This window comes from Trichomycterus rosablanca, chromosome 15 (assembly GCF_030014385.1).
Source record: "Trichomycterus rosablanca isolate fTriRos1 chromosome 15, fTriRos1.hap1, whole genome shotgun sequence".
NCBI lineage: Eukaryota > Metazoa > Chordata > Actinopteri > Siluriformes > Trichomycteridae > Trichomycterus > Trichomycterus rosablanca.
The window spans coordinates 5,923,299-6,044,757 of NC_086002.1; the positions used below are offsets into that span (position 1 = coordinate 5,923,299).

General features: G+C 39.8%; 2 protein-coding genes across 2 annotated transcripts; both read right to left on the bottom strand.

Moving 5' to 3' along the window:
* Nucleotides 1-20,926: 20,926 nt before the first annotated feature.
* On the bottom strand, nt 20,927-86,301 carry nalf1a (NALCN channel auxiliary factor 1a). The gene is made up of 3 exons (XM_063010415.1): nt 85,533-86,301; nt 26,348-26,519; nt 20,927-21,216 (listed from the first exon to the last, which is right to left on the bottom strand). The coding sequence occupies exons 1-3, from the start codon at nt 86,139-86,141 to the stop codon at nt 20,927-20,929; spliced, it is 1,071 nt and encodes a 356-aa protein (XP_062866485.1). The 5' UTR covers nt 86,142-86,301.
* Nucleotides 86,302-96,681: 10,380 nt separating this feature from the next.
* On the bottom strand, nt 96,682-101,791 carry lig4 (ligase IV, DNA, ATP-dependent). The gene is made up of 2 exons (XM_063009849.1): nt 101,726-101,791; nt 96,682-99,701 (listed from the first exon to the last, which is right to left on the bottom strand). Exon 2 carries the CDS (start codon nt 99,687-99,689, stop codon nt 96,933-96,935), a length of 2,757 nt encoding a protein of 918 aa, XP_062865919.1. The 5' UTR covers nt 99,690-99,701; nt 101,726-101,791; the 3' UTR covers nt 96,682-96,932.
* Nucleotides 101,792-121,459: the final 19,668 nt, after the last annotated feature.

Below are 121,459 nucleotides of genomic sequence, written 5' to 3' on the forward strand. Positions count from 1 at the left end.
ATGTGTGGCGGCGCCCTGGTGAGAAGTACCAAGACAACTGTATCTTGCCTACAGTCAAGCATGGTGGTGGTAGCATCATGGTCTTGGGCTGCATGAGTGTTGCTGGCACTGGGGAGCTGCAGTTCATTGAGGGAAACATGAATTCCAACATGTACTGTGACATTCTGAAACAGAGCATGATCCCCTCCCTTCGAAAACTGGGCCTCATGGCAGTTTTCCAATAGGATAACGACCCCAAACACAACCTCCAAGATGACAACTGCCTTGCTGAGGAAGCTGAAGGTAAAGGTGATGGACTAAACCCAATTGAGCACCTGTGGCGCATCCTCAAGTGGAAGGTGGAGGAGTTCAAGGTATCTAACATCCACCAGCTCCGTGATGTCATCATGGAGGAGTGGAAGAGGATTCCAGTAGCAACCTGTGCAGCTCTGGTGAATTCCATGCCCAGGAGGGTTAAGGCAGTGCTGGATAATAATGGTGGTCACACAAAATATTGACACTTTGGGCACAATTTGGACATGTTCACTGTGGGGTGTACTCACTTATGTTGCCAGCTATTTAGACATTAATGGCTGTGTGTTGAGTTATTTTCAGAAGACAGTAAATCTACACTGCTATACAAGTTGTACACTGACTACTCTAAGTTATATCCAAGTTTTATTTCTATAGTGTTGTCCCATGAAAAGATATAATAAAATATTTGCAGAAATGTGAGGGGTGTACTCACTTTTGTGATACACTGTATATATATATATATATATATATATAGGGGCTACGGCTGGTTGTGGGCCCCCACGTATGTATGTACAGTATATACAGTGTATCACAAAAGTGAGTACACCCCTCACATTTCTGCAGATATTTAAGTATATCTTTTCATGGGACAACACTGACAAAATGACACTTTGACACAATGAAAAGTAGTCTGTGTGCAGCTTATATAACAGTGTAAATTTATTCTTCCCTCAAAATAACTCAATATACAGCCATTAATGTCTAAACCACCGGCAACAAAAGTGAGTACACCCCTAAGAGACTACACCCCTAAATGTCCAAATTGAGCACTGCTTGTCATTTTCCCTCCAAAATGTCATGTGACTCGTTAGTGTTACTAGGTCTCAGGTGTGCATAGGGAGCAGGTGTGTTCAATTTAGTAGTACAGCTCTCACACTCTCTCATACTGGTCACTGAAAGTTCCAACATGGCACCTCATGGCAAAGAACTCTCTGAGGATCTTTAAAGACGAATTGTTGCGCTACATGAAGATGGCCAAGGCTACAAGAAGATTGCCAACACCCTGAAACTGAGCTGCAGCACAGTGGCCAAGATCATCCAGCGTTTTAAAAGAGCAGGGTCCACTCAGAACAGACCTCGCGTTGGTCGTCCAAAGAAGCTGAGTGCACGTGCTCAGCGTCACATCCAACTGCTGTCTTTGAAAGATAGGCGCAGGAGTGCTGTCAGCATTGCTGCAGAGATTGAAAAGGTGGGGGGTCAGCCTGTCAGTGCTCAGACCATACGCCGCACACTACATCAAATTGGTCTGCATGGCTGTCACCCCAGAAGGAAGCCTCTTCTGAAGTCTCTACACAAGAAAGCCCGCAAACAGTTTGCTGAAGACATGTCAACAAAGGACATGGATTACTGGAACCATGTCCTATGGTCTGATAAGACCAAGATTAATTTGTTTGGTTCAGATGGTCTCAAGCATGTGTGGCGGCAATCAGGTGAGGAGTACAAAGATAAGTGTGTCATGCCTACAGTCAAGCATGGTGGTGGGAATGCCATGGTCTGGGGCTGCATGAGTGCAGCAGGTGTTGGGGAGTTACATTTCATTGAGGGACACATGAACTGCAATATGTACTGTGAAATACTGAAGCAGAGCATGATCCCCTCCCTCCGGAAACTGGGTCGCAGGGCAGTGTTCCAGCATGATAATGACCCCAAACACACCTCTAAGACGACCACTGCTTTATTGAAGAGGCTGAGGGTAAAGGTGATGGACTGGCCAAGCATGTCTCCAGACCTAAACCCAATAGAACATCTTTGGGGCATCCTCAAGCGGAAGGTGGAGGAGCGCAAAGTCTCGAATATCCGCCAGCTCCGTGATGTCGTCATGGAGGAGTGGAAAAGCATTCCAGTGGCAACCTGTGAAGCTCTGGTAAACTCCATGCCCAGGAGAGTTAAGGCAGTTCTGGGAAATAATGGTGGCCACACAAAATATTGACGCTTCAGGAACTTTCACTAAGGGGTGTACTCACTTTTGTTGCCGGTGGTTTAGACATTAATGGCTGTATATTGAGTTATTTTGAGGGAAGAATAAATTTACACTGTTATATAAGCTGCACACAGACTACTTTTCATTGTGTCAAAGTGTCATTCTGTCAGTGTTGTCCCATGAAAAGATAAACTTAAATATCTGCAGAAATGTGAGGGGTGTACTCACTTTTGTGATACACTGTATATATATATATATATATATATATATATATATATATATATATATATATACGTATGTATGTACAGTATGTATGTACAGTGTATATATATATATATATATATATATATATATATATATATATATATATATACACTGTACATACATACGTGGGGGCCCACAACCAGCCGTAGCCCCTGGGCCCACAGGCAGGTTAAATCGCCTCTGATCATGCAGTGCAGTATTGTCGAAATACAGATTTGGAGGGTGTACAAACAAAAAGTCCAACACAAAAGGTGGTGGAACAGAATTGGGCTTTGTTTAACCTCTGGCAGTTTGACACTTATTTGTTTGTACATTTTCAGAATATTCACAACATTTTAAGTACTTAAATATCATAAAATACTTAGTTGTGTTTTAAAGCTTCTGACTAGGTAAACTATCATTAATAGGCTGGACGTCTACACAGACATGACTGCAGTGGTGTGTCGGGCCCCCTCAACAAATGTAATATAAATATATATTGGTCTAGTAACGTTAAGCAGGTTGCACAGATTCCCAAAATCCATTGCTGTGCACTCACTGTACATTTTGATTACATGTATTCTGATATTTCATTGTCGTTTAGTTATTTTAATATTTTACTTAACGAAAATATTGTCTTGTTTTTATTCTTTATTGCCGCACTTTACCGCCAGCATTAGCCACTTGCTACTCTAGAGGGTCGGCTCACCTAGCCGCTGCGGGTACTGCTTGTCCGACGGGGATGCTGCGGGTCTTTTGCAGCTTGCGGTGGTGGAGGTGTTGGGTATAAAGGTACACGACAAGGTAGAGTTCACTTTAACTGTTTAGTCAGGACTTCAATGAGCGTTACAACACTTTAGACTGCCTAGCTCCAGCACCCAAACTACCTATTGGGTTCAATACTGGGCCATACGGCGAGTCTCATAAAAATACATGACTAACTGCAGATCGTCCGAACGCACGTGTATAAACCGGGTGCTGCATTCTGATTGGCTGAGCTGCTACAATATTTTAATACAGTATAATAATAACGACCTGGCGAGTGCAGCCAATGGGGGGCAGTGCGGAGCGGGGTTGAGGTCAAGTCTTGGAGGACCCACCCCGCCATGGGCCCCAGTGCAACTGCACCCCCCGGTAGTTACGCCACTGCATGACTGGCTATGTCTTGGGGATGGCTGAAGCTCTATGATGGTTTGGCACCAAGGTGGAACTGACCCTACTGCAAACCTGCCCAGGATAAAACAGTTGAAATTATTATTAATGCTAGTGATTTATCACTATTTCCTGTTTCATTGTGATCATTCATTTGTGCACAAACTGCGATTCAGAACATTTCCAACAAAGCAACTGATTATGCGAGACCTTGACTGGTCTGCACAGAGATCTGACCTCAATTTATTAAAATTGCATTGGTTAAATATAAGTTATGTTTTAAAAGAGGACTGATTTTAACACTGTGTGTGATTCTAAAACACGAGGCAGTTTAAAAACAAGTATAAAAGCGCAGAGCGCCACCCAGTGCTGAGTGGTGGAATCATGCAACACAGTCTTGTAATTGCCACCATTAATTGATTCATTCATCAACATGGTGATCTACAATTATCACTTATAATGCAAATTTAATATCATTAGGACCTATAGGTACCATGTTTAATGTTATCGTGTGTTGTACGGTGGCTTTTCTTTTCTCAGACCCCCGCACTTTTACATTCATTCATTTAGCCACAGTCGTCTCACAGCAAGAAGGTCCTGGGTTCAATCCCCAGGCGGGGCAGTCCAGGTCCTTTCTGTGTGGAGTTTGCATGTTCTCCCCGTGTCTGTGTGGGTTTACTCCGGGTGCTCCGGTTTCCTCCCACAGTCCAAAGACATGCAAGTGAGGTGAATTGGAGATACAAAATTGTCCAGGACTGTGTTTGATATAAACTTGTGAACTGATGAATCTTGTGTAATGAGTAACTACCGTTCCTGTCATGAATGTAACCAAAGTGTAAAACATGACGTTAAAATCCTAATAAACAAACAATAAACAAACTATTAATTTAGCAGATGCTTATATCCAAAGCAACACACTTAAACTATTCTGTTAATCTTTAATTTACATTTACATTTTCGACATTTAGCGACATAAAGCGACTTACAGTATTGTGACAGTATACAGTCTGAGCAATTGAGGGTTAAGGGCCTTGCTCAAGGGCCCAACAGCAGCAACCTGGTAGTGGTGGCGCTTGAACCGGTGACCTTCTGATTACTAGTCCAATACCTTAACCGCTAGGCTACAATTGCCCTATAATTGCCCATTAACTGCTTTTTTCACTTAAACTGCTAAAAGAAACAGTATAACAGCATCGCTCTCAATGCCAATTTTGTATAGTAAAAAGTATGTGGACCCCTGATCATAAGCTTTTTTAAACATGCTTGTTTCATAACCATGAGCATTACTGTGGAGCCTCACTCTTTTAAAATGTTTCCCACATGATCCAAATTCTGATGGATGATTTGTAACCATTCAGTAAAAAAATACATTTCTACAATTGAGATGCAAATTGGAATCATGCTATGCAGTTTATCAGACTGGCTACATTCATGGAATTTAGCAGATGCTCTTATCCAGAGCGACTTGAAGTGCTTCCTCAGTATATATTTCCTTACTCTAGTACAAATAGACAACACTCTAAAAAGACAAATCTGCTGAAACCAGGTAAAAGCAATACATGTTAAAGAAAGGTCAAGTCAAAAGTCAAATTTATTTGTATAGCACTTTTTACAATGGATATTGTCTCAAAGCAACTTTACAGAATCCAGGATCAACAGACCAAAAAACCCTGTTGAGCAAGCAGAGGACGACAGTGGCAAGGAAAAACTCCCTTAAAATTACAGGAACAAACCTTAAGAGGAGCCAGACTCAGCAGGGACCCATCCTCCTTGGGTGGACTGGAGGATAATTTGAATAAATAGGATTTACACAAATCATACAAACACAAAATTAAATGAAACTAAAGGTTATCACTGGCAAAAATAAGTCTGTAGTGAGTTCTTGACATTTTTGGTGCAAACAAGCCAGGTTTCCATCACATCTAGCAGGAGCAGCATTGTTGGCACAGCAGTCTCGACTTGCAAGCTTCAACCTCGTGTGTGTTTGTATCCATTCAAGCATTTAGTACGCTTCTAAACTAAAAGATGTAACTTTTCGAATAGATGTAGGGTGTTTATTTGACCACCTGGGTGCTAGTACAGAGAAGTGTTGATGCCTGTCTTCCTTTAGTCAAGATGAACCAGAGTTGTGTCTCAAAGGGTATGAGCTAGGAGCTAGTCCATTTTTAGCTTTGTTGGCACTTATCAGTATTTCAAATTGAATGTAAGCAGCTCTAGCTGAGAGCACAGCAGCGGTATATTGTGATGGCACTTATGTAGATTAAAAACCAGGCATGCAGCTGCATTTTGAATTAACAGCAGTGGTCTTATGTTGGACATAGAAAGACGTGCCAGGAGAAAATTGCAGTAGTCCAGCCTTTACATGACAAGAGGGTGGAAAAGAATCAAAGAGTGGCTTTCATATAACGTAATGAATAAATCCTCTTGATGTTGTAGAGAAAGAACATGGGTTATGTTAACAACATGAGGTGAGAAGAATAGCAGGCTATCCAAATCAACATAAATGTTATTTTTGTATTGATTGCAATGACAAGAGCTTGGTGTGGAGGTATTTCTCACAAATATACATCAGCAGTCACTCACAATGTTACTGGATAAGCTAAAATCAGCAGTAACGAAAGTGCACAACAGTGTGCAATAAGCAATAAAAGCATTTACTAGCAAAGTGCTAATAAACCATGTGAGCTTTTATTTGAAGATGTAAGGTGACAGACATTGGAGTTTTTATGTACACAATAAGATTTATGCTATTTCACAGACTCGGGTATCTGAATTTAACATACTATATTGCATTATACTGATACCAAAGTATTTGTGACACTGACACACTATGTAGTACAGAGTATATATTGTTAGTCATTTGTTCTACAGTCTGTAGCTAACTAATGCCTAGTTCACACTACACGATTTTACTGGTCGGTGCTAGATTTGCCGGCTCGGGAGCAACCCTGTGTTTGCATCGAAACTCGGTTCTCAATCGCTATGTGTGAACTACCCAACAACTCGATCCGAGCGGCTCGACCAAAGACAGATATCTAGCATGTCAAATATCTGGATCTGAGTCGCCCAACTGGCAATGAGTGCTATGTTGAACAGCCAGTGAGAACGCAAGATACGGTGTAAGGGGAAATGCAGGGGAGGAGTTGTAAAAAGGTGGGGCAGGGGCATAACATAGTTTATATCAGAATACATCGGCACACACACAAGTTTGATACAGTATTTCTGACCTTATTGTTCTCTACAAAACATTACGGCAATGTTGCGTTGTAAAAATTTTTTATTAACCTCCAACTCACTATAGAACAATCCATGCTGTTCCTATTTTTCCTTTGATCGCTCGCTACTTGTTGACGTGCATTTTTGGACGTGATATCATTAAACCTTTCGTCACTTCTCGTGTTTGTTTTCGTGACAAAACGTAGTTTGGGAGACCAGAGAAGCTCGCCTGCGATTGCAGTTGGTGATAGATGGTGTAGTGTGAAACCCCCTATCGCCAATCAGTCGTGTAGTGTGAAAGCCACACCGACTTGAAAGACTCCCGATTACAAGAGATCCAGATGTGTAGTGTAAACTGTACAGCAACCTGATGACTTGGAATGTTGTGTAGTGTGAACTTGGCATAAAAGTGTCTCATTAGATCTGAAAATACTGCATTTCTTTCTATGATTAAACTCTTGAATTTGACCGGCTCCTAACAGCTGCTATCAAACAGCCGGGCACCCACACAGACATGACTGGCTAAGTCTGAGTCAGAGATGGTTAAACAGGTTCCTCTTTGTTGCTAGTCAAGGCACCTGGACAAGAGCTGGATATGTAAAAAAAAAAAAAACAAAAAAAAAAAACATAAGATTGCCAAATTTCTGACACTGCTGCATGACGACCCTTGAGTCTTTTTAAAAAAGGTTAAGACACTTGCTACATTTTCTTTGTGTATCCATGTCAACTTATTTGAAAAAATATTCATATACAAGCTAGTACTGATGATTTTTTTTCTGGCTAGCAGTTGTTTCCATACACTTTCAGCACTCAGGCACTTTACTGGATTTATGAGGACACTTAGCTAGAGCACCTGTCAGCTTTAAGGAGATTTACAGACCTGTAGAAGTTTGGATGGCATCGGTGTCGCCTGTCATGAATTGACTCTCAATATCCCAACACGGAAGATTAAAACCTAAAGGAAGGGACAAGGTCAGATGTGAATCTGGGACGAGGGAGTAGATTGACAGTATGCTCAGTGACTTCAGGGGCTGATGAGTACAGAGTGTATACAGACTATCAGTACAGGGTAGGACTAGATGCAGTTGTATAGAATACGTAGAAAACAATATTAGAATTTTCCAGAAATATGGGCAATAATGTTTTGGTTTATTATCAATGTACATTGTATAACTAAATTGCTAATAATACAGCCCACATTATCATTCACTAGATTGTGGAACATAACTACAAGGATTTGAAGCTAATTAGCCCCAAAATCATTTATGTTATGTCCTGATGCTGATTTGCTCATGATTGGTGTTTTTTAATTCATCCTGTCTTAAGATCTTCCACATCAAATTCAGAAAAGTATTTCTTTATAGAACTGTGCATGCCTGTACAGGAATGGGTATTCCCTAAACTGCTGTCAAAAGTAAGTGTTAATAATTCTATTTACTGAACTCCAGTGCAATTTTCCATCATCCACCAAACCTTACAGTTCCTGCTACACATACGAGCAGGTAGGTCCAGATTCATCTGTCAGACGAATAGTAAAACAGATTTATCTTTCCAGAAACCGACTTTTCACTGCTCTAATTTCCATAAGCGACGTGCTTTGCATCACTTCAGTTGACATTTTCCAACAAGTATGGAGATCTTAAGACTATGAAACAGTTCTTATGCTAACTTTGCTTTTAGAGGCAGCTTGAAAGTGTGTGTTCGTAAAACCCATAAACTACGACGGCGTATTAGGGCCACTGTAAAAAAATATTTGTAAGTTTTGATTTTGAGAATAAAGTTGCATAAGTTTTGATTTCGAAATTAAAGTCAAAATATTATGCGAATAAAGTCGAAATTATTTCGAGATTAAATTTGAAATGATTGAGAATAAAGTGGAAATGTTATGACCTAAGAGTGTCCAGCCGTCGTAGGTTTGTCAGTTCAGAGAAGCACGGGTCTCAGTACCTGGATCGGCACGCAAGCGCCAAGGGACGCTTATAATGAGTGTTATTGTAGTTATCCAATAAAATTATTTTTGGGTGGCTGTTTCTATTGTACACTTTTATCCACATGACATGATGACTAAACATGTCAATGCAATCATTTATAGCGATGCCATACGGCTTTAGTTTATCGTACAAGTCCATAAGGCTCGGTTGAAGTACTGGCGACGACGCAGACGCCGAGCGCACCGGTGGTGCGCATTCTTCTAAATAAACCCAGTTTATTGCAAAGCCATTTCAGCGTCCTTATACTAATAACAAACTGGTGCTGATGTGCAGGAGATTAGGAATTTATTTATTTGTGAAACCGTTATTAAAGTATAACAAATCATGAACCTCCCTCATTTTAACACAAGGAGGATGCTCTGACAATATTTCGACTTTAATCTCGTAATTATTTTTGACTTTAATCTCGTAATTATTTCGACTTTAATCTCGTAATTATTTCGACTTTAATCTCGAAATCAAAATTTTAAAAAATGTTTTTCCTTACAGTGGCCCTAATACGCCGTTGTAATAAACTGATTTTTACATGTAAAACATTATATTTATGTAGGATTAAGAGGCCATTACTTCATTTTATGGGGGGTGTTAAATTGAGCAAATTGTGCAGAGGAAATGCATACATGTTCAATAGTCCAGTTTCATGTGGTTAGTGATTTAGGACATGACTTGAAGACCAATTATTGAATTCGACACTGCTTGCTGCAAGCTGATTTAAAATTTGTGCTAAATGGAAAGGAGAAGTGATGTTTGGATGAGCCAGCCTTTCTACAAAAATAGGTCTGCACTGCCATCTGGTGGATGAAAGGTTTATTGCTCAATTTTATAATAGTGAGTTTGTTTATTAGGATTTTAACGTCATGTTTTACACTCTTTGGTTACATTCATGATATAAACGGTAGTTACTCATTACACAAGATTCATCAGTTCACAAGGTTATATCAAACACAGTCATGGACAATTTAGTATCTCCGATTCACCTCACTTGCACGTCTTTGGACTGTGGGAGGAAACCGGAGCTCCCAGAGGAAACCCACACAGACACGGGAAGAACATGCAAACTCCACACAGAAAGGACCCGGACCGCCCCACCTGGGGATCGAACCCAGGACCTTCTTGCTGTGAGGCGAAAGTGCTACCCACTTAGAAACCCATGCCAAGTCACCGGGAACTAAGCTATCCAATTCCACTAACCTCTGTTATAAGGGTGGTGCGATGGCTAACCATACAAGGCAGTATCATTTTTTGTGGATGTTCGGTAAAATGTCAATGTCCATAAACTTTTGGTAACTTGTCCTTCTCCTCTGACCTCTGTGTTACAACAGAGGTGCTCATTTCAGTAAAAGTTAGCCACAGAATCTGTCTCTCCCTCTAAATGTTAAACAACCCCAATCTTTGGTCCTGGCAACTACAGTAGTGTTCAAAAAAATAGCAGTGATTTTAAAAAAGCGAATAAAGCACAAAATCATTATAAAACTTTTATTTCCATAAATGCAAATGCACTGAAAATACATTAACATTACAAAACATTAACAAAATTTAGTCAGTTTGTGTCAATCCTTTACAGAAAATTAAGAAAAATGAATATTAGGCTGTTCAAAATAATAGCAGTGCCAGCATTTTTCTTTAAAAACTCAAAAAATGTATCTATAAACTGAAAAAAATGTTTGAGGTTTCACTTTACTTTAAATTACTGAACTAATATTTAGTGGCAGAACAATTGTTTCCGAGATCTGTGTTGCATGGAATCAACCAACTTCTGGCACCTCTGAACAGGTATTCCAGTCCAGGATGATTAGACTACATTCCACAGTTCTTCTGCAATTTTGGGTTTTGCCTCAAAAAAACACGTTTCAGATGTCAAAACACAAGTTCTCTCTGGGATTGAAGTCAGGGGATTGTGCTGGCCACTCTATTACCTCAATCTTGTTTGTCTGTAACCAAGATGTTTTGGGTCATTGTCATGTTGAAACACCCATTTTAAGGACATTTCTTCTTTAACATAGGGTAACATGATCTGCTCAAGTATTCTGATATATTTAAACTGATCCATGATTCCTCGTATGTGATAACTAGGCGTAACACCATGGTATGATAAACATCCCCATATCATCATTTTGTACCACCGTGCTTTACTGTCTTCACAGTGAACTTTGGCTTGAATTCAGTGCTTGGGGGTCGTCTGACATACTGTCTACAGCCACTAGACCCAAATAGAACAATTTTGCTTTCACCAGTCCACAAAATGTTCAGCCATTTCTCTTTGGACCAGTCAATGTGTTCCTTGGCAAATGTTAACCCATTCAGGAAACGTCTTTTTCTTAACAACAGGACTTTGCAAGGAGTTCTTGCTGGTAAATTGGCTTCATTTAATCATCTTCTGTACTCACTGGTAAATTTAGATGTTCCTTGATCTTTCTGGAGGTGATCATTGACTGAGTATTTGCTATTTTGGCTAATCTTCGATCCAATTGAACAGTAGTTCCACGCTTCCTTCCGTATCTTTCAGGTTTTGGTTGTCACTTCAAGGCATTTGAGATCATTTTAGCTGAGCAGGCTATAATTTGCTGCACTTCTCTGTATGTTTTTTCTCTCTACAATCAACTTTTTAATCAAAGTACGCTGTTCATCAGAACAATGTCTGGAACAACCCATTTTCTCCAGTATTTCAGAAGGAAATGTGCTATGACCAACCTGTTCAACATTTGCCACCCTCCTAAATTAAATAAGGGCCAAAACTGACACCCGTTCTTCTGCAGAATGAATGACTTCACCAATTGAACTCCTCACTGCTATTATTTTGAACAACCCCCTTTCAATCAATGCTTCGATTACTCAGAATGAGTGGGATGCATGTCCTAATTGTTGGGTTTGTTTTGTTTTCATTACTCTACTACACTTTCAAGTAAATTTTTTGTTATGTAGAAATAGCATTTCTACTGAAAACAGTGATTTATCAGGTTAATGGAGTTGGACTGCTATTATTTTGAACACTACTGTAAGCTTGGACACAGATGAACTCGTCTCGTCTATATAAACTCCTTCTTCTCTGTAATAAACTGGACGCGTACTCTGATTTTCTGTGTGTGATGAGTTTCTTCCTGTGCACCCTCAGGTTTTGCAGGGCTCTTTCTCTCAAACTCATAGCAGCAAATGTCACTGGAGTAGAGGATCTGAACACCAAGGTTTCTTTAAGATCTCTTGCTGTTCTAACACTGGAACCTAAATAATTTGACCTGATGTTGTTTAAAGAGCACTACAAACCTCTCATCCTATTGCAGCTGTGTATACGATCTCAGGGACTGGTCCGGGCACCAGCGCATTAGTATGTGTGGGAACCCAACACCGGCAGGTGATAATAAGTGGCCACAGATTGGATTAGGAGTGAGAAATGACTAGATTGGAAAATCTAAAACCTCTTATTCACAAGAGTCTTCAGGCCCTTTATTTAATTCCTTGCAGTACTGCTTGCAATATCGTTTTTAGACCATAGAGGTCGCCAAATGCTCACAATCTGCGGCTTTAAACCGGCACTGAAACACTACACTGACCTTTGTTTACTGAATAGTGCAGTACTGCTCCAGTTGTGCTAAAAGCTTTTCATGCACATTAGATGTTCAGAATGGAATTATGTGCACACAGTTTATAGCTAAGGCTGCATTCACATGGACATTCTTGGCTTCATAAAAACACATATGTGCTAGTGGGGTGTGAACATTTAGAGCCTATAAAAGCGTAAATGTATACTAAAACGTTTAACCATCTAAGCTAAGTAGTTACCCTCAGGCTTGCGCAGACAGTGGCTCTGTGTGTCATCCTACAGCAGAAAGATCTTGGGTTTGATTCCCAGGTGGAGCCAGACTACTTAGCCATAAGCTTATAAACACCTAAACATTATATACATGTACTCAGACATTAACATTACATACGTATATAGGTATATGTACAATTTGCATTAATTTAGAGTTACCTGTCTGCTGCTCATAACTGCAGATATTTGCTACTATTCAGCCTTGGTATGGCTGATCATTGATGATGGGCCTGACTTATTAGGTCTTTAACCTTTGTTAAAACATAACTTCATGATGTGATATAACCAAATGCTTGGCTTTCTTGCTCTTCATTTGACCCCATAAGTTCTTAATGGGGTTTAGGTCAGATCTTCTTTGGTCATTGAGGTGCTGGTTATTCACCTTAAAAATTCAACCCAAAGAATATAACATGTCTGAAGAATTCAGTGGTACTTTTCCTTTGTCAGGGTGTAGTTGATTGTGTGCAGTTGCCCAAGTCCAACGTAGGCAAGACTATTAAAATTATTCCCACCACTGTGCTATACTGCTCTTCCTCGTGCATGAACCCTTCTGTTACTACTGTAAGCTCAGTCAAGCAAATCTGACTTTTTGTACAAATGGACTGACATGGTCAGTTTAACAATTGGGCATACTTCGTTTTTAGTGTGGCCAAATGCTTTTTGAATTTAGATTTATTAAATCATACATTCTTACTAAAAATAATACACACACACACACACACACACACACACACACACACACACACACACACACACACACACACACACACACACACACACACATACACATACACATACACATACACCCATTCAGTGTCTCCAATTAACCTAACTGCATGTTTTTGGACTGTGGGAGGAAACCGGAGCTCCCGTAGGAAACCCACGCCCCGCCTGGGGATCGAACCCAGGACCTTCTTGCTATGAGGCGACAGTGCTACCCACCGAGTCACCGTGCTGCCCAAAATAATAAGCTGGTTATATGATTTGTAATAAAAAACATTCTATACATTTGAGTGTAATGCCAAATAGAATCATTTCTGCTAATAGTCCCAGACCTCTGGCACCCATTATGTCCACTTTAACCCCTGGAGATAAATATTTCTTTTAAAAGTCAGAAAAATCAGACATCAGCGTCAAGATAGTTAACATATCTCTATTTATTTCTCCTTAGAACAGAATTTCATAAACATAGCTGTATTTTTCATCTTGCGTCCAAAAAAAGGTCATGACCTGTGAGACTGAATTATAAATATTTAATAAAGGTCTTTGTGTAAAAAAGAAAGCAAAACAGAAACATGAACTAAAGCATATGTATGACAATATGACACCGTAATAATAATTTAAATATCTATATATATCTGTCCATTTTCATGTCAGTTTTTTAAAATTCCACAGAACCACAATTTTGCTCGGCCAGAAGAGAAAAGCATTCGCTTAAGCAGCTCACACTTCTTTTGAGATGTGTTTAACAAACGCATCCAAAAAACATCGTACAAGTGATGAACAAAAAGGAAATGGAGCAACAAATTAAAGGTTAGTGAACAAGTGAACATCAAAATCTGAAAGAAAGACAGGCAACAGTGATACAAATCAGCACAAAGTTACATTAGCACAAATCTACAATAGAATGACTGAGGCACATCTGCATAGATCAACAGGATTTGAGACGAGTGGTTTAAACAGGATGAGCAGAATGAGTGTGTGTGTGTGTACCAGATCTCTGATGTGATGCACCATCACTGGTCTCCAATGTCTCTAAACCTTTTCAGTTTTGAATCCTGAATATCTAGTAGTACAGTTGGTTGGTTGTGTTATAAAGTGAGGGGAATCAAGTATTTAGCCGCCTTGGTTTTATTTTTAGTTAAAAAGCAATTTTTAAAACTCTAAGTGGCGAGTGTAAAAACATTCTTCGCTCCAAGTGTCCGGCTTCTTTTGTGACGTTCTAGATAAGTCACTTTTGTGCTCTTGGATGAATTCTGGTAGGCTAAACGTCTAAGAAACTGCAGAGCATGTTCACCTCAGATAAAGTCAGTGTTTGATTCCACAATTACCAAAAGGGAAATTACATCTGGCATTGAGCTAATGCAGAACGCCACATTGAGGGGGAAATACCAGTCAAACATAGTGGTGTCTGTGACTCTTTGAACCTGGACAACTAGCCTTTATTGACAGAACCATCAATTCTGCTCTCTACCAGAAAATCCTAAATAAGAATGTCTAGTTATCAGTCCCAAAGCTGATCTGGTTTGAAGCTTTACATTTTCATTTTATAGTCTAAGCAATTGAGGGTTACAGGCCTTGCTCAAAGGCCCAACAGTGGTAACCTGGCAATAGTGGGGCTTAAACCAGCGATCTTTCCGAATGCTAGTCCAGTACCTTAACCACTAGGCTACAACTGCCTTTGTGTTTGAAGCTGAAACACAATTAATTTTGTCGCAGAGATGGACTCTCTTTAGTATAACTTAAGATCCTTGATAGACTTAGTCCAAGTCATACTTTAAAAGGACTAAGTGAGCACATTCTGCAAAGAAGAGTGAGCAGAAACTCCACACTAATGTAAAAAAAAAATGATCTCCAGCAAATTAAAGCATTTGGTTGTGGTCAGTTTTGAGTCCAAGTAATAAGACATTGTATGTATTAAAGTGGAGATATTCTGGGGAAGTATGATAAATAACAAAACTAAAATTGGCTGAATGCTGGTTTCTCCTCACTGTAGTTTTAAGGACTTAAGAGAGAAAACATCAAGATTACAACACGAGTCGTTCATTTACTCCCAAACAACATTGTCTATGATACTTCTAAGTACTGTTCAGTTTATACAGGGCAAAGCGTACATTTTGTAACATAAATGATGTTTAACAATTTAATAAATTAACTGTCTTGTTAAAGGAAACATCAGTGATTTTAGAAACTTGCTGTTTTTGCCTGAAGCTAAGGGTTCTGAACAGTAAACAAATGTCGAAATATGCGAGTTACAGACTGTAGAAAGCATCCGTGTGCGAATCGGTTGAATATATTTTATTTGTACTCACCACATTTGTAACTCTACAAGCTGTTCCTTGTACTAAACATTTTTACCTTGTGGAATTTTTAACCTCAATGGGTTAATAAGCTCTGGTTTCTGGGTGTGGATGGGATTTCCTTGTCGAGTATTGCTCAGATTGACTCTAGCTAATCTTGGAATGTCACAATTGTTACACTATCACTTATTTTATAATGCATACTGCCAGGTTTGTTGTTTATTGGGATTTTAACGTCATGTTTTACACTTCGGTTTCATTCATGACAGGAACGGTAGTTACTCATTACACAAGATTCATTAGTTCACAAGGTTATATTGAACACAGTCATGGACAATTTACTATCTCCAATTCACCTCACTTGCATGTCTTTGGACTGTGTGGGGAAACCGGAGCATCCGGAGTAAACCCACGCAGACACGGGGAGAACATGCAAACTCCACACAGAAAGGACCCGGACCGCCCCACCTGGGGATCGAACCCAGGACCTTCTTGCTGTGAGGCGACAGTGCTACCCACTTAGCCACCGTGCCGCCCCGCATACTGCCAGGTTAAGAGTGAATAACATTACTTAGCACTATTAGCGATATTGGTATTTGGATCAAGGTAAAGTATAAAATATTTTTAACAACTGTTTTAAGAAATTAAACCCTTAACACAAGTCAGACTGTTCTTAGATATGCTTTAAGTGGTAGACTTAGCTGCTGCCTACATCAATGTGTAGGTTGGACAGCATCCTCTACCAAACATGATGCTCTGCCCAATTACTCTGTACAAGTTTAAAAAGAAATACAGCCTGATTTTATTGGTCATGCAAAACGCTCAGGCTTTCCTTGATGCTTAAAATTTGTTCATATATAAGTTCGTTTTATTTACAGCTGCAATCTGAAATATTTAACCTTTCCGAAGAGAACAAGTATTTATAATGCTAGATTTTGCATTTAATATATTTTACAGTAGCAGAGTATTTTGTTAATAGCCATGTCACGGCTGTTTACCCTCACATAATGTTGCTGATATTCAATTGGGTTACAACATGATTAAACTATTGGGTTTAATCCTGATTTGCTCAGCTGTGATGTTACATAAACACCACCTAGAGATTTATATTTATATAAATATTCTTTAATTCTACACACAACATACCTTTTAAGATGCTGTTTTTTGTTTGTTTATCTGGATTTTAACGTCATGTTTTTACACTTTGGTTACATTCATGACAGGAAACGGTAGTTACTCATTACACAAAACACAGTCATGCACAATCTAGTATCTCCAATTCACCTTATATGCATGTCTTTGGACTGTGGGAGGAAACCGGAGCACCCGGAGTAAACCCACGCACACACTGGGAGAACATGCAAACTCCACACAGAAAGGACCCGCCCCACCTGGGGATCAAACCCAGGACCTTCTTGCTGTGAGGCGACAGTGCTACCCACTTAGCCACCGTGCCGCCCCTTTAAGATGCTGTGGGTTGAATATTTCCGATTGCAACTGTATGCATCATTGATAAGTAAGGACCCTGGCCTTCAACTGATTGAAAATGCATTACAGGAGAAATGAAATAAACAATGATTGTCATCTCTGTACTGTAAGACCTTGTCCAGCTGCATTAAACAGCAAATTAAAACAGAAATCGCTGCAAGACTGCAGGGTAAAGTGTCCTGATAGAATGCAAAAGAAAAAAAAATAGAAATGTTTTAAACAGTTTTCAACTGAACACAGGTCAAAGAGAATGGTACAATATTCTAGTTGTGACAATGGCTAATTTGTAAAACAAGCTTTAAAAAAATTTTACAATCTGACTTATCACATCTGTAGTGCGATCAGATATGACTGCTGCCATTTCTTACATTATTTACTAAACAGTTATACTGGACAAATGGACAATGAATGACCTTAAGCATTTTAGATTGAGGGACATTGAAATATTAGTATAAGACAAGTGTTTCACACATGTGCCCAAATAGGAAAATGTACGACAAGTTTTAGATTTTAAATTAAGCTTATAAGCATAAACACCAGATAAAACGCTTACAGACGGTACATCAGCAGCTAGCGGCCCATACAGTCAGACACCAACCAGTCCTACACACAGAAGGAGGATTGTAGATTGAGCCCTTGAGAACTCCTTCTCTTGCAGGCTCTCCGCTAAGCCCTTAAAACAAAAATGTGGGACATTTCGAGGAGAAAACTATTATAAAATTACAGCGCAATTACAATTCTACTGTACAACTCTCATTGACTTTTTTAAGCTGCTGAAAAAGAAAGTGTGGTAGGTTTGGAGTGGAATCTGGAACCCTTGAGAATGGTGGCAAAATGTCATTTTAAATAGGTTTACCCAAAGTAACCTACTGTAGCTAGTATAATACGTATTTAATTTTTACATGTTTTGATAATACCAGGCACTCCAGTTAAATTATTGCAACCTGGTGGTTAATATTTCACTTTGCCAGCAAAACAGCTGTTTCCTAGGTCTTTCCTGACATGCAAAACTAAATTACCATTGAATACTGGTGTTCTTAAAGTTTTTGAGATTTATTCTGACAGGTTTTTACCAATCAGGTGTGCTGTTAAATGGAAAAGGGGGGGTTCCAAAAAGCCCTGAAAAACAAACAAAGACCACGTTGACCATAGAGAACAAAAATGTTGAGAACTTGATATCAAAGGTTCCTGACACTCCAAAATAGGCAATCTTAACTTACAGCATTAAATGAAAAATCATCGTGTGGCCTTATTTTAGTTTAGATTTGATAGAATTACTGAAGTGTGCAATTACACACATGGACAAAAGTATGTAGACACCAAAACACCAAATCCACATGCTTATTTCAAAACAATAGGCATTAATACTGAGATGATCCTGCTTTGCTTCTGGTACAGCTTCCACTCTTGTGTAAGGGCGTTCCACTAGGTTTTAGAACATGACTGGTGTTGCATGCTGATGTTTTGAAGTCAGTATTCTGTAAACTAGAACCGAATGCTATATAAAATTTAGATGCAGGACAGCCAGTGTTAGCTGGCTGGCTGGCTGACTTTTTTTTAGAAAATTAAAAAAATATTTTAACAATAATTTTATTACAATGTAACTATGAAGAATACTGTTTATTTTTATGCCACATTTTAACGCTCTACATTTTGGACTTGACTCGTGGAAATGACAAAGCTTGTTGAATAACTGGCCAACAGGCATTAAAGCAGGCTGCCATTAATGCCATTGTACGGTTGCTCCAGGGCCCAACAGTGGCTGCATGGCAGAGCTGAGATTCGAACTCTCAACCACTGGATTGAAAGCCCAAGACTCTACCCACTAGGCTACTACTGTCCCTGTAATCTTGCACAGGTGAACCTTTTCTGTCTTATCCACTTGTTTTGCTAACCACTTATTTAAAAAAAGACTTCCTAAAGGCAGCTCAGACGTTCAGAAATAGGAACTGGGTTTGTGCGGGACTCTGTGTGGAGAAGCAAAACAGGATCTTCTGGTTCTCAACTGGGATTCCTCCAGTGCATCTGTTCTGTTAATACACAATGTACACGTACCAGGCCATCCACATGATCATGGAGAAAACCGTATTCTGATATCTGACCATTCGACCTGTTCTGATGTCCAGTTTCAATGTCAGTGTGCTCATTGTAGGTGCCTTCAGTGGTTGACAGGATTCAGCATGGGCACTTGGACTAGCCTTCGACTATACTGTCATATAGACAGAAGGGTTTGATGCACTGGAGGTTTAACACACTCACCTCAGTCCCAGTATTAAAGTTATCTACAATTTGAGCAACAGTAGCTTTTCTGTTGGTCCGTACCAGTAGTTGTTGGTTATATTGTTGTTCATTGTTCTATATTTATCATGTGTATTATTTATTCAGTGAATGAAGACAGTATGTTGAAAGAGTGAACGACCATGGGTCAACGTGTATTGCCTGACTCTGTGGTCAAGCTGTTGTAAAGAGTTGGTCATGTGATTATTGCAAGTTGGCCATGCACAAATGCACAAAGTAGCTCCACTTTATTAGATGTTGATGTCTCCAATCCAACAATTGTACCTAGTGTTCAGTGCTTAACATATTTTTTCAGAACTACACTCAGTTACAGCAGTGCTGTGGAACATCCAGATAGAAGCAATTTGTTGCTGGGCGGTAATAATTTTTCTTGGGTAACCTGCCGTGACCACCTATTTTGTTTAAAATTGTATTACGGTGCACTTATAAACACATTTTCAAGTGCAAAAGTGCCTGCAGAAGATTACCTGTCACTGTAAGGTTCTTTAGGCCATTGCACTGATTTTGTATAGTGCCCTTTTTTTTGGCCCCTGGACTTTTCCTTTTTATAATAAAAGTAACTGCAACTGACAGGGGCAGCTCGGTCAGGGCAGAAATGTGACCGTCTGACTTGTTGGAAAAGAGGCAGTCAAAGTTGGAAGCTACTAGGTCAGTGTTCTGAAGATTGGTGTATGGGTTAGTTTATGCAGTGGTCGTTTCTGTACAATAATACTTTAAACCAGTGATTTGAATTGATGTCCACATACTTTTAGCCAGGTAGAGTTGCCAGCTGGTAGAGTTATAAAGGAAAAGGGGATTATAAATGTGTCAGCTAGTTAGCACAGCAGATCAGAGACCATTTAATTGGTATCATACTTTACTTTTGCAGTTCTCACGACAAGACCCTTTGTAAACCAACAGCAAGAACAAAGGGGGTCTTAATCGGAGAAAGTATGAATAGAGGCTACTAGCTAGCAGTCAGAATAATTGAATTTACAACCAGCCAACCTGATACTTTTCTAGCTACAGCGGCAGCGTGTAGACGTCTACTCATGCTAGCTGTCAAAATATAGAAAAAAATGAGCGCGTTTGACAGAGACATGGACGCATACGAGTCTGCTTTTTTTCTTCTTTCTATTCTGATCTGGCTTGACTGACATGCAGAGAAACCCTTCCTGAACAGCTGAACCTGGAAACAAAAACCTCTAACAGTCACCAGGTACGATAAAAAAAAAAAACCCAAAACGTACATGTATGGTTTAAAATGGTGTGAGAATCGACGTCTCTGTAGGAAACGCTTTGGTCTTCCTTTTCCTCCAACTCTTCTCGCCTGTCTCTCCAATGCTGTTCCTTTTACCTGGGGCCTAAAGAGCACTGAACATATAAAGCGCAGCTAGGGACCCGCCGTCGCTCCAGAACTGCATGGTTTAAGCTGGTTTAACCCAGTCTCTTGCTGACCTTGCCATCCTTCGCTTACTGGGAGCATGCTGATTGGATAGAGATCCATCACGTTCAGTCACTCCTCCCTGGGGGCGTTGTCCTCCAGCGTAAAGATGGCGGCCAGACAGGTGGAGTTTTGGACGGCCGTCATGGTTGCCATCGTTTGCAGGAGGACGAGGACCAGCAGGCAGAGCTTCAGTCTGCCCTGACTCAGCCTCGGTGCTCCCGAGGTGGTGGCAGACATGTGCTGGCAGGAGGGATGAGTCCTTTTGTAAGCGTCATGTGAACGTTCATTAAATTTCAGCTCCCACCGAACATCACAGCACTGTGGCTCCTGGTTGGTGTTCTGCATGCTTTCTGAAAGCCCTGATATTGAGAGAGACAAGAAACAAACAAGCATATTAATACATATATATGAATACCTTAGACAAAAACCTTAGTCTAAATAGGCACAAATTCACACACGTTTTGTAAGAAGCCTTTTCAGAAGAGTGGCTGTTATAGCTAAAATAATCAGAGGTCACTCCACTTTAATACCACTTGTTTTTTAAAGGGATGTTCAACAACCTCATGGTCATGTGTCCAACTACTTTTGGCTAAACAACAGATTTTTTTTTAGTCAGTCACAGAAAAAGAACAGGAATTATAACTACTGTACCATGCTGTTTAAAACTGTTGTGCTGGACACAGGCAATTTCTTATCACTTGTAGGGCTTTGGTGTCATGGTCATGGGTACTCATTTTGAAGTAAGTCCTTCCCCAAGTAATGGAGCAGTCTTTCTGAGAGAGTCCAGTACGTCTTTCACAATGGCAAAAAGTGAAAGCACATATACAGAGGGCATAAATAAATAACCAAAAAGTGTCCTGTTATAAGAAATGAAGTAACGAGATAGACTTTTTTTTTTTTTTTTTTTTTTTTTTTTTTTTTTTTTTTTTCCCCTCCTCCATGCTTTTCTTTGCCTCTATCATTTCCCTAAACACAGAAAATGTTATTGGTTATCTTAATGTCACCATGGCCACTTGTCAACAGATTATGTTCCATCAAGCATATTAATACAGAATTGTTATTTAACCAAATAATAAATCTGTCTTAGCACTGACTTGTTGCATTTAATTAATACACAGCTCTCAGGATGTTATACACACATGGATACCACAAGCAGATTTTAAAGCACTGTTTTCTATCCGAGCCAAAAAACATATTTAAACATAACTGAGATTTCTCATGCATATACATCAAACCATAAAATCCATTTTACACATTTTTCTTTCTACATAAAATGTAAAAAGGGTATTTATACTCAGAAATGTGCCATTATTTCCTGAAGTAGCTCTGTAGAACACACACACACACACACACACTTATGTAAATTTATGCTTGACAAGCTTTTACACACAAAATGCCCTAGGATGAACTGGCATAAATGATTCACTTGTAAGATTAGAAAAATCCACTAAATGGTCACCTAGTGATTAAAGTAATTGAAAATTTTTGACTTAATTTTGTAATTATTAGTCCATAGTGATTTCAATTGGTTTTTATATCTTTTTTTAAAGTCCTTTGTTTAAAAGAAATATATGAATGTGAATTGAATGTAATCACCTCTTTAAAGTGCAGGGTTTACTAGTGTCCAGATCTTTATCTGTTTGTGTATTATCCATGCTGGAAGGCTTAACTGTTTCTAATAAACTGATCTTCTCGTGGTCAAATGCCTAGAACATAAATAATAAACCCCTGCTGTCATAGATATCCGCTTACGTTTAATATTTTACTCTAGAGGCAGCGATCTAGTCATCAGTCAGTCTATTTTATCCTGACTATATCTTGTTTAACATGTTTCATCTCACCTTTATTGGGGGGAAAGGGGTCCAGAGCTTACGTATGTTGGTTTTAAGGCACTTAAAAGGCTGGTACCCATTTACACATCAAAGATAACTGTACAGGCGTATTAGAGATCAGAGATCTTTCCAAGCTACTTTTTTTAGAGCCCAAATCTAGTGAGAGGAGAGATGACGAGCATTTAGATATGTCATCTCTGCCTTTCTTTAAATCAAGACTCAATAAATTTTTTGTAGTCTTTAAAGAGGGCTGATGGTGTTTAGTTTCATTAGCTTTTTTTTGGCAATTTAAAAAATGACAGCAACAACAACGTTGTTGGCGTGTGACCGTCTTGCTCTCCTCAAATCGTGGTGGGGGTCAGCTTGAGGAAGCATAACGCAATTTTGGTAAAAATTGGACACATTAAATACAACTTTTTTTTTTTTTTTTTTTTTTTTTTTTGTCATTTAGAGGTTCGTCTTTCTCAGTCTGAGTTCTGCTCAAAATCAGTTAGTGCCTGGCAGAGCTTGTGACTGAAACTGACCAGGACAACAGACTTCCCTAAAAATAATCATTTTAATGTCGCACATCGACCCAAATGTTACTGTGAAAGAGATATGAAGCCTTGTCTTTTAGTAGTTGCTTTTCTATGTTAATATCTGCAGTACCCTGCTGAGTAAAAGCAGTTTCTTTTAGGTTTTTTAGAGCTTGAGCTTTGAGTTTCAGAATCACTATTTGCTGCCTATCAAGATTAGTTTCCTTTCTGCTGCAAGAGCCGATAAGAAACCACACCGGCAAATCACACCACAAAATAATCAATCCCAACTCATCTAGGTACTCCAACCTCTCCTCACAGCTAAGACTAAATCATGCCTCCGACTTTCCAAATACGTGACCGCTTCCTTACACTGCAACTTCAGATAATAATCTTCCTCACTGAGCAACCCAGAGTACTGTCAAATAGGCCACCACTTTAAGGGGTCATATTAGAGTCACCAGTTATTTACAAACCAAATTCAGATCAATAGTTTGACAAGAAATTTTTTTAATCTGTGCTCTAGTGCTGTGCGATATGACTAAAAAACGAATATCTCGATATGCTTTTGATAAAAGGTGAGATACGATACGATATAATGTAAACTTAAAGTACAATGGCAATCCGTTTTACTTCAAATAAATGAGCATAAAAAAAATCCCGAAAAAGTTCAGTACTTGATAGTGCTTTGCTATCATTGCAAAATGAAAGCACACGTTAAACAACAGCTCCGCGACCCGATCAACCACACAGCAACATAAAATCATAACCGCTGCTTACCTGAGCTTCTGTTCCTCAAATTGCCAATCAAATTTATTTCCATGTGTTGTTCCATTAGGGATTAAATCACCTTGTTTTTCTTCTTGAAGGCCATCTTCTATGTTTCCAGAATATTTCCAGAATATATTAATATATTTATATATATTTATATTTATATATATTTAACATATTTATAATATATATTATATATATTAATATATATTATATTATATTTATAATTAATATTTGTTTTCAACTGTGTGTTTATCCTCCTATAAGGTAAAAAGCTGAAACCAATCGAGAGAGAGTGAAATTCCACCCAAAATCTGAATTCGGAAGCTCTGATTGGTTTATACAGCTATTTTTCAAGACTTGAACCACGAATGAATATCTTTCACAAATGAACTGATTCATTTGTGTGAGCAAAACGAATGAATCTTTACCATAGATAAGAGCACAGTTCCCTGATTAGATTCCAATGAATAATTAGTTTGAAAAGAGTCGTTTGTGACTCTTTACTCAGTGATTCAGTTTGCATGTGTGTGTGCGTGCACGCGGCCACCCGCTCATGCGCTAGAGAAAGCGTTATGCGCAGCACTTGTGCTCTATTTTAAATGTTCTCAGATGGTAACCTGTGTGGCCATTTTTAACATCGTGTAAAAAGTAATATCGAATATATCGATATTCGCGATATACCGCCCAGCCCTACTGTGCTTCCTAAGCAGCTAAACAACTCAATCATTGTCTGTACAGGCTTAGTTCTGACAACTATGTGATTTCCTTCCTAACCTCCTATAAAAGCGATGGAACTCACCATTATTAATCAGTCATTTCTAACACGGCCTTTCTGAGGCCAGCAAAATCAGCTAGTGCTTGGTAGAGCCTGTGACTGATACAGACCAGGACAACAGACTTTTTTAAAATGTTTGTTTACCCTGGCCTATAGAATTCACTGCATTTTTAATGTCACAAATCAACACGTTACTGTAAAAGCTATATGGAGCTTTGTCTTTCTTAGAAAAGCAAACGGTTGCATCTACTCTCTTCAGATCTGCAATATCCTGTAGTGTAAAAGCACCTTGTTTTAGAAATCTGGGGCTTTTTATATTATTATTATTACCATCCCTATGAGAATTTGCAGTGTCGTCTGCCAGCACTGCCCGCCACTCTCTGGTGGTGCCAGCAATTTTATGAGCACTTTTCTAGCCAAGCAAGATAGTAACCACACTGAGTATGACTGCCTCGGACAGTGGGCACCTGGGGAAAAATAGCAGTGCTCGCTTCATCGGTGTCATCCTGTACCTCTGCATCAATTCCTGTCATAAAGAGAAACCAGCTAGTATGTTTCTTAGAGGGCAGCACAGTGGCACAGCTGGCAAAGTCACTGCCACACAGCTTCATGAGCCGTGAAGTCCCGAGTTTGATTCTGTCCCTTTATGTCTGTCTCTGAGAGGTTTTGCATGTTTTTCTCTGGGTGCTTTGCTCTTGGTTTCCTTGACCCTCTTAACGTGCAGTAGGTTATATATATATATCTCTACACAGTTGCCTTACTTTGCAATGCAATTTTCCCAGGGTCGTACAATGTTAATGCCATATGCAAAAAAATTTTTTGGTTGAGCGTGTAGCCACTGATGCACGGCTGCTTTCACATCATCATCACACGAAAATCTTCTTCCCCTTAAAGCTTCTTTGAGAATCCAAAAAGGTTAAAATCAGATGCCGCTAAATCCGGACTATAAGCTCTCAGTCTCTCAGACACGACCGATTACTACTACTCCCTCCCTCACCGTTTCCAACCAAAATATAAAAGTGCAGAAACTTTTTGTAGATCCCTTGTATATTGCTGTAAAGTGAGAGGTGCACACCCTGGACAGAGTGTATGTAACCCTGCAATGGATTTGCACCATGTGGACGCATTTGAGTTCATGTGTTTCACTCATTGCTAAAAGGTGTATAAAGTTAATTACATAAAATGAATTCCATAAATACCTCCGGTCCTTTCTGTGTGGAGTTTGCATGTTCTCCCCGTGTCCGTGTGGGTTTCCTCCGGGAGCTCCGGTTTCCTCCCACAGTCCAAGGACGTGCAAGTGAGGTGATTTGGAGACCAGTCCATGACTGTGTTCGATATAACCTTGTGAACTGATGAACCCTGTGTAAGAGTAACTAACGTTCCTGTCATGAATGTAATCAAAGTGTAAAACATGACGTTAAAATCTTAATAAACAAACAAACATTGCAGACATTTAAAGCAACTCACATTTGGGACATGACCATTCAAGCACCTCAGAGTTGATCACATTGCTCAAGGTTCCAACATTAGTTTGCAGTAGTGAGACTCAAACCCCTTAACAACTCTAAGTACATCCAGCAGAATGAGTACGTACCTGTACATATAAAACTTGGTGTGCCACCGTGTATAAGGTCGTCATTGTCAGGCAATATGAAGGGACACCTCTGCTGGACCTTGAGACAGTAATGCTCGCAAGGGATCTTGCGGCTGCAGCTGGATTGATTGCTCTGAAAGTACTGAGCACACAGCCAGGGCTTGTACACCATCTGCAAACAGACATAAACACCATTATAACAACTACACACTATTTGTCAGAGTTGTCTAGATCGCTGCCAAAACGGTTCACAAAAATGTTCTCTATAGTCCCCCCCCCTACCCGGTATGTATGTTTATTATTTTATAGGCTACACCTACTGTACCTTATAGATGAACTTTGTTTTTGCAGTTACTGACTGTAGCCCATATGTTGCTCTGTACACTTAATTACTCCCCTGTACCTTATTGATTAATCTACTAACATGGTAATAATGATAGTGTGTGTTGTTTTGGTGTGAATATATACCATGTGCAGCAGTGTTGTGGGGGTTATAAATGCTGTTCAAACTTCCAGGCCTCTTTATGAGGAACACATACCCTGTTAGCACTGATTGCAGTGTACAGCTAGATACTAGAGCTGCACAATGTTTTTTAATCTCCCTTTACTCATTTATCAGTGGGCACTTTTTAATAATATGAGACTGCTGACCTTATATTTTTTTGGTTGGAGCACTAATCTCCTCCCAGCATTGACCGTAAGGTCTTAACAAGTCCCAGCAACACTAGTGCTGTGAATGATCTACCACCCAAACCTATTCTGATCAGTGTGGGTCCTTTTGGGGTAAAGAGGGGTGACAGAGCAACTGATGGGCTTCAGTCAGTATGTGTATACCCACAAAGTTGATCTGTATAGTGAGTGTAGCTTATAAATAACCAATGAAAGTACGTCTCAGATAGGTGTTCCTAATAAAATGCTCGGTGAGTAAATTCATTGTCTTATCGTAATAGATTCACAATACAGCCTACATGCAACAGTCAAAATGAACAGAAGGTGGCGCACTTGTATGAATTATACTTTTGTACAGTTTTTTTTTTTCTTACAGTAGAACAGTAGATTTTAGCACAAGGCTATTAAGGTTTTTATGGCACTAAACATTGATAACCTATTGGTGCATTATTACAACATAAAATGTATTAAGAAGGCCCATTATACATTCACATGTTGCATTGGATTAGATTAGTACGCATAACCTCCACAGTCCATCTGTGCATCAGGTCTGCATGCAAAATGAAATCAGAGGGAATGAAAACCAAGTGGGCAGTGTTAGTGGGGGGCAGTACTGTAAGAATAGCTCCAGTTCATTTATTCTGCCCTACATAGAGCAGCCTGTGCAGGCCACTGCTGAGGAAAGTGAGGAAAGGTATCGCATGCACAAACTGAAGTGTGAGTAAGTGTGAGTGGAAAAACAGAACAGCAGACGCAGAAAAGCAGGTCGACGTTAGCGCTGTCTGGCTGTCTGAGAAATCTGAGATTCAGTCTGATTTTCAGGGCTTAGTTTCTCTTTCTTTCTATCTCTCACGTTTTCCTTTGAACATCACGGAAATCACGGTGGCACGTGCTTTAAATGAGGAATGACGCTCCAGAACCACCCTACAGATCACATCTCATTCATTATTTGATCTTAGTAGCTAACCGTTACTGTCTAATGAAATTATTAATTCTTCTATTGACTGTTTTACCTTTCCTTTATCTTGGACTGGTAATATTTCCTGCCTTTTACCCAATGAATCAGACCCACCACAACCCTGACCATCACAGGGCAGACGTGAACTCACACCTAGCAATTCTTAGAAGCTCTAAATGACCTGATTGCAGTGCCCCAAATGCAATTAATATATGCATATGTACCTTAATGGTCAGTATAGTATTTATCAGAACTGGGAGAATCCAGTCTTTTTTGATGGGATTAATTATTTTATTTTCTTAAAAAGGCTTGAAAGGTCGGCAAGATTTCTAAAATGTACACCATGCATTTGAAATTACAGCCCACTTAAATAACAAAATAAACATTTTAAACCCTCTTGCTGTGTAAATAGAAGTAACAATGATAGTAACTGAATCAGGTTGGAGAACAAAGTTAAATGCGTCAATGCTCAGAGGTACAGGACATGGTTATAAAAAAATATTAATAATAATATTTACAATCACTTAACCTGGTTACTGTAGACCGTGCATCAGTCATGTTCCTAAAATCTTCAGATACAGTTACAAAGCCGCTGACCAGCAGATCAGAATGAGAACAGATTGTGAAAAGAACTTAAGTTACCAGAACACAGTCATGGACAATTTAGCGTCTCGAATTCACCTCACTCGCATGTCTTTGGACTGTGGGAGGAAACCGGAGCACCGGGAGGAAACCCATGTGGACACGGGGAGAACATGCAAACTCAACACAGAAAGGACCTTTTTGCTGTGAGGCAACAATGCTACCCATTTAGCCACCGTGCCGCCCGATAGCGTTGTTATTAACTGCCAACATTTATATCATATCTTATTAGTTGAGGACATCTATAATTTGGGGTGGATGATGACGATGATGAAGTACTTGAATTGCTTCTATTAAGTGAAAAAGTAAAAATACTTGACTTGATACAGAAAGAAAAAAGCTGTATGCTCTAGTTGCTAAAATATTGTAACAAAAGAAGTATTATTGTTCTATTGTATTATTAGTTATTTATTCTGGCTAATGTATACATTTTGCTTCATCATGGATATGTATTTATGTATAAAAATTATATATATATATATATATATATATATATATATATATATATATATATATATACAGTGTATCACAAAAGTGAGTACACCCCTCACATTTCTGCAGATATTTAAGTATATCTTTTCATGGGACAACACTGACAAAATGACACTTTGACACAATGAAAAGTAGTCTGTGTGCAGCTTATATAAAAGTGTAAATTTACTCTTCCCTCAAAATAACTCAATATACAGCCATTAATGTCTAAACCACCGGCAACAAAAGTGAGTACACCCCTAAGAGACTACACCCCTAAATGTCCAAATTGAGCACTGCTTGTCATTTTCCCTCCAAAATGTCATGTGATTTGTTAGTGTTACTAGGTCTCAGGTGTGCATAGGGAGCAGGTGTGTTCAATTTAGTAGTACAGCTCTCACACTCTCTCATACTGGTCACTGAAAGTTCCAACATGGCACCTCATGGCAAAGAACTCTCTGAGGATCTTAAAAGACGAATTGTTGCGCTACATGAAGATGGCCAAGGCTACAAGAAGATTGCCAACACCCTGAAACTGAGCTGCAGCACAGTGGCCAAGATCATCCAGCGTTTTAAAAGAGCAGGGTCCACTCAGAACAGACCTCGCGTTGGTCGTCCAAAGAAGTTGAGTGCACGTGCTCAGCGTCACATCCAACTGCTGTCTTTGAAAGATAGGCGCAGGAGTGCTGTCAGCATTGCTGCAGAGATTGAAAAGGTGGGGGGTCAGCCTGTCAGTGCTCAGACCATACGCCGCACACTACATCAAATTGGTCTGCATGGCTGTCACCCCAGAAGGAAGCCTCTTCTGAAGTCTCTACACAAGAAAGCCTGCAAACAGTTTGCTGAAGACATGTCAACAAAGGACATGGATTACTGGAACCATGTCCTATGGTCTGATGAGACCAAGATTAATTTGTTTGGTTCAGATGGTCTCAAGCATGTGTGGCGGCAATCAGGTGAGGAGTACAAAGATAAGTGCGTCATGCCTACAGTCAAGCATGGTGGTGGGAATGCCATGGTCTGGGGCTGCATGAGTGCAGCAGGTGTTGGGGAGTTACATTTCATTGAGGGACACATGAACTCCAATATGTACTGTGAAATACTGAAGCAGAGCATGATCCCCTCCCTCCGGAAACTGGGTCGCAGGGCAGTGTTCCAGCATGATAATGACCCCAAACACACCTCTAAGACGACCACTGCTTTACTGAAGAGGCTGAGGGTAAAGGTGATGGACTGGCCAAGCATGTCTCCAGACCTAAACCCAATAGAACATCTTTGGGGCATCCTCAAGCGGAAGGTGGAGGAGCGCAAAGTCTCGAATATCCGCCAGCTCCGTGATGTCGTCATGGAGGAGTGGAAAAGCATTCCAGTGGCAACCTGTGAAGCTCTGGTAAACTCCATGCCCAGGAGAGTTAAGGCAGTTCTGGGAAATAATGGTGGCCACACAAAATATTGACACTTCAGGAACTTTCACTAAGGGGTGTACTCACTTTTGTTGCCGGTGGTTTAGACATTAATGGCTGTATATTGAGTTATTTTGAGGGAAGAATAAATTTACACTGTTATATAAGCTGCACACAGACTACTTTTCATTGTGTCAAAGTGTCATTTTGTCAGTGTTGTCCCATGAAAAGATATACTTAAATATCTGCAGAAATGTGAGGGGTGTACTCACTTTTGTGATACACTGTATATGGTTTGGTATAATCTGTGGTTTCAGGCATATCTGCATGAGGTCTTGAAATATATCCCATACTGATGAGGGTGACTGTATATCCAACATGTGACAATGCAAAAAGCAAAAAGCATAAATAAATAATAATGAAGGTTTAAAGGCGGTTTATCTTTTACGTGTTAAATGCATGTACTGTTTCCTAACAGAGTCCTATAAGATCTACATGTTCCAGAAGCTTTGAATAAATCAGATTCTTATACACAGGCTATACACAGGTCAGAAGGCTTTGGGGAATCTGAGTGTAAATGAGGTATCTAGATGCCACAGAGCTCTGTGTTTATTGACTGTCAGGATTGCTCATGATCGCACAGCCCCCCGGCCAGGGTCAGAAGTTACAGAGTTGTTTTTGACTCAGAGCATGGTCATGCATTATGTCCATGGCATTAATCAGATATGGATAAAGAGAGGGAAAAATACATCCCTACATGAGTTATTCATGAATACAGAGACATGCAGGGTTCAGCAAAGCTTAACAAGCATGGCTGCGGTGGACGCAGGATTTTGAACTTTGTGACAGATATAACCGGGATGGATCTTTTTCACTTTAGCTCAGAGAACATGACGTCCATTATTTCTAAACACAATTTCAAAGGTAGATTTGTCAGACCAGGGTGCACATTTCCATTTTAAGTCTATCTTGGATAAACTATCTGGTATTTGGACATCTGACCATGAGCTTGTTCGACATCCTATTTATTAAACATATGATATAACAATGAAAAGACTTTTATATGATTTTTCAGCTATTCTGAGTAGAATTCTCACAAGAATTTGGAGCATGTCTGTGAGAATTTGTGCCCATGCAGTCAAAAGAGAAAATGTGTATTCAGAAAAGCCTCAACTAATTTTCTTCATGTCTTTATAAACCTTGCTTTGTGCACAGTCATGCTGGAACATGAAACAGAATTCCTAAACTGTTTCTACAAAGTTGGAAGCATAGAATTTCATTTTTTTAAACCAGTTGGTGGCTGAAACACAAATTCAGTAAATAAGGGGTGCCACAATACTTTGGTCCACATATTGTAAAACCATAGTCCATAGGTGGCACTGTGGCTCAGTGGGTAGCACTGTTACCTCACAGCAAGAAGGTCCTGGGTTGCGATCCTCAGGTGGGGTGGTCCAGGTCCTTTCTGTGTGGAGTTTGCATGTTCTCCCCATGTCCGTGTGGGTTTCCTCCGGGAGCTCCGGTTTCCTCCCACAGTCCAAAGACATGCAAGTGGAGTGAATTGGAGATACAAAATTGTCCAGAACTGTGTTTGTGTTTGATATTAAACTTGAACTGATGAATCTTGTCTCAACAGTAACTACCGTTTCTGTTATGAATGTAACCAAAACATGTTAAAATCCTAATAAATACATAAATAACTAAATCTTTTGATAATATTATGAACTGTAGATGGTTAATTCCCTAAACAGCTGTTTCTTAAATACGTTTTGTAAATGTTATGTTCCAAGGAACTATTTTATGTGCGGTAATGCGGCACTGTTTTCCTTTTTGAGATCGTGGATTGTTACAGTTTTATGAAAATGCGTTGAGTGAGTCTGTTAACGGAAAATAATAAAAGAACGTATTCGCGAAGGTTCGTGAACTTACCGTCTGGCATAGTTGTTTATTTGTTTTGTGTTAAGTGTAGAAAACACAACAGTAAAGTAGTAAAGCTAGACTCATCCTCCCTCTTAAACATCTTTAATTAATTGTTTGTTTATTTATTAGGATTTTAATGTAATTTTTTTACACTTTGGTTACATTCATGACAGAAACGGTAGTTACTCATTACACAAGATTCATCAGTTCACCAGGTTATGTCGAACACAGTCTTGGACAATTTCGTATCTCCAATTGACCTCACTTGCACGTCTTTGGACTGTGGGAGGAAACCGGAGCACCCGGAGGAAACCCACACGGACACGGGGAGAACATGCAAACTCCACACAGAAAGGAACCCAGGACCTTCTTGCTGTGAGGCGACAGTGCTCCCACTTAGCCTCCGTGCCGCCCCTTTAATTAATTAAAGCCTTTCATTAATGCTTTATATCCAATCATGACACACATATAAATATATATAAACTGATATCTCTCATCTTCTTTGTCTAGTTTTTAACTAAATACCTCTAAAAGTTCAATCACTACTTTCTATTTTTATTTGCACTGGCCCTACTGTCCCAGGTTTTCTAGAAATATCTTGCATGTTGCAGAACTTTCCAGAGCTAGTACATGTAAAATCTGAACTTCAACCTTTTAAAAGCACTTAAGATTTGTGACCTCATGCACTTAATCCATCCTCTATTAATAAATAAATAATAAATAATGTGCTCATCTTAACGTCCAATAATTTTTGGAGGAGCGAGCTCGGTGGCTACAGTAGGAGCCAGACAGTGAGGCGGTGACAGACGGATGGATTGTAGGAGATTATGTGCAAAGGAAGACTTTCTGGATTTCCGCCAACACCGCTAATGTTCTTATCGCTCGTGAATTGCATGCAGGCTATCGCACGTATATGCAGCCAGATCGGGAATTACTGGGACATTCGACGATGGGGGGAAGAAGCCCATCGCATCTCATCAATAATGTTCCAAAAATAATGGGGGTTTTTTAGGTCATTGGACTTCGTTTGGTTTTCTTGGTCAAAAAAAAAAAAAAACAAGACAATGATAGCTTGTTACATTTTACAGTACAGCAGTAAACAATACAGCTCACCATGCACGTTGGGCTTAATGCACTTATCAGGGTTGTGTATACCTGCTGGTATTTGTACCAACTGAACACACAGCAAGAGCCTAATTGTTTTGTATACTGCTTTTTATAATAGACGTTGCTTAAGGCTACTTTACAGAATCCAGGACCGACAGACCAAATATCCCAATTGAGCAAGCCTAGGGTGACATTGGCACTGTTTTGGCTCCTTTATCCATTTTCTCTTAGATTCCTTGCCATTCATTTATCCAATGCATGTACCAAAGAATCCATTCTACTCTGTCGGTGGGTTTAGTGTCACATTTTGTGATGTCACAACCTGTGTTTGGATGCATTTGGTTCGTGTTGTGTTTATACCTGAAACGAATCGCACTAGAATTTGTTTAGAAATGAATCAAGACCGCTTGAGCAGGGTGGGTCTTGGTCCGTTTCTAAATGAATTCTAGTGCGATTCATTTCAGGTATAAACACAATAAAATGCCTCCTTTTACAGTCTTCACCTTTAATGCTTCACGATTAAACAATACACCTCACTATGCAGATTTATAGAGGTTCACATCAGGCTACTGGCGTGTCCGACTGCCACAGCCAAGCATTTTTGCACGGATTTAGCTTTGATTTTAGGATTATTGTGCTGTCCAATATCCAAATATCCAACTGTGACCCAGTTGGTCATTTTTTTTAGTTTAACCATCCAAGTTTTATCACCAAACTCTTATTGTGTTGCCACAAAGCTCTGCAAAGCTCAATGTTTGTCTTAATTGACCACAGAACCCAGTTCTTTTATGCTGTGGTGATTTTAAGCTTCCTAATCATTACTGGATGTGTTAATTTCCAGTCATGTTGCAGTTGTTTGATTGTAAAGGTCAGCCTACTAGTGCCTCACGTGTATATTTCTTGTTTTCTTGTTGTTATTTCCTATCCTGATGAAGAGCTAAAAGGATTAGGTATCAGCTAATATTTATCACCCTTGTATCAGCTAATATTTATACCCCAGTAAAGCAGCATCATCCATGACTGCGTAGGTTTTTTTATCTAAACACTCCTCCATAAGATTAGCCAAATTTGGTCATTTATTTTGAGTATCTGTGTGTGTACATGTGAACACATCTCACATGCGTAATGAAACTTCATTAGCCGCAGGTTTCTCATTAATGATTTAAATCTAATTAGACTGCTTCCGAGGATCATTACAATGCATCAATGAGAGGTAATTTCATGGAAAAAAAAAAGACTGGCCGTGTTATTATGAAGCAGGATTCGATTGAGAAACATGGAGTTTGTGTAACGCTGACTGTAATTGGGAGTGCATGTGCTGGGTACGAATGCTACGCTGGCATCAATTGGAATTAACACGACTATTAAATACATGATCCGTGAGTACATAATATAGTTTGTGCTAGTTTGAGTTATAGACAAAATATATACCGATCAGCCATAACATTAAAACCCCCTCCTTGTTTCTACACTCACTGTCCATTTTATCAGCTCCACTTACCATATAGAAGCACTTTGTAGTTCTACACTTACTGCTTTCACCCTGTTCCTTAATGGTCAGGACCACCACAGAGCAGGTATAATTTAGGTGGTGGATCATTCTCAGCACTGCAGTGACGATGACATGGTGGTGGTGTGTTAGTGTGTGTTGTGCTGGTATGAGTGGATCAGACACAGCAGCGCTGCTGGAGTTTTTTAATGCAATGTCCAGTCACTGTCCACTCTATTAGACACTCCTACCTAGTTGGTCCACCTTGCAGATGTAAAGTCAGAGATGATCGCTCATCTATTGCTGCGTCACAGGACGCTGCCCATGGGGCGCTGTTGTCTGGATGTTTTTGGTTGGTGGACTATTCTCAGTCCAACAGTGACAGTGAGGTGTTTAAAAACTTCATCAGCATTGCTGTGTCTTATCCACTCACACCAGCACAACACACACTAACACACCACCACCATGTCAGCGTCACTGCAGTGCTGAGAATGATCCACCACCCAAATAATACCTGCTCTGTGGGGGTGCTGTGGGGGTCCTGACCATTGAAGAACAGGGTGAATGCAGGCTAAAACAGTATGTAGAGAAACAGATGGACTACAGTCAGTAATTGTAGAACTACGAAGTGCTTCTATATGGTAAGTGGAGCTGATAATATAAAATATAAAGCCCCCCGGCCCCCGATCTTGCTTTAGCTTTCTACTAGATGTCACATAACTAATAGGCAGTCTTAGAATTCTACCACAAGAGCATCTGTCAGTTTGACCACTGATGCTTGATGAAAAGTCTGGGCTCGCAGTAGGTGTTTTATTTCATCACAGAGGTGTTAGATGGAGATAAAGTTACGGCTTTGTTAAAGCCAGTCAAGACCTTTCATACCAAACTCAGCAAATGCTTTCTGTATAAGCTTTGCTTTAAGGTCAGGGTCATGGCAGGTCTGCTCCCCTATACATAGACAATCTTGTTTGTGTAGATAGCTGGCGGCCAGCTGCATCACTGAGATTTGATGTACTGCCCGGATCTCGGTGGTGGTGGGCTAGCATAATAGATCACTGTGCCGTCCGAGTGCATACTAGGGACAGTGGGCTGTCCTAGAGCTTTGGGCTGTCAATCTGAAAATTGTTGGTTCAAATCCCAGCTTTGCTATGTAGCCACTGTTGGGCCCTTGAGCAAATGACAAATAAAGGCATTCTTCTTCTTCTCCAATAGGTAAAATATTTAAAAGAGTTTAAAAGGTGTTGAGTTTTAAGGTATTTTTTCCAATAAGGATGTATTAAAAACCTGTTAATGTGTTTCATGGTCTCGTGGAACTGCATATATTTTAATCTAATGTAAAATAATGGGGTTGTTTTTGACACTTAAACACTGAAAATAATACCAGTATAATATGAAAAACACTGAAATACAGTTGAAAAGCAGTTAAAAGTCAGTATAAAAATAAAATAAAACCTGCACTTTACCTTTACTTCTTTATATTACGCTTCTTAATTGGTGAAGAGAACTTATGAGCAGTAATAATTAAGAGAAGTTTAATGTTCATGTCGTTCTTGTAATACATGAAGTCACACTAAGCTTTTTTTTAACGATAAATGTTTTAGGCTCACGGAAAAGCTGATTCTCACAATTTCTCAGCACCTCGAGTTGTAAAACAAGTTTAAAAGTGAAACAGTGAGGAAAGTCCAGATAAACACAGATACATGTGGAGCTTTCGGAGTGGATTTGACGGTTATTCCACACAAATGCACGTCTCATATTCACACTGATGACGTTTTACCGCACCACTCAAGCCGAGTGCTGAATGAAGCAGCAGTCGCACACGTTGAGTTTAAGGGTACAAATTTCTTGCAGAAGGGTGTTGAGTTTCAAAGATTTGAGTTTATGGGAGGTTGAGTTACAAGGTACCACTGTACATAAAAATTCTAAGACTGCATGTCATAATGTCTCTTAGTGGTGTATGTAAACGTTTGATCCTTGCTGTATACATCACACATCTACAAATCTAAATGATTTTAATATCTGCTCCATGTTCAATAAACATCCTCGCTGTAAGACATTTTTTTTCCTCCTTCCTTTGCTTCCTCAGCCACATGTTGATCACACTTGCTCCGTGTCCTCGCCAGTCCAGATGGGAGCCGAGCGAGCAGCAGGCATCTGCACTGCAGACTCACTTGTCAGTTCTGGATGCGGCCCAGAATTGCCTGCTTAAATCAGTGTTGCTCTCTTTCTTTTGCCTATTCAGAGCCGTGAGCTTTTAATAAAAACTCCTTTTCGTGCAGGCATTTTTGCAATCTCTATATGAGCATCTACATGTCAGAGGATCACAGAGGTCTGCAAAATGTCACATCCAATATCTCTTTCTAAAAAGCCAAAGGTTTACAGGATAAAATATAGATAGAAATGATGTGGAAATCTTTGCTGATGCTCTCGGTGTATAGTGCTCCTGCAATTTTAGGGAGGCGAGAGAAAAGGCTGGCGGAAATTCAAAGAACCGAATGGCGGCTTCAAAGAGCTAGAAGTGTGCAAAAGAGAATTCCGTAAATTAGGGCATAATTAATACAGAAGATCAAAGCTCTTTTTCCTCCCTTGTTTTAACGATGTTGCGTAAATTAAGAAGGTCGTGATTCCCTCTCTGCAGACTATTCAAGTTTGAATAATTCTGTCTTCATTTTGATTCTGATTGCATTTCTGGACTCGCATAAGCCTGTCACATTTTGGTCAGTGGTAAAAGATCTGTGACAGGCACACCATCGGTGGTTCGGTTAAGCGGCTTGGTGATCAAACAAAACAACATGAAAAAGTGCAGCTTTCATGAGGGAACAACTGCTGCTCTGCGCTTTGATCATGAACTTTCATTGCCGCAGACCAGAGCGCGGGGGATCAACTGTCTGGTAACCGGACCTCAAAGACAAACAGCCAGGAGATATTCCAGTGATTTTGTATGTTATTACAGGCTGAGCTATTTCTCAGCTTTAGTATACAGGTTATGACTGGGTTGCCAAAACCCCTGCATGGATCTTTCAACAAAGATCTGTGGTTTTCCTCCTCTAGCAAGTCAAATAAAACATGAGGTGCTGTGCTAAGTACTAAACTCTGCAGTACTGTGAACCTCCAGGTGTGAAGTTTGATTCACCTGGGCTATGTTAGAACCACACAGGAGACTATGGGTCTGTCTGAAAACATTGAGCTGCCTACTGCCTACCTGGGCAGTTGCCTAAGTAGAAAGGATTCTAATAAGACGTCAAACTTACACCGATCAGGCATAACATTATGACCACATGCTGTTCTTCAATGGTCAGGACCCCCACAGGACCACTACAGAGTAGCTATTACTTGGGTGGTGGATCATTCTCAGCACTGCAGTGACACTGTCATGGTGGTGGTGTGTTAGTGTGTGTTGTGCTGGTATGAGTGGATAAGACACAGCAGCACAGATGGAGTTTTTAAACACCTCACTGTCGCTGCAAGACTGAGAATAGTCCACCAACCAAAAATATCCAGCCAACAGTGCCCCGTCGGCAGCTTCCTGTGACCACTGATGAAGGTCTAGAAGATGACCAACTCAAACAGCAGCAATAGATGAGCGATCGTCTCTGACTTTACGTCTACAAGGTGGAGCAACCAGGTAGGAGTGTCTAATAGAGTGGACAGTGAGTGGACAAGGTATTTAAAAACTCCAGCAGCGCTGCTGTGTCTGATCCACTCATACCAGCACAACACACACTAACACACCACCACCATGTCAGTGTCACTGCAGTGCTGAGAATGATCCACCACCTAAATAATACCTGCTCTGTGGTGGTCCTGTGGGGGTCCTGACCATTGAAGAACAGGGTGAAAGGGGGCTAACAAAGCATGCAGAGAAACAGATGGACTACAGTCCTGTAGAACTACAAAGTGCTTCTATATGGTAAGTGGAGCTGATAAAATGGACAGTAAGTGTAGAAACAAGGAGGTGGTTTAATGTTATGACTGATCGGTGTATAAGGCAGGTTATTCAGACACACACTACTTAGACAGCGATTACGTCACCTCAGTTTTTGCTTACTAAGCTAACACAGTTAGCCTCAGGCCATTCAAACCAAGCCAGCTAACATCTCCCTCCATGTACCGAAAATGGTTAAACTGTCCCTGACGAACTCGAATTTGCAAATAATTGACACTTTTGCACCTTTATACAAATTAAAAAATCATTGAGAACTTATTTACATTTGAAAAGACTCCGTTCGTTCGCTCTGCCATATTTAAAATCTTTGGTGATTAAAGTTGTGCTGAACTGAATGCTGGGATTGCCTTCACCGCTGAGAAAGCATCGGATGCTCCCTTGATATTCAATCAGTTTATCACTTTAAAATAAGGCACCTTAGTAGGCAGCATTTTAAGGCATCTAAGAATTGGGACAGCCTTCTTCTCAAGAGCGTAAGATGGTGTAAAATGCGTCTATGTAGAGAGATCACTAGGTTTTCGGACAGACCCTAAATCACAATTACAAACAGCTGCATCGGTCAGTTCTGTCTGGTGTATTTTAACAGTTAACAGCTGTGAAAGAGCTCTTAAAATTAGCATGATTGTAGCTGAATGATGGATGGCTTTCATGTTGCAACTGCTTTCTTTAAATTGGATTCTAAGAAAACCACTCCAGGATATTCCAGGACTGATTCCTGTACCAAGCTTGGGTTTACTTGGAAGTGTGCTTGGAATCACAGTCTTGCTGGAAAGTCCAATTATCACCAGTTTCACTTTTAGCACAGAAGGTAAAACAAACCTCCTTAAATCTTGGTAATTTGTAACTCTATAATGCCAGTTATACCGTCAAGATTGCCAGTTCCTCATTACTGACTTGAATCCTCCATGCTGGACCATGGGGATTGTAGTCTTCTAGTCATAAGCCTCCTCTTTTTAACAGCAAACCAACCACTGATCCAAAAAAACAAGTCCAGTTTTTATTTGTCACTTCATAAAAATGTGTCCCAGAACTCTGCAGGCTCAGCTGAAGTCCTTCTGGTGGGCGCATCCATTTTATCTCAAAATGCTAATGCAGCTAACCTTTTTACACATTAACATAAACCTCAGCTAAGAGTTTCCCAGGCCTTTATTCATTTTAGTAACATTAACATTTTATGGTAACATTATTACTTCGTCACTCAACCAGCTGCACTCATTAATTGGAATCAAGTGGATCCCGAGCACTTGTGGCTTCTTACATCCACTCTTTGACTTACAAAAGCACTCATGGGTGGCCTATTAGTACAGAAAAATAACACAGAAAGGCCACAGCTCAGTGCTGGCTGTTGCTTTTCAGAACCTGGGTCTGTGGGAAAAGATAATAAGTTAAAGATTTGATGCTCTTTTTTCTGGCTTTTTACACAATGGTCGATGTATACTCATAGCTAAAATAATTGATATTTGTAGTAATATTTGAGCTCTTGGGGATTCCTGTCGATACTCTATTGAGCAACAAAAAGGCTCAGTAAACCACAAATGCACTCAGGTGAGAGAGGTGTGTTCAAAATTAGCAACCATATTGATGTATCCATGAGAAAAGGTTTAGCATAAAGCATGTTGCATGTGAAGCACACTTTCCTAAAAAAGAAAAAATAATAATTGATTTGTTTGCTTGGAAAAATAGTCTATCAGGTCCAAAAATGTGACTAAGTTTTAAAAATCTATAATGCCAGATAACATTATTTCAACATGATCACATTTGGTAAACAGAGTACATGGGTAATAATGTTCTATCCAACTAGAGCTTCCATTAGTCAGATAAATTACATCCTTCCTAATGCTAATTGGCATCCGAAAACATGAAATCACAATGACCTAAATGGCTTTTCTCATCAGGGGATTTCCACTGCAGACTGAATGCATGCTGTAAGTCATGTAATAAAACAAATATTCAGGCACAAACATTAAAGCTCAGAGTAAAGCAACAATTTTATCAGCTTTTCTGTTTACTGCATTCTAAACAGCAATGAAGATTTCTCATTCTCAAAAATTCATTCTTACGAGACCTATAAAGCACAGCTCCACACTTATTTAGCTTTTTCCAAACTTGATACTAGGCAAAAAAAAAAAAAAAAAAGAGAGAAATGGAAACTATAGATTTCTTCTTACAGTCCAAAAACATGCAGTCAGGTTAATTGGAGACACTGAATTGTCGTGCGTGCGTGCGTGCGTGTGTGTGCGTGCCCTGCTATGGACTGGCGTCTTGTTCAGGGTGTTACTGTGTGCCTTGCACCCATTGAAAAGCTGTAATAGGCTCCAGCACCCGCCCAAAGGACCCTAATTGGATAAGTGGATAAGAGAATTAATGAATAATTTCTATACACAGAGCAACGTGTGGTGGCTCGGTGGGTACCACTGCCACCTTACAGAAAGAAGTTCCTGGGTTTGAGTCCTAGTTGCAGTGGTCTGGGCCCTTTCTGTGTGGAGTTTGCATGTTCTCCCCGTGTTCGCTTGGGTTTCCTCCAGGAGCTCTGACTTCCTCTTACAGTCAGGTTAAGTGTAGCGGCTTAAATTGTCCTGTGTGTGTGCCTTGTGCACTGTACCCACTGTAACCCTGAATAGGATAAAGAGGTGGTAAAACAGATATTGAATTAATAATTGTATACACTTTTTAGCAATGAGTGTGTGTAAAACACCTGATCTCAATAATGAGGGATGTCCACATACTTTTGGCCATATAGTGAACTTTGGGGTTATAATGTTTTTAGTAAGAGATTTAAAAGTGTATATTTTACCATCCTGATGATCATGGTTTAGGCAAATAATACACACAGATCAGCCCACACATCACACCAACAACTTCATTATCAACAACGTGGTCAAATTCTCTGAACATACACATGCCCGGCAGCGGAGCCTGACCATATATTGATGACAAATTCTGACCTCATGTTTAAATTATTTAAACAGACATAGCTTACTACAGGCTGTACAATCACACGCAAGCACTTGAACATACATGATACAAGTGTTCTCCAATCTCGCTCTTTGTTTCCCCTCCCTTTGTCTCGTCTTTTGTTCATGAGCTCCTGTTTGATGCATTTGCATTTAGATTAAAAAACAGAGCCATGCTTCCCTCCTCTTCCATGCATGTGTGTTTTTGTGTGTGTATGTGTGTTTTTTGTGGGTTTGTATGTGACTGTGTGTTGAAGTGAAAGCTTCAGTCCATCAACCCCGGGCACGCTCAGAGCTCCCCTTTCCCTTGAGAGCCTCTTCCAGGAATGAGCTCATGTGGGCATCACTAAACCTCCTCCCTCCTCACTTTCTCTGTAAAACTAGAGGAACCGGAACTGTGAATGCAACATGTCAAGAGGCGCTGAACAGCTGCCATTATTTATAAATAATAATAATCGAGGGCAGATGGAACATGTTTATTTGCTGTAAATACATCTACACATGTACAGGACAATGAAATGCTTTTCTGCACATCCTGGCTTCTTTGGAAGCTGGGGTCAGAGTGCAGGGGCAGCTATTATACGGCATCCCTGGAGTCAAGAAGGTTTTGCTCAAGAGCCCAAAAGTGGCTGCATGGCAAAGCCACAATTCAAACCCACAAACTTCCAGTTGGTAACCCACAGTTCCACCCACTGGCCTACCACTGTCCGAATATTGCTGGCATACAAGTAATGCTGGCATTATATTTTTTCAGAATCTGCTTTATCCTGTTCAGGGTCACAGTGGGTCCAAAGTCTAGTTACACCTCAGTAACACCAGGTTTTGGTATAAGAAATGCTTAATGCAAAATTCCATTCATTTCAATGGGATTCAAAGCAATGTTTCAACATTAGCTTTCAGTGGAAATACAGTTTGCCAGAAAAGTCGAACAAATGTTTGCCATAAAGGTCAAATTTGTCTCTCAAAGGGCAGTGCTTGATGCTGATCCAACATATCCAAATTGCTGTTAGTGCTTATTATTGTAGTATGCCGACTAAAACAACACAGTAGAGTATCACCCAACCAGACTACAAGCTATTTAATAAAAATGTGTTCACATGGTTTGAGTCAGGCAGCTAAATTTAAATTTACATTTAAAGCATCTAGTTTACAATTGTGATTGAAAACAACCTCAGCTTTCAGAGGCTTAACACTGGCAATTTGACAGGACTGGGGCTTGACCAAGCAAATGTTTACTAGTCCTCTACCTTAACTGGAAAGCTAACACTACCCACAGCTTAGCTAGCTAATAAGCATTCAGATTCCCAACAAACTCTTGCTGTATGAAGCTGTGTGCATGTAAAATCTGATTTTGTCCCTCAGGTTAATTTTGGGGTGTTAAATTGCAAATACTGAGCCTACAAAATCAAAATAAATGAAGTTGTGAGCGGTACGGTGGCTTGGTGGATAGCACTGTCTCACTTGCCTCACAGCAAGAAGAAGGTCCTGGTTTCGATTCCCAGGTGGGGCGGTCCGGGTCCTTTCTGTGTGGAGTTTGCATGTTCTCCCCGTGTCTGTGTGGGTTTCCTCAACTCAAGTGAGGTGAATTGGAGACACTAAATTGTCCATGACTGTGTACTAGCACTTAGTACCAGGTGGACCAACTAGGTAGGAGTGTCTAATAGAGTGGACAGTGAGTGGACACGGTATTTAAAAACTACTCTTACCATCACAACACACACTAACACAGCACCACCATGTCAGTGTCACTGCAGTGCTGAGAATGATCCACCACCTAAATAATACCTACTCTGTGGGGCTCCTGACCATTGAAGAACAGGGTGAAAGCAGACTAAAACGTATGTAGAGAAACTATGAACTACAGTCAGTAATTGTAGAACTTCAAAGTGCTCCTATATGGTAAGTGGAGCTGATAAAATGGACAGTGTGTGTAGAAACAAGGAAGTGGTTTTAATGTTCATAATTGTAGTCTTTCACCCTCTATCTTCTGGTTTTATTGTATAATTAAAATGGCATACTACTGGAAAGATCGTCATAATAACGTTTTTCTATAATGTTAAACCCTGTATCAGTGAGCGCTGCAGAATCGTCTGGATGTGATAACCAGCACTGTATTGACTCTATTAGATTTGACAGGGGATCTCCGGTCTCTTTTTACACCACACACACACATACACACACACAAACACCCTGACGCAAGCAAGCAACAGGCGTGTGGCCAGAGCTATCAAGCCCGTGTCGGATTACCATGGTTACCGAAAGCTCATTTAGATGCTTTCTGTTTTGGTGGGTTTAGCAGAACCACGCTTCAACACATATGACTGTGAAATGAAGAATATTAATTAAGGAAGTGTCAGTGTGTGTTACAGACAGAGGCAGATGACATGCTGGAGCTGGACTGAGTTCCAGCCCGTGGTGGCAGGAAGCTGGTCATGTTGGATTAGATCACTCTCCTTACCCACACTTAATATTCACATTAAACAGAACTGCAAACAGCATCCTACCACAACATGGCTTAAATAACATCAAGGTACAACCAAATTCAGGTTAATATAGTAACACAGAGTGGAAAAGCCACCGTTGATTTCTAGCATTTGCTGTTTGTCACAACTAAAAGAGGCTTTTGTGAGACTAGAAAGTTCTTTTAAGCAATAACAATCTCTTTATATATTTACATTTCTTTTATTTTGCATCTTGGTTCTTGTAGCGAGCGTTTGGGTTGTACATGCTAGTAGACTGAGTAGCTGGCAAGTTGGAGAGCTAGATGAGTAGCTTTGTTGGCAGCATTTTGGTTTTTAGCTGTTTTGCTGTGGTTAAGTCTCCAACGATTTAAGTCTCCAGCAATTGGGTTCATTCTCCAATATGGCAGATGCTGAGTTACACCTGGTGCCTTTGTCATGAAATGGTGAGCGCCTCGTGACAAAGTTAGATGAATGGAAGGGACAGTGGTAGCTTAGCTATTAGGGCATTAGACTAGTAATCATGAGGTTGCCGGTTTAAGCCCCATCACTGCCAAGTTGCCACCATTGAAATTGGATTCTGTCATAATTGCTTTGGATAACAGTGTCTGCTAAATGCACCAAATGTAAACTTCAACTCTGTGGCAGTTGTAGCGTAGTGGTTAAGGTGCTGGACTAGTTAGCAGAAGGTTGCTGGTTCAAACCCCACCACTGCCAGGTTGCCACTGTTGGGCGCTTGAGCAAAGCTCTCAACATTGAATTGCTTAGACTGCATAATGTAAGTCGCTTTGGACAAAAGCGTCTGTTAAATGCCAAAAATGTAAATGAAGTTTAGAATTTCTTAGTGTTTTGTATGTTCCCCCCTTTTGCTATAATAGCAGCATTTACCCGAGCTGGCATGGGCACCAGTTTGTGCCAAATCTGATAATCCAGGTTATCCCAGCATGATTACCCAATATGTCGATTGATTACTGAATGTTTGGCTTTCACTGCCATCAAGTGCACCAGAAATGTTTAATGGGATTTAGATAAGATGACAGTGGTGGAACATCCATTACAGGCAGCACAACTGGATCATCTTTGGTTATCAAGTTGTTATAAAGCTTTAAGGTTTGAGATTTGAAGAAGATGCAATACTTATTTTTCTACTGGTCTCAGACATTTGACTCCCATTATATATGATAAATTCTAAAACCTGTTATCATTCTCTAATAAAAAAAATGTGGTTGTGAAGGTTGAATGTCAAATGTTTACATATTTTCTCAAGAGATGTTGATTCAGTCCTCCAGCTAAGATGTGCTTTGACTGCAGCACCAAGCGAATAATTACAGGAAGCTAATTATTCACAAAGTAAACAAGGCTGATCTTGTCCAGACTCGACTATAAGGACTAATGTCCAGAAGCAGATGACACACACACATGATCAGCCACACAGTTTTGCAATCTGCAGGATATTGTATGTATTATTCAGGATATAGTCAGTGGTCATAATGTTATGCCTGGTCTGTGTATAAGTATTAACAAATACAGTGTGTTGTAAGCTTGGTTTTGTATCACTGGCCTGTGTGTGGACACTTGACTTTGTGTAGGGAGCATAAAACCAGGACCCACAAGCGATTGTAAAAATAATACGCTCTGTTGAGTCTACTTTCACCATCTACACATGCCTGAAACCATAAAAGAAATTCGTACACAAGAACAGTGTTAACCTTGCTCGCAGCCATATAAATAAAATATAAAATAAACTCGAAATATAAAGACAAGATAAAAATATTAAAAAAAATATAGAGAGTCAAACATAATACAGATCATGCCATATAATTACACAAATATGTGCTAAACATGGCATTAAGATCCAAACAAACAAAACAAACTTTCGGCATCTTTTCTTGGGGGAAGCTTTGTCATCCGGGGAAAAACATTAACATGCGGGTTTTCCTCTGGGAGCTCCGGTTTCTTCCCACAGTCCAAAGACATGCAAGTGCGGTGAACTGGAGTTACAAAATTGTCCATGACTGTTTGACATTAAACTTGTGAAGTACAGTGACAATTAGTCGCGTTTCCTACTCCTACTGTCTAGTTAAGGCACCAGAACATACACGAACGATTATTCTTGGATGATAAGGGCTTGGAATGATTATTCGATGGGGTTAAATATCATTGCAGAGATGTACAGGTTTGGATTGGATGGGTACACTTACATTCTGCCACTTCATTAGTGGAATCAGTGACTCAATTCACGGCTTCAGGGGGTGGAGAGTTCATTTAAGAATGCCTTGTTTTTTTCCATCCCTGTAATTAGTAATTTGTGTGTGTGTGTGTGTGTGTGTGTGTGTGTGTGCGCCAAGTCTGTGTTTTGTTTTTGTTTAAAAGTGCTGCTCACCAAAGGGCATAATTAAAGCTGACGTTAATGATTACTGGCTCAGAGAATGTAAGTAAGGTGTAAGTTGTATTTTAGGAAGCCCCTGGACCCTCTCTTTAATGATTGTTAACTTTGAAGGAAAGATGTGTTAGTTAAGAGAGGTTTTTAAAATTCTCTCTTATTAGTCATGGACTGTGCTATTTTTAGGGAGTCAGCCACCATGACGAATCATGATTGACAGTCTACATATGTACAGTACTGCACAAAAACAGTGGACAAAATAATGGAAACCAAAGAATTCATGTACATTTGTATTCAGAACAGTGTTAATTCTTCTAGAACTGTTATCACCACACCACAGAATGGTTTGAGGTGGGTTTTGCATTTGGTAAGAAAATAAAAGTACACATTTACGTACTTTGCCGTTTTTGCTTCGGAACTATCAATACAGGTTTCCTAATGTTTAAATGCAGGGCAGTTGTAGCTTAGTGGTTAGGGTACTGGACTAGTAATCAACAGATCGCTGGTTCAAGCCCCACCACTGCCAGGTTGCCACTGTTAGGCCCTTGAACAAGGTCCTTAACCCCCAATTCCTTAGAAAAAATGCTGTCACAGTACTGCAAGTCGCTTTGGATAAAAGCATCTGCTAAATGCCGCAAATGTAAATCTAGCAATTGAGAAAAGTCAAAGTGGATTTTAAAATCTCTGCTTTCCAATTTTATTTGCTTTTTTCACTGTCCCAGCTTTTTATTAAATTGATGTCTGAGGTCAAAAAACTTCTATAGGTCAATGATTTTCTCTCTCTCTCTCTCTCTCTCTCTCGCTAGACAGCTGTTTACTGTATCTGTAACATCCATTTTAAATGGGATGCTTACCTGTAGCTTTTTCTTTTTGTTTATCAAATGAGCCTCACCTGACCAAATATGTCCATGGATGTCAACTACTAGCCAGCTTGACCTGTTTTAAATCAGACCCTGACATGACAGTAAAAGTGTATGTAAACATTTGACTTTACCTGTAGGTGTAAATACAGTGAGGTGCATTCTGAATTACGGTATTCTGGAGCTTTACACACAATCAAATTTAGTGTAGAAGTGGCTGGACTGCTGTTTCCCCTGACAGTTTCTTTACCTTGGTAACGTCTATCACTCAAAGTGCTGTAATTAATAAGATAACCTTTCTACCAAATGTATGTTCTTTAAACGTAAGAGGGTCATAACGTATCTGTATAAATTATATAGATGCAATAGAGGACAAGCTGAAATTCTGATTTTGGACTTTTCCTGTACTTAAAAAGCTTAAAATGCATTAATTGCAACCTGTGCACATGAGAGTTAACTATTTATTCATTCTTAAACTGGACAAACATTACAGATATACTACACTTTTTGCAAACTAATTCTTGTTTATGTATGAAATTGGCTCTTCTGCATTATGGCACAGCTTATGCATTATGTTCTTGATCTAAAAATCGCATCTTACTTTTCCCACAATATCCTCGTGCAAAAAGTGGGACACTGGTGCCAACAGGTTAAAGATACTGGAGGTACAGCTCATAAAATATTCCATTCAATTTCAAGTTTGAAACTGGTACAGACCAGTCACAGCCTTGTGGCTGGGAACAGCTGCCAGCTTGGATTTGATAGGGTGATGTTTATATATGATTAATTCTACTATTTATTAAACACAATTATCATCTGTCTGTAGGTCTAGAACACATACAAGTCCTTGAATAAATAAAGTAAAATAGAATATTACCACAAAAAAAAATTTGGATACTGATAATTTGACACTGGCGTTTGAAGCATTTCAGGGAAAGTGTTGTTAGGTATCAGATATTGGTTTGCAATGTTTTTGTCAGCTGTGCTGGAAATAAGATGGTCATGTGCTGGACCATATTTGCCATCTATACTTGCATCCTATTCGTCATCCCTTCTTAGCCACTGTGCAAGCTGTGCATCAGATTATACATGCCTTTTTTAAAAATTTGTTTAGACACAGAATGCTGACAAGAAAGACCAGAGGCTAGCACACGCCCTCTTCGACAAAACCATTGGGAAACCAAGTGTTCCCTGAGTATTCCTTTGTGCATGTTCTGGTCCCTTAATCAGACAGTAGGAGTCACTGTTGCAGCTGTAATTACCAAACTGGCCTTTCCTCCATCGACAACAGCTAACTGTGTTCTTAGAAGCATTCAATCAGGCAGGTGGTGCAGATTTTTTGGCGGGCTAGCAAAATAGACTGGACCATATTCATGCTTATTTGTCATCCTTTCTCAGCCATTGTGCAAGTTGTGCATCAGATTATTTTTTTTCTTTTAGACACAGCACAGAAAAATGACATAACTAATCACACTACTGGCACTTAGTGAATCTATTTTGTTGACCCACTCTGCATTTTGCACCAGTAAGTAGAAACACCTTTCTATGTTTGGGATTGTTGTTTTTAAAAACACATAGAACATACCAAGCTCTTTAAAAAAAAAAAAAAAAAAAAAAAAAAAAAAAAAAAAAAATGGGAATACCCCATCAAGTCTGTAAGTAATCCACTGGGTCATTGCATTCGTCTTCATACAGTAGTGTGCACGGGTATTTTAGGTACAGATTTTTCTAGACACACACTGCAAAGCCTTTCTACAACATCCTCTAGACAGAATGAATATCTACAATTTAACAAACCTATCAAACCATGCCTGTTCGTCCCCTTCAAAAGCTTTTTTTTACATTCTCAACCTAGATCTAAACCTTTTATCCACTAAATAACTATAATGAACGCCCTGCTAATTATGAACATGCTGGTGAAATAAATTTTTATTTCTTTGTTATATTCTTGTCTTCTTCACCCATCACATGCCATGCAGAAATGTGCAGAGAGAAGCTAAAGTGACAGCAGTTGGTGCGAGGCGTAGGGTGATAAGACTTATTTCCCGCAAACTGGGCTCGAGTCAGAGCAATGCATAATATATTCTTAATCAAAGGAAATAAAGAATTGAACAGCATGTCTACATCCTGGTTCTTTCTTAAGCAAAGGGAGCGGGGTAATAAAAAAAAGTTAAATTATTTACTAGCTGGAATTTGCTTCATGACAAATGGCAGAGATTAATGCTTCCAGCAAACACCTTAAGTCTTTACTCTTAAAACGGGTTCAAAGAGTGCAATGATAACAAGAAGCTGTGCAAATATGTAGGGGAAAAAACAAACAAAAATTGTCTATTTTAGTGATATAATAATAGTGTTTCAGAACCACATCACTTTAATAGAGTGAGACTTTGTAGAAAGCACTTCTAATAAGTGGGGGAAAAATATTTGTATTTTCTATCTGGACCTTGACCTGCACATTTGAGGAAATTAAAAATTAAATGCAATGCAATGACAAAATAAATAAGCATGCATACACTATGTGACCAAAAGTATATGGACACCGCTTATAATAATTGAGTTCAGGTGGTTTAGCCACACCCAGTGCATATATAAAATATAAATGTCTATATTTGGCACATTATGACTGTGCTTCTGTGCACAAAGCGAGGTCCAGTAGTGGGCTGCACAGTGTGTGTTAGTGTGTGTTGTGCTGGTATGAGTGGATCAGACACAGCAGCACTGCTGGAGTAATTGTAGAACTACAAAGTGCTTCTATATGGTAAGTGGAGCTGATAAAATGGACAGTGAGTGTAGAAACAAGGAGGTGGTTTTAATGTTATGGCTGATCAGTGTATATAACCAATTAGTACAGGAAATTATCAACAGGCGGTATCAATCCTATACAATTAGGGAAGTGGAGGAAAGGAATAAAAGGATCATAGATCTGAGTGGCATTCACACTACTTACAACCTTAATGGATTAAATGTGATGTAAAAGTCAATTTTACCCATTCGTGATGGACTGGCATCATCATGGATGTGTTCCTGCCTTGTGCCCAGTGTTTCCAGGTGGTCAGAATTAGGGACAACTCTGACCAGGATAAAATGGTTAGTGAAAATGAAAAAGTACTACATTTAATGTTAATGAAAAGCACTCAGTCTTTCTAAAGAAACTAGATGAGTCAGTGTTACTAAATTAGGAAAGAAGCAGGACACACACTCACCTCTCAACCTGCTAGTTTAAGCAGTGTGAAAACACACTTACAAGCTTCTATTCTGGGACTCCATCACCTTTAAAGCATGTTATTTTATTTGTCTATGAATCATCTAAAATGCTCGGCACGCTCCTGAAGATACTTCAGAATGAAGCTGTCTGGGAAAAATTGAATCGTAATTTAAGTAAGATATACATATTACTGTGCTGCGTACTCAGACCATTCTATATTTTTAAAGAATTTGTGTCCCACAGAGGTAGAAAATAGCAGCCTGTTCAGATAGCATTGTTTCTATTGTAGTGCTTTTTCTAAAGTCATATCTGAGAGTGGCCAGAAAGACAATTTTCAGGGCTTTGCACTGTGCCGTTCCTTCTTATCACATTTACAAGGGTTCTGTAATGCACATGTCTTCGTGGTATCTCAGCTTAAGCCGAACATGTTCCTCTGGTTACTGTCTGTATAGTTGTTTTGTTTATCAGGATTTTAACAACATGTTTTACACTTTGGTTACATTCATGACAGGAACGGTAGTTACTCATTACACAAGATTCTTCAGTTCACAAGGTTATATCGAACACAGTCATGGACAATTTAGTGTCTCCAATTCACCTCACTTGCACGTCTTTGGACTGTGGGAGGAAACTGGAGCTCTCAGAGGAAACCCACGCAGACACGGAGAAAATGCAAACCCGGACCGCCCCACCTGGGGATTGAACCCTTCTTGCTGTGAGGCGACAGTGCTACCAACTGAGCCACCGTGCCGTCTGTATAGAGCTTGTCATGATCTTCAAACGTCCACATGTGTTCCTCATAGTACAGCATAACTAATCAAAGAGTTGGTTTTCATCATGAGGACAGGCCTTTAGGGGTGGCATGGTGGCACGGTGGGTAGCACTGTCACCTCAAAGCAAGAAGGCCCTGGGTTCGATCCCCAGGTGGAGCAGTCCAGGTCCTTTCTGTGTGGAGTTTGCATGTTCTCCCTGTGTCTGCTTGGGTCCCCCCCCCACACACACACACACAGTCCAAAAATGTGCAAGTAGGATGAAATGAAGATATTGCTTAGATTGTATTCTGTCACAACTGTAAGTCGATTTGAATAAAAACATCTGCTAAACGCCGAAAATGTAAATGTAAATGCTGTCACTATTACAGTAGCCCACCACTGCTCAGTTTTAAGGCTAAGCTTGTTCTGGCCCTCTTCTGATACAACTGGCCGCATCTAGAGAATTGACCAGGGTGAGCGACCTAATTGGTGTACTGTTTCTGGTGTACTGTTATTGACAGACATTTCTAAGTCTAACTGGTGGGTTGGATAGCAACCCATAAAAACTAATTACCAGTGTTAATTCAAAAACACAACAGAAACAATGCCATCATGTTAATTCTGACTCCTGGCAACCATATGAATGGTGTTTTTGACAGAACATCATGTCTTCTGTTCAGGTCTTTAGGCTGTTAATGGCTTGTTTATTGTTCCTCTAATTGTATCCATCCATCTTGTTGCTGGCCATCCTCTTTCTTTAACTCTTTCAACCAACATTGTCTTTCTCAGTGCATTGGTTCCACTCATAATGTGCCTAGTGATTCTAAGATGCTTTGAACTAGCTGGAAAAAAGTCAAACATAAATGAGAACTGAGTTTGTGTTGTTTCTAACTTGCCACTGATGTGTCCTACCAGTAAACATGGGATAAAGCGGGGCATTCGGGTGGCGCGACGGCTATTATGCTAGCCCATTACTGCTGATTTAAGATGTACAATCTGCCGACCAGGTGTCTACACATGCATGACTATCTGAACACTTGCGATGGATTGCCGCCCTGTCCAGGGTATTCCTGCCTTGTGTCCAATGGTACTGCTTGTGGTGTTCGTACCACAGCGTTTAATTGGCACAGGTTCAAGCCCAACCTCTGGTAACATTTGGCATGAAGTCTATCAGTTCTCCTCTCACAGTTACTTCTCACATCCCCAAAATGTCAGTATGTGTACCGGCTACTTTTAATTATTCAGCCAATAAACTGGTGCCCTGTCCAGGGTTTATTTCCCCTTTCGGAGGGTGGCACGGTGGCTCGATGGGTAGCACTGTTGCCTCACAGCAAGAAGGTCCTGGGTTCGATTCTCAGGTAGAGCAGTCTGGGTCCTTTCTGTGTGGAGTTTGCATGTTCTCCTCGTGTCTGCATGAGTTTCCTCCGGGAGCTCCGGTTTACTCTCACAGTACAAAGATGTGCAAATGAGGTGAAGTGGAGATACAAAATTGTCCATGACTGTGTTTGACTTAAACTGATGAATCTTGTGTAACCAGTAACTACCTGTCCTGTCATTAATGTAACCAAAGTGTGTAAAACATGACATTAAAATCATAATAAATAAATAAACAAATGTTGTGAATGTACAAACACTACAGGCTTAACACGTATAATAATGCTTCCCTATTATTAGCACACACTTTTACCTTTAAGGGCCACTGCTAGACACAAACAAAACTATGGCATTTGAAAAAGCTACTCGAACGATCATGCTCTGGGTGAGAGGACTAATGTCAGCTCTAAGTCAGCTGTTGACATTTAATATTTGTTATTAATACCAGCCAAGCATGGAGGTACAACAGTCTCTCCACCGGGCCTGGATCAACATACCTCTCTGCGCTACTCTGTAGAACTGTGTCAGTGATGACTGTTCTGATTGCAAACACTTTATGACTCAGATTTTCATAAACGGCCACAATAAAAAGTCAAAAGAGAGGTAGATTAATAGCTCAAACAGTGATAAACATACAGGTACTGGGGTCTGATGTACAAGCCCACCACTGAGAGCTTGAGCTCTCGTGTTTGGATCTCAGCTGTGCTATCAACCGTCCTGGTGCCCACACTGGCGTAACACTGGAAACATGATGTAACACAGTGGTAAACATGGCTCTGTGCTTGTGTGTGTGTGCATCACATGCCACATTTTTATATTTACATGATACAAGTTAAAAGAAGGTTTAAGACAATTACAAACCAGATTCTTGTTTTTATTGCATTTTACAAAATTTCCCATCTTTTCTAAAGGGTTTAGTACAAGAATCGCAAAGAAATGGATGATTTTCATGACCTATTAACCCATCTTTACCAAGACTAACAATAACTCTGCATTGTGCTCTATTTTCAAATACGTACTGTATGTGTTAAAATATGGTCCTAGCTTCATGTACATTCATTACAACCAATACCCCGGGTGGCACGGTGGCTATATGGGTAGCACTGTTGCCTCACAGCAAGAAGGTCCTGGGTTCGATCCCCAGGTGGGGAGGTCCCGGACCTTTCTGTGTGGAGTTTGCATGTTCTCCTTTTGTCCGCATGGGTTTCCTCCGGGTGCTCCAGTTTCCTCCCACAGTCCAAAGACTGCAGTGAGGTGAATTGGAGATACTAAATTGTCCAAGACTGTGTTCAGTATAACCTTGTGTAATGAGTAACCATCGTTCCTGTCATGAATGAAACCAAAGTGTAAAACATGACGTTAAAATCCTAATAAACAGACAACCAATACCCAGAATCCCTGATCCACATAATTCCTACCACACAGATGCTGCCACACATTTAATATGCGAAGGTCTCCTGCCAGGCATTTTATGTTTATGAAACCTTCATGTTTATGGAATCTGTGCAGTTCCCTTCACCCCTCGGTGTTTTACTTTGAAAATATCTTTCATTTATTCCTCCGGTTACTTGATTTAAATGAGATGCCTGATGATCCAGAGAGGCTTAGCGGATTGCTTGCTGTGCCTCTTTTCTTCTACTGTGACAAAAGATATCAGATGGAACATGGTGCCGAGGCACACTCGCTTTGCCCAGACGGCTTCGTTAAGATTTTGTACCCAGGAAATTAATAAAATGGAAAAAATGCAGGTGTGTGTGTATATGTGTATCTCTCTCTGTGTGTGTGTGTGTGTGTGTGTGTGTGTGTGTGTGTGTGTGTGTGTGTGTGTGTGTGTGTGTGTGTGTGTGTGTGTGTGTGTGTGTGTGTGTGTGTGTGTGTGTGTGTGTGTGTGTGTGTGTGCAGCATAAATGTGAAAAGCTAGATACTGTAAAATGATTTGTGTTTGAGGAAAGCAGACGACAAAGAAAAATATGATTGTAACATGGGGGGGGGGCGACTTAATAAATAAATAATTGTTTGGTTGATTTGATTGATTATTTGACACGTTTACAGTACCAGGCTCAAAGTCCAAGTACATAATTGTAATATTAAAACTGAAAGGCTGAGAGTTTGAATCCCAGCTCTGTCATGCATCCACTGTTGGGCTCTTGAGCAAGGCCCTTAACCCTGTCTGCTCCCTGCGCTCTGACCCCAGCTTTCAAACAAGCTGGGATACACGAAGAAAGAATTTTGTTGTACTGTACACCTGTATATGTATATATGACAAATAAAAGCATTCATTTATTTATTCATAAAACATGCTAGCACACCAAAGCTAACATCTCAAACTCACATTATGGAGATCAATAATGGAGACTGTGCATGATACAGATCTCCATATGAACCCGTCTATGTGTGGGTGAAAACAAGCAGTTGGCTGCTACACTTGTGTCAAAGAGGGCATGTGATTGTCAGGGCCCTCCTCTGTCTGTAGTGGAGGTCAGCAGCAGTAGAGGAGGTGAAATGCAGTTGGGTAATTGGATATGACTAGATTGGAAGGAAAAACTGGAGAAAAATGCATAAAAAACTGTATCTTTAGGTGTAACCATGTGTGATGAAACCAAAAAAGTTCTAACCTCATTATCTTGGTTATGGAATAATTAAGGTTAGAGGATTTTTTTTTTTCATTTTCATTAGCTTTATCGTGGTCAGGATCACGGAGGGTCCAGTGTCACCAGTAAACAATGCACGCAAGAAAGGAATACATTAAACAAGATGCCAATCTGTCATGAAGCTTTGGTTATCCAAAGACTGGCAATGATGTCTGTGTAGAGATTCAGACCTAGATCCCAATGGTGGTGGGCTAGTGTAATAGACAAATAGAAAATGAAAATATGCACTAAAAACATACTGGATACATGGATAATGAAAAATATCATGGATATTTTTTTTGTATTGAGGACACAGTGGCTCAGTGGGTAGCACTGTCGCCTCACAGCAAGAAGGTCCTGGGTTCGATTTTCAGGTTGGGCGGTCCGGGTCCTTTCTGTGTGGAGTTTGCATGTTCTCACCGTGTCTGCGTGGGTTTCCTCCGGGTGCTCCGGTTTCCTCCCACAGTCCAAAGACATGCAAGTGAGGTAAATTGGAGACGCTAAATTGTCCATGACTGTGTTTGATATAACCTCATGAACTGATGAATCTTGTGTAATGAGTAACTACCGTTCCTGTCATGAATGTAAACAAAGTGTGGCGCCCAGGTGGCGCAGTGGGATATTCCGCTTGCACACCAGTCAGCTGGGCGCCATCTAACGGGCATAATTGCCAGTGCCTGAAGAAGATACTAATTGGCCACCGTATCTGCAGGATGGGGGCCGGACTATGTGTGGGTGGGTGGGTCTTCATAAGCTGTGTAAGGACCCTGATTTGTGGGAGACGCGCCTGTGCAGAATGCAGGGGCGAGAAGAGGAGGGCTGTGCACGTGTCGAAAGAGGCGTGTACAGTGACGTGCTCTCCTCGGATGCAATCTGGCATCTATCAGCAGTGAAAGACAAAATTGAGTGCACTAAAATGGGGAGAAAATGCATAAAAAAATAAACTAAAAAATAAAGGTATAAAATCATAATAAAACAAACAACTTTGTATTGAGGTTTTGTATGGTGACTTACAGCAAAGCAAGACTGTAATCATACAAGCATTTTTCTTTACTGATTCAATAATACTGTTTTAATGTTTAACAAAAATTTATTACTGTGCCTTTAAACCGCATTTTAATTTTGGAGGCCAGCGTGGAAAATGTAATGCTTATACAAATCTTTAATCCGTATACTTTTTTTTTTTCGTTATACTGCATTACATTTCACTTTTAATTGGATTTCAGCGCCTTTGTTTTGCGTGGCACTTTTAACAACAGGCACTGTCAAAGCAGCTTTATAGAGTTAGATTTTACTCCAGGTCTAGACTTTTAATGAGCATGCCAATGCCGTTATAGGCACAAAAAATCTTTCAAACGTCAAGAGGAAGTCCTTTACATAACCGGGACTCTAAAGTAATTCCCCTTCTTTGAAATTTAGGGCTTGGTAGTGGAATCCACCACTTTGAAAATTCACCACTTTAATATAAATATCGCAGTTGAAAAAAAACATCAGGCAGTAGAAAATGTGGCACTTTATATGCTGAACCCTGTATTGTGGATTTGATCTGTGGTATTTTGTAAAGAAGTCGTGATTTTATTCCTACTAACCCTGGCTAACCCTCTTACTTCAAAATGTGTTACAGGCATCAAATTATGTATATACACACACTGATCAGCCATAACATTAAAATCACCACCTTGTTTCTACACTCACTGTCCATTTTATCAGCTCCCACTTAGACCATATAGAAGCACTTAGTAGTTCTACAATTACTGACTGTAGTCCATCTGTTTCTGTACATACCATTGTTGGCCCCCTTTCATGCTGTTCTTTAATGGTCAGGACCCCCACAGAGCAGGTGTTATTTAGGTGGTGGATCATTCTCACCACTGGTGGTGGTGTGTTAGTGTGTGTTGTGCTGGTATGAGTGGATAAGACACAGCAGTGCTGATGGAGTTTTTAAACACCTCACTGTTGCTGCTGGACTGAGAATAGTCCACCAACCAAAAATATCCAGCCAACAGCTCCCTGTGAGCAGCATCCTGTAACCACTGATGAAAGTCTAGAAGATGACTGACTTAAACAGCAGCAATAGATGGGAGAGCATCTCTGACTTTACATCTACAAGGTGGACCAACTAGGTAGGAGTGTCTAATAGAGTGGACAGTGAGTGGACACGGTATTAAAAAAAACCCTGATCCACTTATACCAGCACAACACACACTAACACACCACCACCATGTCAGTGTCACTGCAGTGCTGAGAATGATCCACCACCTAAATAATACCTGCTCTGTGGTGGTCTTGTGGGGGTCCTGACCATTGAAGAACAGGGTGAAAGCAAGTTTAAAAAGTATGTAGTGAAACAGATGGACTACAGTCAGTAATTGTAGAACTACAAAGTGCTTCTATATGGTAAGTGGAGCTGATAAAATGGACAGAGAGTGTAGAAACAAGGAGGTGGTCATAATGTTATGCCTCATCAGTGTATATTTAAAATGTAAAGATAATTTACAACTGCTGCTTATTTTAATATACTTTTAATCACTCTACTACTTGTGTCTGTGTTGACCTATAATGAACATGCTATTGACCCAGAATTAACCAAACCAAATTACACTTAAGTCAGAAAATCTATTAAAATCTTCTATAACCTCTATCTATACCCATCACTGCTGATCATGTTTTGAGGGGTTTTATGTCATTAATGTGATTTCCCATTTTTGCCAATTTTGGCAGTTATCAGATAAACATCAAACTCTGATTTAATACATTTGATTAACAAACCCTAGACAGACACATTTACATTTGTCCTGTAATTATATTCTTCAGCACATGTATATTCCTGATGTTCATTTGTATTTCTGTAATCTCTTGTTGTCACAGAGGTTTTGTGATTTGGCGAATCTGTGGTCGTTTAAATCAAATTTATTTTCAAGTACTACACGGGGTGGCTCGGTGGGTAGCGCTGTCGCCGCACAGCAAGAAGGTCCTGGGTTCGATTGCTAGATGGAGTGGTCTGAGTCCTTTCTGTGTTGTTTGCATGTTCCCCCAGTGTCTGTGTGGGTTTCCTCCAAGAGCTCCAGTTTCCTCCCATAGTCCAAAGATGTGCAAGTGAGGTAAATTGGAGATACTAAATTGTCCATGTTTGATATTAAAACTTGAACTGATGAATCTTGTGTAACGAGTAACTACCTGTCCTGTCATTAATGTAACCGAAGTCTGTAAAACATGACGTTAAAATTCTAATAAATAATATAAAATTTCAAGTACTCCAGATCATCTTAACACATGACCACATTTCTTGCAGTTTTATCCAAAATGAGTGCATTATATTTCTTATACTATTTATAATTATAGGTACTACTTGCACACATGGGAAGAAGAAGCTTATACAAAACACCTTCCATTGCTTCTTTTTTACTGGTGTTTAAATATAAGGTAACACAGAGGCCAACATTTCTTTAGCCGGTCAACAACATGAGGGAAAATTAATAAGAAAAACATAATTAAAATGACACACAGTATGATAACATTTAAAAATCAGGCAGTGGCTGTACAAAAAAAGCAACAACCCAAAAAACAACCAAATCCAATGTTAGTGTAACAACTACAGTAAAACAAATGGAGCTGTAATGAACTTCTCTGAAAATGAGTTTAATCATGCCAAAAAAAACCTTTTGTCATCTAAGCAGAAGTGTAAACACCTGGAATTTACTAGGTGCTAAGAGACTCTTGCAATGGTCAAAAGCTTTCAGGGAACAACACTAACAGTGCAAAGCCAAATTCACACTGAAATGGTTTGATGCTCTGAGAATTAATTTTTTGTCATCACTTCAGTGTCCCGACCCAAACCCTTTTGAAAAGCTGTGGAGTTAAATCTAAAGTTAAAGCTTCTTTAATTTCCCTCGGGATCAATAAAGTATCTATCTATCTATCTTATCTATCTATCTATCTATCTATCTATCTATCTATCTAATCTAAAGATGAGAGTCCACAATTAAATAATTTTTAAACAAATATATAATCAAGATAAATTTACGGGCCGCTCAGGTGGCACAGCGGTAAAAACGCACGCTAGCACACCAGAGCTGGGATCTCGAATACATCGTATCGAGTCTCAGCTCTGCCTGCTGTGCTGAGCAGCCACACGAACAACGATTGGCCTGTTGTTCATATAGGGGTTAGCTTCGTTCTCAAATCAGAGCGGGGGTTGGCATTGGCGGAGACGAAGCGTGACGCAACCGGGCAATTGGACGCGCTAAAAAGTCGGGATAAAAAGGGGAGACAATGCATAAAGAAAAAATACAACAAATATATGATAAATTAACCATGGTCGTATTTCTTTATTTCATTGACTAGGATAAAGCCAATAAAAATTAAATGAAAATGAATGTACTTCAGTTTAGAAGTTAGATTCTCATAAATGATGGTTTTAGATGTGACTTTTTTTAGTGTGAGATTCATTTTTCATGACTTTCTGGACAAATTTTTATCCGTTTATTTTTATCAATTGTCTTAGTTATTCTGGTGCTGGCTGTATTTGTACATTTGTTATTAAATGTAATTTTTAGTGTTGAAGCAATTTTTATCTTAAAGCAGTTGGAATAAAATTGAAGGTGCATGTTTAATTGTTGTCTAGACATTAGCCAGGTACTCAGGATTCATCAGCCATGCTTAAACAGGGTCCAAGATTTGTAGTGATTAAAAATAAATGTGAGTATTTTATACTATTTTAAATTTGTTGGGTTTAACGACCAGTTCATAATAACCAGTGCTTTTGCATCCTGTAGAGAAAATGCAGAATTTGGGCTTTCTCTATGCAGCAGGCAGCTTCCTGTTTTCTCTTGTGTACTGTGATTCCCATATAAATCCATCAATCAAGGTAAAACCCGGCTCTACTTCTCCACAACCAGAGCTTCCTGATTTAATTTCCCCAGCACTATAAACACTGGTTCCAGCCAATCTCGGTGCCCCTTCCCACTCCTCCCCTGCTGAGCAAAGCACCAGGAAATATCATGCCTGAAAGCTGATCTGAAACCAGCTTTCTGGTTCTTGCTCTGATGGTAAAAGTAAAACAGGGATAAACACATAAAAGAAAAGTGGTGATTTCTATACAAAAAGCGTAAAGAAAGAAAGTCCTTAAAAATCAACAATCTTTCTGGAGTGTATTTTGAAATCTACAAATCCAACTCTCAGAAAAAGTTGGAACAATCTTAGAAGCATCCTGGAACTCTTACACAAAGAGAAAGTCATATATCAGTTCTATGCAGAAGCACCACATGGTTCTCTGGGCCTGAGCTCATCTCAGATGGACCAATACACAGTGGAAATGTGTGCTGTGGTCAGATAAGTCCATGTTTCAGCTTTGGCATGGAGAACTAAGGCTCATTTTACCTTAAGTAAAGATGAAAAGGACCATCCAGCCTGTTATGGTATTTATTCTGAATTCTAAAAAAATAAGAAATGCAATGAATAGGAAAAGTGATGCAACACAGTGGTAAACATGCCTCTGTCCTAGTTCTTTGGGAGTGGGTTACAGGTATCAAATTCTTATTTATTATTATATCTTATTTGTTATTATAAATATAATTAAGTTTAAATTAAGAACTGTCAATAAAAACATTGGAAATCTTTTCTTCGTACTTTTTCCTATGTTTTGTTTTTTGGTCAAGTATCCTGCAGTTGGGTTCATCCAATTATCCTTTCAGCAGTGGGGTAGCAACTGGTGCCTCACTTCAAAGACAACCACTTCGTTACATACACTCTTTAGAGGGTAAACCTAGTAAGACATCCACATAATAGGTGACCAAAATGTATCAATTTTATGGCCATAAAGTATGTTTACACCCCTTCTAAGTATTAATTTTAGCTTATATGTTTTAATATATAAAATATAATATACACTTAATTTTGTTGCAACACTTACCTGGTTCAGCATGTATGTGACTGAGCACAAAGCAAAATTAATAAAGACATGGTTTTGTAATTTTCAACAAGCTCATGGTCAACTGTCTGCATAATTTTGGCCATATACTGTTATATGGCCATATACTGCATAATTTTGGCCATTTTAGACAGACTGTTAGAGTTTACATACCAAACTGTGAATTTGTAGTTCAAAATATTATCACATGCTGTTAAAGACATCCCTGAGTTCATATTAGATACAATTCAGAGTGCAAACCTCTGAATACTAGGTAGGAAAACATTGAAACTCAGGAGGTATGAACTGTGTACAAGTAGAGTAAGTAAACAGAAAATGATGTGCCTGTATAGTGCCAGCCTGAATATATGTATATATATTTAAAAAAAAAACTTTCCCTGCATATCAGTGACAAGTCCTTAAGCCGCCAACCCAGAAGATGGTCAGAAATGATCATGTAGCTATTTAAAATAAAAAAGAGCTTTTATCATCAAAAAACAACATTGTTAATGGTTAGTATACTGGGCTACTGATCTATAGGTTGCTAGTTTAAGCCCCACCACTGCCAAGGTGGTACTGTTGGACCGTTGAGCAAGGTATTGAGTCAAGTCGCTTTCGATAAAAGTGTCTGCTAAATGCCGTAATGTAAATCCGTCTTATCTGTTATTTGAGGATTTTAGCAGTTGTGAATAGGACTCAGATGCCCAGGATTAGCCATGCATCTAGTTAAGATGAGCCAAAGCACTGCACGTCATAGCCACTCATCAGCACATCCTGTCTGTGGTGCATGTCTGAAAATTTTAGGCATCGTTCAAGAGAACCCGAGAGAACATTGTGCACCCTGGACGTGCCTCAGCTGGTTAAATAGGAAAGGACAAGAGGTTGCTTGTGCTCTAATGGAACAATGTTGTCTGTGGTTATAATAGATGCTGAGAGATGAGTTTTCTTTGATCGCATAAAAATATTGAGGTTGTTTCTGGGGTGAAATAAATGTGTCTACTGAATAGAAAGTACAGTTCAAACATAGATTAGAATGTAACTATTTACAGCTGTTGTATGTGGATAGTGCAGCTTTAAATGTAGATTTTTTTTGTTTGTTTTTTTGCAAACATCCAAAACAGTCTATCACATGGTGTTCTCGTTCTGCTGTGAGTCACTTTTTGGAAGCCTGAGATAGTAATTTACAATCAGAGCTGCTGGATCTCATGTGGTAGGACATGCTTGTTAGTCAGTGATGTGCATACTGGTCCTTCAATATTGGTCTTTCACAGACACTGCAATGAAATACTGTCTGCACCACTTAATGAAGCTCCGTCGCTCCACACTACAACACAGTTAATAAAGGTGTTAATAAAGGTAGCTAGACAATTGTAAGCTTTTAAAAAATAAAAATAATAAAATTGCTGTTCAATGCCAATGCCAGTATACAAACCTAAGTGGTATAAAAGTAAACAAGAAGTAATTAAATAAAAAGTAATGAAATATACACCAATCAGCCATAACATTAAAACCACCTCCTTGTTTCTACTCACTGCCCATTTTATCAGCTCCACTTACCATATAGAAGCACTTTGTAGTTCTACAATTACTGACTGTAGTCCACCTGTTTCTCTATATACCTTTTTAGCCTGCTTTCACCCTGTTCTTCAATGGTCAGGACCCACAGAGCAGGTATTATTTAGGTGGTGGATCATTCTCAGCACTGCAGTGACACTGACATGGTGGTGGTGTGTTAGTGTGTGTTGTGCTGGTATGAGTGGATCAGATACAGCAGCGCTGCTGGAGTTTTTAAATACCGTGTCCACTCACTGTCCAATCTATTAGACACTCCTACCTAGTTGGTCCACCTTGTAGATGTAAAGTCAGAGATGATCGCTCATCTATTGCTGCTGTTTGAGTTGGTCATCTTCTAGACCTTCATCAGTGGTCACAGGACGCTGGCCACGGGGCGCTGTTGGCTGGATGTTTTTGGTTGGTGGACTATTCTCAGTCCAGCAGTGTCAGTGAGGTGTTTAAAAACTCCATCAGCGCTGCTGTGTCTTATCCACTCATACCAGCACAACACACACTAACACACCACCACCATGTGTCACTGCAGTGCTGAGAATGATCCACCACACAAATAATACCTGATCTGTAGTGGTCCTGTGGGGGTCCTGACCTTTTGAAGAACAGCATGAAAGCAGGCTAAAAAGGTATGTAGAGAAACAGATGGACTACAGTCAGTAATTGTAGAACTACAAAGTGCATCTATATGGTAAGTGAAGCTGATAAAATGGACAGTGTGTGTAAAAACAAGGAGGTGGTTTTAATGTTATGGCTGATCAGTGTAAATAAGTCAGAGGGCTTTTCAAAGCAAGTACTAACTATGATATAAAACTACATATTACACTACCTGTGATATGAAACTATGAAATGATGTCATGGATAGTTGCATAAATACATTTTATGCAACAGCATATTAACAAAGCAAATGTGACAGTCAATCAAAAAAAAAAACACACAGACACACACCAAAACACAAAAACAGAATAACAAAATGATCCAAAAAATCTTAAAGATCCATTGTGAGTCCAAAGACACACAAGCTACATGGCCCCCAGAGTACACTGACCTCAACATTACTGAAAATCTCTGGGTACTGCAAGACTACAAAGAATACTGTACAATGAAAGAGACCTACACAGTAGAGTACTACAAAAGAAAAAGACCTTTGATAATGACAGGTTTCTCAAGTTTATACTATACAATTGTCTATATTTTAGTTTAGTCTTTTTACCCATATTTACCAAGGTGTTTAATAATTTTGAAGCTTTCTGGATGTAAAACAGTTTGCAACCGTGCTGAGAAATATTGCATGTAAACGTGTGTTGCTATTTGCATAGCTTGCTCAGGGATTTAAGAGTGTGTAACGCTGAGAAAAGCCACTGCTAAACTTGCCCCAGGCATTCTCAGGTAATAAGCCCCACAGGAAAACATATAAGAGTAAAGTGACAGTCTTTCCCACTGTGTCAGCGGGGGGCATAAAGCATTGCTCTACTGTGCCAGCAGTCCCACTGAGGAAGTGCCAGGCTGCAACGATCTGGATGGCTATCGATATCATCTGAGCATTGCTCCCAGTGGACCATAGACGCACGGGGCTGTGGAGCAAGAATCATTTCATCATCAGCTACACAAATGAACAGCTACACAAACAAAGCTATTTCTAATCTTTAGGACTCCAATGTAAGTGGGTAGCACTGTCGACTCACAGCAAGAAGGTCCTGGGTTCGATCCCCAGGTGGGGCGGTCCGTGTCTTTTCTGTGTGGAGTTTGCATGTTCTCCCCGTGTCTGCGTGGGTTTACTCCGGGTGCTCCGGTTTCCTCCCACAGTCCCACAGACATGCAAGTGAGGTAAATTGGAGATACTAAATTGTCCATGACTGTGTTCGATATAACCTTGTGAACTGATGAACCTTGTGTAATGAGTAACTAGCGTTCCTGTCATTAATGTAACCAAAGTGTAAAACATGACGTTAAAATCCTAATAAACAAACAAACAATTAGGACTCCACTGAACCTAAGTTAAAGTCATTATCTATAAAGAAAGAAAAGCCAGTGTTAATGACTTTACAATGTAAAAGAAAAGCTTACTGGCCAAAAATGTAATATGTAAAACGTCAGCAAACAAAAACATCTGCTAATTAAGAGAATCATTATTGCAAATGTTACCTGGATGACCACTAAGAAAACGCAGTCCCATGGCTAGCAAAAAGCAAATACAGTGGAACCTCAATTTAACGGACCTCCATTTAACAGAGTTCGGATTTAACAGACAAAATCTGAAAAACAAATATCTGGTCCAAATGTTTAAAATTCCTGCAAGAAGCGTACCAAGACCAGTATTTCAGTAATTGGAGTCTCTCTGGAGCAGCTCGGTTCAAAGCAAACAGAAAAGCAGATGCTCGATCCTCTCTCAGGAACATGCTCAGTTCTAAATCTGATCTCCAATTGATCTTATCCGCTGTTCCCTGGAAAGCGGTCACAACCGAGGTGGGAAAGGGTCGATAAATTAGTGATATAAATAGCCCGTGTTTTCTAGTGTCTGAGAAGTGGATTAGTGATGTATCATTCATGTAGAACTATCCGGTCCGATTGTTTACAATTCCAGTAATTTCAGTACTTGTCTGGCGCACGTCTCTCTGTTTACATGAATGATGGGCTTTATTTTGCCGGAAGGCTCACTTTGTTCTCGCCTTTTTCTCTGTGTTTTATGTTCTAGTGTTTAGTTCTGCACCAGCGCTGCTCCAGTAACCACCAGCAGTGCTTCATACTCAGAATCGATCCTCTGAGACCACACTATACGATCACAGCAAAAAAAAAAAAAAAAAAACACACAAGGTAAATAAAATTTCTCCCCAGCAGTGCAGTACACCAATTTTAGTATTTATTTACAGGTTTTACATTATATATTTACATATCTGTTTATGTTGTTCGTTTTACTGTTTATGTGCATCTACAATGCAATCACATTTTACAGACCTTTTAGTCCGTTAAATCGAGGTTCCACTGTACATCATTTAATACCATCAATATTATAGCAACAGGCAAACAAGGCAGTGGTAGTGTACCATTGTTGAAGTAGTAATAGTGTGCTTGTATTTAGCATGGATAAGACTCCCCATTCGTGTTTTTTTTTCTTCAAGGAAGCAGATCATATCTCACTCAGGTGCCACATCATTATCTTGGTGGTACAATGCACACCTGGAGTCTCTCTGGAACAGCTCAGTTCAAAGCAAACAGAAAAGCAGATGCTCGATCCTCTCCCAGGAACATGCTCAGTTCTAAATCTGATCTCCAATTGATCTTATCCGCTGTTCCCTGGAAAGCGGTCACAACCGAGGTGGGAAAGGGTCGATAAATTAGTGATATAAATAGTCTGTGTTTTCCAGTGTCTGAGGAATGGATAAGTGATGTACCATTCATGTAGAACTGTAAAAATAATGTCATCTAACCAAGTGTAAACTACTCCACAGGTGGACAAAATAATAGAAGTATTACATATAAAGGCTATTCTTTGAATGATCTAAATAACATTTAAAACACAGATGTATCGGTGGGTTATATTATTGTTGTTTATATACTGTTGTTTATATCCCACACTACACTGCCACACTACTCTACATGCCACACTGCTCTACACATACTGTATTGTATTATACTTATATATACTTGTTTTGTCTATATACTGTATTGTCTGTATATTGTAAAGAGCTACCAACAGACGGAAACAAATCCCTTGTACAAGCAAACATACCTGCCGAATATAGCCGATAACATCTTACTAAATATTAGTTATGTTTGGGGTCGGCACGTGGCTAAGTGGGTAGCACTGTCGCCTCACAGCAAGAAGGTCCTGGGTTCGATACCCAGGTGGGGCGGTCTGGGTCCTTCCTGTTCATCTTCCGGTTTCCTCCCACAGTCCAAAGACATGCAAGTGAGGTGAATTTGAGATATTAAATTGTGCATGACTGTGTTTGATTTAACCTTGTGAACTGATGAACCTTGTGTAATGAGTAACTACCGTTCCTGTCATGAATGTAACCAAAGTGTAAAATATGACGTTAAAATCCTAATAAACAAACAAACCATTATATTTGGGTGATTATTTATCAAAAGCATGTAATATCTTTAAAAGAGTTCCAATACATGCACTAAAATTAGTTATGAAGCTAACAGAGCTCCAAAGGGGTGATTTGTACGTCCCAAATGTGAGAAAATAGTCTCACTAGCAGAGTATCCAGCAACATGGACAATCATTAGCAAAAGTCAATACAAATTGTCAGTTTAACTGATAGGAATAAACGCCACTTTACAGAATACTTTGCTGATGCCCCAAAAATAATGAGCACCTCCATCCCACCAGCCTCAACATTCAGCAATGTTACGCATACTCTAGTGTATGGATTACAAAACCCCTGGACCCCTGAGCAAAGAAAAAAGTAATATTGTATGGTAAGTCGTTTTACCATATTTCCTACATACAAACGGATTTATGTTCAAAGAGCACCAAAGGACACCTTCAACTCTTAAAATCTGCCTCCAATCAGTAAAAAATCCACTGCAATTATTTACAGGCTAAATAATCAATTTAGTTCTTTAATTATTTTTATCTACACATTAAACTGTGTGTGTGTGTGTGTTATGTGAGTTACTGGTCAGAGCTGCATTAGTGATGATAACAATAAAATGTGCCTCAGTGATTTGATTCTTTCAAACTACCTGTTAAATTCACTCAAGCTTGAAATCTGATTGGATTCACCGGTGAGAGCCAATACATTGTGGATACGATTTGAGGAAACTCGCTTTAGTAATTCAATTCCTCTCAGGCACTGATTTAAATAAATTTCTCAGTGGGGTTTATTCTTCACAGGCTGAAACTAAATGTGAATTTAAAGTCAATTCTAATCCTAATGTTCAAACAAATATTATAATATATTTATTGAGGGATTTCCTACAGACACAGACAGAGCCTGTGCCACAGTAGAAGAAAGCCAGTGCTGTGAGCTGAACACATATTGAAAATATATAGAACTAATGGGCTGATAGCATCAAGGTTCTGACCCAGCTCGCACTGAAAATGTGTATATACTGTATATGCGACTAACAAGATCGTGGACTGCTCAGCAGTTTTATTGTTAAATCAAGCAAGAACAGAGAAATAATTACAACACTAATTATAACACTGATGTCCTTGGTTACCCCCCTCAAAATTCAGAACATTCTTAGGGGTAAAGTTTATGTAACAGTGATGAGCTTCTTTCTGTCCCAAATTTCTTTTAAACATGTTAAAGCTACACCAATCAGGCATAACATTATGACCACCTCCTTGTTTCTACACTCACTGTCCATTTTATCAGCTCCACTTACCATATAGAAGCACTTTGTAGTTCTACAGTTACTGACTGTAGTCCATCTGTTTCTCTACATACTTTGTTAGCCCCCTTTCATGCTGTTCTTCAATGGTCAGGACCCCCACAGAGTAGGTATTATTTGGGTGGTGGATCATTCTCAGCACTGCATGGTGGTGTCCTGTGGTCCTGTGGGGGTCCTGACTATTGAAGAACAGGGTGAAAGCAGGTTAAAAAGGTATGTAGAGAAATAAATGGACTACAGTCAGTAATTTTAGAACTACAAAGTGCTTCTATATGGTAATTGGAGCTGATAAAATGGACAGTGAGTGTAGAAACCAGGAGGTGGTTTTAATGTTATGGCTGATCGGTGTATATGTTTAGCTAAAAATTTTAAATAATTTAAAATAAACTGATTATTTATTTCCAGAACTATTGGTTTTAATTATTATTATTGTTATTACTTCATCCCTAATCCTGCCATCCATATGGATAGTGCTTCTGTAGAACATCATGTCTTCTGCTTTGGGTCTTCAGGCTTTTTAATGGCTCATTCATTGTTCCTCTAGTTGTATCTTTCAAACTTGTTGCTGGCCATCCTCTTCCTCTATTATCTTTAACTCTTCCAAGCATAATTGACATCCAATCATCTCATACTTTGAGTGAGAGGTTTGATTTGGTCGAGGATTCATTTGTTTTCTACTCAAAACGTTTCACCAGCACCAAAGTTCAAAGACATCAGTTTTCTTCCTCTCCTGCTTTTTTACTGTCCAGCTTTCACATCCAAAAAGAACCATAGAGAAGACCATAGTCTGGACAATTGGAGAGACAAATCTTTACATCTGATGGTCTTTATCAATTCATTCTTGTTCTACCAAGGGCCCGTCTGTGTCGTATTTCCTGACTGATGAATCCTTTGTGGTTATTAATTCATCCAAGTAGGCAAAAGCTGTCCACCATTTGGACATTTTCTTTACTGATGGTAAATCAATTAGTCTTTCCTGTTGTCTTCCTGATTTTGTGTTATGAGTGTTGTGTCATTAGCATATCAAAGGTTATTGATGTTGAATCCATAACCGTCTTTCTCAAGTCCTGTACGTATTATATAATATATATAATAATGTTTTAGTTCTTGAAATTATGATATGTAAATATAATATAATAAATATAATAATAATATAATGGACATTATTGAAACTACATAGTCCAAACATTCCTCCCCTAAATTAGTATTAGCCTTGCAATTCCATGGAAATAATGACAGGTGAGATAAAAGAAACATGAGATGAAATTTATTGCTCTTCTAATCCTGACGTCAATGCCAGAATGTCTGAAATCAAAACCGGAATGTTAATAGCTTTGGCTTTTCCTCTCTGAAGAAAGAGACGATAAAAGTCTTCCGCAGCCGTCTGGAGAAACTCTAGGCTTCATCTACAGAGACGACGAGGCGCAAAGTAAAGTGTGCTTTTATTTTACTGCAATCTGCTCCCACCTTGACATTAGACTTCTGTGTACTAAAGCTGTAGCCTATACGGACCTTCGACAGGCGGTTCTCTGCTTGAGGCAAGAAGTTAAAAAAGCTAGTGGTCAAAATGGTCAAGCATAGTGCCAGATGAGAACAAGCAAACAGTGTAAACACATCGGCATGGACTGCATTTAATTACTGTATACAATCATCTAAAAAATGTCCTTTTTTTTCCTTTTATAATCAGAATTCCTAGATACTGTGGAAAATTCATGGCCTCTTTGTACCGTCTTATTTTCTTGCACTACCTACATAGTCTTAGATCTCCAATCAAAAATTAATAAAAACACTCTGAGGGAGCCGCAGACTCAGGGCCGGCGCTAGGGGGGGCTGAGGGGGGCATTGCCCCCCCCAAATTGTGTCTTTGCCCCCCCAAGCAGGGGCGTAGCACCAAATTCTGGGCCTTATGCACAAGAAGTGACCGTGGGCCCCCTTCGAACCGCAGCCGCTCTTGGTGAACCAGCGCTCTGTCGCGTTTGCCACGCGCGTCTTCCGACACGCCCCCCTTGAACCAGCGCTCTGTCGCGTTTGCCACGCGCGTCTTCCGACACGCCCCCCTCCCCTTGGTAAACCTGCGCTCGGTTGCATATACCAGGCGCGTCTGCCGGACTGCCGTTCCACATCGGGTGCTCTATTTCTACGTTTCTTTTCTCATTGTGCCCTCTGGGGCCCTCCCCCGATTTGGGGTCCTGGTGACTCTATCCCACTTTGCCCCCCACTACGACGCACCTGGGTTTTACTGCCCCCCCAAGCAAAACGGTCCAGAACCGGGGCTGCGCAGACTGCTCCAGTACATCCAGTACGTCACACAGTCACTGCCCGCTTCTTTCCACCTGCCAGCGACGGAGTCACACAGATAGTTGAATTGCGTACGAAGAATCATTCATCTCTTGTGCAGGCACCTTGACCAGCCAGGAGTGGTGGCAAATGCAGGAGACACAACCAATCGAGAGCTTGAAATTTCAGAACTGGTGGGCTAGTGCATTAGACCTCTGTGCCACCTAAATGCCTCACAATGCCATTTCTACTGCTCTGGGAGGCCAGCAAACCATGCTTAGAGACCTTCAAATGTGTAATGTGTGGTCTGAGAGATGCAGTACATTTTTCCTGTCTTACTACTACTACTACTACTACTACTACTACTACTACTACTACTACTACTACTACTACTACTACGACTAATAGTAATAGTAAGTAGTCGCTCATGTATTGTAGTAGTAATGTATCATGACAAAGTCAACAAGGGGACATTTTAAACAGTACAGTAGGTCAATCCCTCCCTTAGTTACAGTATTACATTTCAGTGTTCCCACCAGCTATTACTGTTCCAGGCTAAAACATAACGCTAATAACACATTTGACTCAAGTGAGCTGGGACAAAATGACCTGCCTTAGACAGAGTGTTTCGACGAGCAGATAGTTCCCTGCAAAGCAGTCATAATCTCAGCAGGTAACATGTAGTGCAGGTCTGCGGTAGGCTACACCGATCATCAGCGCCACCGGGGATGTGATTACCATCATTAACGCCACTTACTGGTCATGTAATAGACAGGTGAATTAGCTTTAGTTCAGGCTATGCCTCACTCTCTCTTCTCTCTCTCTCTCTCTCTCTCTCTCTCTCTCTCTCTCTCTCTCTCTCTCTCTCTCTCTCTCTCTCTCTGTCTCTCTCTCTTGCTCATATTTGTCTTTTCTCTCAGTGCTGCAGTGCCTGTACTCCGAGCCCTGTGCGTTAGATTACCTATTGTTGATCAGACCGAGCTGAAGCAAGGCTGCCTGAGCTTTTGTGAAACATTACGGTCCTCTTTTTTAATAGACAGGTTTTTTCTGGTGGTTCTTTCCCTTATTGATATTCTGCACAGATTTGTATTTTAGCACTACAAATAACATGGGAAACACACAAATGCTTTAAGTAAATTAGTCATTTTGCAGAAATATTTTTGTTTTTAATCAGGCTGTGCAAAATACCTAAAAAAAAACAAAAAAACATGGATGTTCACCAGCAGGTTAACTTTCAGAATATTTTTACTATTGTATTTACTCAAAAAATCAATTAAAAAAACTAAATCTAGACATTCAAAATGAGTACATTTTCAGTCCAGATTTTATCTCTCTCTGAATCTGATGAAAGACTTTGTCTAAAAGGTGGGTGGGAACAAAGATTTTATTAGGACAGGGGCAAACTCAGTGTAAATTTTATAACCCTATCAAAGTTTAAGGGAACTGTAGCTGTAGCAGTAAAAATAAACATTATCTTTTACAAGGTAAGAAATCGTTCGTTAACCCTGACTACACTGTAACCTTAGTAGAATAATGCGGGCAGTAAACCATTGATTAACACCAACTTAGGCCAAGCCAGACCAGACTTTTTTTTGTTAATATTCTATTTATACATTTTTCCACTTTCTCCCAATGTAATCATATCCAATCACCCATCTTCATCCTTCATTCATTGCAACAGAGACAGGTTGACACAGTATCACATATGTAGAGTCATGCATATGTGCGATTGCAGCAGTTATAAGGAATTCGTTCAGCCAATCATGTTTGTGTAGATGCATAGTCGGTTGATAGCACCGTTGAGATTTAAACTTGATTCATATTTTAAGCCTATTTTTTTCTTTACAAAAGTGTATTGACTACAGGAAGTTGGGTGGGCTTTACAGGAGAGGTAAGTCTGTGGGGCTAGTCCCTATGATCATAGATGTGTTCAAGCGCTGTTTATAACCAATGGTTCCAGTGACAGATGCCAGATTGTAGAAGAGATGCCTGTTGGTTTGCTACACTAAACCTGAATATACTGAGTAAGACAGAATAAAAAGGGTGGACAAAAGCAGATATACACTTGGATTTTAAGGAATTTACTTTTTAAGTCAAATTAAGTTGCAAAGCTAAGTTCTATTGTCAATTTGCAGCTTGTACTGTATAAGCTGTGAGATCTGACAGTACCAACTTTGTTTGTTAATGCTTTGGAAACTTAAATCAGTGTGTGCTCAACTAGCAGGTACATCAATCACAAAGACTGGAAAATAATTTACGGTTTTGATAGTCTTAAACTGTATTAAAGAAATACAAAAGTGAATTGAATAAGCACAGCATGATCCGTTCCCAACAAAAAACTGTATGTCATACGAAGCATAAAGCTGGAATTATTAACATGGCTGCTATTTATAGACATATTGTATTAAACGTAAATGCACAAAGATGCATAACAGTGTCAGAAACACAAAACCTGGACCCCTGAGCAATTGAATAAAGGTATATAAGTCATCTCAGCATATTTTCAACACTGGTGAATCGCTGTTTAAAGGAAGCCAAAGGTCTTTAACCCATGTCCACTGATCACTGTTAATTGTATCATAAATAATGGTATAAAGAGCAATCATGCAAATATTACTTTTATTTAATAATAATTTTGCATGGTCCAGCAACATCACCAATAATCCAGTATGATAATGCCTACATACATACTTTTAAAGTGAAGGGCCTTTAATGGCCTCCCCATTCACTAGATTTAAATATTATTAAACGTACGTTAGGAAGCATATATGTGCAGACTCTTGTGTGGATTTCTACCTCCACCGTTTTTTCTTCCACTAGTCTTATTTAGTCAATATCCTCTCCATTAATTTTAAATTTTACCTTAAATGTGTAAAGTTACATGTTTTGAATTGGCAATGAGAACAGACTTTAGTCGTAAAGGCACAGTGCCAAGAAGAAAAAAAAAAGCTTCTTTTATTCCAAGCTGGTAAAAGGCTACACAGTTAGGGGTATGAGTAACCTTGTTAAACAGTGTAGAATGATTGTCAGGTGAGAAATCATTCTTTATTTAAGAAGTGGTTTCCCAGCTGAAAGTCTGGCTGCTATTAAAAAAATCTGCTGCTTTGAATGCTGCATTGTAGACTGTACAGACGCTGCAATCGTAATAATTAGGAACAACGCTGAGTTAAATTTAAATGGGAAGGTGGTTTTTAAAGACCACAAATTTATTTCTACATTTTGCTAATAGGATGGTTTGTTAAAAGTGAAAAGCACTAGTACATTATTATAATACTGCATCAGAAATTTTAAATTTCACATAAATTAAAAATAAGAAACAGAAGGTTTATATACATAAAGTGAAATACAATTTATTAATACACTTTTACACTAATTTTCCAAAAGAGTGACTCTTTTTCCTACAGTGCTGGACAAAATGTTTGGGCTTTTCTTGCATTCGACAATCAATCACTGAAATCAGCAATGCAGAAAATCACAGATATGAGATAAAAGCAAATGAAATAGAGCTTTGTTATTAATGTGTCTCTAGACTTTCCAATTCCAGAAATGAAAATCCTAACGCTGAAGCCTCCAACTACACATTGTGGTGACAGATTGGAGACACTTTCATGTTTCAGTATGACAGTCCATTCATGCCCAAAGTGAAGCCAGGTTTTGTGTAGAAGAACTTGACTGGTCTTCATTTTAAATTGCAGAATTAACATATACACCGATCAACCATAACATTAAAACCACCTCTTTGTTCCTACACTCACTGTCCATTTTATTAGCTCCACTTACCATGTATAAGCACTTTGTAGTTCTACAATTACTGACTGTAGTTTCTGTTTCTCTGGATGCTTTGTTAGCCCCCTTTCATGCTGATCTTCAATGGTCAGGACTCTCCCAGGACCACTGCACTGCAGTGACACTGACATGGTGGTGGTTTGTTAGTGTGTGTTGTGCTGGTATGAGTGGATCAGACACAGCAGCACTGATGGAGTTTTTAAACACCTCACTGTCACTGCTGGACTGAGAATAGTCCACCAACCAAAAACATCCAGCCAACAGCTCCCCATGGGCAGCATCCTGTGACCACTGATGAAGGTCTAGAAGATGACCAACTCAAACAGCAGCAATAGATGAGCGCTTGTCTCTGACTTTACATCTACAAGGTGGACCAACTAGGTAGGAGTGTCTAATAGAGTGGACAGTGAGTGGACACGGTATTTAAAAACTTCATCAGCGCTGCTGTGTTTTATCTACTCATACCAGCACCATGTCAGTGTCATTGCAGTGCTGAGAATGATCCACCGCCCAAATAATACCTGCTCTGTAGTAGTTCTGGGAGAGTCCTGACCATTGAATAACAGCATGAAATGGGGCTATCAAAGCATGCAGAGAAACAGATGGAAAACAGTCATTTGTAACAGTAATTGTAGAACTACAAAGTGCTTCTATATGGTAGGTGGAGCTGATACAATGGACAGTGAGTGTAGAAACAAGGTGGTTTTAATGTTATGGCTGATCAGTGTAGTTAGATGTCTTTTTTATTCAAACACATTCACATATTAACACTATTGGAATTTTGTCCTTACATCTGGTCTATGAGTAATAATGTTCGTGGTCTCTGGTATACACATATTTTAATGTATAAATTCCAGTATTATGCTTTGTATCTTTATAAGCTCAAATGTGCAGGTTTCACTGTGATCTCTAAACCACAGCAGGTAGGACATAAAGACTGGGATTCGTTGTAGATTTGACTGCTAAGCCCTGGCAGCCCAGCATGTGTGATGCTCCTTTGTTGGTGCTGGGAGAAGGTGAGTAAAGACTGACGTCAAACTCGCCATGACTGATTAATTTTAATACGCAGGCTTACCAGGGCTTAAGTCCCCAGGCCCACTGTGGTCCGGAGCCCAAAGAAGAAAAAAAAAGAACAAATCTCTACCTGTCAGTTTCTTTATGACCGCCTTAGGGACCAGATGAAGCTGTCTTAAAGAGGAAAGGAATGAGCAGGGGTTGAAGCATGAAAGCTTGTGTGGTGTATGTACTGGATGCTTCTACACTGGGGCGCCCGGGTGGCGCAGCAGTAAAAGACGCTAAGCTGCGACTGCTGAGATCTGGGGATCCAGGGTTCGAATCTCGGCAGTGCTATCAGCTGGTCGGCATCTGCATGAACATGATTGGCTAATGTCTAAGGAGGGATGTCGAAACAGCCCAACCGTCTGGAGATGTGCTCGTCAGTGCACTCTTAGTGCCGGTCCCAAGCCCAGATAACATATGAGGCTTTTCACAAGATTTTGGAGTGTCTGTATGTGCCCAAACTCCGCCTGGAGCCCCCTTGGGGGTTCCTGCCGGTCCCAAGCCCGGACAAAGGAGAAGGGTTGGGCGTGGGGCTAGCAACCCCTCCTTGCAAAACAAAACATGCTACAGAAACCGCAACAGCATCATCATCATCCAAGCAACAGCCTGGATTGGAAGATTCTCCCTCAGTGGGGCCCCAAGACGTGTGCTGGTGAAAGCTTTAGGGAAGCCAGTTTACTGATTCATCATCTTACATCCAAGGCAAGAACCAGGATAGGGACCTGGAACATCAGAACCCTATCAGAGCGGGAAGGCCAAAACAGACCTGGAAGAGATCAGTTGAAGGGCGGGGCAAGAGACACTGGCCTGTCATGGACCCAGCTGAGGAAGGACACACAGAACAGAGTCCTGGAGGGGTGTGGTGGCGGCCCTTTGCTCCACAAGGAGCACACAGGCAAAATGAATGAGGAAAATATACTTTATTTGTCATATATACATATACAGTACAATGACATTCTTTCTTCACATATCCCAGCTTGTTTGGAAGCGGGGGTCAGAGCGCAGGACCCAACAGTGGCTGCATAGCAGAGCCTGGATTTGAACCGCCAATCTTCCGGTTGATAGCCCTTAGCCCAATGCTCTGCCCAGTAGGCTACCACTGTCCCACTGATGTATGTGCCCATGTGTCCTCTCAAAACACTAAATTTCACAATGTCATAAGAGTGTTGTGATTTTTCTGTGATTAAAATACTCAAACACATAAAAACATTATTGTGACAATAACAACAAACAGTAAAATATGCTAGCCCACAATCGCTTACATCCGGGGTTTGAATGTCAGCTGTGCTATCGGCCGTTCCATATTGCAGGAGCAACTGTGATGTTCTAATGACACCTGTAATACATTGAGGCAATGAGGTGTGGCTGTTTTTGAACAAACAACATTTCTGTGCACTACTGTGAGTCTAGAAAATACACTGTGGAAATTTCCACTAGATTGAGTTCGATGTTTGGAATGCAGCTGAATTTTTTGGCTCATTAAATGACTTTATTGCTTGTTTGCATGATCAGTTTGGCCAGAGTAAGACAGTGTAACAAATGCCTGCTGATTTAAATGAGCCATATGCTGCAGTGGCAATTAAAGAGGTTTCCATCCTTGTTATTGATGTAAGAATTTGGGAATGTGCCTTAAATACTTAATAAATGCAAATAAATGAAAAAGCCAGAATTAAAATCCACTATTACATTTAATTTTTGCATGAAGTTTGCAAGAACATGTATAAAGATGAAATGCATAAAACACAAGTAAAATCTTTTATATCAGTAATGATGTCTGAGGCCGTATGCCAATCAACCAGCTGGTCATTTACAAAAATAAATAAATAAATAAATAACTGATCATACCATACTTTTTGGTTTACAAAGTCCCCCTTATCAACTGCTACAAAAGAAACTGTGTACCGTCCGATGCGACAGACACCCGGTGACTGTGGTGCAGATCGAGTGTTAATTGAGAAAGGAAGAAAGAATAAAATAAAATTTAAACACCTGTTGTGAAGTGGCTTTAGGTTAGAAAAGAGATCATGGATAACATTGACAATTACACTGATTAGCCATAACATTAAAACCACCTCCTTGTTTCTACACTTACTGTCCATTTTATCAGCTCCACTTACCATATAGAAGCACTTTGTAGTTCTACAATTACTGACTGTAGTCCATCTGTTTCTTTACATACTTTGTTAGCCTGCTTTCACCCTGTTCTTCAATAGTCAGGACCTCACAGGACCACTACAGAGCGGGTATTATTTAGGTGGTGGATCATTCTCAGCACTGCAGTGACACTGACATGGTGGTGGTGTGTTAGTGTGTGTTGTGCTGCTGGAATTTTTAAATACTGTGTCCACTCACTGCCCACTCTATTAGACACTCCTATCTAGTTGGTCCACCTTGTAGACGTAAAGTCAGAGACGATCGCTCATCTATTGCTGCTGTTTGAGTAGGTCATCTTCTAGGTCACAGGATGCTGCCCACAGGGCGCTGTTGGCTGGGTATTTTTGGTTGGTGGACTATTCTCAGTCCAGCAGTGACAGTGAGGTATTTAAAAAAAAGTCCATCAGCGCTGCTGTGTCTGATCCTCTCATACCAGCACAACACACACTAACACACCACCACCATGTCAGTGTCACTGCAGTGCTGAGAATGACCCACCACCTAAATACTACCTGCTCTGTGGTGGTCCTGTGGGGGGTCCTGAGACCTGACTATTGAAGAACAGCATGCAAGGGGCTAACAAAGCATGCAGAAACAGATGTACTACAGTCAGTAATTGTAGAACTACAAAGTGCTCCTATATGGTAAGTGGAGCTGATAAAATGGACAGTGAGTGTAGAAACAAGGAGGTGGTTTTAATGTTATGCCTCATTAGTGTATGTCATAATGCAGTGCTGACTGTACTGTCTCCTTGGTGACACAAGCTCAAATGCAATGCTAACCCACGCCGTGCCATGCTGACCTTCATCTACACAACTGAAGCTGACAAAAGAACCTTACGTTACCTGCAATTGATACCCGGATATGGAAATGACCTGGTGATTTTGATGGTAATCATCAAATCAAGGTGATTAATGTTGTGTTTTTATTTTAAACTGTAAAAATGCAGGTTAAGGTGCCAAAACATATCACACAATCTGACTTATTTTAATAGTAAGTGTACAGAGTACATGTAGAGGTTTTTATATGGCTGTGCGTAGGTGTTAAGCATCTATCCTGGTATTTTAACTGCAGCAATAGCAGTCAGGCTCAGGGACGTTGACCTTGATACGCTTGTGTGTTCCACGCCGGGAGGCTGCTGCAGCTGCATGCCCGGCTTTTTTTATGAATGAACAAACATGCTCTGAATTTTAATGCTGCCATGGAGATCTGACCCAAGCCTCAGCCTCGGCACGGGTCCCCACCTCATCACGTTGAAGTGAATTATGTTTTGGGGGGTCTGGGCTGCCGGCAGCCAATCTGCAGCACTGCCTGAATGAATGAGGATGAGGGAGATGTAATAGTCTACCTTCTCATTCAGTATCCAGCAAACCAGCAGCACTGCCTCAATGAATAAGGAGGTGGGTTACATGGAAGCTTACCCTCCTATACAGTACCGAGCCAATCATCAACCCTGCCTCTAATAAAGGTGGAGGATATATTTGGCTGTCTCCAGCTAATCTAGACACAAAGGTGCATGTGAATGGATTCTTTAAGTAAAAGAACACTGTGTACAATGTGGCATTGCACAGTCAGCTCCAGAATTGGCACACTTGGTAAGGATGAGTAAGATGTTGTCAAACAAATGTCAAACAAATGTTTTCGGTGTTTTTGTGGTGAGCTCAATTTCATCCAAGATAAAAGAAATCTAGCATTGAAATAAAAAAAACTAATCACTCAAACCTTTTTCCCAGGTATGCCTGAAAGACAGATTTCTAGTACTGAGATGAAGCCTAGGTGTATATTTGAGGACTCAATAATACAAAAATGCTTCTATTATCTAAAATTTTATAGCTGTGATCTTTAAAATGTGTTTTGTCCCTTTACGTCTTCCTCACTTTATGTATGTGCACATTAACAACAGCTATGGATTTAAATGTTTTGGAATTTCTAATTAACAGTAAATATGCTCAATTTCAGGCATGTAGTCATTTTTTATAGCCATTTTATTTGGAAACAAATCTTTAATCTTCTTTTTACTATTTATAAATTGCTTAGGATTGTTGGTGTCACCTCATATTTATGCCCCAGTAAAACAAGAATCATGCATAAGTAAATAGGATACTGCTTTTTTAGATTATTAGATATTATTCTTTATTAAATGTTAGATTTTGCCAAGTTAATTACACATAAAAGAATTTTTGACCTCTTTAACCCACCTTCATTAAGAGTGCTCTGACAGATATAAAGGTAATTACATTTATTTATAGAGCGAATTGTGTTTGTATAGCCGCTTTATGTAATCTCTGCTCCAGATGTGCATCATGCATAAGCATACATTCAACATGCTGTATATTAATTGTAGTTGTGTAACACTTGCCTGTTGATACTCTATAAATCATTACAATAATAATCAGCGGCACTACTCTGCTCCTTCTCATGCTAATCTGACCATATAATATCAATTTATTTTACTGCAACTTAAATATGCTATTATAAAAGTGACTTTGATCATAATTAGCCTTCAAATGGACTGGGAACATCTCTACAAGTTTACCATGTCTGACTGTTACCTCACGTTTTCTGCAGCTTTAGTTCCAGAAGGTTTTTTTTTTTTTTTTTTTTTTTTTTTTTTTTTATTAAATAGATCTTTCACAAAATCCTTAAAGATTAAAGCACCAGACCAGCCCACCAGGTAGCAAAATACCAGTGCTAAGTATATACAAATTCTGACAAAGAGGGAAAAGGCAGGGATAGAAGACTGTACCAGTTTTATTTTATAATAAATATCAAACCCGAATTCTTTTCTTTCATATCAAACGGGGTTGGTTTTAAAGTTCTAAAGCTGTTTTTTAGTTGTAAGTTAAAGACTTTGTTTTCATTGGTAAATTGTGATTCTATATTACTAGACCAGTAGTCAGTTGTTGTACAAATTATTACCTGTGTTTCTAGTTGACAGTATGTGACTTTTATATTATGTAATAAATTATTTTCACTTACTTCTTCACCCTAGTAAATAAGGGGCAATTCAGAGCAGCCAGGGTGAAAGGTAAAGGGCGACCAGAAGAACTGTGGTGAAACTCACATAAAAAAGGGCAAAACCGGTTTTAAACCCAGGTCCTGAGGATCCTAATTTTGTGCAGTACTCACAATACCTGCTGCACTACAGACACACTCCCTTTTATATTATGTTCCATTATATTATGTTTTATAATGTTATTACTGTAATTTATGAATAGAAACTTCCTGTCACTTCAAATGCAGGACGTGCACAGGATCCAAATGTAGTAGTCGGGAGATGAGTATAGCCCTACCCCCGGTAAGCTTAACATGTGCCATTAAACTGATTAAAAATCCCTTCATTATGTCACCATATTATCACTTGTCAGTTGTTTAGTATTGTTGCTGAATTAGATTCAATATGAACGTAACACACACATGGACAGTCTGTGCATGTGCCACCCACTTCTGTGGTTGATTTAGCTGGAAACTAACATTAAATGTACATGTCAAATAATTATGATCACCACAATGTATTGCCACCATGTTACATAAACATGACCCACTCTAATAATCATAACCAGCACAAATTTACAATCAACCTAAATATTTGCTGGCACAATATTTGCTGGGTAGCGCTGTTGACTTAAAGCAAGAAAGGCCTGGGTTTGATTCCCCAGTTGGGAAAACAGGGTTCTCTCTGGAGTTCTCTCTGGAGTACTCTCTGTGGAGTTTGCATCTTCTCCCTGTGTTTGCATGGGTTTCTCCGGGTGCTCTAATTTCCTTCCACAAATCTAATCCAAAGTCATGCAGTCAGGCAAATTAAAGCTACAAAAAATTGCCCTGCTTGTGTGTGTGTGCCCTGTGATGGACTGGTGACCAGTGTTTGGCCAGGGTGTTTCCTGTCTTTTGCACAGTAAATCGGACCAATCGCAACCCTGACCAGGATAAAGTGGTGGTAAAACAGACATTGAATAAATGACAATCATATTTCCCATGAGGCAGGAAAGGAGCAGCTGTAAATGGTGCCAATTTCTCATAGTTCTTACAGTAAGCTAACCCATTTTTTTTAGATTAGATCTGTATAAATAGAGCGTGTTAGCATTATGCAACCACATAATATTTGAAAGATTAAGCAGGTGACTTCTTCTGATTAACTGCCGGCAGGTTTCAGTATATTCTTTTTTAATAGTTCAATATCTTCAGATGAGATGAAATAAATAAACTGTGTTTTCATTCAGTCTAATAGCAATCAGGTTTGGGTTACTGTGCCACTGCAGGTCTGTTAGAATTCTGCCGTCTCATGATAACTTTATCTTGGGGTGTTTGATGAGCCTCAGGTTTTCACTGCCTTTGTTCATTTTGTTTTGTTTTTCAATTGTTTTATCCTAGTTAGAGCAGAACTGGGTTCGGTTTTACAGAAAAACATCGGGCCCAAGGTAGGAATACAATCCACTGCAGAACTTCAGCCATTCTCAGACATAGCCAATCATGTCTGTGTAGATACCTGACCGGTTAATAGCCCGTAATACGCCTTCTCACCACCAGTATATGATCAAGCAGTATGGCAGCAGTATACAGTATGTTCGAGCAGTATACAGTATGGCAGCAGTAAATGATCAGGCAGTATGCAGTATAGCAGCAGTATATGATTGAGCAGTATGGCAGTATGATCAAGCAGTATGTAGTATGGCAGCAGTAAATGATCAAGCAGTGTGCAGTATGGCAGCAGTATATGATCGAGCAGTATGCAGTTTGGCAGCAGTATATGACTGAGCAGTGTGCAGTATGGCAGCAGTATATGATTGAGCAGTACGCAGGATGGCAGCAGTATATAATCGAGCAGTATGGCAGTAGTGTTCATTCTCATTCCTCTCTTACTAGATCCCGTGCTGGGGTGCATGTTTGCATGTAAGTTCCCTTTTCTTAACCCCCAACATCGACTCCAGCAAGCATGAGCATACACACGTGCACACACTGACACAAGCAACACCTTCTGCCACTACCTAGTCATAATGCAGAAACAGTGGCAGATTAAATCAACCTGAGGGCTGATCCAGCTGTCACAGTGATTATTCCTTTCTGCACAGGCTAAAAGACTCTCTCTCTCTCTCTCTCTCAGGTGGATTGGTTCATCACTTTTGCAGCTCCCTGCTAGAGGCTCAGATTGACTCTTACCACCTTCATTCTATATGTCACTGTATTCCCATTCATTCTGAAGTGTTGTATAAGTAAAAACAAACTTAATATCTTATTGTAAAGTGTAAAAAGAATATGTGAAGAAGAAATAGTCTTATCCAGAACAGTGTTTTTAACTTGATCTCTTTTACAGTACTCAACCCTACAGCACTCCTTTTAAATGAATTAGAATTTTGATTGTGCACCAGCGCTAAGATTCTGAACTGCCGAGTTCGAACCTCAGCTCTGCTACCGGTCGGCTGGGCGTCCTCTAGCGGGCATAATTGGCAATGCCTGCAGCAGACAAAATTGGCTATTTAAAATCTGCTGGGTGGGTAAAAGACCGGAATATATGTGGGTGGGGTCTGTACAAGAAGTGGACTCATGCACAAATTCAGCGAACGTGTGGGCAAATAAATTGGGAGAAAAATGCATAAACAAAATAGCAACAAAATGAGGCCTTCTCATCCAGCATCAGTGTCTGACCGTGCACATAACTGAGCATAAATTCCAATGGAAATTATTAAGAGGGAAACCCCCTTGTCCACAGTTTTAAAAAAGGATGTGTGTGGTAACCAGAACCACAATAGGTCAGAACGAGGTCTTATCACAGCGAGGTCCACACACTGAGCTGCCGTTGCTGAAAAGCGATCTGTCTAGACTAACAGTTAGCTTGTCATTTAACCTTAATGTTGAGTTTTATGGGTGGTTAAGAACAGCACATGTGGAGTGTGTCATGTGCAAACAAAGAGTAAGGCGGGGGGGATTTCTGGCAGATTAGGCCAGGGAAAGCATCAGTGCCCTATTTAAAGTTATTGAAAAGTCCTCAGAGATGTAGTGTAGCTGATGTGAGTGAACACCTGGCTTGCCTTCCTGCACAATCCCTCTCTCTCTCTCTCACACACACACACCTTTGGTGCACTGTCACAATAATCTTGGCTCAGCAACCTGATGCATCAGAACAATGGATTTTGCATTGATCATTAAACACACTGCACACATAAAAAAAGATCCAAAATAATGTGATCTCCCTAGGAAATAATGGTGTGACGATGTGCAAAAGCAATGTTTAAATAAGGTATTAGTCACGTCATTAATACATTGTCTTGAACAATCTAAGGCTAAGGGAAAACCCCTCATAAAACGATTAGTATTAAAGCACACTTTAAATCACCTGAGTGAGTGAGTTGGTCAGAGCGTTTGCTGCGTGTTTCTAAGGCAGTATGTGCTAGCCTGTAGCTGTCCTTACCCGGTGTGACAGGCCAGCTACGGGGGTCACCAGAGTGCACAAGCAACATAAACAGAACAAAAAATTGGGACAATGTGACATTTATACAAGTCAGCGGCAGGTTCTTACACTGCTTACGCCACTATTCTGATCAGACATTAGAAGATGCAGCAGCAAAGTGCTAACCCATCCTGCTTTTCCTCCTTCAGACATGGCCATTTGTGTCTTACCAGGCCAATGGCACTGCTAATAGGTGTTAAACTAAAACAAGACTCCTGAGCACCAAGCGTGTCACTTCTAATTACATCTTGTAAAGGTTTGTCCTACTAGAAGGTGTTAAACTGGGTCAAAGTTCAGTTAGGTTGTACTATAAATGTTGCGGAAAAGTGACATCTGAGCACTGTAATATGATTCAAATGACTTAGCATTAAGCACCATTTATTAAAAAATGATGGCAAAATGGTTCTGCCTCTAATAGCTCAGTGGTAACTCAGTGGTTAAGGTACAGGACTAGTAATCAGAAGGGTGCCGGGTCAATCCCCACTGCTGCTAGGTTGCCACTGTTTGGCCTCTTCGCACGGCCCTTAACCCTCAATTGCTCAAACTGTATTTAGTCATAACTGTAAGTCGCTTTGGATAAAAGTGTCTGCTAAATGCTGCAAATGTAAATTTTTATTATGTGATAGCAGTGTCATTGCAATCAAGTCATGCAAAAATCTAATTGTTAGTTTCATTTTCATCATATGCTGTATTTTGGTCAGGGTCACAGGGTCATCTGGTTTCACTGGGAAACACTGAGCCCAAGGCAGAAATACCCTGGACAGGGCGCCAGTCCACCACAGAGCTTGAGCCACCTCCTGTGAATGTACCCAGCTGACCATTAGCACCTCAGAGATTTGAACCCACATCTCTTGCGTTACGTCAACCGCTGCACCACTCGAGCCCCGAGGACTATCTGTGTAGTGTTTAACTGTGCCCCAGGCAACACTCTAAGACATTCACTTACTCCTAATGTAAAATCACTTTCTGCATGTTTTGGGATGTAGGAGGTAATAAAGTACCAGGTGTAAATCCACAAGGACAAACACTAAAAGTTGCACCACCAAGGTGCACACATTGTTCCTCTCTGTCTCTTTCTAGCTTATAGTTCTATGCAATATAGTTGGAACACCTCTTAGTATCTGCACTCATTAGAAGGAACCTCTCACTTATAAATTACATTTGTGAAACTGTGCAGCTTTGCGCAAATCCCTAAACCTTAGAACCACAACATGATGCAACAAACATTGCTTTAGCTGAACATGATCTTGATGTCATTCCAAAAAAATATATGCAGGGATTCCATTTCCCCCAAAGAAGGTCGAGGTGATGCATCACACAACACTCGCGCATCCGACAGGGATGCCTCTGCAACAGTCGTCAGTTACCATGACGACTGGACTGCAAACAGAATAAAAATTGGTAGCATCCCAAACCCCCTACCTTGCACTCATCCATGCAGGTTCGCACCGAGTACTCGTCGGTCTCGTAGCGCGCGGCCATGCTCTCGAACTCCTCATATTTCTCGTGCGCGTGCAGATCATAGCGCTGGTACGCCTGCACGCACAGGCTGCAATGGAACAAATCTCCGCTCGCCAGAGCGTCCACGCTGCAGTTCAAGTGGTCCGGGCTGGACGAGCCGTACAGGAGATCCATAAGCGAGTACGCGCTGCAGAAGGACAGGTACAGGTCGCTGGGGTTGAGCTCCGGAGTAAAGAGGGCTGCGCACAGCAGGTCCGCGTCCGACAAGGTGAAGCAGCTCCGGGACACGCCGTTAGCGCGGCACGTATCCGCTCTCCACGTCGAGTTCCCGGGAGAAACTGCGTCCTCCTGTAGGCTACCGGTGAGCTTGGCCTCGGCGCAGAAGTGCAGCCGGTCAGACAGCAGCGTGGCCAAAAGGATCAGCCACGCAAAGGAGAGCCGCCATCGGTGCGCGCGTTTGCGCTCGCCTTCGCCTTGGCGCTGGAGTTGCTGCTCGCTTTCCTGCGCTGTGTTCAACCGCTGCGTTAAACCGTAATCTCTGTACAGGGGCTTGCGCGCACCGCTGGTCATATTTCGGGCAAGCGCAGCACCGGTGCCTTCTTTCCTGCCACTATGCTCATTTGACGTGACCCGCCTCACGATTCGTTATAGACACTGAACAGCGGCTTCCCTCCGCAATGATCGGTGATGATCAGTCAGTCAGTCCGTTCTCTGCGCGCCGCCTTTCTTGTTATAGGGATTATTCTTCTTCTGATTATGATCAGTGCGCGCATCCTCGAAGGCCCGAGCACAAAGAGGAATATGCAAGACAGGTAACGGCGCGCACAGCAACATGTTCTCCGAGCTCTCGGTTCTCCCGTACAGCCGCCTCGGGTCGCTCGGAGCGCAGGCTCCGGGTTCGGGCTTGGTGGCTGGAAGCGCAGGCACTGGATCCGGCGCTTCCGTGTCTGGACGGGGTAGCAGCCTCTTCTCCCTCCACGTCCGCCGCGATCATCTTGCTCTGACGTTCCCGCGGCGCGCCGCCGTCACCACCACCACCACCACCACCACTGCTGCTGCGCGCTCCGGACGCGCATGCTTATACGTCACCCAGAGTTGGGATGCGCCTCGTTCTAATCTTCAGATAGCAGGACCAGTTCATGAACGGATACTTGATCAAGCACAAGAGCAATGGAATCTAATCTATGTGATCTAATGCATTTATTGGTATGCATAACTGTTTAAGATTTCATCTAATCACAAAAATATGGGCATCACTGTATGACAGTGGCATAACTAGGAGCTCATGGGCCCCAGTGCAAAAAAAAATTTTGGGCCCCCTTAACAAATGTTTAGGCATGTTTTACCATATATATCAGTGTTTGCTATATATTTCCTTGCTGGCTTGCCATAATTAATGCATAATACGTGCAGCCAATGGGGGGGCAGTGAGGTGGGTGGTTGAGTTCATGTCGTGGAGGGCCACCCCTGCCATGGGCCCCAGTGCACCTGCCTCCCCCCCCCCTAGTTACACCAATGCTGTATGATACTGAACACATACTAGTGATAAATGTTTAGATAACTGTAAAAATGATATAATTATGGAAAATGTGCAGACATTTTTGTTTTGATCGTCTTTCTATTATTTTACAGTTCCAAGATAAATCACAGTGCAAATTTATGAAATGTAAAAGTGCATTTTGTAAAATCATGAAGTACAAGAAGTAACCCTAAATATTTTGTTTGTCTGTTTTTTGAGTTTGAACTTAAGTGGTGCTACCGACCTGGCTGGGAACCCAAAAGACACAAATGGCTGTGTCTAAGGGAGGTAAGGATGCATTTTTCATCATTGTCCAATGTCCAGTGTTCTCACTGCCCCAGGTGTAATGCATTTTTCCTTGGACATTGGCCAATTCTGTATATGCACAGCTGAGATTCGGTCATTGGATATGACTAGATTGGGAGGAAAATTGGGGGGGGGTCAATGTATTTTGTCAGGAATATCGTATCCTCCAGTATGTTCTCCAGTATGACACATTTTACTGCTAGTGTTTTCCTGTAAGGCTTTCCTGGCTGTGTTTATCCAAAAGACACAAATGGCCATGTCTAAGGGAGGTAAGGTCCAATGTATTTTTTCTCATTGCTGATGTGACATGTGACCTTTACGGGGGTTGAGGTGCCGGCGACTGTATACATGTTGGAGACATGGCTGGATTACTGACCGGGCCAGTGGGGCCAGCGCCCAGGGGCCCTTGAGGTCAGGGGGCCCCGGGGGGGCCCTGGCCCAAAACATTTTGCGATGCCTATCAACATTTATGATACAATATATTTTTATTTCCGAGGGCCCTCCATTTTAAGGATCCTCTGACTATTAGGGACTTTGACCCCAGGGCCTCTTGGGGGCCCTAGCCATGCTTTTGGGGCCCCTAGCCATGCTTTTGGGCCCTAGCCATGCTTTTGGGGGCCCTAACCATGCTTTTGGGCCCCTTATGAAAATGGATGAGGCGTTGTGGCACTGCTCTGACTTCGACTTCTGGCTATTAGGGGGCCTAGGAAAGAGGGGGGCATATTTTTAGAGGGCCCTGGTTATGAGAGCCCCTACCAGGGGGCCCTAGAGAAGAGCAGGGCATACCATTAGAGGGCCCTTGATCATGAGGGCCCCTACTATGGGGCCCTTGACTTCCATAGAAGTCGTTTACCATGGCTCCTTGACTTTCTAGGGACCTACAAATTGCCAGGCAATTTTTGCTTTGCCCAGGGGCCCAGACTATCCTTAATCCGTCCTTGGTTGGAGAGGGTACATGCATGTATGATCAGGCTACCCTGTCCTGTGAATTCCACTTATTTACACCAACCAAGAGTAGATTCTTACAGCGAGCCATACTGTGGTGACCCAAGATTTTTTGAATACACGTGACTAACAGTGCCCTTACCAAACAGGAGTGGCACGGTGGCTCGGTGGGTAGCACTGTCACCTCGAAGCAAGAAGATCCTGGGTTCGATTCCCAGGTAGCGGTCCAGGTCCTTTCTGTGTGGAGTTTGCATGTTCTCCCAGTGTCTGTGTGGGTTTCCTCCAGGGGCTCTGGTTTCCTCTCACAGTCCAAAGACATGCAAGTGAGGTGAATTGGAGATACAAAATTGTCCATGACTGTGTTTGACATTAAACTTGTGAACTGGTGAATCCTGTGTAACCAGTAACTACCTGTCCTGTCATAAATGTAACCACAGTGTGTAAAACATGACGTTAAAATCCTAATAAATAAACTTACCAAACAGCAGAAGTCGTTGTTGCAACGGCATTGAGGAGAAACCCTATCTGACCTTTGGCTCCAGTCACTATCTGTGAGGATAGATTTAGCATATTCTCCAGTGTCCACATGGTAGACATAATGTTGGATGTTTTTCTTTAACCATCTTGATCCAAGATCAAGGTCAACTGGGCCTGCTCAGCATTTAAAAAAACACAGAAATGTGGGATGTAAGTTTTTTCTAAATCTGGTACCATCTGTATGTAAAGTGAATGTATTGGAGTATAGAAAATATAATGGTTGCAGCAAAGGCTACTGTGTCATAATTAAAGCCTTAGCATTGACATGCCAAGGTACTGGGTGGGTACTCCGTAGTGAGTCCCTGTTTTTCTATTATGTTTCACGGTGGACAGCCATATGGTTTAGTGTGAACCTTCTCTCACACCCACACCTGAACTCACACTGAGTATGTTTCCACCTGAAACCTGGCACATTAAAAGTGGCTGAGCAACAGCATACGTGCCCTTAGCTCAGGTGTGTTTTGCCAACTCCCAGCATATTAACAGCTTGTGGTATGTTGGCCATGGAAATTATGAGGTGATTAATCTCAGGTTACATTTTCAAATTAAATTAAGTACTCAATATGTTTAGAGTGAATGATAACATAACACTGATGATACTATCTATCTATACAATCTAGTAATCTGTAATCTATATATCTAATATAATGGATATATTTATAGTCTAAATAATAAAGCCATCTCAACTAGGGTACATTATAGTTTTTTAAAGTTGCCTCTTTATTAAAAGAGCATTCTAACATAATGTGTTATTAATTGCTGCCATATTACATTTTTGTTTCTTTTGGGTGCTTCCATATTCAGGGGGCACCACAACAGATCTGGTCCATGTATCAAACCTGGCACAGTTTTTATGCCGGATGCCCTTCCTGACGCAAGGCCTGGAGTGTGCCTTCCAATGGCTAGGCTGTTATAGCTACTGCTTGGAACATTGGCTAATTCTGTTTATTGGATACGACTCGATTGGAAGGAAAATTGGGAGGGTTATGCAAAAAAATAAATAAATAAATAAAGGTATTTTGTCTGGAATATTGTATCCTCTAGTATGTTTTGTGTTGTCCTGTGAAGATTTCCTGGCTGTATTCATGATTTAATGCAACAGGTGTGGATAACAGACAAACCAACAATAAAAGGGGTGACCAGACACTTCATGTAGTGAATGTTGTGGGGTAAAATGCTTTGTTAATAAGAGAACCAGACATTTGTCACCAGAGATTCACCACGTTAATGCACAATAATGGAACCATTACAAAGCTGTCCCTGAACAGACGTCCGGTAGACTGTTTCCGTTGCATACAATAATAGCAATAAATGCAGCACTTGGCAGGAGACAGAGACAAAATGTGCCAGTTGGATCAGTGCTGTGTTGTAGGTCTAAATGCCAATCTTCAGTCATGTACACTGCTTTATTCCAGTTCATTTGGAAGAAATCAGGAACGGAGCTTCATGAATTTGTTATTCATACATGCATTCTGTTTTCATAACTAGACAGAAACCTGTTTACAAAGTGTATGTGTGTGTGTGTCCATGCTAATATCCACATTTCTGTGAACATTAAAAAAGCATTGCGGGTAGTTTTGTATAAACTTTATCTACTATTTATGTAACATATGATTAAAAAGAGCACTTTTTTTTGTTTTGATTGCCATGGAAGACCAGGTCTGCATACCAGACCTGGCACAGTTTTTACTCTGGATGCCCTTCCTGACCATTCTATCCAGACTACTGACCATTGTATCTGCTACTGGTCATTCAAACTCTAGATCCCCAGGTCTCAGCAGTAGTGGGCTATCTGCTTTATCGCTGCACCACCTACTCACCCAATGATTAAAATGAACAATGATTGCTTTAAAAAGAATGAAAAATGACTCTGAAGATATCTTTAATAAAGGTTAAATAGTCAATTAATATGGTAATTACATTAATTTTTTACAATATGACTAAATGTATGGAGACACCTGACCATCAGCTTGTTGGACTTTATTTCTATTCTGAAAAATGAACTAGTAACTACTAAGACCAAGATTAAGATGTTGGTAAATGGCTTTTACTTTGCAAAGTGGAGTAGAATCTTAACCATGATGAACAGTGTTTAGTGACAATGTTTTGTTTTTTTAAAGTATTTTAATATGGTTAAATTAATTATAAAAACATGTTTTGGGGCAGCATGGTGGTGCAGTTGGTAGCACTTTAACCACACAGCAAGAAAGGCCTGGGTTTAATTTTTCAGCCAGGGTCCTGTCGGTGTGGAGTCTGCATGTTCTCCTTGTGTCTGTGTGGGTTTTCTTCTGGGTTCAAAAAGAAGCAGTCAGCTTAATTGGAGCAACTAAAATTGAGTGGTGTGAAATTCATTGGTGGTTTTAACCAGAGTGAATGTAATAATAACCAGAGAGAATGTAATAATAACCAGAGTGAATGTAATAATAACCAGAGAGAATGTAATAATAACCAGAGAGAATGAATAAGCCAAAAGAAACATGATATTTAACACTAAATCAGCCAAATCAGTGTACTATACAAATACTGTATATAAAACTACCAAATAGTAAGAGTGTGGATTCTATTGGTGTTGAGACCTGGGAGACTTTTTATTATTAGAGGCATAACAAATTCCTTTCTTTATCAGAAAAATTCGTTTTATGAATGTAAGGTGATCTGTCCTTAAGATAAAGCATCATAATTGGGTTATGCAATAGACCAAAATACAAAAAACAAGCTAACACACAGCCACAAGTTTTGTTTAATGATCTAAAAGCATTACAGAATGTAAGAAAATGTTACCATATCAAATGAGTGAATTTAAACATGGCCCCATTTACTTCCAATTTGACAGTTTTCCCAGAACAGCAGCCAGTGGCAACATATAGCAGGGCAGACTGTTGCATTCCCTGGATACTTCGCTGACCTTTTCCATAAAGGGACCTTTTAGATTTTTGTGCTGCCCTGCAGCCAGCACTCATGGAGCCATTTCAGCTCGGTCCCCTGTTGCCCAGCTACATAACAGCACTATCACAATCCTTTCACTCTCTTATCCAAGCCCTGTGGCAGCAGGAATTTCTTATTCTCACAGATTACATTAATGAAGAACTCCACCAATTCCCTCAGAGCTGCGAACAAGTGAGAAAGGGACGGTGCTGAGAAATCACTTTCAAAGTCACTAAAATTGCTTTTTAGAGGGTAAACTGTATCGATAAACTTAATGTATCTACCAAACTAATTTCTAGAAAAGCTTTGCATTATATTTATATATATATATATATATATATATATATATATACACAGTATATATATATACAGTGTATCACAAAAGTGAGTACACCCCTCACATTTCTGCAAATATTTTATTATATCTTTTCATGGGACAACACTATAGAAATAAAACTTGGATATAACTTAGAGTAGTCAGTGTACAACTTGTATAGCAGTGTAGATTTACTGTCTTCTGAAAATAACTCAACACACAGCCATTAATGTCTAAATGGCTGGCAACATAAGTGAGTACACCCCACAGTGAACATGTCCAAATTGTGCCCAAAGTGTCAATATTTTGTGTGACCACCATTATTATCCAGCACTGCCTTAACCCTCCTGGGCATGGAATTCACCAGAGCTGCACAGGTTGCTACTGGAATCCTCTTCCACTCCTCCATGATGACATCACGGAGCTGGTGGATGTTAGACACCTTGAACTCCTCCACCTTCCACTTGAGGATGCGCCACAGGTGCTCAATTGGGTTTAGTCCATCACCTTTACCTTCAGCTTCCTCAGCAAGGCAGTTGTCATCTTGGAGGTTGTGTTTGGGGTCGTTATCCTGTTGGAAAACTGCCATGAGGCCCAGTTTTCGAAGGGAGGGGATCATGCTCTGTTTCAGAATGTCACAGTACATGTTGAAATTCATGTTTCCCTCAATGAACTGCAGCTCCCCAGTGCCAGCAACACTCATGCAGCCCAAGACCATGATGCTACCACCACCATGCTTGACTGTAGGCAAGATACAGTTGTCTTGGTACTTCTCACCAGGGCGCCGCCACACATGCTGGACACCATCTGAGCCAAACAAGTTTATCTTGGTCTCGTAAGACCACAGGGCATTCCAGTAATCCATGTTCTTGGACTGCTTGTCTTCAGCAAACTGTTTGCAGGCTTTCTTGTGCGTCAGCTTCCTTCTGGGATGACGACCATGCAGACCGAGTTGATGCAGTGTGCGGCGTATGGTCTGAGCACTGACAGGCTGACCTCCCACGTCTTCAACCTCTGCAGCAATGCTGGCAGCACTCATGTGTCTATTTTTTAAAGCCAACCTCTGGATATGATGCCGAACACGTGGACTCAACTTCTTTGGTCGACCCTGGGGAAACCTGTTCCGAGTGGAACCTGTCCTGGAAAACCGCTGTATGACCTTGGCCACCATGCTGTAGCTCAGTTTCAGGGTGTTAGCAATCTTCTTATAGCCCAGGCCATCTTTGTGGAGAGCAACAATTCTATTTCACATATCCTCAGAGAGTTCTTTGCCATGAGGTGCCATGTTGAATATCCAGTGGCCAGTATGAGAGAATTGTACCCAAAACACCAAATTTAACAGCCCTGCTCCCCATTTACACCTGGGACCTTGACACATGACACCAGGGAGGGACAACGACACATTTGGGCACTATTTGGACATGTTCACTGTGGGGTGTACTCACTTATGTTGCCAGCTATTTAGACATTAATGGCTGTGTGTTGAGTTATTTTCAGAAGACAGTAAATCTACACTGCTATACAAGCTGTACACTGACTACTCTAAGTTATATCCAAGTTTCATGTCTATAGTGTTGTCCCATGAAAAGATATAATGAAATATTTGCAGAAATGTGAGGGGTATACTCACTTTTGTGATACACTGTATATATATATATATATATATATATATATATATGCAATAAAAACAAAAATCTGTGATTTGTTTGAACCTTTAAATAAGTGACAAAACTGCAATGTTTTATTTTGTAAATATATTGTAAAAGTTTGTTGCTGGGTTACATTATTTACATTTTATCCAAAGCGACTTACAGTACCGTGACAGTATATTGTCTAAGCAATTGAGGGTTAATGGCTTTTGCTCAGGGGCCCAACAGTGTCAGCCTGGCAGTGGTGAGGCTTGAACCAGCAACCTTTGGCTTACTAGTCCAATACCTTAACCACTAGGCCACAACTGTCCTTTCCTGTTATTGACACTTTTTAATTGTTTGGGAACTGAGTATACAAACTGACGCAGATTTGCAAATGGAAATTTGCCCATTCTTGCTTGCTAAGAGACTTTGTCATCATCGTTGTCTGATTCTGATTGTCATGATGTGCCTTACATTGTGAGTAGGAGACAGATCTAGACTGCAGGCAGGCTAGTGAAGCACATGCACACTGTGTCAGCAAAGCCACAAATAAAAGACAAATCTTTATTTCTGCTCATAGATACACTCTTGCTTCATAATACTAAGTACAAAGTCAAAACCCAAATTTCAATTGTAGATGAATTTAAGTGGATATATGCTCTGAAGAATATTTTTAAAAAATCAGTGAAGTACTTTTTTTTCTCCACAGACTACATAGTGTTCACTGTAACAAATCAGTGCTACTCTCAAAGTGACTGTGCAGAACTGCTTCTTCATTTTAATATAAGAAAAATGAGAAAACGTGACAGAGGAAGAGAGCTTTAATTTATACAGGGTGTGATTGTACATAATAAGTCACTGCAGCTATGCATTGCAAGTATGGCATAGATTTTAATAACCTGACATCAAGCAGAAAAACAGAACACGTAATATTTGCCTCTTGAAACAATAGAGTAAAGAAAGTGACTTTATTACTAGATTCTCTACCCTCAAACACTCATTGAAAAGCTGGAGCCTATCCCAGCTTTTCGATGGGCGCAAGGCACACAGTAACACCCTGGGCGGGGCGCCAGTCCATCGCAGGGCAGACACACACATTCACCTACAGGGCAATTAACCTGACTGCATGTTTTTGGACTGTGGGAGGAAACCAGACACGGGGAGAACATGCACAGAAAGGACCCGGACAACCCGGCCTGGGGATTGAACCCAGGACCTTCTTGCTGTGAGGCGACAGTGCTACCCACCGAGCCACCGTGCCGCCTACCCTCAAACAACCTGTGAAAAAGTAACTGTACCTCATACTAATTTCATTACACTATATACTGTATACCATATGTACTAGTTGGCATGATATATTCAACTACCCATAACGTAACACGTCAATGATTAACCAGAAAACCAACAACTCACATTGTTATTGATAGATTAATGCTTAGTTATAAATGTCATTTAAATTCATTTCCAACATTCATTTTGGAATAAATAATAATATTACATTTGATTACAAACCACCACTTTATCCTGGTCAGGGTCGCAGTGGGTCTGACTTTGCATGAATCACTGGCCGCAATGCAGTAACACACCTCGGACAGGACGCCAATCATGTCTGTATGTAGATGCCCAACTGGTCGATAGTACTGCTGATTTGAACCCTGGATTCCAGAAGTGGTGGGCTAGTGTACTTAACTGCTGTGCTACCTGAGCACCCATACAACATTATCATAATATACAATCTTATCAATGATGACAAGAGACTTTGGTTATATTGTTGATTTCAGTCAACAGCAAAGACTATTAAGCCATAAAGTGCAAATATTTGTATAGCAATCATGAGCTGAAATTCTTACTCAGGTCAGGGGTCATTTGTTGAATGATCGTCATCCATGTGTCAGATAGATTCAATGATGCCTAAAACAGTGTTTTTCAGATTTAAAGCTATAGCAGTTCTTTACACTAGGTGAAGACAGGACAGGGCAGGATTTGATCAGCTCTAGACAAAATAAGCAAACGTCAATAATGACAATAATGACACATTTGTTCTGTCTAGAGCTGAAAGCAGTTAATATAGTTTCCTTCCTGTACGTAGAATAAAATAGATAATACACAGACAACTGTCCTTACATTATCTGCAGAGTGTTTTGATTGTATTTGCATTTCTCTGGTTATACATTTCATTTGAGGTGGCATTTTAAATACTTATTATTTTGTCTCATTTTCAAAAAGCTACATGTAGACACTGATAATATTTATTGCTTTAAAAAATATACAATTTGCTTTGTTTTTACATAATCTTACATAATTCTGGTTAATGAACTGAAAGCTAGAATTAAAATAACTACATACAACAGTGCAATTACACATTGATCTTTATTTAAAACTTTTTTTTATTTCATACAGTCGACAGCAAAGACTATTAAGTCATGAAGTGCAAATATTTGTATAACAATCATGAGCTGAAATTCTTACTCCTACTCAGGACAAGGGACAGATTCAATGATGCCTAAAGCAGTGTTTTAGATTCAAAGCTATAGCCATTCTTTACAGTTGGTGAAGATAGGACAAGACAAGATTTGATCAACTCCAGACAATACAAAATAAGCAAACGTCAATAATGACACATTTGTTCTGTCTAGAGCTGAAAGCAGTTGATTCGTTTCCTTCCTGTAGAATAAAATAGATAATACACAGCCAGCTGTCCTTACATTTTAATTATCTAAACAGTGTTTTGATTGTATTAGCATTTCTCTGGTACCACACTTTATTTAAGGTGGCATTTTAAATAGGCTTATTATTTTGTCTCATTTTGAAAAAAGGCTACATGTAGACACTGACAACATTGAGTGCTTTAAGAAATAAACAATTTGCTTTGGTTTTACATAATTTTATTTAATGAACTAAAAGTTAAAATAACTACATACAACAGTGCAATCGATGTTAATTATACATTGATCTTTATTTAAAACATTTTTAAGCTACTTAAAACCATTTTTATTAGCAATCCTGCTACCATAAAACATCTAACATAAAATACACACTTAAAAAGTTAATATATATACAATTATCATCTACTCAATCATTTTAAAATGTTAAAATTTCAACAATCTAAGCAGAAACCAAACATGATCAACATATTACTTTAGAACAATGTGGACAATGCAATCTTTAGGTAGCCTCCACCTTTACATAAGGTACTCATTGTCATTCAGTAAGTGGCCTGCTTTAATAGACTCAGTTACCCATGATTCTCGAACAATCTTGAACTTCTTTTTAAAACCACGTCTCAGTGTCCTAAGTTCCAAAAGTCTCTCGTCTCCTGCCACAACGACATGTGAGATGCCTTCTTCAAGCCTCTCTACCACTTTTCCTCCATGAAACCGAAACTCCAGAACCCGAAAGTCCAGGCACGTCCCCTCGACCAAACTTTTTGGATCTCTGATATCAGCACATCTGTCAAAATAGGCACAGCAAGGCCTAAACATGCTGGTGGGCATGTCATCCCAGCCGTACCGCTGCTCTATTAAAGCTGCAGATGCTTCTTCCAGTTCATTGGGCCCAATTCTGCTGAAGACCTCCCTCAGCTGCTGCGCATCTGTGTCGACATAGTAACTGTCTCCATAGCGATCATACTCTTTAGAAAAGTGTTCTCTCGTTGAGGGTGACATGTGAATCATGTGTCGTGGTTGCCATGGTAGCACCTGTTTCCTGTCTAGACATTCCAGGAGCCAGGAGGCCCTCACCACATCTTGCTGATCTGAACCAATGAGGTTCTTCACCCTCACGTTCTCGATGCCTGCAATCACGCAGTAAGTGTCCTTTCCAGGGTTCTGTACCACGATGCCTCCGCAGCGTGCCACGGCCTTTTCAAGCTCGGCCTTGGAATGAGTGTCAGTTCCGCTCATTACACAGAATTCTACGTCTTCAAACATGTCTGTCTCTTTGGTGACAGTGGACAGGTCTTGAGACTTGAAGTGGTCGATGATGCCGATGGTCTTTTTGGCCTTTGGAGCAAGTTTTCTTTTCTTCCTGTCTGGCTCATCTTCATTGATGCTCAGGTGCCTGGATGCCAGCTTACCTGAGGCTTTAGCACGGAACTGGTTTAGTTCATCCAAGGTCATGCACTCATACCATTCTTTGTCTTCTCGGATTCTCTCGATCCTGGGGAAACGCAAAGTGCAGTTTGTTTTGTACATGTCACTGGTTACAATCTCGGCCGCTTTGACTTGAATGATGACAGAGTTTCTTGGCTCGATGTAGACCTCAGGCCTCTCCGTTCCACATAAAATGGCTGCTGGAGGGTCATTCTTGCGATAGACTTTCCAATGTTTTGCAAGTTTCAAACCGAGATCATAGAGTTCCTTCATGGTGTAGCCTGATCCAATGCGACAAAGGGTTTGGAACACGGTGGGCTTCTCTCCAGGACTTGGTGTTTCTGCGACAGCACAGAGGAAGTGAGACAACATTCCACTCCGTCTGCCTTTCCCCCAGTAGCCACCTACAATAAGCAAATCCAGTTCATCCATCAGGCCATCGACATACTCAGGTTTGATCTTCAGCCAGCCTTCACCACGTTTATCTGGCTTGTAGATGGACATTGGGTCTTTAACCATAATTCCTTCTTCTCGATCGTCGATGGCATCGTTGAGGGCATTCACCACCTCCTGCATGGTATTAGCTTCCGTTTTTGGCACCAGCTGCATTCGACCTTTAATGGGTGTGAAGACCGTCTGAAGGGTCTCGTATCGCTTCTTTAGTGGTTCATTACCAAACTTCTGGTCGTTGACAAGCAAGACGTCAAAGACACAAAAACATGTCTGTAACTCAGAGTCATCTACCAACCTCTTGATGTCAAATTTGCTGCCCTTTTGCATAAAAGTCTCTGTGGTTGGGTTGTAAGCCATCATCTCTCCGTCCAAGATACAGTTGACCACGTGAGAGTTAAAAACATTGTGGATATATGGTGTGAGGGAACCCTCTAGTGGTGAAGCCCCAAATTGTTGTGTATAATCAAATGAATTTCGGGTGTAGTACTTGTACACATCTCCATCCTTATGGATCTGAATCCGCTCACCATCCAACTTGGTCTCGAGGTAGAAGGGCCGATTGCCCATTTGTTTTTCAATTTGGCGGATGTTGGCAACAGCTGCCAGCATAGGTCTGAAGGCGGAAAAGAGGCTAATGGACACCTCGTTTAAAGAGATTGAAGGGTCATGTAGCTGCCTACAGACTTTATCCAGGTCTGTAGTGACGTTGTATAGCTCTGGAGCATCTGGGTGGAAAACCTGGAGCACCGTTTCTTTGCTTACTCCAAGTTTCATGTCTTTGAGGATCATACGAATGAGCCACTTCTGCTCCAAAGCAGAGCTCTGAGTTATCAGGTGTAATAGGCTTTTCTTCACAAGATCTTTTTGTTTGCTGGAGTTGTTGATGGCTACTGAATCCAAGAAGTCATTGACCTCTTTGATGCTTAGATTACCCTGGCCCGTGCATCTCTTTTTGAGGACAAAATAAGCTGTAAGGGCAAAGTCTCCTGCGTCTCCTTTGGATGTAGTGGGTGCCCGGTAATTAAGAAGTTTGTTGGCTTCTGTCCCAGTTTTCGGAAGACCTAAAACCTCAATGTAGAGTTTAGCTAACATGTTTTCTTTAATCCCATAGGCCATCCTCTCCCTTTCAAATGAAGGAACTATAAGACGCATGGCTGGGTAGAAAGAATCTGTCGTGCTGGGATTATCTTTGTGAAGGGCAGCATGAAATTTCCTCCAGGAATCAATAAAATCCTTTAAACATTTGGATTTATCGGGCCGGGACTTTGCTTTTTGAATTCTCTCCAGAACTGTGCAGAGGTGGAGAAATGGCACTTGTGCAGCCACAGATGTAACAGATGTAGCACCATTTTTGGATGTTCCCTCTGCTCCCTCACTTTTGTTTGGCCCTTCCATTTCTGGTGATGTCTTTGGGAGGAAAAAGCACAATGGAAGGTCAAAAATAAATCCTTTAACATTTTACTTAAAAGGCAAGGGTTTAGTAAAACTATATGCACTAGCTACATGTTTAATTAAATAAATAAACACAACTTCTCATTAAAAAACTGTGTGCACACAATTAATTCAACTGCACATATTGGGAACTGTTTAAATCGGCTGTCAGTGTCCAGCACACGTCTCCCTTAACTGCAATATCTAGAGTATTCATTCATTCACTTATTTATTTTCATGTTTTATCATCCCTTTATTCTGGTCAGGTCTGGTCAGTCCGGTTTTCCCAGAATCACTAAGCTCAATACGGTAACACATTCAGGACAAGACGCCCATCCATCGCAGGGCCTTAGCCATACCCTTGCCCTCTTCCTATTGTATTAACTTGATACATTAATTACAAATCTCTGACCTCTAAGCTTTGCATTAACTAATTGAAGGAAAGAAAATCAAGGAGTGCTGACTGGCATGGACATTTCTTTAAAGTCACCTGACCTAAACCCCATTTGTGGGGGCATCTGAAGCCGAGAGGAAAACAAGCATTCACAAGATGCTCTTTGGAATGTTGTGGGATAACATGGAAATGCTGGGATAACATGAATCATCAGATTTTGCTCAAACTTCTAGAGTCCATGTTGGCTTGAGTACATTGAGCTTTCATTCAATCAAAAGGGGGAACATACCAAATAATGAGTTGGATTTTTGAAACTTTGAAAAATTTGATTTTTAAAACTGGATTTGGATTGGATTTAAATTGGATTTTTTTTCCATGATTTAACTTTTAACTTAAATTGCAATGCTGACTATATGAATTGTAATAAAAAATTATCAAATTCTTTTTAGGACGACCGAGTATGGCTGTGCCCCTGAGCATGAAGGAAGATCCATAAAGACATGGCTCATATCTCCATCCTTATGTTTGTTTATCAGGATTTTAACGTCATGTTTTACACTTTGGTTACATTCATGACAGGAACTGTAATTACTCATTACACAAGACTCATCAGTTCACAAGTTTATATCAAACACAGTCATGGACAATTTTGTGTCTCCAATCCACCTCACTTGCACGTCTTTGGACTGTGGGCGGAAACCAGAGCAACCGGAGGAAACCCACGCAGACATGGGGAGAACATGCCTACACAGAAAGGACCCGGACCGCCCCACCTGGGGATCGAACCCAGAACCTTCTTGCCGTGAGGCGACAGAGCTATTCTATCCTTATGAAGGTGTATCCGCTCACCATCCAACTTGGGCTCAAAATGAAAGGGCCATTCGTCATTTGTTCAACCATGGCAGCCAACATCCACCAAATAGAAAAAAACGTGGGAAGGAACTACATTGGCCTACACAGAGCTCTGATCTCAACCCCAATGAACACATTAGGAGATTAGGAAAATTATTTAGCAGAAATGCTTGAACTGCCATAACATACATAACCCTCATAACCTTTATAACCCTTGTACACCTTAGTTTAACTTTTCAGGGTGTCCCTAAATTCTGGACACATAGGCAAAATGCATATTTTCAATACATTTTGCAACAGCATTTTTTATTTCATTAGAATTTTAATCAATAACATATTTAATGTGTTTTCCACTATTTGTGATGTAATATGTATGTGTGTGTATTTTAGTAAACATATAGTTTGTGATACTTCCTATGTGTCCAGACTTTAGGGACCTAGATCAGAACAATCACTATTGTATACATTCTGTTTCTTTGTTTATAGTGTTGATTGCACTGCAATATGTTTGTTTAATTAGCTACTATTAATTGTTTATCCAGACTATTTTGTAACCTGGTTTAAGTGTGTAAATGAATCTGACGCAGTGTTAAAGCAGCTATAATGAGTTCTGTAGTACAGATCCACTGTGGAGACTCTTATAAATGGTTTCATTTATTTAAGTATTATTGTTTCATTTCTCTATTTACAAACATTCCAAACTGAGATGTAATGAATAACAAAGTAAATAAAAATAAAAGCTAAAAGAGCAGACCTGAGGTTTAACACAGCAGAAGGATCAGTAGTGACAGGACTGAAGTCTGAACATGTCCAGCAGCTCCTTGTTTATGAACGTTAGTTCCGGGTTCTGATGCTTACAACAAAAGTCTCCCGGAAACCGCCTTAAACTTCAAAAAACAACAAAAAACGTTATAATTTGTTTTTATATGTAATGATATACTGCTCACTGAGTAATGTCCGAATTTATTTTTTAAATGTACATTGACTGCATGAGTGTTTGCGTTCATCCGCATCTGGGCTGCATTTAAAATTACACACTACTTTGCTACATAGTGAACCTAATCAGTACACTTCTAACAGTGTCTGTACCATTACCACTGCATACTACTTAGTATGTGGTGTTTTATTTGGAACACAGCCCAGAGTTCTCGCCACTGCTCAAATCGACTGGCAATCCATAAATAACAATAGTACAATTTTGTTTATGTAAATTTATAACTTCGTATTCGGCTTGAATTGGTAATTTAAAGTACAACGTGTTTTTTAACAATACTTGTATTAATACCACAAGTCACTAATGATTATTAACGGACAAACAATACCAGCAAACACAATCACCACGCAAAGTTGTATTTAGGTATGAATTGTATGAATTGGTTGGTGCCAATATAACCAGTAATGGAGAATATTGTCAATGCTTATCCTCACATCCACAGTGTCATCAGATTTTAACAACTGTTATTAATTTTAACAACTCTTAAAAAGTTGTACTTGGGTATGCATTGTATTATCCTATTGTGTCCACAGTGTCATCAGATTTTTAACAATTGTTAATAAATAAAGAAATGTAGTGGCACAAGCTACACTAGGGACACTAGTCTAATTTGAGACACTTTTTAATGTGTATTAGGGTTAAGCAAGTTTTGTCATACAGCATTATCCTTTACTGTTTAATTCTGTACTTCTTCTGACTGTGGCATCTTCTTTTTATCTTAAGAAATGTAGTGACAGATGCTAGGGACACTAGTCTAAATTGAGACCATTTTTATTATGTATTAGGGTTAAACAAGTTTTGTTATCTTGTCCTTTACGGTTTCAGTTTCCTAATTCTGTATTTCTTCAAATGTCAACTTACTGTGGCATTTTCTTTTACCTCAAGAAATGTAGTGACACATGTTAGATAGATAGATAGATTAGATAGATAGATAGATAGATAGATAGATAGATAGATAGATAGATAGATAGATAGATAGATAGATAGATAGATAGATAGATAGATAGATAGATAGATAGATAGATAGATAGATAGATAGATAGATAGATACTTTATTCATCCCGAAGGAAATTATTGAACGCTAGGGACACTAGTCTGATTTGAGACACCTTTTAATGTGTATTCGGGTTAAGCAAGTTTTGTTATCTTGTCCTTGGCTGTTTTAGTTCCCTAATCCTGTATTTATTAAAATGTCAACTGACTGTGGCATCTTCTTTTTACCTCAATAATGTAGTGGCACATGCTAGGGGCACTAGTCTAATTTGAGTATAAGTATGTGTCCATAAGCACATAGTCTATATCTCCATCCTTATGAAGCAATAAGGGCAGATTCCCCATTTGCTTTTCTATTTGGTGGATGTTGGCTGTCATGGTTGAACAATGTGTGAAGGAACTACAATGGCCTACACAGAGCCCTGATCTCAACCTTAATGAACACATTTTAGATTATTTAAAAATATTTTGCATTAATGCTCGAACTACCTCAGAAATTGTAGCGGCACATGCTAGAGACACTAGTCTAATTTGAGACACTTTTTAGTGTGTATTAGGATTAAGCAAGTTTTGTTGTATTGTCCTTTGTTTTGTTATATTGTCCTTTGCTGTTTCACTTGCTTAACCCAAATACACATTAAAAAAGGTCTAAAATTAGACTAGTGTCCCTAGCATGTGCCACTACATTTCTTGAGGTAAAAAAAAGGTGCCACAGTCAGTTGACATTTTAAGAAATACAGGATTGTGAAGGAAATAATTGTGAAGGACTATGGCACCTTTTTTTACCTCAAGAAATGTAGTGGCACATGCTAGGGACACTAGTCTAATTTGAGACACCTTTTAATGTGTATTATGATTAAGCAAGTATTGTTATATTGTCCTTTGCTGCTTCAGTTTCCTAATCTTGTATTTCTTATAATGTCAACTGACTGTAGCGTCTTCTTTTTAACTCAATAAATATAGTGGCACATGCTAGGGACACTAGTCTAATTTGAGTATGTGTCCACTAGCACATAGTCTGTAGCTCCATCCTTATATAGCAACTTTGGCTCAAAATAAAAGGGCAGATTCCCCATTTGCTTTTCTGTTTGGTGGATGTTGGCTGTCATGGTTGAACAACGTGTGAAGAAACTACATTGGCCTACACAGAGCCCTGATCTCAACCTCAATGAACCTTGCTGTTTCAGTTTCCTAACTCTGCATTATTTTGAATGTCAACTGACTGTGGCATCTTCTTTTTTCCACTAGCTGGCGCTACATTACTTAGTAATCATACAGAGAGCTTGTGCAGCAGGATCTATCACATGCAAGCCTGACATGTTTACACCAGCCTCACACTGGATGCACAGTCTCTCTCCACTCACCTCCGGCCTCCTCTTTCCATCACTTCATCACAGAGCAAAAAGACTTACATAACACCCACGTGGAGTGTGAGTATGAGGGCGTGAGATACAGTACAGGGATCAAAGCTGAGGAGAAGAATGAGATCTGACCTGGAAGATGGTAAACAACTGACGTCAATGATGTGTCCGAGACCAGCCAGAACTGGGCATGTGGATGTATAGGAAATGTGTTGGTTTAAAGGAAGGATTGTGAGTAACAATGAGCTGTTGTGTGACGCTCAGGGTCTGACAGGGCTGGTGTCACCACAACACACACACAGACACACACACTTAAAATCTTTTCAGTTTCTGGTCTCGTAATCTTGACAGAATTACTCATTGCTTTTTGAGGCATTTGATGTCATTATTATTGACTGAAATGCTTCAGTTCCTGGCATCCATGGCTTGTTTGTTACAGGACTGTGAGATCACTTTGAGCAAACATTTGGAAAGCTGTCTTTGAGTGACATGAGCAAAGGAGTCATCAACCTGTGATGGGATAAAAACAAACCTGACCTCACTGGGTTGGCAAAAACAACTGAGATATGTTTACTTACCAGTTCTGGTAGCAGGAGCTGATCCATGTTACTTACTTATTGCTCTGCCCTGCAGTGGAATAGCATCATGCCCGTGGTTTTACTGCATTGCACTCAATGATGAATTAATTAATATGAATGAAAATATTTGTACTAATCATATTTATTTGTATAACAATCACCTATGGAAGTCACCTTCTATAATGGTGACAGGCTGACACATCGTTTGTACCAGTTAAAGCAGGTGTTGTACTTGTGGTGTGAATTAATAGTCTGTCTGCCACCGTGGCACAGTGTGTTCGGCTGAGAGTGTCTTCATACTGCGTAATAAATACTTCAATAAAGTGAGCTATGCAAACTGTATTCTCACGTAACCCACGTGTGATTCCAAACACATGCACCCATACAGTAACCTTACTCACTAAATATAGCCTGTCCCCTCAGTGACTGCCCTACTGGGACTGGTAAACAACTCATAAATACCGTGGCACTGCTGCATGTCTGGAACTTCTGAATCTTTTGACTTTACTGTCCTGGGAATGTGCATGTTTCATGCAGTCCAAAGTTTCTTATGAGGAAAACATGAATATTGTCTGGTTGATGAGTCGATCAGCTATATGATAACATCCCTGTAAGGTAAAAGGTTCTATACACACAGTTTAAAACCCTAAAGTGTTATCTTGTTTAACATTTTGGGTAAGACAAAGAAAGACAGCAGAGAGAGCTAGACTGTCCCTTAGAATGCTAATATATATAGGCTTGATAATTTGTTGCCTGGTACATCATGCATATATTTCAGCTAAAATAGACACAGTCAGGCGGTTCTAATCTGGTCAGTAAAACAACTAGACAGCTTACATCACTAAACAGTGAGGTCACAGTCTTCTACTGAAGTAGCGTTTCCAGCTGAGGCGGTCAATATTACATCACAAATAAGCCTGATTGGAAATTTCTGGCATGCACTAAACACATGCAGCATGCACACGGTTGCAACCACAAGCAAAATCAGACATGATGAGTAGGGGTCTTGTATGTCATCATTTTTTATTAACAAAAACTGTTTGTCCTAGCTAAAACATGCACATCTTGTTTCAAAGCTTTTTTCCTGGCCAGCTAAAAATCCTGACTGCCAGACAAACACCTGGCAACCCAAATTAAGTAGGATGGTTAAACTGGCATGTATGGCAGGTAAAATCCTCTTTGTGAAAAATTCTGTCCTAATTACTTATTCCATTCCCAGGGTAAATTGTCGCCTGTTCCACATGAAAAAACATGTAATCATTGTTCTTGTTTTAACCTCAGTAGACCCTGTGTTCTCTTTTGAGGACACCGGTATTTAGAAAATCAACCCACAGTCCTTATTCAAGGACATCACTTTATGTCACAAATGACTTTTCAAGGGCGTTGCTTATTTTTCCTACTTTACAAGATTAGTAAAGGAAAAGTGCATGTAACATTACAGTATACACACCATGATTTGGAAGTTTAAAGAAAAAGATTAAATAACTTTTATCTACCTCATCATGAGCAATAATTGGAGAGAATTACAAAACATAGTCGAAAGTACTGATTACCTTCATTTTAATAAATGTGTTAATTAATTATTTAAACATTTCATACATTTCTATTAGATTTGGGTGTTTCAGCCATACCTATCACTAGGTATATAAAACACTTATAGAAAAAATGTCTATATCATCCCTCCAACCTTGTAGCAAAAGTTTGTGGAAGGCACTTTCCTGTTCCAGCATTACTCTGCTCATGTGCACTAATCAAAGTCTATAAAAAATATTAAGAAATCTATTTTAAGGAACTGAGCACAAACTTCCGTAATTACCCTCTTAAATCTTGTGGAAAACCTTCCCAGAATAGTGGATGCTACGAAGGGAGGACCGACTTTATAATAATGTTTATGTTTTTGGAACTGGATGTGGCTACTAGCTAAAAGTCAGAAGTTCACATACTTTCGGCCACACCATCAATAGCACACTGAATCCACGTGTCATGTTCCACCAGTGCCATTCGTTTCCCAGCATCAGCATTTCTAGTTTCCTTTCCCAATCATGTCCATAAAGTAACTGCCCTTGGACATTGATTTGCAACTGACTTCCATTATTCAAGCTTTGATTGTCCATTCTTGATTATTATTGGTGTAAAATTTCACTCGAATCATTTCCCTTAACACTGCCATTTGATAGCCGATCAGGTCTTCATAGGGTAGGGCCAGAATTATGATGTTATCAGGGTGTTAAAGCAAGGACGGCTGCAGAGACCTCCACAGCTACCAGAAATAAATCTGCGTTATTGCTGTAACTGTAAAATCGGTCACAAAGTTTTATGTTCATAGGCCTGTAAGTGAGTAAGATCACTGGACACTGCAGTCAAAAAGATGTTTATTACAAAAAATAGTTGTTAGTTAGACAATTTTATATACATTTGATTTTACACAATTATTCATCAATCATACATATTAATGGATGTAATTTTTCAACAGTTTTAAATTACTTGTTTGGGTGGACATCACAGTTTACCATATTAGAAAATTTGGACGTACCCTTCTACTCAATGACTCATAAGACGTTCTGAACTTTTGCTTGAAAACGTGCTCATGCTTGCTTCACTGCATTTAAGGAATCTGAAACATCTCTGCTGCTTAACCCCGAGGCTGCTAGGTGTAGCACATGGAGCTGGAACAACAAAAACAGAGAGTACAGTACAGAAAATAGGGTCATAAATCACATGGCCTCGTTTCCTCTCTCTTTCTTTCATTGCTGAATCCAGGTCAGTCCATAAACCACTTCGTGCACTACAAAAACACTCAGGCTTCAATAGGACTAGCGTTTTCACTAATAACCACATTAGAAACAGCTTTGTTGGCATCCCCGTTTTACTTCTATCTAAATACAATTGTGTATGTCCAGCACATGAATTTGCCCTGATATAGAGCAGTGGCTGGAAAATAATCCATTACGTAAGGCACTGATGACCATGAGAACATAATCTTCTGCAAGGTTATGCCATTTTGTGCAGTGTTGTTATGAAAGAAGAACAGTGTAAAGATGATGATACTGCTAACAACTGATTACCATTAATTACAGTAAAGTTTGTCCACAGAAATTCTAACTAGAGGGCCATTGTTGGAAATAAGAATTAAATGAAATGTAACACTGCATTAGAACCACATTGGTATTAGTATTTAAAGTATGAGGTAAAGTGTTATGATTATTATTCATGTGAAGTCCTAATAGGTAACTGAGAAGCAGATGATTATGGTATACAAAGCCATTTCTTCAGTTTAAACCTGACCTAGACAAACATGTATTTAAAGTATCTAAAGTAAATAAACTGTAAAACCCATACTTGCTTTACTATAGTGATTTTATATTGCCATTAAAAGCAATATCCAGGCTGTTAAAGTCATTATATGGTACTGTATGTTGTGCATAAGTGTAAACAGTAGCAAAAACACTGATTTTATACAATATTTTTCTATACTTACTTGCTTTAGTGTTATAATGGCAGCAAGACAATTAAATAATATATTGTTCTCAGATTGTAACAGTGATTTAAAATATAAAACTAAAGAACTGCCTGTTTTAATCATATAAAACCTTTATAGTGTTTTGAAGTTGGTTTCCCAGAGGCCAGGAATAAAAACCGTTAGTACTTTGAAATACCGTCCCTTTACATTTCCTTTTCTCAGACAATCTTTATCCTTTCACAAACTCAAAGGAACCATGCCGAACAAGACCTGTTGAGCAAAAATAACTACCACTGTGGGTGGTTGTCTTTGGCAGGATCATATTGACACTGAGAAATGCCTCCACTTTGCTGGTACAATTACGTGGGCCCGCCGCTTCTGTTTTTGAATTCCACCGTCCTGTCTTTTCATTTTAAATGAAAGCAACTAAGGTAAAAGGGGCTTTAATGCAAAATAAAAAAGGACAGAGTATTATTTCAAGCCACAATTGAATGAGGTTACAGAAAGGGATGTGCGATTACAGCTGCTTCTTTATTTAAGTGTTTGTGAAGAAAAGCAGATTATCCAGTTGCCAAATTCAAGTCTTATGTCATGATGGAATATTATTCACAGGAATCCAATCCTGTCATGTGTTTCTAGAAATAAAGTGCATTTAGAAATGAAATCAAAATAAATATTAATAAATGTTAACAGGTACACCAATCTTGCTTGGGTATAAAATTGAAATGTCAAGTTTGTTATGAACAGTGATGGGTCAAGTCTCACTATGGTGCCAAAAGAAAATGCATCAGTGTGTAATTTATTGGTGTAACTACAACATCCTTTAATTGCAAATTTTACTTTCTGTAGTAAAGTTATAATCATAAGATTCAGCATTGTACAAACAGGGCACAACAAACCACTATTGAATTGAATTGCTGTGACCTTTGATCTCTCAGATGGTACCGCAATAAAAATGACATGCTTCTCTGATAGATATCGCCTGATGTGCTCAGAAATACTTCGACAAATTGTGATCTATAAACACTGTTGGTCACTGTATCCACCTACACAAGATGAAATTCTACTGTGCATATCATATGTCAGCCACTGACTTCTCCAGTGATACACGGTGGAGACATCTGTTATCTTTTTGGAGATGTTCATGCTCGTTTTAACAGGACAAGACCAACCACAATTAGTATGTGTTACAACTACATGGTTGTGTTAATAAAGTGCAGATGCTGGACTGGCCTTCCTGCAGTGAAGATCTGTATTTAGTTATAAACATGACACATAACAACACATGTTCTGTAAGCATCTGAAGACTTGAATAGTGACAAAATGGCAAATAATCTGCTTTCATTTCCCTAACAGTTATTAAGTAGCCTAGTAAGTAAACATTGTTGTAAACATGCTCCTTTACCAAACTTTTAAGGTCAGTGGTAGCTCAGTGGTTAAGGTACTGGACTAGTAATCAGGAGTTTGCCCCCAAACAAGGTCCTCAACCCTTAATTAATAATTGTATTCAGTCATAATTGTAAGCCATTTTGATAAAAGCTTCTGCTAAATGCTGTAAATGAAATGAGCATATATTTAGAAAGAAATTGTGACATTTAAAAGCCAAAATTGTGGTTAATTTACTGTTATGTTTAATACAGGAAAAATATAATTTACGTATCGCTGCTTTTTGTTTATATTAGTGTTGTACATACAGTCCCATCTTTTTTGGTATTAGGGTTTGAATGTATTCCAGTATACAGTCATATTTGAAGAAATCACTGAAATCCCAAGACTGCCACTACATTCATGTTGTGTACACATACCCTTAGGTATACAAATACAAGCTGTGTGTGATTAGGATGCTGGTTCATGTTATATATCAGCGTTATATATAAATGAGCAGATTTTCAGTAATAATGTCACTGAGAGCACAAGCTGTCGAGGACATGAAGTATAAATGTGAATGTGTTGAAAGAATGAGATTTGTATGTGTGATGGAGATGGAGAGAGGGAGGTTGATTATGTAGTGCAGAGCTGTGGTACACTGTGTTCCCCAGCCTTGTTCCTGTCCTCTTTAGGCTCAGAATAGACTGACAGAGACGGGCGGGGGTGAGAGGGGAAAAGGAAATGTAAATTATGGATGACATGGTTCATCCAGTACAAAGCAGAGGGATGATGCAGAGACTCATCAGCACATCTCTCCTGTCGTCTCGGAAAACACCACCTGCATTTCCTCAAATACAGTTAACCGAATGCGGTTGTGCTGAATGGCACACAAACACCAGCACGATTACCTGGATTATTTGAAACCTACATGAGCAAAGCAGAAGTATTATCACAGTTAAATATATATATATATATATATATATATATATATATATATATATATATACAGTGTATCACAAAAGTGAGTATACCCCTCACATTTCTGCAAATATTTCATTATATCTTTTTATGGGACAACACTATAGACATGAAACTTGGATATAACTTAGAGTAGTCAGTGTACAACTTGTATAGCAGTGTAGATTTACTGTCTTCTGAAAATAACTCAACACACAGCCATTAATGTCTAAATAGCTGGCAACATAAGTGAGTACACCCCACAGTGAACATGTCCAAATTGTGCCCAAATGTGTCGTTGTCCCTCCCTGGTGTCATGTGTCAAGGTCCCAGGTGTAAATGGGGAGCAAGGCTGTTAAATTTGGTGTTTTGGGTACAATTCTCTCATACTGGCCACTGGATATTCAACATGGCACCTCATGGCAAAGAACTCTCTGAGGATGTAAGAAATAGAATTGTTGCTCTCCACAAAGATGGCCTGGGCTATAAGAAGATTGCTAACACCCTGAAACTGAGCTACAGCATGGTGGCCAAGGTCATACAGCGGTTTTCCAGGACAGGTTCCACTCGGAACAGGCTTCGCCAGGGTCGACCAAAGAAGTTGAGTCCACGTGTTCGGCGTCATATCCAGAGGTTGGCTTTAAAAAGTAGACACATGAGTGCTGCCAGCATTGCTGCAGAGGTTGAAGACGTGGGAGGTCAGCCTGTCAGTGCTCAGACCATACGCCGCACACTGCATCAACTCGGTCTGCATGGTCGTCATCCCAGAAGGAAGCTGACGCACAAGAAAGCCTGCAAACAGTTTGCTGAAGACAAGCAGTCCAAGAACATGGATTACTGGAATGCCCTGTGGTCTGACGAGACCAAGATAAACTTGTTTGGCTCAGATGGTGTCCAGCATGTGTGGCGGCGCCCTGGTGAGAAGTACCAAGACAACTGTATCTTGCCTACAGTCAAGCATGGTGGTGGTAGCATCATGGTCTTGGGCTGCATGAGTGTTGCTGGCACTGGGGAGCTGCAGTTCATTGAGGGAAACATGAATTCCAACATGTACTGTGACATTCTGAAACAGAGCATGATCCCCTCCCTTCGAAAACTGGGCCTCATGGCAGTTTTCCAACAGGATAACGACCCCAAACACAAGCTCCAAGATGACAACTGCCTTGCTGAGGAAGCTGAAGGTAAAGGTGATGGACTAAACCCAATTGAGCACCTGTGGCGCATCCTCAAGTGGAAGGTGGAGGAGTTCAAGGTGTCTAACATCCACCAGCTCCGTGATGTCATCATGGAGGAGTGGAAGAGGATTCCAGTAGCAACCTGTGCAGCTCTGGTGAATTCCATGCCCAGGAGGGTTAAGGCAGTGCTGGATAATAATGGTGGTCACACAAAATATTGACACTTTGGGCACAATTTGGACATGTTCACTGTGGGGTGTACTCACTTATGTTGCCAGCCATTTAGACATTAATGGCTGTGTGTTGAGTTATTTTCAGAAGACAGTAAATCTACACTGCTATACAAGTTGTACACTGACTACTCTAAGTTATATCCAAGTTTTATTTCTATAGTGTTGTCCCATGAAAAGATATAATACAATATTTGCAGAAATGTGAGGGGTGTACTCACTTTTGTGATACACTGTGTATATATATATATATATATATATATATATAAACCTTATTGACTGTCTTGTAAGTCAAAGTGGTTTAGCAGTTTAGAAGCTGGCATGTTGGGGATGACAAGAAGACAAAATATATTTAAAATATATTCATGAATATGTTTGGATCCTGGTCTGTTTAGATGCATTTAATTTTGATTCCCCTCTTAGATACCCCTGGTCTTGACACTCCTGGTTAGATGGCAATACATTTAAACTGTAAAAAAAAAAAAAAAAAAAACATTTTCAAAAAGGTTGTGACATTGTATAGAAAGCATTAAAAAACAAGAATCTTTAATTTGTTTGTTCCATTAAACCCTTATGTAATTGACAAAAGTAGAAATAAAAGGTTTCCAATGTTTTCACTGTACTTTGTAAATAAAATGTTAGTATTTGATGCCTGCAACACTGGGACAGAGACATGTTTACCACTGTGTTACATCACCCTTTTTATTATTCATACATTTTAATCATTTAGAAACTGAGGGGAACAATTGTTGCAATTTTCCAAGTGAAATTTCTGTCCATTCTTGCTTAATACAAGACTTCAGCTGCTTAACAGTTTTCAGTAGGGGACACATCTGTACTGCAGGCAGGCTGGTCAAGCACAGCACACACACTCTGTAAAGCCATGCTGGTTTAGCTCGTGCAAAATAAGGCCTGTCACTGACTTGCTAACATAACAATGGACTTGAGAGACATTGCTTTGATGACAGCACAAGTTTCTCTAAAATGTTAATATACAGAAGTCACTGGAACTCGCACGCAAGCATGCAAGTAAACCATTCCATGGCCAATGATGCCAGATAAGACAGATCCATGGTATGCTCTTTTTAATAACAGAATGGATGGTCCTTTTATCTTTGGCACAGATAATTTGAGAAAGAAAACAAGCTGACATGTACGGTATGTGTTCTTTTTGAACTGATTGACAGTTCTTTCATGAAGCTTGGCACAAAGTGATAAGCCATGACCCATCCTGTCATATCATTCCTGGCATACGTGGTGTGTCAGATTGAACTCTACAGACAACAGTGTGTTCAATTCCTTTTGTACTATTAATAGAAAGATTAAACATTGCCAGAATGCCAACAATGGTGTCCATTTTAATAATATTACTTCCATTTTCCTTTCACTGTATCACCTTGATTAGCATCTTTACTGCTTTGCACTAAGGCTTTGCTGATCTGGTCATCTCAGTTTAATGCACTGCGGTACTGTAGTATAATAAACCTCCAGCAAACAGGTCACATGTTTTCTTTTTTCTCTCCCTTCTACCCTAAGTCTCTCGTCTGTATATTTACAGTTGGCATGGTGCCAGAGTTAGTAATGGGATTGTGCCTTACACTTTGATAATCAATACTGATTAGGTGGAGAGAAAAATACTGGAGTATTTCGTGAACCATTCATAACATTTTGTGTGAGTTGGCACATGCAAATCTGTGTGAATTTCAAACTGTGATATGTGTTGAAATGTTTTAATGTCAAAAACATTCAATCAAAACAAGAAAGGGAACCAGCGCAGAGAACACAGATCCTGTAGCAGGTGGCAAAAAAGCCAGCGAGAAAAAAAAATGAATAAATGTTTACTGTGTGGGTGTGGTTTTAAATCTTCTTCAAAAACAACTCAGAGGGTTCAGGCTGGGAATCAGTTTAACTTTTAGCATGTGTTGACAAAGACCTGGATAAGCAGAATGGAAACTGATTGTAGCTCTGCACAGAGGAATCAGATAAACAAGCACACTTTTCCATTAAAGGAAAAATATGGATGAAGCAATGACATGGCATTCTGGTTACACATTACCTAGTTGACTTTGGCCAGTGCAATCCATTGCACTAATGCACTATTGTGTGTGAGAAATAACGCCCCAAAACTCGTAAACACTCGTAGGCATGTTGTTTCCAGTAGCAGTAGGTGTGTGGGAGATAATTGCCTTGTTATTGTAGCAAAGGTCATCAAAACACTGCGACAGTGTGTGAATTCTTGGAAATGTCTGCATACTGACTTCAAAGCATTTACCTGCAGAAAAGTGTGCACATGTGAATGTCTGTTACAAAGAGTCTTTACAATGTTATGAATCAATTTAACTGGCACAAACAACAAATGGCATTATTGAGTATCTTAATAATCTGTTTGTAAGGGTACAGTTCATGTTTTTACCCTGTTGTTGAGCTATGATCACCTATTAAAAACAATGTGTGCATTAAACTGACTTAATAAGTAAGACTCTGACCTTTAAAACACAAATGATAAGCAGTTGTGAGAAAACAAAGATAAAGCAAGCCATTCTAGCTTTTAGGCATTGACCAAAAAAAGGAAACATTACAGCAATACACTGATCAGCCATAACATTTAAACCACCTCCTTGTTTCTACACTTACTGTCCATTTTATCAGCTCCACTTACCATATAGGAGCACTTTGTAGTTCTACAATTATTGACTGTAGTCCATCAGTTCCTGTACTTACCTTTTTAACCTGCTTTCACCCTGTTCTTCAATGGCCAGAACCCCACAGGACCACTACAGTGCAGGTTTTATGTTGGTGGTGGACCATTCTCAGCACTGCAGTGACAATGACATGGTGGTGGTGTGTTAGTGTGTGTTGTGCTGGTATGAGTGGATCAGACACAGCAGCGCTGCTGGAGTTTTTAAATACCGTGTCCACTCTTTCAGACACTCCTACCTAGTTGGTCCACCTTGTAGATGTAAAGTCAGAGACTTAAGTTGGTCATGTTCTAGACCTTTAGCAGTGGTCACAGGATGCTGTGACCCCACAGGGTGCTTTTGGCTAGATATTTTTGGTTGGTGGACTATTCTCAGTCCAGCAGTGACAGCGAGGTGTTTAAAAACACCAGCAGCGCTGTGTCTTATCCACTCATACCAGCACAACACACACTAACACACCACCACCATGTCAGTGTCACTGCAGTGCTGAGAATGATAAAATGGACAGTGAGTGTAGAAACAAGGAGGTGGTTTTAATGTTATGGCTGATCGGTGTATGTCCAAAAGTATGTGAACTTCCACACCTTTTGCTAACAGGTGTATAAAATAAATATCAATTAATTATTATTCTTCAAATAAAGGTCCATAATGGCATTTGATAGGTTTGGAGTAGAAGGATGCCAGTGACCTGCACAGAGCTCTGACCTCAGCTTTACTGAACGTCTGAAGAATTGGAACATTACTTGGAAGTCAGCATCAGTATCTGACCACACAAATGTTCTTTTTACTTAATGGGCACAAATTTCCACAGACCTTCTTGAAAGAGTAGTAGAGTAGTGCTTGTCAAACATCTCATACCAAAAACATGGCTTAAATAGGAATTCAATGTGCAAAGCAATACACGTGACTGATTGCTGAATTCCTTAAAAGGTAACATCAAATTCCAGGACTTTTGGAAAGCCTCAGTTTAGACCATAAAAGAGGCCCTCAAACCTCAGCTGGTTCAGGTATGCTGTACAGTGACTGACCTGGTGCTTTGACCCCCAAGTGCATAACAAGAGATGAAACCAAATATAAAATAAAGTTTCACTGCTTGTGTAAAATAGGAATTAAGCTTGACAAGTACAGTTTAGGTACAGGAGAACGTTGTTTTGATGGCACAGTCAATGTAATTCCAACCGGTATTATCATGCCAATCATATAACAGCCTGAAGCCCAGTACCTTTGTCTATGTGCAGTTACCTGGCAAACACAGCGAGAAAAATTCATGTTTTGTTTTGCAGCCAGTGCTAAATTCCACATCTCATTCTTATCGACCAATAAGTTTACACACATACCTACAGTCACTTGGGCTCTTACATACACGTACATGTTAGAACATACACAGATCACGAAAAGAGTAAAACTGGAGTATGTACAGACTGGCAGGTCAATAGACTCGCATAGTTTGACCGACAGTCATCAAAACCCGTTTCCACAACTGAAAACATCTATCTCTTGCCACATACCCTAAATCCAAATTCCTGTAAAAGCTTTGGCAGCATTTACAATGTAACATCTACACTGATAAGCCAAAACATTAGTACCATCTGCCTGGTATGCTGTCAACACAACTGTGTCACCCTTAATATAACAAATAAGAAATGACTGCCCATATCTGCTCCATTCATTACATGTATTACCAGTAACTAACATTAGCCAAAATGTAACATACCCCTGATCAGGACATGCACAACTATTACGAAATAGGCCTTGCAAATTATTTGGGTGGTGGTTCTAATGTTACTGTATATACATAGTTATATGTATACATGTAATGGTACTCATGTACATATACATGTTATACACGTTTACATATGCATACACACATATGTATTTACATTTGTATATACTGTATGTATATATAGCATATTTCTGGTGGCTGTATAAGTAATGTTTGACTTTTGTCCTTTTTATAGAGTGCTGATGCAACTTTATTAGAATAGAATAGAATAGAATAGAAAAGAATAGAATGAAATAAAATAGAATAGAATAGAATAGAATAGAATCTTTATTGTCACTATACACAGGTACAATGAAATTTTGTATTATACATTTTACATTTACATTTTCAGCATTTAGCAGACACCTTTATCCAAAGCGACTTACATTACAATTACAGTATACAGTCTGAGCAATTGAGGATTAAGGGCCTTGCTCAAGGGCCCAACAGCAGCAACCTGGCAGTGGTGGGGCTTGAACCAGCAAACCTCTGATCACTAGTCCACTAGGCTACAAATTGCCCTGTTTTTGTATTATATATACAAAATTGTATATTTTTGTATTATATGTTTTAGTTGATCATGTGATCATTGTCATGCACCTCACAGTTGTTTTTTTTATTAGATATTTTGATCATTTGGAGTTATACAAACTTAAACGATGGCAGTAACTGTAACTGGGTAGAACATGTTGGGCAGAGTTTAATGATGCTGTGGGTATGAAAGGGTGTGTGAGGCGGGACTCAGAGCACGTGGACTTGTTTACTTCGCTGTGCGCGCTCCCGCCCCCTCCCTGCTCTCTCTCTCTCTCTGTCACCAGTGCGCGCATTTCCAGAACTTTCCCTGCATCTGCACTGAGGATGAATGCGCGTTTTCTTTTTTAGCTCCTGCATGACACAACTGCAGCACAGTTCGGGGATTTTCAAAACTAACACTCCCACTAAACCTGCTAATGAAATGAAAGTGAAATCACTTCGGTTTGAGTCCAACATTTGAGGCACAAGCAGACCTGATAAAGAGAAGTGAAGAAAAACAAAAGCTACCAAATTGCACTGCTCAGCTCTGTACTGCTAATAAACACATCACACATGCACATCATGATACACAATTTATTATGCATACATTTGTGTTTATTCACTGCTTACCGCCGCTTTATCCTGGTCGGAGTGGGTCCAATTCATTAGATGAAAGGCATGCATATATAAACACGCATTATTATTTATATAGTTTTTATCGTCATGTTTTACACACTTTGGTTACATTCATGACAGGACAGGTAGTTACTGGTTACACAAGATTTAACAAGATTTAACCTTGCTTGCACGTCTTTGTACTGTGGGACAAAACCGGAGCTCCCGGAGGAAACCCACACAGACACGGGGAGAACATGCAAACTCCACACAGAAAGGACCCAGACCGCTCCACCTGAAAATCAAAATATATTTCTCAGTCAGGTGAAATAATATGAATATTTTAATTAGATATTTTTATAATTCAGTGTTATACAAACTCAAACAATCAAACGATGATAGTAAGTGTAAGGGCAGAACATGTTGGTCAGAACTAGATGATGCTGTGGGAATGAAAGGGTGTGTGAAAGCACGTGGACTTGTTTACTTCGTTGTGCGCGCTCCCTCCTTTTCTCCTCTCTCTCACCAGTGCGCGCTCCTGCACCTGCCTTCCAGTACTTTCCCTGCATCAGCACTAAGGACAAATGCGCTTTTCATTTTATAAGGGAGAGTTTTAAATACCAACTGCAATTATATTTTTGGATTAGCATGTTTTAGTTAAAGTAAGTAGAGGGTTACTGCAAGCACAAAACATCCCCAGATAATTAAAAATATGCAAAAATCCCAAGTAAAATAACAATGCCCTTGAAATTAAAAACAAAGTTCATGTACACAGATCATATATAGATGTAATTTCCCAGCCACACCACTGATGAGCAATCTGGTTCTGTAGGGAGTGCCTATCATTCGATCCCATCACCTGCTTGCATCTATCTCTGCTGCTTTATTTAAGAGCTTTAATGTCCTCTTACTCAGCAGCATCACTGGCTATAAGATTAGCACTCGGTGAACTCAGGCACCCATTTCTGCCGGTCTCTGTGGATTATGGCCTCTACTGTAATCTTTCATAAGTACTCGGTGAGTCCAGAGCCAATGTATCACACTGCTTAAACTAATCTGTTATTCACTCAGCTCTTAAAAAGCCTGCTTTCACTTAAAAAAAAGATTTGTGCTCATGATATATCTAAATATTCCTGTCAGTGATCTAATTTGTATTACAGAACAAAATACCAAGAGCTGAAATTACACCTACATGATAGCAGTGGTTTCTGATAATGTGCTCTGATCAAATCGTTGGTTACGCATTTGTAGTGTATTGTAATATTTACACTTTATGTCCAAAAGCATGCACACATATTAGTGTTAGTGGCTTACAATAACTTTCACTTTTCTAAGAAGGCTTTCCAGCAGATCTTGGACTATATCTGTGTCAGTTTATACCCATTTAGTCAAATCAGCATTTGTGGAGTCAGGTACTGATGCTGGTCATAGAATGAATGGCTCACCATCCATGTTCCACTTTATCCCAAACTTGTTCAGTGAAGTTGAGATAACTGCAGACCACTATAGTTCCTCCAGACCAAACTCATCACACTATTTTTTTACTGCTTTGTGCACCAGGGCACAGAATATGTGCATATTTTAATATCTACAACACAAGAGCATTAGCAAGGCTAGACAGTGGGCAAATAGGTTTTCTCACAGACTGCATTCCACTTCATTCCAAATAGGATTGAGGTCAGAGCTCAGTGCAGGCGAGTTTATTTCTTCCACACCAATCCTAGCAAACATTTTCTTATAGACTTTACTTTGTGCACAGTGGCTCAGGCTAAAGCTGAAAATTTACTTCCACAAAGTGTTCCTATTAGCAATCTGTTTCATTTTAATCCCAGCCTTGTGTGTGACAATGCTTTGTGAGTGAGTTTTTTACTATTGTACTGTTGATTTGCCAGTAGCCAAACTTATACAGTGGATACACTGTAATAACAGAATGTGTAAGTAACATTAACACCCAGCCAGCAGGCTAGCAATCTATACAGCTCTGAAATTTCTAGTGAAATTGCTTGCATACCTGACGGGTTAATTGTTAATAGACTTGCATTAGTAATGGGTCAATTTCAGTATTATTAAGTAACAAAATGTGTCAAATATTTAATATTCTGGGTTAGTATAAATGAATTTAGCAAAAAAAGCTACTTAATCTACAATTGCTTTAGAACAGAGAATGCCTTTATTTGTCATATATACATACAGTATACATGTGTACAGTACAATGAATTTCTTTTTCCCGCTTATTCTAGCTCATTTCAAAGCTGGGGTCAGAGCGCAAGGTCAGCCATTGTAAAGCGCCCCAGAGCAGACTGGGTTTAGGGCCTTGCTCCGATTGATAGCCAAAACCTCTACCCACTAGCCTACCACTGTCCCTATTAGTCAATTAGTCAAAGTTGTAAAGCTTGGTATTCTCACCCTTAAGTATTTTGGATAAAGTTAAGGGGGTACTATTATACATTATACAATGTCTCAATGTCTGGTTCTTTTCAAGGTTTCTTTCTTGTTATATTTCTTGCCACTGTTGCCCTTGGCTTGCCAAACGGAGGGTTTTGGTCCTGGATTCTGTAAGATTGCTTTGAAACAATGTCTGTTGTAAAAATGCTATACAAATTAATTTGAACTGACTACTAAAACAGGCACTATCAATAATATCAAAGGGGCCCAACCATAACAGAAAGCTGCGCTCTGCATCCCCTATATCCACCTGCACAACTGAATAATAATGCCAATGCCCCCTTACTGTAGGGAGCCAAGCCTTTAATCCTGGCCTAGGTCCTTTCTGTGTGGAGTTTGTATGTTCTCCCCGTGTCTGCGTGGGTTTCCTTCGGGAGCTCCGGTTTCCTCCCACAGTCCAAAGACGTGCAAGTAAGGTGAATTGGAAATACAAAATTGTCCATGACTGTGTTTAATATTAAACTTGTGAACTGATGAATCTTGTGTAACGAGTAACTGCTGTTTATGTCATAAGTGTAAAGCATGACATTAAAATCCAAATAAATAAATAAATAATAAATAAATAATCCTGCACTGTTCTTTTACACCAAACATTCACTTGCGTATTTGCTGAGAATGTGTTAAAATAATTACTTATCTGACTATTTTATTTCACGTCATGTAGAACACTTGTCTAAAAATGTTTTATGTTTTTAATATTATATTATTTTAGAGTTTTTTATTAAATTTGCAGGTCTTTTTGTATTTTAATATTGCAGTTCCCTTGGAGATTATAAGACAACAGGCTCATTCGGATGTGTACCGATGTGTGTTTGCACACGTTTGCATAATGCATGTGTGTATGCTGCCATGGCTACTAATGGAATCCTCAGAGATGGTGTAAAAATGTTCTCTCTAGAAGGATAATAGTCCCTACTTCCTGTGTGTAGGGGTGAACATTAGGTACACAAGTAAGGTACACAACTACATGTGTCATCTTCATCTGAATTGATTGAAATTGATTGAAAAGCATAACCCCCCCCCTTATCATTTCTTATAAGGGGTATTTTCATCCAAATCACATGCACCCTGCTGATGCTATGACGGGGGGCATTTCAGTATCTACCAAATAAGACAAACTGATTTCCAGTTACTGTCTCTACAGCATCTCTGGTGTATGTTTATATTTCTAGTCTATATTTTGCACGACTTTGACTGTCTTTATTTTCTCACAATTGCTTTGAGGCTATGTGGTCTAACACAAGTCATGTGATCAGTTGGTTATTCATTAGCACATCAGGTCTTAATAACTACATGTGCACTAAATACTTTAAATGAATTGGCTTTTTAGTTCTTTTT

What these genes read in the sequence shown, in the direction of transcription:
- lig4 (XM_063009849.1), bottom strand. Translation starts at nt 99,689, where the DNA reads ATGGAAGGGCCAAACAAAAGTGAGGGAGCAGAGGGAACATCCAAAAAT.
- nalf1a (XM_063010415.1), bottom strand. Translation starts at nt 86,141, where the DNA reads ATGACCAGCGGTGCGCGCAAGCCCCTGTACAGAGATTACGGTTTAACG. An exon ending in CCTGCATGGATGAGTGCAAG is followed by an intron (nt 26,520 to 85,532) that starts GTAGGGGGTTTG and finishes GTCTGTTTGCAG; the next exon opens with ATGGTGTACAAGCCCTGGCT. An exon ending in ACCAAGTTTTATATGTACAG is followed by an intron (nt 21,217 to 26,347) that starts GTACGTACTCAT and finishes TCTCAATATCAG; the next exon opens with GGCTTTCAGAAAGCATGCAG.